The sequence below is a fragment of the Corvus hawaiiensis genome, chromosome 2 (assembly GCF_020740725.1).
Source record: "Corvus hawaiiensis isolate bCorHaw1 chromosome 2, bCorHaw1.pri.cur, whole genome shotgun sequence".
In the NCBI taxonomy this organism is placed as follows: domain Eukaryota; kingdom Metazoa; phylum Chordata; class Aves; order Passeriformes; family Corvidae; genus Corvus; species Corvus hawaiiensis.
Window position 1 is genome coordinate 25,339,650 of NC_063214.1, and position 140,948 is coordinate 25,480,597.

Consider the following 140,948-nt stretch of genomic DNA (forward strand, 5'->3'; position numbering starts at 1 on the left):
TTTCACATTATCTAAGCATTGACACAAAACCCAGACAACTTATTTGACAATAAAACACAGCATATAGTTGACTGGGCTGCTGGAGCAGTGGTTTTCTTATGTTTATACTCAATCAAAGACAAAAATATTTCTTTAGACTACATTGAACAGGTTTCTTTTTTCAAGATGATAAAGTGGTTCCCAGAACAGGCACTACATGGAAAGTATCAAAATACCTTCAGCTCAGTTTCATCACACAAAATTTCCACAGCTTAATTTACCTTCTATCATGCATGTCAGAAGTGTAAGAAGTCTGGAAAACCCCAGACTACCCCAGACTGTTACTTTCAACTGACAGTGATAGGGGCTTACCCAACGTAACAGTGACAATGAATGTAAATACATTTTTGAGGTTCCTTGAACAGTCTGTCCATTGGAGACAAGTGCTTATTTTTTTGGACAACCATTCTTTTAGTGGGCTGAAACTGAAGACACAAGAAGCCAATGGCAAATGCCTGTAGTGCTGCTGTGATGTTTACACATTATGAGCCACTGCTGTATGTACATCAATTCTGATAAAGGGCTGTACAGGGGAAATAATTTGGAAACCCATGACAGCTGGGCGGGCAGTCTCTCCCTATTTCACCCATTAGCCTTCGATATCAAGAGCCGTAAATGTCCAGTGCTACCTGTAGTCCTTGTACTCTCACATGTGGCACCAGGCTGCCATATCATTATATGGTAGCTTGAGGGAGGGTCTTTTCTTATTATCTCTTTCAGAGGGTACTTGTTCTGACAATTTTCTCGCAGTCTCATCTCAGTAGCCTGCCCTTAGCTATTCCTCTTTGACTGGTAGATGAATCTGTTCATTCTGACACATAGGTCTCTAACATAATTCTGCCACTGTCAGCGGGCAGAGGACAAATAGAAAACAAAAGTCACTGAGTTAACAAGCAATTCTTACACACAATTCAATGTCAGAAGAGAAATGGCTGCGATCTCCCCTCTGCATTGTACTCCAAACTGGTGCAATCAGTATCAAAATGTGTTACCCATGCTTTACTGGCTATTCTCTTCCTTCTCCTCCCTTCCAGCCTCTGCCTTTTCATCCCACCAAGAAATGATTCCTTCTTCCAGGGTAATTCTGTTACAAACATTACCATGCAGGGAGCACAGCTAAAATAGCAGTGCTCCTCCTTAATCTATTTAGAAGGCTGCTAGAGTGGAGTGCTGCTTCCAGAGATTTTTAGTCTTCAGAGGCCATACCTTTGTGCAGACCCATCTGAAGTCATCTCTCAAGATGACTAAATTTTAACCTCCCTTGGTATTCCATAGCTTGGGCAAGAGTCTAAAATGTATTTTGTTTGGTCTCCTCCTGGTTTCTACAAGCTAAATCAATATTTTTCAAACTTTCTTTTTAATGTAAAAAAAGCTAAGTAAAAGATACCCTTCAACTGCAGACTTGAGAAACCCTCTTGGAGGTTCTACTGCAGTCTTTCCCTCAGAGTTTGTGTTGCTATCAACAGCTCTATGTAGGCCTTTGGAGAGTGGCCAGCAGATAAAGCTTTAGGAAGAAAAGACAAAGCTATTTAATTTTAAAGGAAAACATGCTTAGTATGTTTCACAAACTAGGAACAAGGCACTGCTTTGGAGAACTGATGTGTGCTTTTGATAGATGTTTCAATTTCAGCTTTTATCTTGCAGCTTGTTTGTGTGAATTTGGGAAAATCATATTTTGTTCAGTTAGTGTAACCTGTACATGTTCCAGATCATCACACCTGGCTGCATGGCCTCACAATGCACATCTGCTGAACCAGGAGGCTGCGTGGGTGCAGGTCACTTGAACAACATTCCCAGACAAATGGCATAGTGGGGAACAGGCTGCTGAGCTGAGATCCATGGATAATTCAGTAGCTGAATTCAGTAGGCTGATTAGGTGAGTGTTACATGGCACTTTCTGCTCCTCCTTGTTCTTGTCAGTGTTCCTTCAATTTTGGATCCCCTTAGTACACGATATAAGCTGCCAGTTCTTTTTGACTCTTGCAACACCCTATTAAAACGCCCAGTGCAGCAGCTGCATCCCAGTGGGCATATTCTTCTTTTCCCTTTGCAAGGTCTCAGCAGTGTCATGTCCACTGCTGGCCTGCCCTTCCCACATTACCTGTGTGGGGTATCCCTTTGCTCTGCAATGTGCCTGCCGGTCTCTACGTGTGCAAGTATCACGCTGGAGTCCTCAGGACTGGTGGCAAACACAAATGTAGCACTGGGAGGTGACAGACTATGGCCTAAAACTCAAGATGTGCCTTGTATGTGGCAGAGATCTAAACAGCAAGAGTGGCTACTGATGCTTTGGTTTGGGACAGACTACAAAGGAAAAGCAGCTCTGTGTCTTCTCCCTCATTGCCCATGCTGTTGTCCACAAAAATCAGATTCGTTACCTGGTGTGCAACAAGACAGTAATTACACACTTAAGAGAGACATTGATTATTTATTTTAGAGGTGTGCAAGCCTGGGTGTTCCGTGGTATTCCACAGATCAAGCACCAACTACCAAAGCTTTTTACTATTTAGACATTTTAGCAAACAAAGGAATTGGTATTCATTGGCTATAAGTTACATAGTTCTCTTATTAATTAGTATTCTATCTTCTATTGGTTAATGATGTTGTCACTTTTCATGCTAAATAGTCAGCATGCTCAGTCTTCTACAAGAGTCAGTGTGTTTCTGGTGTCAGTGGTACATGAGTTGGTGGTCACCATCTCCCCCTACCAGAATTAACTTTTTCTACATTATCCTTTTAAGACAGTTTCCTCTCCTTCTCCACACTCTCCCTCCTCCCTCGGGTGCTTCTCCCCCTACCAGAATTAACTGACCAAAATATGATTTTCCCGAATTCACACAAACCAGCTGGAGGTATTTTAACACAATTGCCAAGTTGGCTTTATTAGTTTCTTCCTTATCTTGGGAGTTCTGCCAGATGTCCTTGAAGGCCATAAATTTTGCACTCTTTGTGTACACTATCAGTGGGCATCCTTCTTTCCAAGATTTGTGACCCTCCCCCCAGGTCTGAGATCACTGAAGCATGTCAAGCCCTAAACCTTAACAAGGCAATTCTTCCAACAGGTAATTTGTCTTTCTAACAGCTGGACAGCACTTGGAGCTTGTTAGCTGCTCTCTGTTTCATAGTCTAAATCTCCTTTCTTGCTGATTAGGCTTGAAAGCCTAGAGCGATCCAGCATCAGAGCACATCCTTTTGCAGCAATGCCAAGGGCCGGCCCTGCTGGCCCCCTGCCATGAAACCGCAACATTCATGTTCGCAGTGACGATGACTGTGCTGTATCCGTGTAGCCACCCCCACAAAGAACTGATCCTCTATTTTCCCCACTGGTTGAGTAGGAAAAAAGAGGTTTAGGTGGCTGGCCACAACTTTCAGCGTGGAGCCCAAGGCCGTCACTTGCAGCTCTTGCTGACCGCGGCGGGTGCCAGCTGCTCTCGCCTGACGAGGCCATTTTTCCTCCCCGCTGCCCGCTCCCTCCTTCCGCTTCTGGCTCGTTCAGTACCGAGCGCCCCTGGAAAATGTCACTTTGGCACCGCCACTATGTAGCAGCCCCCGCCCTCCTTTGGTGACGGCCAACGCCGCTGGGAGGAGCGGGAAGAGGCGGGGGAGCCGGCGGGAGGAGAGCTCCGCACCTGCCGCTCCCAGCAGGCCGCGGGCCGGGAAGGGGCGGGCCGGGCCAGGCCAGGCCAGGTTTCCCGGAACCAGGAGCGCCCACCCGGCTGCCTCTGGCGCTTTCTCCCCGCGGGCTGAGGGTGCCGGAAACTGCCCGCCATGTCCTCGGTGGCCGCCGCCAGCTGCGACGGCGGGGGCGCGGGGGAGGCGCGGGAGGAGAAGAAGCCGCTGAAGCCCTGCTGCGCCTGCCCCGAGACCAAGAAGGCGCGGGACGCCTGGTAGGGACCCGGCCCCAGCTCCCCGCGGCGGCCCCTCCGCGCCCGGGCGTTCCCCCTTCCCGCCCGTGTGTGCGCCCTGCCCCGCCGGCCTTTCTTCCCTTCCAGGAGTGTGTGCCTCTGCCAGCGTGCGCCCGTGATTTTGGGAGCTCTCCCCACCCCGGACGGAGTGTGCTGGAGCACCCGAGGGAGGAGGGAGAGTGTGGAGAAGGAGAGGAAACTGTCTTAAAAGGATAATGTAGAAGCGAAGAGGTTAATACCTCATAGCCCCAGTTTAAAACAGGTTTCAAAGATCGGCTTTTAATGCTGTTTGTAAATCTTCACTATTATTGATTGACTGAAGCAGCACGTACTAGCAGCTGGTAACATCTTTATTGTTCAGCTGATTATAAATTACGTTCTCTTTTAAATAAAGACAAATACTCTGGCTTTTTTGGGTCTCAGAGGATGATATTTCCCACAGAAGTTCAAAATTTGACGGTGACCTATATAGCTGCATTGGTAATTATAGACTTAGTCATGATCATAGGACCTATAAAATAGTATGAAATGCACCCTCAAAATGGAGCTCCTTAGTCTATGACAGTGAATCTTTAAAGTTTAAAAAACTTTAATCTGATGACCAAGTTGTCTTTTTTTTTTTTTTTTTTTTTTTTTTACTTTGCTGTTGGTATAGATGGTGTTTGGTAGGTAACATAATACTGAACACTGTTTTTGCTAAATTTAGGGGAGCAGGTGTAATTACATGGTAGCGTGAAAGTGAATCCAGGGCCCCCTAAGAAAAGGGTGGTAGGATGGATGTTGCTGGTCAGATGGAGTTGCCCTGGGCAGCCAGGGGACGTGTCCATGCTTGTTGTAATAAAACCTAAGAAGAAAACTAGAGAACAGCTCTGCCATTCAGCCAAAAAGCAAGCCTGAAGTGCTTTTGTGGTATACATGATATACCAACAACGATAAGCTCTTACTTGGATGATGAGTAACATCAAAAGTTACCATATATGGTGAAATTTTTTCAACAATAGCTGGATAGGTATTTTGGTTTGTTTTGCTTTTTGCTTCAGGGTCCCTAAAAAGCAACTGAAGTTGGACTAAAGTATCATTTACTGATCAACTTATTCTGTATTGGTCTTACTGGAGAAATTTTGTTGCTTCCCTACTGAATTATTTGAAACTGGCAAGCTCAGCATGTTTGATGACGTGACAGCCTTGTGTTGTATAACAAATCCCCATCTGGACTTGCCCAGAATAGACTCTGGCCTGTTAATAGGAAGTTCTGTTATGCCTGTTGTCAGAGTTTTAGGTGCACAGCTCCAGACTTGGGTAACTTTTTGGGATCGTTTTATACTTCCCAAAACAGCACTACCCTGGACAGGATAGACAAAAAAAAAAAATCTCTGGACCCTAATAGCGATTTTTAATTGTCCCCAACAGTTTGTCAGTTCTGTTTCTTTGACTAAAAGTAAGTGAACATGTTTTTGCTGAATCCTGGAAATCTTTTTGTTTTGCAGCATTATTGAGAAGGGTGAAGAAAATTGTGGGCACCTGATTGAAGCTCACAAAGAGTGTATGAGAGCTCTGGGCTTCAAGATATGAGTGAGATGAGCAGGACTGAATGGGGTGAGTATGGCCTTCAGGACCTCTGCCTCTGAAGTACCCTGGCACTTCAGCTGGTGCCACTGGAAGGCCCAGAGTACTGTTCACGATGGTGTCCTTACGAGAGAGAAGGCAGAGCAGTCCTCATTGACACTGGAGTCAGCACAGCTGTCCCAGTGAGGGTGGTGAAGCCTTAGGCAGTACACAGCCCCTGTGGGTCACCCTTCCGCAGTAGAGAATGGTGCTGTCTCTGTTGTCTTCTAATAGCTCCAAACCTCAATTTAGATTTCAGATGCTAGGGCACATGGGAGTTGGTTTGTGTGGGTTTGTGCTGGGTTTTTTGTTGACTGTTGAACTGTTGCTCAATATCCAGTGGAAATCCAATGTTTTGTGAAGCTGTGTTTTCTTTCTCTTCTAGATGATGTCTTTGGTGTGACTGTGTTCTGGAAAGCTGCAAAATAAGTTATTTCTGCAAGTTACTTCAAAGAACAGATATAAACAAAGAATCTATTTATAGAGTCTTTAATGATAGAGTATGCATCACATCTGTAGCTTTTCCACTGCTAGCTCTTGACCACTGCTATAGAAAATATATTTTTTCCTCTTAATAAAAGTCTGAAAATGACCAATGTTCCTGACTTCTGTCTCTTTTTAAGTAAAGAAATGACAGTGCCCTTCTTACTGAAAACAGTGTGCTGCAGGAATGAGAGAATGAGAAAAGCCTGCTTAATCATTAACACAGGAACACTGATTACTGTGGGGTGGTGTGGTTGAACAGAGAGGACTTCGGTGGGTTTTCCCACTGATGCAAATTGTGAAATCGTGCTAGTAACATTGCCCTCTTACAGCTTTCAGCAGTCATGCTGGAGCTTGTAGTGCTGTTTGTGACAGTAGCTGGAACTATGTTTGTACAAAGGCAACCACAGGCTTACGAAATGAACTTCCTTAGAGTCAAAACTGTATTTCATTTGCCCTGGTCAAATTCTTCCGACGGTTTTTGAATACCATTACTGAGCTTCATTCTTTGTAATAAAAAAATCAGGTACTTCCCGTATCAAACTCACTTGAGCTGGTAGTTCTTCAAGGGAAAGGGAGCAGAGGATTGCTCCCTGTCACTGCAAGTGACTTGTATGTACAGGTTACTTGCCTGAAAGTAAAGCTTTTTTCTATGCTGAGTTTTTGTTGTATTAATTTTGTGCTAGGTGTGCATGGGCTTTTGTTTTCTGGCTTTGTTTTTCAACTGTATGAGATGATAGTGGGAGGGTGGTTGTTGCTTTTGATTCCTTCTTACAGTCTAGAGAAAAAGAAGGTGCATTTGCTGATGTGTTACGCATGTGGGGCTTTTTGGCTTCATACTGTGTAACTGTGCAACCCTAATGTTGTTCTTCCTGTGGTGAGTTGACTTTCCTGAAGACGGTATCACTAATTACTTTTTCTCCTGATGAGTTTTCTCTTCAGAAACTGATGATAAAAAATCTATGCTTTGTCTTGATTTTTCTCTTGGCTTTGATCCTGCTGGAGGGGTGGGTGCTGTCACGATCATTTCTCTGCCTGCTGGGCCCTGCATATCCTGAGCTAGCAGTGGCTTTTGACTGAACATTTAGGATGTGACACTTGGTGCTGCCTCTGCTGAGACTCACAGGTTGCGTGAGGAGAGTTTAGACTCTTCCTCTGGGAATGTTTTGTGAAGCTCCTGTCTTGAGGCAAAAGTTGTGCCCTCACTGGCTTTCAGCCTCAGAGTACGGATGCAGGCGTGGCTCTGGCAGAAAGCATTCAAAGCTGCCTGTGGCACTGTAGCTGTTTGAGGAGCAGGACCTGGTGCTTGCTCTTCTTGGTGTTTATTACTGTCTTGAGGTAGAAACTTGAATGAGGTAGAAACTTGAATAAGGTCATTTCTTGTTGAACCATTGTGTGTCAGAGCTTGAACTGAAGAGAACGCTAAAAGGTGGATGAGCACCAGCTTTGTGGTAGGATGGTTTCTGCAGCAAACTGTGGAAATGTTGCTGCAGAATAGAACAGGGCAGGGAGTGGCCAAGTGAGAATGGAGTTTATATCAGGTCAAGAAACGAAAAAATATTCCTGCACAATTTTACACAAATTCTATTCACTGAAGAATTGGGATGTTTAGACCTCCATGAGGGTAAAAGCATGGCAAGTACTTTAGAAAGTTTTTGGAAATAAGATGAGTGGGATGCTAATGTACCTGTGTGCAACAGGTACAGAAAGGATACTGGTCAACTCTATACTTAAAGCAACAACAGAAAAACCTTGTAGTCAAATCAAATTCCTTGCTGAGCAGCTTCATGTCTTACTATGGTATTCCTGTGGAGGGGATTCAGGGCTTCATTCAGCGAATGGGAGTTCCTGTGTTACTGCTCACTGACAGTCTTGGTGCCAGACACTGCCCTGCACAGGGTGGTGTGTACCTTGGTGTGAAACATGGCAGTAGCAGGAAACTTGACTAAACTACAGAGCAGTACAGCTAGATACAATACATGCCATCTTTGAACCTTTGTGATTCACTGTGGGCTTGTCTGGAGTAGGCTTGACACCTTCCCCAGCAGTTGTAAATCAAATGTGGATATTTTGGAGCTACAGGGTTTATTTGTGTGTAAGTAACAGTTTTGCAGACAAATGCCAGCAATGCACTATATCATAAATAAAAAAAGAGGTGATTTCAAGCCACCAAGGTCTTCAGTGTCCTCAACACAGGTGATTGAACTAGTTTTCAGCTTATGGGATCAGTAGTGAACCTGTAGATTTCCTAAGGGATGGACAAAATAACCAGTCATTCAGCTACTGTGAGATTTGGGACTGATAATCTCTGTGTGGTGTGGCTTTCAAGGACAGAGGATTTATTTGCCAAACATAGTGCAGGCTGTACCTGCATTGCATCATCACATGCAGCTGAATATTAAGTGCTACTGGTTGAGTCCGTTTTAAGTGGGAAAATCAGTGAAGTATCTGTTTCCACACTGCCTGTTTCAGTGCTGGAAAGCTTGATGTCTACTTTTCTTCTTCACAAACACATCTTGTAGTAATGCTTATGTGTTTACTTCCAGGGAAGGGTCTTAATGCTGCTCCAGTGTTTTCTATGAACTTGCCATCTTCATTCCAAGTTGTTTCCAACTTTGGTATGGCCCTTTCCCATTGAATCAGTATTAGCTTTTGAACACTCATCTTGGAGGAACCAGCATCTCTGGAAGAAAGACACTCTAATCCAAGGCAAGGCTTGAAAATAAAATGTCTTTTTGGCAATAAGAGGGTTTTTTTACTTTTGCTGGGTGGAAAACTGAAAGTGCTATGCAGATGATCTGTATGGTCATGGTACTGTCAAGCCAGAAAGGAAGATTTAGTCTTGGTGGTTCAATCACTTTACGAATCTTCCTTTTAGAAATTTGGGTCTGAAAACACTAAATTGATCTCTAGTATGTGCTTCGAGATCTGCCTTGTAAAATGCTGTATCATTCTCTCTACAATGTCACTTTGGGACCCAACAGAAAAGTTGTATAGTTTCTAATGAGAGCTTTGGGCTGTTACTGCTGTGGGTTGAAAGCTTCCTGTCTGCCTTCCACAGAGAAGTCACAACAGGTTGTCTTCACCCACGGTGCTAGCTCCGGCATCACTGCAACACCACTGTTTATGTTCTGGAAGATGTCAGATGAAGGACTTCTTTTGTCCTAATGAGTCAGTAACTGTGGGATATGCCCAGCCCCTGCCCTGGAGGGATCTCTGCTGAGATAAGAGATTTTGCAATTGCCCAGCAGGACTCCCTGGAAAGGCAACCACTTCTTTGGTCAGGGCGAGAAAAGACAGACCCACAATCCTTTAGGAGACCCTATGCAGATCCTTTGTAACCCATTGGTCTTCACCCATCCCCTGTATCCCTATAAAAGCTAAGGCCTCTGCCCCTGTCAGAGAGCGTTCCCATTGGTGTTTGTAGAAGCAGTGTTTGTAGGGCCTAGGTATGGTTTTATATTTTTTCCTGGGAACCACTTCGGGCCAGATGGTAGCTGGACACAGGCATAGCCTCTCCCCCAGGTAATCAGTTGGAAAGGCCCAGAGACCTGGTGTGATTCTGGGTCCTTCACCAGCAAGTAACACTGTGTTCTAGTTTATTTTCCACTCAGGCATTTACCTAACTGAAGAATGAAATTAATGACTTCCTTTTCTTCCACTTTCTTTGATGTTGCTGCAAAAGGGTTTTGGTGGTATGAAAAGGTAGGAGAAATTGCAATGGTGCTTCTCAGGATGCTTCCTCTAATGTAGTTCTACATTTCTATTCATAGCAGTTCAATTTTGTCTCACAGATCTTATGTAAAGTGTCTTTCTCCTAAGTGTTCACAATCTTGACATCCCAACTCCCCATTTTATCAGATGTCAGCCTATCTTGGAGATGAGGCTCCTTACAATATGGATTTTTTGCAGAGGCCTAAAGGTAGACAAGTTGTTGTTGGGATCATATAGCGAGTATATGGCAATGATATGAAAAACAGAACCCAGATCCCAAGATTTTTATTGTAGTGCTTAGGCTATAAGATCATCCTTCCTGCTTTGCAGAGAAGGTCAAGAGAAAGTTCCTAATTTCCCCATAACTCTTGCAAATGAGTGCTGTTTTGCTTCAGTAAGTAGGATTTATTTCTTCACTTCACTTAGTTAAAGGGCCACTGAAGACCAGGTTCCCTGTTACACTTTACCCTTAACAGAAGGCACCTTTCTGAATGGACTGTACTCACCCTGTGCAAAGCTTAATTTGTCTTCTTTCCTTCCCACATGGCAACCTGCCAGGATGGCTCTTAGGATCCATGCAGCTGTGTATTGCACGTGGCCTAATCATTGCAGAAGTAAGATTGTACTGGCCGACACCATGATTAATTCTTTAAGGTTGCCATAAAGTATTGCTGCAGCCTTGCCCAGGAGACAGTGTTATTCCAGAGCACTATTAGTAGGAGAGGCAATAAGTGTGTCTTTAACTGAATGGTGCCAGTGGGAATGGTATGTTAGGCAGGGCAGCTGCAAGCTCGGCCTGAAACATGACCACCCTTGAAACCCTATCTCTACCCCACTGACCTGTGCAGGCTGACTTCATACTGTGTTGGGAGACCACGTGGGTTGCGTCAATGCCTGAAATGTAACTGCATCCTGGCAGTGGGGCAGATCCTGCCTGTGTGACTGATAACGTGTTACTTGAAGCAGAGGAGGAATTGCATTTATGCATGTTTTGTGTAGCTGACTGTGGAGGACTGACCTCAAAGGCTTCCTCTTGTGCCTGTGTCCTGGGTTACCTGAGTGGGAAGTGTTGGCTGTCCTCTTTGGACTAAATGAAGGTCTGGGGCAGGTTCCAAATAGCTATTAAAAAACTGAAAATGTGAGATGATGTTTCTCAAGAGTGCTTCTCAACAGAGCCTTTAACCCCTCAACTAGGATTTCCCCACAAAACATGTTTCCAAGTGTTACACACTCTCAAAGCTTTTGGCAGAATAGTCTTGTCTTCATGATAGATGAAACTGGGTGCTAGAGGCTTGTTTGCTCTCGTTTTATCCCTTGCATTCACAGTTCTCTGGCTGTGCAGATCTTTTCCTTGTGCCCCTTGATCTAAAACACCCCATGAGAGGGAGCTCCCTGGTGTAAGAGGGGGCTGTGATGCACCTGGAAAGTATTAATTGAGAGCCTTCTCTTCTCTTCTCTTGCTAAGTCCCTGCCACAGCTACGAGCCACAGTGGGAATAGGGGGTAACCTTTTTCCTTTTTTATGCTGGGTGAAAGTCACTCTCTCGCAGGAGTGCAGGGCGGTGGAGAGCCCGATGTGTGACTGGAGCTCGCCACAATAAGCTGGTTGTTTTCCCTTCTCCTCTCCCCTCCTCGCGCTGCGCTGGGCTTATCTGGCCGCCTAAGTTATGTTAAGTAGCGGGTGCATGCTTGCTCTCTGTTCTCGCTGCTTTTGCTCCTTGGATTTCAATTCCAAACATGGTTATCCATTTGGGGTCTCTCTCCGTTCCACTGCCAAGAGATACACATTCCACACTCAACACCAGCTCCCTCTGCTGCTCTCTCACGGTCGCTATTCCATTTGCCGGAGCGCAGGCGAGACAGAGTGCACGGAGATTTCTGTCCTGTGAGTTTTCCAGCTAATGGCCTCTACTCTTTTTTTGACTGAGCTCTTTTGGCCTCACGTTTGCCAGCTTCTTTTCTCACCATTGTGGCTAAGAAGGGGGCCAGCTGACAGTTTGTGAGTCACAAAGAGGAGAAGCGAACCCTTTTGGAATTTTTCGGGTGCAAAAACATTTGGCAGCGCTTTTTTAACATGTCGCTCTGAAGCAGTGCTGTGGGACCAGACAGTGCTGAGGAGGAAGAGAGGAAGAACGGCTATCCAGCAGCCCTGGTTTCAAACCTCTGCAGCACCCTTTGTGTATGACAATTCACTTTGAGCGCAGGACGGCTGGGGAGGGTGGGGATTGGGGAAGGATGAGCGCAAACAGCCCCTCTTGGGAGCAGGCTGTTCTCCAGCCTCCGGTGTGTGATGCCTGGAAGGAGATTATGGAGGAAGCAGCCTATCAGCTGGCCAGCTGCATTGTCCTCCTGGGTTACATGGGGGGAAGTGGCATCTTTGGGTCCCTCTATATCTTCGGCCTCCTGGCCCCAGGCTACTTGTGCTATGCTCTGTGGGGCTGGCTGAGCGCTTGTGGGCTGGATATCTTCATCTGGAACATGCTGCTGGTCCTCGCCTGCTTGCTTCAGCTGGCTCACCTGGCTTACCGGCTCCGCAGAAACACCATCCCGGAAGAGTTTGACCTCCTCTACAAGACCATGTACCTGCCCTTGCAGGTGCCCCTGGAAGTCTACAAAGAAATCGTGAAGTGCTGTGAAGAGCAGGTCCAGTCGCTAGTCAGAGACCAGAATTATGCGGTGGAGGGCAAGACGCCCATTGACCGCCTCTCATTGCTGCTGTCTGGCAGGTAAAGGCTCCCCTCTTTCTGAACAAAGTCTGACAGCAAAGTGCTGTGGCTTACTGTTATATTTTCACCCTCTGTAGGGTGAGGATTGTGTCCTTCCCCTGAAGAGGATCTGAGATATGCATCAGTTTGTTGGGGAAGGGGGAAATTTGCTTTTTGGGGGGTTAGTTTTCTTCTGTTTTTCTAACTTAAGACAATTGCAGGGAATGGTTTGCAGACTCAAGCTATGGGCAATGAAGTAGCCAGCTCAGCCTTACCTGTGATACTTTTGATGAATCCTTACCCCTTTCTCTGTCATTTTGAAGTGATCTTATGTATGATGGGAGCAGACTGGCTGTGAGAAAGTGTTTCTCAAGGCAGGAGGGCAGTGTCTGGACCTGTGGTCTCTGTGGGTACCAGGCACACCTCTGTGATGTGAAGAGCTGTGTGCTGAGTGTGCTGAGGCCTCAGTTCACCTGCTCTCCCTGGCCAGCAGTGTTCAGGGAGAGGTTCCTGTTCCCAACATCCCAGCCCTCAGGGCTTTGACATTTTTCACTTTGAGCATTATTTCATCAAAAGAGAAAGTATTCTCCTGTGGTGGATCCTGCCTAATCCGGTGTCTTTCTTTCCCTGTGCTGTCAAGCATTTGTGATACTCCTTCCTCTGGACCACCAAGGAGAGCCTCAGGGACCTCTAGACAGTCTCACTGGAGATTTGATTGAATGAACTGTGCTGATCAAGTACTGGCATTTATTCACCTGAGATCCTGTGGCATGCCTGTAGCAGCATATCTACTTAATGATTTGCAAAATCCAGATGCATACAAATAGCAATAGTGTTGGCTTCCAGGCTGCTGCCAGGAACTTGGCACTAATGTTATGTAAGAATGGGAAAGGAAGAAGATCTCTAAATAGGAGCAGTGCTGAGCTGCAGGAGGTGTGTCTCACAAGGATTTTCCTTTGGGAATACAAAGCATCACTTGGGGCCATGTTTTACTGCAGTGGCCAATCCTCTCTGGTGAGGGAGTGTGCAATGAAGAATGGCTGACCTTCCTTTTTTTTGATGTTGGTCCCTTTTCTAAGATGTGTTAAGAGCAGGATGTTGAATGGCAAAGCACTGGAAGGTAATTTGGTATGTGCATTTCCATTAGTGCTTGCCCTTACCAAACATCTCTGCTGAGCAGTTGGCTCTGAAGTTTACTGTATCTGCAAATAATATTGATGGAGAAGAGTCTGTGCTGTCTTAACCTGCACTGGATAATGTGATGCTGCTCTGTGGACATGGAAGTGCTGCAACAGACAGTAAGGTGGTGATGGTGGGTGGTTGTTGGGCTCTCTTTTGCAGTGGGAACTATGCATCTTGGCTGGTACAAGATGCTCCATGGAGATGGGAGTGGATTTACATTTCCTGGTACCCACTGTATTGCCTTGTGAGGTCTTTGCTGACCCAGCACAGCATTGCTACTATTATGGTGCTCTCTCTTTAACGGAACAAGTGGGTTCTTGGAAATGCAGAATATGCCTGGATCAGGAAATGTGCCTTGCAATCCCTGACCCTTCCAGGCAGCACTGCCAGCTGATTAGAAGCCAAAGGTAAACTGAGTCTTCTAACTCCTGAAGGCAAGAAATGCCTTTGTGGATTGTACAACAGGGGTACAGGGTGATGGGAAAGCAAGAGGCCCCAAGTCTGGTGATGCAGAGCTATGAATAGAACTCCAGAGCACCCTGCCATTGTCTTTGCTCCAGGCCTGTGCAGGTCCTTCCCTAGTCCCACAGCAGAGCTGAGTGCATGTTTGACCTTGACACTGGCAGGCAATTGTAGCAAAAGTAGGCGAAAGGGATACTTAGAAGGCCAAGAGAAAGTGAGCAGTAATGTGCAGCCAACTATGAGCTCACAGGGTGGTCTGTCAGGAACCATGGGCAGCATGATTTTGGGGGATTCTGAGTGTAATGACTTCCCAATACCGAGACAGGGGATGCCTCTGTGCAGTCCTGGGGATGGTAGGAAGACACAAGCACAAAGAGACACAGACTGGCTTAGAAGTACCTAGAAAGCAGCAGCAGTCCTGTGGGCTGAGAAGTCCTGGGTTAGGACCAAACATTGCACCTGTGAGGGCTGTCTTTGTAGCAAGAAACAGAAAACAGATGAAATATGGGGAAGTGGCAGCAAATAGTTTCCCACAGAGAAAGGAGGGATAGCCTCATCACTAAAGCACCTGCAGCTGTCCCAAGAGCGTACGAGACGTGTGTGAGACAAGTATTTCTTTCCTCCCTGGTGGGACACACTGTGTGAGCCATCAGGTTTGTGTGACACCTGTTTTGTGGGCTAAGCCTGTGTGCCTCACCTGTCCCCTGCAGGATCCGAGTGTGCCAGGATGGACAATTCCTTCACTACGTCTTTCCATACCAGTTTCTGGACTCTCCAGAATGGGAGTCACTGCGACCCTCTGAAGAAGGAACTTTCCAGGTAACCCCAGCTCAGCTTCACTCCTTGCTGCTTTGCTGCATGTCTGAGAAGGGGATGGAGGGGCCTCATTACGCCATTCAAAGCTGACCAGGAATACTTTCCTCCCCTTCCTGGTGGTTTAGCCAGCACAGAATTGTGTGGTCAGCTGTTTTAGCTTTTTTCCCACCTTGTTCTGAAGACCTCAGGGCATGCTCTTACTATCTGCTGATAGCAAGGAGGGTGGAGAATGGTGCTCCTTCCACTTTATCAGGGAATGGAGGTGTCAAATTGCTGGCTCTCTTCCATTATGGTGTTCCCTAGTACGTATACTGATGAGTTTGCCCTGCACACTGCTAGCAGGGTGCATTGTGCTAGCATCAGGATGGCAGCCGTGGCAATATGCAGCAGTGATGTAAATCCATAAACATCCTGTTCCTCACAGAAGTTTCTGATGGTCATGTGTTTTGGGTGGAGAAGCAGAAAGGATGATTCACACCCCAATATGGTTCTTTCTGAGCAGAAAAATCCCCTGCTCAGAGGCCAGACCAATTCTCATTTGCAGTAACTGAAAGGATTTTGGCCTTGCTGTCAACACCCCACAGTGTTTCTTTGGCTTTCCTTCTGGAGAAGATTACTTAAGCCTACATTCCTCTGTCTTTAACTCACATCTCAGGATGGCCTGATACCTGTCAGGATGTCAATCTTGATTATGTCAGTTAGGGCATATGAGGAGGGATTTTGCTAATCCCTTGGGAGCACCATGGTCATGAGGGAATGATGCTTTCTCATGAGGGTAGCCCCAGGCAGACTTGGTTAAACTAGGGCAGCTCTCCAAATCTGCTTTCCTAGGCTCTGAATTTGGCTCATGTGTGAAAGGGTCAGGGTGATTGCTCCTGAAAACAGTGCCATTGCCAGTGGTTATGGCTGCAGGAGATAGCTGTGGCACAGGGCTACAGATGGTGAGCAGAAATAAGGATGTCGGACCAAGGTAATGAAGCAGAAAAGCTTGTGTATATACAGATATGCGTGGCTATACTAGAGCTGGTGGTATCTCATGTTTTGCACAGGTCTTCAGTCTGGCAGCAGACTGCTGCTAGCTCCTGGGCTGTATTTGCCCAAGAATCCAGCAGGGAGAGTGATGGCTGCCCAGTGCTCCAGGCAGGGAAATGGCTGACTGCAGTGGCTGACAGCAGGCACGCAACCTGTAAAGACATTCACAGCATTTTCAGAGCTAATTTCCGTGGAACTGAATGTTCCCAGACCTCCTGAGGGTCTTTATCTGTGGTGTTGGAGACAGCTTGGGAGCAGGCTGGTGCCGGGCTGCACTAGCCCTGCCAGCACCATGCTCTTGGCACCTTTCCTGCTCTGCAAGACAGGGCTGGTCAGTGAGGTCAGCTGTGCCTGGCACCAGAATGGGGAGGTAGAGCCCTAGGTAGGGAGGGCCACGTGCTGGAAATGCCTAAATGCCACATCTGCTTACTGAGGAGCATGAAGAAGTAGCAGCTGTGTGAGACCAGCAGTCATCGGGTGTGACTTGAGCAGTCCATGTACCTGGAAGGACCTTACTCTTGATGCCCATGCTTAATTGTCATGATGTGCTGCTTTTGGCAGCTGTTTAACCCACTAGTCCTCACCTGAGCAGTTAATAAAACTCTCTCCCTTATCTCAACCTTATTCCTAGCAATGCAATAATTTGGTTTAAAAAGTGCATGTTGAACTCTGGGTCTTTGCTGGAGGAGGGCATGGAAGGTTTTTCTTGCCCAAGGTTTTGCTTTCCCCATGGCTCTCTGGATTGAACAGTTTCAATTCTGAGCCCGCTGAAAAATGGCAGAAGCATGACTTGGTCTACAAGAATAGCTGGTTTCCTTGAGCTTTCTGCTTTGGGTGTCTGCTTCCCACAGGACTGCTGGATCGCAGTGCCTGAAGGAGTTTGGTTTCAGGGCTGGCACTTTCCCCCAGAAGGCTGAATTACAGGCTCCTGCTGATGCTGGAGCACTTGTGTCAGGAGGGATTAATGAGTGAAATCTGTCTTGCTGTCCTGGTTAGGTGGCAGGTTTGCTTACTGCATCTCAATCCCTCAAAAGAAGGGATCACTTTTGATCACTGTGTCAGAAGTTGGTTCGGAAAATGAGTTTCACTTCAATTTCCTTGTGACCCTTCTTTTTGCTTGCCTGGCCTGGGAAAGTTCTCAGGTTTTATCTCCTATATTTCTTTCATCAGACAGCTGTTTGCAGGGCAATGGCATTAAATATCAAACCCAAGGACACACACATGCGGCCAAGCCATGTTCAGCTTCCCAGTGGCCCTCTGCCATGGCGGCTGACCAAGGAGACCCCTGGGTATAGAGTGAAAGGGAGCCCCTGGGATATTTTGGCTCTGGCACTTGTTCGCATGCCAGTGTCTCCATTACACTCGGATGTTCTTCTTTGGCCCAGGGCAGTTTGACCCTTCCTGCATTTCTTGTCTTTATTGTTATTATTTATTATAATATATACTTACATACTATATAATGTTTTTTTACTGGAACTAGTCTTGTCCTACAGCTAGGGGGAAAAAGTCTCTCTTTACATTGGCAAAACAAGAAACAATACGAAATGTTCTCTAAAATCAATCCAATAAACCGTCATGAGTTTTTTACATATACACGAACACAATAAAACCTCATTATTTCCTCTCTCACTGATCTGTGCTGCCATGTTCTTCAAGGCCATTCAGCCCTACAGAGTCCAGCAGAACTGCTGAGACAGGATGTCCCTCTGGCATAGGATGACCAGGCAAGACTTTCAGGTGGCCCTTCCAACACTCAGGGCCTTCTGGGGCTGTGCAACCCAGCAGCAGAATGGGTCAGCAGCCTCCTCCAGGGCTACTTGCTGGCAACTCAAACTGGCTGGGCATGCAGAAACATCCCCCTCTGTAGCATTTCTGTGGGGGGATAGGGGTGTCTGTGCTGCCCTGTTCATTTCAGCTACATCCCTCAGAGGTCAATAGGGAGCACTGTTTGAATGCAAGAGCGTGAAACGTAGCCATCCATGTGGCTGGGTTAAATGAGGATGTGGTACTAATTGCATAGGAAAATGGAGTCTTTGCATCCTTAGGGAGAAGAAACAGCAGCGGGTAAGGATTTATCCAGTCGTTAACCAGGACAATCTGGCTCTCCAGCCCCACCATCTCCAAGGAGAATAGGCACCAAAGGGGCTGAGGGCCTTCCCTGGAGTGAAGCACATGGCTCCAAGGTGGGTGACCCCTGCCCAGGCAGTGGGACTGACTCCACTCACTCTCTGCCTCACAGGTCACGCTGACAGCCGAGACCGATTGCAGCTACATCACTTGGCCCAGGAAGAAGCTGTATCTCCTCCTGAGGAAGGACCGCTACATCGCCCGGCTCTTCTCCTCCCATCTGGGCTACGACATCTCGGAGAAGCTCTACTCCCTCAACGAGAAGCTCTTCGCCAAGTTTGGCCTTCGCTTCGACATCCGTTTGCCCAGCCTCTACCATGTCCTTGGGCCAGCCTCCTCTGAGGGGGAGTCGGAGGACTGTGAGGAGCTGCTGCCTGCCTCTGGCCAGGCCAGCGTCTCTGAGCCGCAGCCGCCACCGCCGCCACTGCCGGCTTCACGCCCCCGGGCGTCCCGGCCTGACAGTGACCTGCTGGGTGAGGACTCCACCAGTCTTGTCTTGGAAGATTTTGCTGAGTTGCCGGGGTCTTTTATGGACTATGTGAGCGAAGGGGAGTATATGAAGTGAGGGCACTCCTGGCACGGGCACACCTCACCCTGTGTGGGACCTTTGTGTAAGTACCCACTTGCAGAGCAAGTCTTTCCCGTGATGCATCTGCCTGGACAGAGCAGTGGCTGCCATTTGCCATGGGTTTGCACCTCTGCAATGTTTTTTTGGCCTGCTGCCCTAAGGAATCCTAGAAGGTGGGCTCAAGCTATGTGATTTTCTTAAGGAAATGCAGGAGGGCAGAGACTTGGCTCCAGGCACCAGTTGTACTGTGGGATAGAAGGGCCAGTAACCTGAGCATAGAAAGCTCTTCCCTGCCCAGTTCTCTCCCCATCCCTCAGGAGAGGCAGAAAAACTGAAATGGTGTCTAGGCTGGCAGGTGGTGCACGAATGGTCACAGAGACCATGAGGTAGAGCTATGCCAGGAGATACTCCAGTACTGAGCTGAGCAAGAGCTCTGCAGGTGAGAGAGCCCACATCCCAGGAGATGCCAACAGGACTAGAAACAGCTCCAGGGTTTATAGCCGATTGGTAGCCAGGAGTTGCTATCAACCCTGCAAGTGCTCAGTCTGGACAGGGGGAGAAAGCTCAGAGTCCTTCCTCTCCCTGCCCATTGCAGCTCATCCCAGCATTTGATCTGTTCTCCTTGTTTCTGCTGAGATCCCTCTCTGCCAGATCAGTAAGGTAGTGAAAAGTCTGCCCTGGGTGGTATAGGTCTTGCCTCCAGTCACTCTGGGTGGACTGACAGGCTAAACATTGTTTTAAGATGCCCCAAACTCTGCTTTCCAATGAGTGGGAATTAGTTGCTCTCTTCCAAAATGCCAGCTCCTTAGTCCGCAAGGGAAAAGCATTCCTGTGCCTGGTGGCTGTTGGGGCAGAGGAACAATGCAGGCAAGCAGAAATAGATGGGAGAGTGGCTTGTGCTTGAAATTCAAATCCAAGTGGCCAAGAGAGAAATTCCACCCTGAGCTACTTTTAGCTAGCCACTGCATGCCAGCTGCTACACACCAGCTGCAGACCCCAAAATGTGCATTCCTGCTGCCGCCTCACAATAATCCAGCTGCCAAGCACCAAGTTTGGGACTAGGATTTCTGTTCTAGAAGTGACCCCTGCATGTGTTCCAGTTGGGTCCGCATGGCAGGGAGGAGGGTTGGGCTGCAGCTGGGGAGGCTGTCTTCCATCAGGCAGCCTTGAGCACAGTGCAACATTGTGCCCTACTCTTCTCTGTGCCTGCTGGGGTCTACTTCTACCTGTGCTGTGGACTCAGTGGCAGGGAGCATTGGCTCCTGGCATGAGCCCTGACAAGTCTGCAGTTTTCTTCATATTTTCTGGGATATGAAGAACGTGGCCAGGGAAAGAACAAGCGTATTTGGTTTTGGCTGAATCAGATAAAGAGTCAGCAAGAGTTCTGATTAGGGTTTTGTTGTTGGGGTTGGTTGTTTGGTTTTGTATGGTTGGTTGTTGTTTTCTTTTTTAAGGAGGCACAGAGAGAAAAAAAAAAATCCACATTTGTTCTAGGGATATGAAGTCCCTGATTTTGCTGGTAGACTGCTGGAGATACGAATTTGCAGCTTTTTCAGTCCTTACTTGGAGAGGCAGGAACACTGAATCACTTATGAGAGAGCCATCCTCCTGGCTGTCAGGAGTGTCTGTGAACACATGCAATCACAAGTGAATGCAAGTAGTGTTGCAAACATGGTGAAGTCGCTTTGCCTGAGCTTTGATTCCACTTTGCCTTCTCAGAAGGAGGATATCCATTCTCAGATCATTGGTAGAATTCTTCTCGTTGATCAAGCTCAATAAAACCAGAATTTCAAATGCAATTTTAAAAGGTAGGCGGCAAAGAACACTGTAGCTTTTTTTGAAAAATTTCCACCCATTTTTGGCAGTGAGGCAATACTGTGAACATACACAGAAGAGGTGTGTGCATGTTGGGCAAAACTTTGCTACACAGCAGAAAGCTATTCTTTCTTTCACACAGTCCTGTGTGAGCTGGAAGCTTTTGTCTTTCTACATCTTGTGACTGAGACAGTATCAAGGACTGCTGATATTTGCAGCAGAGACCTGCAGTAAAAGCCCAGATGTTTAGAGGCTGTATTTGAGGTGGGAGAGGAGGATGATCTCCTTGTCTGTCAGTCTGGAGACAATAGCCAGTGTGGTATTTTAATTTTTAAGGTAATTAGACAAGGAATCCAAAACTTTAGTGTGTTCATAACGGTGGAATGAGCACTTCCCTGTTACCCTGCTCAGCACTTCTGTGTCCTAATCACATCACATCCCAGCACATCCCACATCACATTGCAGCACAACAGCAATTGTCACATCTGGATGATATTCCACAGCGACTTGGGTGTCTCGCCACAAATACTAATAATACAGAAAGGCTGCAGGTTTTCCCTCTGTCGAAACACTTGTCATAGCTCAGCAAATAATCCGAGTAGGTCTGCCATGGCTCAGGTAAAGCACTTTCATAACTTTTCCTACCTCTGTAATACAGGGAAATTCCCTGCAGTGTCATTGTTCAAAGTAAATCCCTGAGGTCAGAGCTTCCCTGGGGCTTTCCCCTGGTCTGTGCTCTTATCTCCTTCCCCAGTAACTCCCAACATGGGTAATCACCTTGCATCTCTCTAAATTCCCCATGCTGAAGTGCTTCTGTGGGTCACGTTCCTTTTCCTTTTCTGTCACTACAACAGCCACCTTGCAACACTACAGTGCAGGAGGGCAGTTCCTGAATGCCCAAAGTGCTACAAAGGTCTTACACAAGAAAATATTCATGGGAGATGTTCCTTTTCTTCTTTGCCTCTGTTTCATGTTTCTTTTAAATCACATAGCAATAATCTCAGTGCTATCACATAATTTGGGAAGCCTTTCCCAAGGTCTCTGGTCAAATGCAGTGTGCTTTTGAGGATCATTGCCTGTCAGTGCTGAAAGACTGAAATTCTCTGAACTCAGGGTTCCAACAGGGAGATATATTGGCCTACTATTCATATCGTCTAGTTCCTTGAAAGCGTTTCTAGTCTGCTTATGAGTAAGATGGACTGTGATGTCCCACTGATGAGCACATTCTTTCTCTAAGGAGGATGCTGCCTGTTCAAAGGAGGCAGGTTCAAAGGTTCTGTTCAATACTTGCTTTAACAGTGTACTGCTGTATAGCTCAGTGCCCCAGAGGAAACTAAGATTTATTCCTTGCATGGAAATTTAAACAATCAAAAGCAACCTGCTTTCTCTCCTGTTCATATTGCATTTGTTCTAGTTTGTTGCTATCAAGTGCTTGCAGGATGTGTAGCTGTTGCTACCTGGTTTTTTACAGTTACATCTTGGGGCTGCCTTTCTATTTTGTGGGTGAGATGGGTGGATGGATGCTTGATGGTCTGCAACTTGGTATCTAAGTTAGTAGTTAATGTTTTGTGCCTGCTTTGAGAGCAAAAGGAAAGGAGCTGTGGGCTTTGTTTCACCAATATCACAGAAGGCACTTTGGAGAGGTTTGGTTTTGCCATCTCAGAATGGGTGCACAACCCTGTTTCCTGATTTACCAGTTGAAGAATTATGTAGTTTTGCATATTCATTTAGGAGGGGAGGGGAGAAGAACAAGTAATGGTGGGCTCCATGAGGTTTGTGTCTTGGAAAAATTTGAAAGTACTGATAGTAACGGTGTGTCTCTGTCTCTCTCCCCCCCTCTCTCTTCCCCGGCCCCCTTTTCCTCCCTCCTCCACTGCTTTCCTTCTGCAGCCTCCGAAAACCATCTCCAGAGTTCTCACCCTCTCTGCAAAGGACGAGCCCCTCTGGCTCCCACTCAGACCCCCGAACTCTAGGGAACAACAGGCTGTTTTGATCCTGAAGCCCCTCCAAGGGAGCAGATGCTCACACAGGTTTTTGACCACAGAGACACTCTTTAGCATGTCTGCCAGCAGACATCTACACTCAGGAGCACATGAAGCACATGCTTAAGACTGCAGTGTGACACTCCAGCACCTCCCACCCCATGGCTGCTCACCAGAGCTGCCTTCCCCAGTGTGCTTCCACGGTTTGTTTTCTAGTCCTGCCTCTCTGAGGTGTGTCAGCAGCTCTGTCACCAAAGTGCACTGATACCTCTGCAAGCAATACCAGCCTGCTTGCAGAATCTGTGTTCCCTTTGATTCACTGATTCCCATTAAAGTCAGAGATTAAACTAACAGTGTTTGAGGATTTGAAGAGGGAGAGAACAGTGGGAGGGGGGAAGGATTTGAAAAGGGAGATAACTTGAGGTGATCACAAGGCACAGAGTGGACAGGGCAAGGGAAAATGGGCCACCTGACAGCTTTGATAAAGGGCTTGCAATGGAGTGTTTGATGATATGCATCTCACTGGGCATCTGGTCTAGTAAGACCAGAAATTACCTTTCCAGGAGTTAGGATTTCTCATTTATGACAAGCACAACTTCTCCAAGAAGCTGGTGAAAAAAGACTTCTGGTGAAAGGTTGTTTGTTTGCATTGATTCATTTGAAATAAGGAAAAGAAGGAATTGGGACTGGGAACAGGTGTAGTCAAGAACCCTTTTTTCTGTGTGCTCGAGGGGGAGTGACCTCAGGATGCACAAACATCGAATGAAGAAGGAGTGGATACAAAATATCTGTGAAGAGAGCAGCCATTGGTAGGAAGGACAATGCCTTAATGAAAATAGTGTGGAGATAGAAGGCCTCTTCCAAGTTCAGCTGCAACAGGATTTGTCTGATGAGCTTCCACAGCCACTTCCTCAGTCAGGGAATTGGAAGTACCTGTGGAGGAATCCTGTGTCTCGCAGAGCTTGGTGCAATCAAGTTGAGCAATGGGGGTAGGAGCCTCTCCAGGGAAAGAGCAAGGAGTGTCAGTCCCTCTGTCAGTACAGAGAAGTGTGTCCTTCAGTGCCTCTTGGGGGCACAGCCATTCTGCCTGTGGGACTGGCTTTGTGTCAGCCCTGGGTTGGTGGAGGCAGCCCCACCTGCCCTGCCCTGCTCTGCTCACACAGGGGCTGTGGCCCAGAGCCTGGTTTGGCCTGTTTTTCAAGTCTCAGCTGGGCAAATCCTGTGCCCTTGGGATCTGGCACTCTTACCGAGGGCCTCTGGAGTAATGAGTATGTGGGATCTGTGATGTACACAGCTCCTTGGACTACTCATCTTTTCTCCCACACCAGGGCAGGAGAATGGGGCTGCCCCAGGCCTGGGAATCATCGTGCTGATGGTTGTCACCATGCTCTGTCGATGCATTGGTACTTCAGCCTGACCCCACTGCCCTTCACAGCTCAGAAATGTCTCCAGCAGATTGACACGAGAGCTGCTGTGGTCTCTCCTACAAAGGAACTGAAATGTATAATGGAACTGGGTCCATCTGTCAAGGTGCTTTACACACCTGCCTGAAGCAGTGGACCAGGCTGGGCTGAATTACACACTGCTCTTCACAGGTGTCTGCTGAGCATATATTCCAGTCTTCAACAGGAAGCTCACGGGAAACTCTTCAATCATGGTGCCAACTAACATGGATCTCTATCAGGTTGTCAGAGTCCAGCTCTATCCCTCTCCTGAGTGTGTGTTGGAGATGGTGTTTGTTAGCTGTCCTTCCAAACAGTCACAAGACAGGGCCCAAAATCTTGGATGTGAACTGAAAGCAGGAGCTAATCCTGCTGTGACACTGTCTAGTGGAGGAGTGACAGCTCATGGCAAATGACTTGAGACTTCTTCATGGCAAAAACGCCATTAGCATGTCCCTCACTCCTGATCATGGAGTTCCTGTTGCATTTTTCTATAGCTCAGTGAAGTCAGTACAGGGAACCAGAGAAAATAGTCAACAGAAGCTGTGATTTGTATGCAGAAATGATGAAAGACTTGTCACCTCTTTAATTTGCACATGGTGTGGAAAAGGTGTGGGTGTGTTTTTTCTGTGGTCATGCATCTCGCTGTAATCTTTCACCAGTTATTTCCAGACATCAACTACTTTTTTGGGTCTGAAAGGCTGTGCTGAGTTCCTGGAACTAATTTGTGTTAGGTGGCCCTGTTGCTACAATGCTCCGTTCTCCCACTACCTTGTATTCTGGGCAGATGGTCAAAGCAGTGCAAAATTGGATGTGAGAGCACTGTACTGCTCCTGGTGTCAGCTTCACTTCATGTGAGCTTCAGAGAGAATGATGCACAGAAAGCATCTCATAGATGGGACTAGTGAGTTTCCCACTGGAGTCCTGGCTAAGAATGACTCCTTCCTGTGCCAAACTTGGGCCACACTGTTTCCCCTTGCTGAGGAAAAATAATACCTGTCACATTTAATATGAAGATTTCAGGACAGTTTAATATAAAACACTAATGAATTATGCAATACTCCCACTATGAAAAGCGGTATTATCTACTCCTTCTTTCATACAGATTGAACCTTGAGATTAAATGACTTGCCTGTCTCACTTTGAGAGCTGGGTACACAACTTGTGAGACAAAAGTTTCAATCCAGTCTTTTAACTGGAAGGTTTTGCTGTAACCAGTTAACCTTGTATTTGCCAATCTGCCACACACTTCTTTTCCTTGACATCTTGCCCCTAATGCAGGGAGTAAAAAACCCATCCAGTTTTATGGTCAATGTATCATCTGGTAGCAGAGAGCAGCAGTAGGTTTAGAACTCCATTCTGGTTTTGTGTATCCTGAAGGCAGAGCTAGGCACAAGCAGTAGGCAGGTCATAAGAGATGTCTGTTTTGCTGTGGAGGGTGAGGCTCCAGGGCAGACATGACATTGTCCTGCTGTGGGAAGAGCACAGAGAAGTCAGGCTGGGCATTAGCAGATGGAAGTTGCTATCCTAACACAGAAGCAAGTCAGGTGCTGGACCTTGTGCTGATTTGCCAGGGTATAGTGGATGGAGTGCTGTGCCCTGGCTGGGATGGACTGGCTGGAAGGGCGTGTATGGGCTTGTGTCCTTCACCCTTCCCTGACCCCTCCAAGCAGCACCATTGTTGCTCTGGGCGCTCCCAGCATAGTGACAGCAGCACAGTTGTGAGCCTGTGCAACTCTACAGCTTTCTATCTGTATCAAAGCCAAGTTCAGTGCTTCCAGGGGTGCAGGTTAGCACCTCTTTCAGGCAATGTGCCTTGCTGTCCCATTCATAAGTGATAAAAGCACATCAATCCCAACTTTGGAGTGCAAAACATGCTAGTAAGAAATAGTCCTTATACTCAAGGGAATACCTGGTATTTATGTAGGAGTGCCTTTTTTTTTCCCCCTGTCTGGGCCTACTGAATATATTTTTACTGCCTAGAGCTTCAGCCTCCTTACTGTCCACCAAAACAGAATTTGAACCTGCTTTGAAGTATCCAGTAGTTTGCTTCAGCCTTCCGCCAGCATTTCAGAAGCGATGTGGACAGTTTAATGTGTCAGTATAGACCCAGCTGTTTTGTCCTGCCTGCAAGAACTTGGATCTGCAAAACTCCTGGCAAGAATATTGTATTATGGAGAAGACCTTTCTCAGGATGAGAAGGACTTGGCTGCTTTTACTCCAGGAAAGGTAAATATGGCTGAAGGTCTATACCATGTCTGGCCTAGAAAATGCCAAAATGGTTGTCTAGCCTTAGTGCTTTATAAACCTTGCTGTATAAGACACAGAAATATATTACTGGTCTTCTGTTGTCTCATCCTGAAAAATGTTCACCTGTCATGTTTTAGATGGGGGCCCATTGTAGACAGGGGAAGATGGAGAGGGCAAACAAGGATACAGGAATAAATTCTAGTTAGTACAAGCTTTTGCCATGGTTTGTGACTGAAGTATCTTCAAGGTGATGTGAGTTGCAGCTGTATTCCTTCCATGGCACCACACTTTCATCCTGGGGCAAGAATTTCAGAAAACTCCTAGAAAACTACCTTTGCAGCTTTTCTCTTTCACAAATACAAGATGAGTTACATGGGACACAGAGGTGATGGGAAAGACCTCTTTACATGTGTCCCTAAATAGGAAGAAGAATGCATTGCTTCAAGCCACAGGCTGCATCCACATGCTCAGTGTATCCCTGTACAACATTCCTGTGGCTTACCTGCTGTTGAGAGGCAGCGGCGCTACACAGAGCTTGCCAACAATGGATGGCTCATCCTTGCTCCAAAAACGATTCTTGGGGATATACTTCAGGGTCACACTGTTTATCTGGCAGAGGGGAACTTGGTGAGCCAGCAGCTGTTTGCCTGTCTCCTGGTCCTTAGGTCTGCAAGGCGGGATGAGAGATGTGAGGGATGTGTTCCATGAACCTACAGATACAGTCCATGTGCATATCCATGGAAACACTGGAGGAACCTGCACTATTATTGTGAAGCCCTCACATAATAAAATGGAGTGAGAAGACTCATCTGTCAAAACTAGACATTGCATGAGCTGTCTCTCCATGTTTTACCTCTCTGTTCAGGAATATTTCTGTATAAATATCCTTCCTTCCATCACACAATTACAACCACTGTTCTAACTGTTGTGTATCAATTGAAACACTGCTCACCTTGCCACAGATGGTAGATAAGTCAATATCTATGAAATGGTGAATGGCATGGATGGGGACCAGTTGTTCACCATTTCTTCCAGTACCAGGGTTCATCAAAGAAGGCCAAGAGGTGGCAGGCTCAAAAAAATGCACACTGCACCATTCCTTTCAAGCTGTTAAAATCCTTGCTGTGGGATGTTGTGAATGCCAGAAAGTTTACATGGCTCTACAAGTCAGAGGAGGGGGACTGGACAAGTTTGTGGAATACAAAAGCTGGTAAGAATAAAGATCTCATCTTTGGTTCTGAAAGTCCCTGAGATGTAACTAGACACTGGGAAACTCTGTGGGGAAGTATTGCTACATGCTTACCCAGAGATTTTTTATACTCTTCTCTAGTTACTTGCTTTTGATCATGTTGAAGATGGGATGCTTGGATAGAGGGACCTTTGTCTGTCACTATGCTCTTACCCAGGCAATGTGAACTGAGAAATAACAGAGGTTTGGTAATGAGCCAATGACCAGAGCCCAGTCAGCTGTGTGCCACAGATGTGTCCTGCCCAGGCATTTTAAGTCCCTTCTGTGGAGTCCATTCAGTGGGCCTTACACTTGATGTACTTGGCACCTCCTAGAACACGGAGATCATTGATTTCCTTGTGCCCATGAAGAATGACATCTGTGCAGCTGATTTGGCACGATCCCAGAACCACCTGGGTGACTGTCTGATCAGAAACATGCTGGCAGGGAAAGGGGAGAGGTGACAAAAGGGTCAGGAAGAGTCTACAATTCTGCTAACCAAAGTAGCTCTCAGGTACAGGCTGATAGCAGCACTCACAGCAGCCAACACACACCAGCACACCCAGTCCCTCTCTTACACTGCAGCAGTAGTTGCTGGGTTTTGTGTGTCTGTGTCTGGCTTGAAGCTGCTAAAAATAAGAGGCATGACAAAATTGTGGTTATAAAAGTGAATAATGGATAGCAAATGGAAGCCATCTCTCTATGGCATATTGTCCATGGACAGAGGAACACAATACAGTTAACCGTGTTGAAGAGAGCCACTTCTGGGACTGACACTTGGTCCAACCCTGCACAACCTCTGGATGGATGTAGGAGACTTGGCTGGCTTCAGAGGTTTGCTTTCTTGGATATGGAGGATGATGTCATGTGATGTGTAAGCACACAGCAGTGCAGCTGGGAAATATCCTGTGTAACAAACTCCTCACTCATCAGCCCCATGTCAGCTACTGACGCCTGGGGACATGTCTCCTGGAACACTCTGAGCAACATGTGGGGAGGAGTGAGATTGGAATGGGTATTTGGGAGAGGAGATGAGAAGGGCAATGTGGGGCAAGACACAACCATGTGAGTCCCTTGCTGAAGGTTTGAGACTAGCTGAGCACTCCCAAGTAAGTCCTTCAACACTTCTGGGAAACTGCAGGAGGATATACATATCAGATCATCTGAGATAACTCACTGATCGATCAGTATCTGAGCTGTGATGTGAGGATCTATGTTTAGATGCCCATTTGATACTCTGAGCTTGACTGCACTGGAAGCCTGAGCTTTGCCTAGAGCAGGGAAATTTGCCCTTTGTTACCAGTGAGAATTAAAAGGAGTATCTTCAGTTTTATACTCTCAAATCTGTAGGTTTATTGCTGTGAGCAAATTTTTCAGTTTAGCCTTGTGCTTCTAAGAAAGGCATTTAAATGAAACACAGCTGCTGTTCCCCCCGCAGGGCATCTCTGGATAGGTTACCCTGCTCTAACTCCACTGTCTCATTAAAACCGGAGGGTACAGCAAAGCTTCGGGATTGCCTGCCTGGCTCACAACCCCAGGCAGCCTTTCCCTCCAGCGCTCACATGCCTTCTGCTGGACTTGCACCAGACCCTACGTCCGACAACTGCCGCTGGAAGTGGTGCACAGATCCTGGTCTGACCTCGGTATTCCTATTTCTTCCCTTCTGCATCTGTGGAAAAGGCAGGTTTGGCTTCCAAGCCAGGAGGAGTTGAGCAGACTGAGCTCCACCAGGCTGGAGTACAAACCCAAATTGTGGTGCCTGGCTGGAAATCTGTGACAAAGCATCTATGTCACTCTGGAGAGTACCCTAGAGTGTGGCTTCCCCTTCCCCATTTCTCACCCTTACCTCCTGCCCACAATTGAAGCAGCAACACCATCAGCTCTAGGTCACAATATTTTGGCTTAGCAGTAAGGACTGTGTGGGATCCAGCACTGGAAGCCCTCTGATCCCAGGAGAGCTGGCTGGGACTCTTTAGCAGGCAGCTTTCCTGCTTCCTGAGGCAGCCAGCAGCATGTGCTAGCTGCATTGTGGTTCCCAGTCCACAACAATGAGCAAGGAGTAGGAAGAAGTGAGGAAGAGTTCTAGGGAACTTGCTGGGGTGGGGAGATCCCCTTGTGGCAAGAGCTGTGGAAGCTGTGGAGTCTGATCCTTTAATTCAGACACAGTCTGAGTGGTGCTTACAAGAGACATCTTTCTGTCTACACAGGGGATCTTGATCCCTTGCCCTTTGCTTTTCCCTGCAATGGGAGCATGAGAGCATTGATGCATTACTGCAGAAGCAGCAAGCTACTAACACATTTCTGACTATGCTGAGGTGCACTTGTCTCCTCATTGCAACTGCTGTCCTCTTGGGCATCAAGAGAAATGTCTAAGTCACCAAGTCTATCAGTCTGGAGCCTCTGGTGGATGGGGTCTCGTTGTAAGCCACCCCTGTCTGCCAGAGCAGGGCTAATAACTATCTGAGAGTGATTGCAGTTTGGTGGCACCAGGTCCAGGCTATGGTGTGGAAAGGAAAGCAGCACAGCCACACAAAGTATGCAGATCTGGGGGTCCCAGGGTGTTCCTACTGCTTTGTGCACTCAGGGAAGATGTGGACCCAGTTAGGGTTACTGAGTAATGGTAGCACATGCCTGGTTCTTCAGGGCCTTTAAGGAAAATGTGGAGAGACTCAAGAAACAAGGCTGTGGTTCATCACTCAGGGAAATACACTGTTGTTTTGCCTTTCCTGGTTTAGGACGAACAGGCCAGAAGCACGCACTGTCACTCACATGGTGATCTTTGCTGTGTCCTTGGTGCTGTTGCTGCTGAAACTGATCTCAATGCTGGTGACTCTGTTTCTTTTCTTCTGCAAGTGGAACTCAACCAGGCTGTGGTGGACTGAGCAAGAGGCAAAGAATGCGGGAGTGAGGACAGGTACTATCTGTAGGACTTACCCATGCCAAAAGAGGGGCTCTAGCACTCATTCCCTGGCCCCACAAGCAGAAAAGATTAGACAGACATAAGAAAGAATCAAGTCTCTGTGCTATGTGAGGCACAGGGGGCATGTCTGTATCGTCCAGTGTGAACAGACAGGCATTTTCAATCCCCTTTTCTTCAGTCCTGAAACCATGTGGTTGTGTCACTTCAGGGCTGTGCTCACACTAATAAAGCTGTTGGAAAGGGCTTTGTGGAGGAGATGCGCAGGCTTATTGCTCTTCAGCGGTGTGTCTCAGACCCTGTGGCCCACAGCAGCTGATTCTGATAGGATAGCATGCTGTAACTACCTAGGCTCCTTGGAGGATGTGCCTCATTGGCCAAAACCCTTCTGGCTCATTTTTCTTTCATGCTACTTACCACAGAATGGGGCTGAAGGACTTGTCATTAAAAAAACTTTCACTTCCTGGGGCAGCCTGCTCATGTTCACACCTGCCTGCTCCAGCAGGCCTGTGGGAGGAAATAAAGTCAGTGCAGGGAAAGCCATGAATGACAGAATGGAAATATAATCAGTCACCTCCTTTCAGCCTGCCTGACTCCCCTGTCTCAGAGAACAGATCCCGTTTTTATACCAGTGTAAATCAGAGCAAGTACAAGTTTGTGGTGGCTGTTTGACAGGTTAACATTCCCTCAGAAAACCTACTCTGGCTCCCCCAGGTAGTCATCACCAGAGAACCTCTTGGTGGCTTTTTTTCCATTCCTCTGATAACAAACTGTGCTATCAGTTGCATCTGTGTAAAATGAGCAAGACTAAAGACTACCAAGTCAGGAAACTTAGTGTAGATGTAAATGACAGTGCAAACACAAGGGAAATTGAATTCCTTGGTCAAATGAGGAAACCACCGTAATTCGGGGCCTGCATCATTGACTAGCTGGCAAAATGGCTTGGGGAGATGGGCAAGGAGTGGCTGATCTGAGAGAACCTATACCAAAAAAGGCCTCTCTTTATGTTCCTCTGGTACCATACTGCAAATAGCAGCAGAGGACACTTCCTTTCCTCGTGCCACAGCCCAATTTCAGAAGCCTAAAAGAGGCATCTATTACCTTCTCCCAGTCCAGAGAGTTCATCTTTGGGGTGACCATGGCAGAAATTTATGAAAAGGAGGTGACTCAGCAACAGAGTTGTGTAGAAGAATGAGACTTCAGGCTTGAACTAAAATTTCCAGCTGCTTCTCTGAACAAGACATTTTTTTAAGCAATTGCCCACTGATTCTGGCAGGTGATTCTGGAAACTCTCTTTCAACACATATCTGGGTCCTAGGAAATGTTTAAAGATCAGAAATGTTCAAGGTTTTGGTGTTCTACCTAGGGCAATATATGAGCTTTTATATGTGTATATATAGAAGCCTGAAAACGAAACAGCTTCTCACTCTTCCCAAAGAGATCCAAAGCAAATCCTGCACAGAAAAATCTAGACTGCATCCTGTGCTCTGCACTGACACCATCATATTGTCATCTGCTCCGGGAAGGTCTCATGTTGGTACTGTACCTATTCTGGGACAGGAGTACAAGAAGGGTTCTGCACAGTCCAGGCAATGACCATTTAGAAAATCTTGATGACTGGCACAGGGGAACCCCATGATGGGACAGGGATGGTTCAAGGCACTGATGTAGAGATGTACTGCCCGCATGTGATCACAGATCAGGAAGTTATAGCCTGCAAGGAGAAAATCAACCAGAGAAAAGCAGCCATGAGCCTTCCTCTTGGCTGCAGTTTTTTTGCACATTCCCAAGGAACTGGGAGTCAAGGAACACTCTTACTGCAGTGATCACCTTCCCATTAATAACATTTTGCAGGACATTTCTGTGACGGCAAGCTCAGATCCCACTGCAGAAAAAGTTCTGCAGAAAGTTAAAAGTGTACCTATCTCTCAGACTGAGTCCCATAGAAGAGGGGGACCACAGAGCTGTCATGTTTCTGTCAGTGTCCCATCAGTCAGGCCCCAAGCTCTCTGTAAGGGGGTGCAGCAGCTTTGACTCCCACCTGTACTGGAGCCCCAGCTATGGGAAATGAGATACCATAGGTATCCCAGGTAAGCTGAGCCTCAATGCAGCTGACTCATACAGAGCACATTTGAGTGTTAGTGAGTCCACACTGTTTACTGTGGAAAGTCCTCTTCTCTAGAAGAAAAGGACAGTAAGTGTACAAACTGCCTCTCTAAGTAGACACAACTTGCAGCAGGAAAACCAAAAGCAGCTTTCATTAGTGATACCTAAGAGTCTTTTTAGCAAAAGTGTCATCTCTACTGATGCTAGGGTTTTGTGTCATAGGGAAGCATCACCAAAATCACATCTCTTGACAGTGGTGCTGCCAAGACACTTGATCTGTATGTGATTTTAATGTCACCTGCTTCCTGTACTGCTGAGAAGAGAGGTGGGCTGTGAATACATGTTCGTCTTGCTTTGCTGTCTGCCCTGGCTGTAGCAGGAGCTGCTTGCCATTTTCACAGTCTGCTAAATGGCCTTGAAAGCTCTTCACTTGGCCAGAGAGTGTTCTTACCTGCAGAGATGAATCGGGGGCATCCTGGCTGATCTTTGCCTCCATTGACAAAATAATCGATGTGGCCTACAGGAATCCGGATCCCGAAATCTGAAAGGAGGTGAATTGCCACTTCATTTTCAGACTTGGCTCTTCTGTAGGCTTTACCCTACATGTTTATGACAGGTCCCAATAATATGTTGAACATTGGTAGTACTGGAGCCAGCCCCAGTGCTGGAGACATCAAGGCCAGATTTCCTGCTTCTACATGCCTATACTGTGCAGGTTTCATGCATAGAGCAGAAAATGCTCCAGGCCCTGCCATCAAAATTACTGGAAACTCTGTCTTGACCACCACCTCAGCGAGTCTAGTTTTTGATTCTATGTAAAGGAGAACTAAGATCACCACAGTCTTAATGTGGGATTGTGAAGCATAATTGAGAGTTGTGTTGGTAGAGGTTTTTGTGGTCTCCAGGCAAAAGGTGTGACTCAAAGGCACCACATTATTCTTTAGCACATGCTCTTCCTGTGTAGATCCTCAGTGCTTTGGAGAAGTTACTCAATTTTTGCACCAGCTCTTGGTTTGACTCTGTTATTTTCCGACAGCACTCTCGGTGGCACCTTTCTTACATCAGGTGGGAAAAAACAAAGTGAGACTAGACCTATAAATTACTTTCATTCAGTAAAAGTCCTGCTGAGCTGGTTCTGCATAAACTCAATCTGCTGTATCAATCTCCACCTGTCTGTCTGTTGTTTGAAGTGCTCTGGGGCATGAATTCATCATCAAACCCTTCCTTAACAAGAAACTTCCTCAGAGTGAACCTGAACTCACAGTAGTCTGATAAAAAAGGGACAATGACCTACAGACTCCTCAGCAAATAATGATGTCAGAAGGACCAGAAGCCCAGGCTGAGGAAGAGGGAAGGCAGCTTACTGTCAGCATCGGTATGAATGGCTTCTACGAACAGGGCATCCCCAGGATCCAGGCGTTCCTCAGGACTGGCTCTGGTGTACTTAGGGCCTGCAGGATCCAGGGCTGTAACAAAATCAAACACCTCAACAACAAGTACTCTTCAGCCCCTCTCCTTCTTATTTCTGGACCAGTTATTTTATCTAAATCTTTAAAAATCTTGCTAGGCAGAAATAATAAATTATTCCCAGGTCTCAGCGATTACGCTCCGGAATAGTTTCTGCCAGCACCAGCTTCCACTACAGATTCCTTGCACTGTCCTCCACTGTTGCACACCCTTTTAGCAATGTTTTAACTCTAGGCTGTAAAGCCATGGCTGAGCTTTAAATAGCTCTGACAGAGTGGGTGCATAGTGTCTCTTGGAGTTTTGATGAAAGAGAATCAAACTTTTAATGCCTTCCCAAATTGTACTGTCATGTGTATTGGCACTACAGTCTGAGAAATATCACGAGATCAGCAGTTAGGTGGTGAATTCAGCACCCCAGGCATTAACCAACTGAGGAATTACAAAAGTTTCATACTATCTAACAATTTTAAAACAAAGAGGCTTCTGAGCCCTCTCCCCACAAATAAAATTGAGTCTCTAGCAATCATCTACATTTTTGCCTAAAATTTGCTCCTAGAGCAACTTCTGGGGACTGAAAGGAACACAGAAAAGTATCCTTGGCATTACCAAGGAGCAGATTAAAGGTAATTTTTTTCTGAGGTTTATCCTATTTCCATTTTGTAGAAAAGTAACCTCACAAGACTTTTTTTTCACTCTGCAGACAACAATAGTTTAGGAAACAGGTCTGCTCCACATGCCACTTAGCCTCGGAGCTGGCTGGTTTCACTGCTTTGGACTCAGTCCTATTAATTCTCTATGGAGAAGGCAGTATCAACTATGTACAAATGGGCATGTCTGCAATTGTGAGGGGAGAGAGAAGGGGAAAAGGAAAAGAAGGGAAAAAACCTACTTTCCGGTTCTTTCTGTAAATAAAAGCTAAGAATGAGACTTTAATGTTCTTTAATCTTGATATGCACAAAAAGCTCAGAGGTTCCTCACCCACTTCTACAGACCACGTTGTAGTAAAAGGCTTCTAAAGATACTGAAAATCATTCTTTGGTGTGGCATGAAGTTCATGCTGAGGAGACAGAAACCTAATATGAACAGCAGTCAATTCTAGCACAGCTCCAATGCAAGCAGCTTTGTATCCTCTCTCCTCTATCCCTTCCTTCTCCAGGCACAAGCTGCATAAACTCCATTAAGATGTACATCTTTGGCAGCTAAGGAAACAATTTACTGGAGCTCTACATGCAAATTACTTCCTTCAAGGTTTTTAATTTCCTCTGCAAGTACTGAAACAAAGTGTTCTTTTCTGAGTTTGGTAAGTGCTGTTCATTCCAGTTTCTTTCCTGCACAAGGAGATATCCAGTGGAACAGGCATGGATTAAAGAAAGTCACTTTGTTAAAGTCAAGTCTGTGCTCTGATCCTAAGACTCCCTCTGGTTTTGCTCCACACAGCCCTTCTTAGCTGACTGAAAACACCTCTGCAGATTGTGGCTCTGGGATCACATTCCTGTGTGAGTGTACACATGTGTGTGAGGAGGCAGAAGATGAGATCAGACATACCTTGGGTCTAATCCAACCTGTCTAGGCTCCTAAATCTGAACTGGAATCTGCAATACCCAATGTGCCTATCAAATCTTAGGATAAACAGGAATGTGGAAAAGGGGTTGTATTCTAGCAGAGTTACAAATGGAATAAATAAATCTACAGAGCTTCTATTACATGTGGACAACACAAAGGGGAAGAGTCTTTAACTCTGAAGCTAATTACCATGGTTTCATGGAAATGTCTGCTTCTGCTCATCTGAAGACATCACCGATCATAAAATTCTGGTGCAGGACAGTCGCTACTCCAATTTTCTCCTAATGTAAACTTTGATTCACAGCTTTAAAAAGGGCCCAGCAAGAAATTCAGTTTCTGTTAAGAAATGCCTGTATTTCATGCAGCATGGGAAGCTATGACATGTGAAGACTGAACCAACATTTCTCTGCACTGCCCTGCCGAGTGTGCAGTGAGAGCCTTCCTGAGGATACCTCTGTGAAACAGACCAACATGGGCTGAGGCAGACTGGGATGTGAGGCCACACTACTGGAGACTTTATGTCTGTTCCTTCTTAGTGGCATTCCCCTCCTATTAAAATGAATCTCTATCATTGGAGATTCTCAGAATTTAGTAAAACCCTTGACAATCTGATATAACTTGCAATGCAGCCCTGCTTTGAGGAGGGGTGATGGTGGTGGTGGTGGTGTGTGGACTAGGGACCTTGCAAAGTCCCTCCTTACCTAAATGATTCTGTGACTTTATTCATGCTCCACATGTAAGGGCTGATGAGGTCCTGAGTGCACCAAAAGCTCTAAGTGACAGGATCAGCCTATAACCATCTTGCTCTGTATTTCCCTCAGTGGAACCTCTTCCTCACACCCAGGAGTCTGGCTGTGTTTAAGGTCAGCTCTGATTTGGTACAGTTAGACCAGCCTACTGTGAAAACAGCCAGCTTGTGGGGGACAACAGCAAGAAGCCTCATCTGGGTCCTCCCAACGCTGGCTCAGGCTCTTGCTTTTGTTCCTTGCCTGAGCTGTGTGGTAGGGATGCCATGCCCTGCCCTGTGTCTTGTTGGTCCTGCCTTTATCTTGCTGACTTGACTTCCCAGCTTGATCTTGGGCTTGCCTTGTCACTACGAACTTGCCTGGTGATCACTGGACTGTGGTTGAGCCTGGTTCCTGTCACTGGACCTGCTCTGCTCTTCTTGCCCAGACACAGTAGGACCATATTCCTTGTCAGTGAGGCCACTGCCCACCTTGCTGTCCCCTTGGCTCTCAGCTCATGTTTTCCTGCAGAGCAACTCACTCCTGCTGCTCCCCCCACAATTGTATTGTGGACTTTAATTCTAAGAACCACATGTACATGCTATAATTTGGAAGCAAAGCTTGTGGGTGTTGTGGGTTTTCACTAGTCATGAGGGCTCGTACTTTTCTAAGCTGGCACCAATTTGAAGAGTGTAGCAGAGGTGGAAGGACCTTTTTGAAAATACTTGTGCTCTTTTGGAAGCGTGGAGGGGACTGATGGCTGGAAAGGCGCTGTCAGAATCTAAGCTTGGATCTAATGAGCCCTTACGAAATTAAAAGACCACTCTGAATGACTCCCCTTTCTTGCTCTTTCATTCTCTCTTGAAGAACAGGTGAGGACCCCAGACTCAGTTTGGTGATACCTGTTATCCGTCCCAGGTGACCACCATGGAAGTGCCCCACCAGGCCCCCAACATGTGCTCCAAGGCTTACTCCAATGATGTGGATAGATGTCCCTGAGACTCCCAGGGCCTGCAGGGTGACAAAAATACAAATTTATGTCTCTGTAGCAGAAAGGTAAAATACCCTGTCCCAGCCCACACAGCAGCTCTGTAACTCTCCTGATGTAGCATTGCTTTTGAGGTGTACAGTGGAAAACCAGATAGTTAAGGAAATGATGGGTATTGCCCTTTCTGTTTTTTAGAGCCTTTCTTTAGGTCCACAGATGCAAATCCAGCCCTAAACAGGTCAGTCAGCAATGCAAACGTTTTGTGGAGAGTTTACATGTAGCTGGTTAACACAAAGATTCATTACCCTGATTGCAGAAGTCTTGTTCAGCTGTGCTTTGCACGAACAGAGTGGGACACATCTGGGTTTTTCCACATACTGGGAAGTATATCTGAAGCCCAGAGCAAATATAATCCAGCCTCAGATCTCACTCCCTCCAGCTTCCTGGACAAAATTTCTGAGCAGAAGAAGACTGTCCAGTGAATATGGATCTGAGAAAACCCAAGGCAGGTTTTAGGTTTGTCCTGAGCTGGAGAGGCAGCTGACAACTGGGGTTTTTTTTCCAGAAAATGTCAAAACTCAAAAAGAAGAAGAAAAATGGTGGCATGCTCAAGCCTGGACCAAAAGAGGGGAAAAAAGAAAAATCTGGAATAAAAAAATCCAGTTGTCCAACATCTGAATACAGCAGGTTGGGAGCAGTTCCCTGCTCATGCTCCCTGCACTGGAAACGCACAGTAGCTTACCAGGAGCTTGCTGATGAACTGTGAGATGACCAGGGCCAGCTGTGTGACATTTTCCACTGCTGAGGCATAGGCTCCTGTAGACCCATAAACCCAGTCTACTGCAATCACATTCACCTGGCTGGTGTGCAGTATGGCTTGGACAAGCCCTTCAATCCAGGAAGGTTTGGTACCCAAAGCCCTGTGGAGCCACCAGAGACAAGGATGTTAGGTGTTCCCCAAGCAGGGCATGTGCCAGTGTGTAGTTCACTGGTGCTGGAGCTTCACATGTCTCAGAGGAAGCTGCCAGACAGTTGCTGAAAAGTTATTTTTGGTGCCAGACACCCACACCTGGAAATTTTTTTTGTGGTGGTGTAATAACACTTTCCAGAATGCACTGGTTCAGGAGGGAACCAGCTATTTAATGAATGAGATAACATTTGCAGAGCTCAGGCTGAGATCTCAGTCTCACTGTGGTGTGTCATTTAGCCACCACAGAGCCCACCCGGAGTAAGTGAGCTGACTGGGAACACCTGGATCCTTCTCTGCTGCCAACTGGAAGGAAGTCCTTGGCCAGATCACCTGGTCTTTCATGGCTACATTTCCTCATCTCTAGACAACTAAAAAAAGATAATCTATACCCAAGAATTCCAGAAAAACTGAGGAGGCTCTGTTCTACCCAGTTTTCCTAATGCCATCTGGTGAAGAGTGTGCTATCTCACTTGAAGGCAACAGCAGGCTTTCTGAGAAGACCCTGCAACAGCTGCTGTGGTTTCATCCTGGTCTTCTATGCACTTTCTATTCAGGCTTTTGCACTTCAAAACAAATAATGTTATATGGTCACACCTGACTGAAAAATGGCACAGAAGCGTGCAGAATGATAGCAGTTAAAAAAAAACCAACCCAGCTCCAATCCCTACATTTTCAAGAATAGAAGGATAATCTGTCTGCTGGGGATTCCAAATGGCTCATCAATCCAGGCTATTGGGCATGAAATCCCAGAAAACAATTTAAAGGGACAAGAATCTTAAAGAGAATACTTCTTAACTAAAAATGTTGAAAAAAAGGAAAGAAATGGAAAGATGTGAAGGAAGAGGGAGAGAGAGAGAGAGATTAGTAACAGTGAAAGAGAGGGAAGGAAGGAAGAAAAAAAGAAAAAAGATGTAGTCTAATTTCTAACTTTTTTTAGGCTCCAGAAAGTGTGAAGCAGACACACAAAAAGGCAACTGGTCACAAACTAAAGTACTTCAAGTTGTGCTGTAATGAGGGGTGTCAGCAGCATTTTCCACCAACAGTCTCCCGGAAAATTCCCGGATCCAGTTTGAGGCTGAACATCCCAATCTCTGCTCTTAGCAGTTGTTTTTCATGCAGCCACTCTGCCGGGGAGATAAGAAGGTCATACAAGCAGGAGAGTTCCATGACAGCCCACCCAGTGCTTGGGAATGCCCCAGCAGTGTTTAATTTACCAGTGAAAACGTAAGTCACAGTGCTCTTCTTTCTCTCACCTGAAGCCATGGATTATGATTTTGGTTTCCAGGCTGCTGTTGAAGCTGCAGTTCTTGATGCCATCATCAGCTGAAATCAGCTCTCCACAGGTGGGGCTTGAGGAGGTGAACAGAAGAAACTGGACCTTAAGTTTGCTGCCCCGTAGGAAATTGGCCGTCTGGAAATCAGTGCAGTGATGCCCCAAGAGTTTGTCCATATTCCCTGCACAGGAGGGAGGGAGTGGCACATTTAGTCTGTGTCTGTGCAATGGGGAAAAAAACGCCCTCATTCTAATTCATTAGGAAAACAAAGGTAGCAATTTTGCTTCTATTGATAAAGAATAAAAGTATAGAGCATAAATTAAAATGAGACTATTCTGGAAACTTTACCTGACTGATAAAGTTGTTTCTGTCCTTTGATGTAATTCCAGCACTGGCTGGGAAAATAACCATGGATGTCATACTAGCTTTGACTTCTGTGAGTTGTTTTAGCATGAGGTAAATAATACTTTGCTGGTTTCTTTTAGCAAATTGGCCACATACACCACCTACTAAGTACATTTATGAGATTGTTGTTAGATCTTTTAAAAAATGGTTGCTGACAGGTAGTCACCACTGAATGGGGATATTTCTATTCAAATTCTGGTAGGCTTAGTAGAAGGTACAAGTCTAACTGACAATTACATCAAAAGTCCGGAAATAAATATGAGAATGCTGATGAAAAAATATGTCAATGATAATTTCACAATTGATTCATTTACTGCATGAAAATGCTTTATGAGAAGGAAAAGGCAGCTACTGGAAGGAACTTTGACCTAGAAAAAAACCCCATCTGACCTGTAGCTAGTAAAATCAGAGCGAATTTAGGCTAGAAAGCAAGCACAAATTTCAGCAGTATGTGTCACTAGCAGTGTTACTTTAAGAGTGGCATCCTGCTGCAATGACAATACATGCACCTTCCCTTTCTGGACTGGAGGAAGTGAAACAGCCTTGAATCTGCACAAATTAATAAAACAATTATTAATTTATTTATTTTTAAATCGAACAACCAGCTTCCCAATTTCCCTCAGAAGACCCTTTACATCAATTAGACAAAACATGTCCTATGGGACAGCACATTCAATATTCAGATTCCCTTGGAGAATACGAAAATCCCTTACTGTTGTTTATTTTGGTTTTCCTGTGTACTGACAAGGAAGAAAGAGATATTTTTAGAGATCAGGAGCCAGTCTAAGTAGCAAAAGCAGGTCCAGTGCCAGCACAGCGAATGTCAGAAATGGCATAAGATGTGGGGGATCATCAGTAAAGGCAAGGCAGGATGTGCACTGCAGTGAAGCTGCAGGTGATATGAGACTGCAGATGTGATCACTAAGGCAGTCTCGTTGACAATACAGTTAAAGAAAGAAATGGAACTGTGGCATTTCTTTATTTTCTCTCAGCTACCACAGAGTACACCTGCCGAGCTTTAGAAGCAGGAGATGCCACTGCCAGAGGCCGAGTGGTCCCTTTTCTGCATCCTTACACTTCAGGGTGAAGCTGGATCATTCTTGTAAATCAGGTTAATGGAATTAAATCACTGAGAGTGATTGAATCAAAGCATAGGAGAAGACAGGACCATTCTTGCACAACTTTTTCTTCTCGGCACGTAACAAGATTATCCCAAGGACCTCTTGACATACAGCTTGTTTAGGGAGAATTGAATTCAGATCCTTCTGTGTAAAGCCTTCAATTCCTTGCTAGGCACTCATGTTTTTCTTACCTGTTTGTGCTGAGCTGGGCAGCGTGAGGACAGCAAGAATAATGAGCAGTTTTCTCTTCGGATCCTCAAACATCTTCCTTTTCATCCAGTACATGTATAAGGATTGGGAATAGGATACAGGGGGAAAACAGCTGTGGTTAATTATCAGCTTGACTTTGTAATGATCAACCAGCCTGTGCACTTTTGGGAAAATGACCGAATTTGGATTTTGAGCAGTTACCTCTGCTCTTATTTAACCATTAGTCAAAATCTGAAGCAGAGGCTTCACTGACTTTTTGGTTGACTAAAGGAGATGTTGACCTTCCTTTCCTCCCTACCTCACTTTCCTCAAGGGAAACTTCTCAATTCAGAAATCAGCTAGTGAAACCAGTCCCAGCAAGCGATAGAGTTACAGTGCTTTATCCTTGCTACCTAGACCTTTCTGCCAAATTCTGACTAGGGATGCTGGTTTATCACAAGGCTTCACAGTAAGTCCATGCCAGGAAGATTCATATCAGCCTTGCATCAAATTTTCCTACTGCATTGCTGTCTTTCCTGTATTTCTACTTTTGGTCAGATACCTGTAACAGCCTAAAGAAGGCAAAACAGTGGATTATATCTGAAAAGTGAAGGGAAAGGCAGGCTAAAATGTAACTGGTGGTCATTTCACCATAACATGCCCAGATTACATTATTTAGAGTGGGGGCACCCTTCAGTAATGCGCCAGCATCATAAGCATGCAAATACTTTAAAAATACCTTTGAATAAAAAAATTTACCACTTTGATGTATACAGATGGAGAAGCGTAAGTGCACACCCAAATGTCTAACACAACATTCATGATGTGGTGGTTCCATATCCCTGGCTGAGATGGACTTTCAGGTAATGACACACCTGTGTCCTGTGTGTTGGTCCATCGTGCTGAACAAGGCAGCTTTGCTCTTGACTGTGCTGAATGGCAGGAATGGTAACAAGCTAAGTAAAGTTCCCTGTCCAGCCACAAATCTACAGTGGCTTAGTTGAACATTAAAATGAAGAAATTTCATCAGTCTGATCAGGAAGATGACCAAAGACATTTCAAAAAGCATCAGACATTACTTTTCTTTATAACTACTGGTGATAACAGTAATTTCCTTACCCCAGTTTGTTCCACCTGAAGGCTTTGGGACTGTTTTAGGCAGAAGACCATTTTATTTCCAAGTTTACTGACATAAATTTCTCCAGTTTTCACTGAAAGTTAGGGAGCATCAGCTGCCTGGCCTGGAGGACTATTGAAGCCCCATCCCAACAACATCCTCCCAGAGATACATACACAGATACATTCTGACCCTGAAATACTTGCCTCTGGGATCAAGCTGGCTTATTGTCAGAGGAGCAGGTCCTTAGTGTCTCATAAATATGTCATTGAGTTTGTCAGCCCAAACAATTTTCCAGGATTGAAAGCTGCAATACAAATAGCCAGCTCCTGGCTTCCACCCCAGTCTTCATCTTTCCATCCCCAGCGCTAGATTCATGCTTATTCTCAGATTGTAAAATAAAGCCTGTGCACTCCAATGGGCCCATTCCTTCTTTGCCAAGTCCTATGGGAATTTTGAAATGCCATGTAATACAAAGCAGGCACCAGTATTACAGCTCTAGAGTTAAACAAAACTTTGGCCAAGATGTGCAGATCTGTTTTCATTTTGTGTATTTGCAGACCTGTTAAACAAGATCCTGGCGTTTAACAATTCTGCAAATGCACAAAACTGGTGTTTTCTAAAAAAGAAATTTCTTAACAAAATTGAAAATTTTGTTTCCTGTAGTTGTTTTTTTTTCTTGTAATCTCATATTTAGTAATTACAGGATGTTTTTTATTATAGCAGCACACTGTGGCAATTTCTTACACAAGCAGCAAAAGCCGCTCAGTTACTCTGTGCTTAAAATGCTCTTACTAGTAAACCTATTTTGGTGTGAAGAGTTTTCTTTTTATTACTTGTGAACTTAATTACTGAGTAATTATATATTATTAAGTTTTTTAAGTAATTATACATATATTAAGTTTCTGAACTATATATTAGTTCAGAAACTTAATTCCACTTGTTTTACTTCCCAATGGGAGTGATTATAATGGCAGTGGGAGCACTGTTGCAAAGACTTTCAAACCACTTTAGATTTCTTTCAATAGTCCCTTACAGTGCACAATCATGAAGCACAGTGTGATTTGCTTGAGAACGTCAGGGATAAGGAAAGCAAACAAACTTGATTTTATGCACAGATCTTTTTAATTAAAAAAAATTTTTTAAACGTGCTTTCTGCATGTTCTAGCAAATGCTGAAAGTGCCAAACTCAGCCGAAAATGTTGAGTCCCCACCCACAAAGCAATAGCTGGCAGAGGCATATAAGCACTGCAAATACCCAGTGGTCAAGTGGATATCTGATCACAAGAAAATTCACGTAGACTGGAAAACTAATTTTTGATACTGGAAACAATGCAGTTGGGGTACCAGCACCAGACCTTGGGGGAAGCCAAGTGTGAGCTAAGGAAATGATGACTATTTAAAATCTCTCCCTGTGGCCTTTGCACTCGAAAAAGGGCATGAAAATACACCCAGAGCTTAGCTCGCTGTTAAGTCCCGTGTGAGGAATGAGACAACTCTTGGTTCTTAATTAAAATAATTAAGAACAATGTATTAAAAGAACAATCAGCAAAAAAAATTGCAAGTACAAAAGAATTATAAAGCCAAAAAATCCCCGGGTCTGCAGTGATTAGAGATCTCGTTGGCTGAACCGGCTCAAAAGTCCCAAGGCAGAGACCTTACAACGCTGGGGTGACTTCAGCTAGCCCAAAGTCAGAATGGTTAAATTGCCTTTTGAAAGACGTAGAGGCCTGTGCTCCCAGCATCAGGCTTCACCAGCAACTCATGTGAGGTGAAAATGGCCCCTCCAATCTGGTGTCCAGCACTTTTATAGAGTCTAGGTCCCACCCATGACCGCCCACTGTCCAGCCTCCATGGTCCTGGATGATTGGTGGTGTCTTGAGGTGAGGTAATCTCAGTCTGCCAATGGCTCGCTGTTGTCTCGGTGAAAAAGTCCTTATTAAAATTCCAGGTTGCCACGGTGCTGAGTTGCAGGCCAACGGCCAGGTTCCAAAAATATCTCTCTGTCAGTTAGAAGGTCTCCTTTTTGGCAAAGCTCAAAACTCACTTAAAACTTACAAAGGTTAAGAACACTTGGTAAAAGGTCTAAAACTGGGCTATAAGTATTTCAGAGAACTCTTAAGAACAGGGTAATTAACTTGGACACATACAGGAATTAAGACATTGTGGGTTTTTACCCTTTTTAGGGACTAAAGAGGGGAACAAACTTGTGGAACTTTATTAACAAGGGATTTTTAACAAGGAATTATGTAAAACACTCTTTAATCAACTAATCAGGAGAATAACTTTGGAACTTAATAACTCTCAACTGGGTTGATGATTTGAATAAACAATAATTAAACAATTAACAATTAAAAGTTGAAACACTTAATATGCAAAGGCCAACACTCCATTTCATATATGACATCGTGGATCACCTCTACTGCTGGAATACTTGGTCTCACAGCTCCTGTATTTTCTGTCATTTGCCTGTGGAGTAGAAACCATGGCTCTGTGTTAAGCGTGTAGACTCCTGTGTATTGTTCCCAGGACTGACAGAGGAACTGGGATTAGTTCTCATCTCAACAAAATACAATTTGAACTCCCAGCTTTCAGAAGAGTGTCCCAACAATGGCAGAGCGGGAAGTAAACATCGAAGATTGTCTTGGCAACTGAGGAAGACAAAACATGGGCAAGTCTGCCTGGGTACTCTATCAGGGAAGGAGGAAAACCAGTCATCTGAGCCTTTCGTGAGTACTTAACTTATACAGGCACCTGGTATGCCTGTATAAGTATGCATAAGAAGGGAGAATGCATCCTTACCATGTATTAGCAAGTAGAGGAGCCTAGGAGAGGGCACCAGCCTCCATGTTCAAGTTTCTCTCTCACTTTCTCTGCCCTGTGAAGCCCTAATCATCTTCTACAACATGGAGCAGCTCAGTAGGAAGAATATAGGCCTGCCTTAAGTGCATGTGGGCGACCTCCTGTGGTTCCTTCCACCCTAAAATAACCTGTTTCAAAGTGAAACTGTCTGGTTGAGATTCCTCTCTCCTAACCCTGAAGATTTCATGACCTACAGGGAAGTTGTAGTGTGCAAGCATCCTCCCAGCAACAAGATTCAATCCAAAGTCTCTGACATCTTGGGAGGACATTTTACCTAACAAGAGGACTAGTCAGCAGCAGAGAATATGTGCTGCTGCCTGAGAATGCTGCAGGAAGATGGCTATGTTACATTTCTGGCATAAACACTGGGACTTGGAGCCTTTACAGGGTAGGGAGCTCCCTTTGACACTCATTAGACATTGAAAACAGAGGGGAAAAGGTAACTGAGGGACAGAAAGGCTCCATGTGGGTTTCTCTCGCTGAGCAAAAGGAATTTATGGGACAGGCCTGACTTCATTTGTGAGTTACATGTCATGACATTGCAACACAGCTATGGGAAAAGGATCAGTGTTACTCTGTTTCTGTAACAACTGAATGAGACAGAATTGCTCAGCCCAAGATGCAGTGTCACTCCAGCTCATGCTGCAGCCTTCAGCGATGAGTTAAAGGAGCTTACAGTAATTCCTAGAAGGAGAGGGAAAAACAGTTCCTCAGAGTTGGAATATCTTCAGTATTTATTCTGAGAGGACCTCTGGTTAGAGATATCCATGGTTGCCAATTTTTTTTTCTGATTCTATTGTGTGAAGAGTAAAGCTGAGGTTGCTCAAAGGGGTGGTGAATAGCCCAACACAGCTGCTCATGAGTGTGGCGGCCAAGTGCAGTGGGAGAGATCCAACTTGGAGAGAAACCTCTGGTGAGAGCCTCCCTCACAGCACTGCGCTGTGCTGGTGTTCCCCAGGACAGGCAGCCAAGCTGCTGGGGCTGAGCATGCTTTGAGGCTGTAAGGTCTGCAGCTGGACCCTTCTCAGCCAGGGTAATGCATTGAGTGGGATGCAGGTGAAGGAGGCTGAAGCATCCACTCACAGCGACTCACTGCCGTGAGAGGAAAGCTGACTCCCAGCTGCCACTGGAGTATTTGTCAGAGCAGAGATTTTTCAATAGCTGCTGAGTATTTATGTTTTCCAAACTGTTGTGGCATTTTCCCTTTCTTCCTCAAAAACACTCAGTAGTGTCAAGAGGCCAGACATCCATGAAACAGAATCTAAGTGTGTTTTAGTTCTGTGAATGGGCTGCTGAGCAGTTGGTGTCAAAGAAAACTCCCAGAAGCCAGCGTTGGTTTCTGTTCCATTTTTTTTCCTTCACTCAGCCCCCAGAGACCAACCTCACCTTGGGTGGAACAGGAGAGCGTGGCCAGGCTTAGCCTCGAGCCCATCCCTCAAAAGGTGATATTACCAGGTGTCCCTCAAAGAGAACAATGGGCATTTTTGGAAGCACGAATATCAAACACCAGGCTCCAGGGAATACTAGGAGTGGAAGGTGTCCCTGCCCATGGCAGAGGGGTTGGAACTGACCCAAACTATTCTGTGGTCGTTTCCTGAGGTGGCGAGCTGCGTGCCGCCTGCCGAAGTTCGTTCTTCCCCTAATCTGCGGGCTCCCACTCCACACGAAATTGATTTACTTTCAGCTTTTCAATTATCACAGCTGAACCTCCCTGACGTAAGAGCAACGCAACTTCTGCCGCCAGCCTTCGGTGGAGCTGCGCCCTTTGGTGTAGGCGGCACCACCTGGCACTGCAAGCCCCTGTAAGGCATCCGACACCCACAGGGCGCACGGGAGGCGGCCGCCGCGGCTGAAATGCCCTTTCCCCCCAGTCACGGAGTTGTCAGAAAAAGCGCCCATGGGGACCTCCGAGCACATGAGGCCACCAGCAGTGCGGGACGCAGGCCTGGGCCGGGGCGGGACGGGACGGGGCTGGGCGGGACGGGACTGGGCGGGACGGGGCGGGCTGAGCTGGGCGCGGTCGCCCTCGAGCCTTGATTTCTGCCCGGGCAGAGAGCGGGTGGGTAGCAATGCGGCTGCTGGCTTCGCTCCTGTGCCTTGTGCCCTTCTTGGGTAAGCTGTGAGAGGGCGGCGGGGACCTTTCCCGAGCCCTTCGCTTTTGTCCCTCTCTCCCTTCCTCCCTCCGTCACTCCGTGCCGCGCGGGGCGGCGGGAGTGGGGCACCCTCGGCCGCCGCTCCTCGGGCATTCGGAAGGGCGTGCTGGGTCCTGGGGAGCGGCGGGAGCGGGCGCGGCAGGGATTTGGGAGCGGCGGGGGGTTCCGAGGTGCCCGGGGAGCTGCCCCAGCCGCCGCCACGGGCGCTGTTGTGGCGGGGGCTCCCTGCGCGGGGCGAGCGGGGCGTCCCTGGCCGCCGGCTCGCTGCCCTCCCGAGGCGTGGTGAACACAACCGGGCGGCCGCCTCTCTCCCGCGCCTAAAATTAGAATTACATATCGGCCATCAGCACGTTCAGGACCTCCCCACCCTGTTCTCGGCATCCTGTGCCCCGTTTGTTTCAAACTTGTGTAGACGGGGACCTTGGGGTAGGGATGTGTGTGGTTTTTATGGCACACGCGCACGAGGAGTTAACTCCTGCCTCGCTGCGAAGGAAGCAGGGCCACAGCACGAGGGCAGCCTCCTCCTCCTCATACCGGGGCGCACGTTTGCCTCCGGGTCCTGAAGTGTTAAGGAAGTCAGGAAACCAGCTTTTATTGTAAAAGTATTCTTGTCATCCCTAAATGTGAAAATGCTGTTTATTTTGTATTCTGTGTTCCTTCTTGCTCATGGATAAAACATCAACGTTCTCAATTGTTTTGTGCTGCTTTGGGGGTTTTTTTGTTTGGTTTTTGTTGTTATTTGGTTGGTTCGTGGTTTTTGTTTGTTTTTTTTTTTTTGAAGTAAATTATTACTATTAACTGCTATCGAAATATTAATCAAAGGCCTTTTTAATCCAAATGCCTGAGGAGCATAACCCTTACACCCATAGCCCTTGCAGTGGGCTGTGAACATGAGAAGTATAAACAAAATTTGCTGAATTTTGAAATTGAAGATGGATGTACAAACTTTCTTCTTGTCATCAGAGTGAGCTGCTATTGCTAGATTGGCCAAAAAGCATGATTTAATCTGTGAAGATCTTCTTATCGTTCCTCTCTTCTAAGGGATTTCTCCTGACTTTGGGTTTTGGTTTTTTTTTGCTTTGGGAGTTTCCTGAATGTGACTAAAATAGGAGCTATTATATCCCCCTGTTTAAAAAGGAACTTCTCCGCTGCTGAAAGTTCTGAGCAACTCCCTGTGATTTCCTCCTGTTCCAACAGTCTTCAACTTGCTTTATTTAATTGAGATTGTGAGATCCTGTTCTGTAAGAGCGTTAGGGGTCCAGGCGTGCAGGGAGGACCAGTGGAGAAGCCAGGACACTGTCCCCCTGCATGAGTCTGTCTGCTGATGTTAAGCCTTAGCTGCAAGTTCTTATCTCGCCTGCAGCGCTTTTGCAGAGGTTTCTAATGAGTATGACTCAGGCATGATTAACTGAGTTACTCTTGTAACTTTTTCTGCAGTCAAGGCTCTTTGTTACCTTGTGTTATGTAAGTTGGCCTGCTGTTGATCTGAACATCTGATCCCTGTGCTATAGACTTATCCAGAAAACAAGGTTCCAGGTTCCAAAGAACATACAAAGGCAGAGAAGATGGTAATTGGACATCTGGAGAGGATAATTGTGGCTTCAAGTATCATAATGTCCTCCTTTAATGAAAAACATAGCTAGTTCTGTTGTCTTCTCTGTAAAACTTTAGAATCAAAGTGGTTGATTAGGGCAGGAGATCAGGAATGTGAACTCTTTACTGTCGTTCAGTAAACTAAACAGGCATGATTTCACACCATGATTTTGTTTGTATGCTTGCACTATTGCTGTTATGTGTGTGTTGACTGTTGTAAATGTTTCATGTTGATTTTAACAAGGTAAAATAATCTATCATCTCTCTATGTGAAAATCAGACCCTGGAAGTCAGACTGATCTGCCCAAGTGCATAAAGCAAATCAGTAGCAGTTCAACTTGGCATGCAAGTTTCTAGCCTTGCAAACACCTGTTCTAAACACCAGGATGCTGTTGGTAGATCCTCATCCTCTATCAGCCTTCCCCTCCTGAATCCCTTCTCCATCCAAGTTTAAAGCACTGCGCTTGTCCCAGTCATGTTGCTGAACATCTGGAGTAGGGGAGGAGATGTGCTTCTTCATTCCCCTGTGGGACCCAGAAGCTGCAGTGTAGCTTTGGTGTCTTCAGAATTCCTACTCACCACATAGGGCATTCCTGCTTTTCACAATGCCAGGCCAAGTCAGTTTTTTATCTGTTAAGACCTCAGGCTTGTCAGTTACAGTGCAAAACCTCTCCTTGAGGCTATGGAAGGACTTAGATTTTTAGACCTACCAGGAGCATGCTCCTACAGTTGTTGGAAGTTCAAGACAAAACTTTGTTCAGATTTAGGATCCTGGATGTTGTATGTGCATGGGAAGAAAGTCAATGTGGTGTCTGTGGCCTAGTTTGGTGAAGGAACCCACAGAGAGAGATTCACCTCCCTGTAGGAGGTGAATAAATAATACCACACCAACAGGAGGATTGCAGGGCAAGCCACACCTGTGGGGATGGTCTTTTGCACTGCAGATGGCAGCCAGACTTTTCCTTGCTTTAGCTGTGTCAGGATCCTGCCCCAAAAGCAGAGAGGATGTGGGAAATAAGCTGGATATGAACTAGAGCACCTAGAAGCATTCTGTGTCTGTAGTAAGGCTCATCTGAAAGCCAGACAACTCCTTCAGAGTTCTGAGGGTCAGCTCTTTGTCATGCAGTATAACTGCCTTCTAGTTCTTGCATATTTAGATGGATTCTTTAATGCCATTTTCATTGTATCCTTGCATTAATGGTTGCTTCATTTCCCAATTCAACTTCTTTATAAAAATTGAGTTAAACTGAGAAAACCTGGTTCACCTAAAAGCGGAAGTTGCCATCTCCAGTACTGAGCATAGACTGATAACCTGAGAGCTGATAAAAATTATTTTTGTTTCAGACTTCTTCTGAGAGTGACCACATAGAAACCAGACTTACTTCAATATGGCTCTTTGTTTCTGTGTCATTAGGCAGTTCAACAAGTTTGAGCTGGCTTTTTTTTTTAAATTTTAAATTTTCCTGTGTTTTTGTCTCTGTACACAGAAATATGTGCTCCTTCCTTTCCTTTTTTTTGAGAAATCCCCATGTTTTTCTGATTAATGTTTCTTCTGTGTCTCTCCACTTCATGAGAGGTGTCATGGGAACTACATTACAAGACATTGGGATGAATGGGGGAAAACCTGGACTCCTAACAAATTTGGGTTGTTTGTGGAATGTGGTTATTTTGTGTGTTGCTAATAGAAATGTCAAACACAATTTTAAATAGTATAAATGGAAAAATCAGTTATCAGCACTGTCAACCTGACACCTGCTTGTGTTGTCCTGTAACCTTACTCCTGAATTTTCCTCAATAAATAGAGGAAGTTATAAATTCCTCACAGAGGAAAAAAATCAAACCAGACGTCTGCCCTCTGCTTAAAAACTCTTGATAAGAGCTGAAGGTGTTATATCATATTAAAACCAAAATGAAGCAAATAATATTTTTGCTATTGCTATTTAACACTACAGGATGAACACAGAGTGAAAACTTTCTGATAGTTTCTTGCCTTAATGTAATTAATGGTCTTAGACTTTAGATAGCCAGGATCATCTCTGAATTGCATACACAGACTGCTTTGATTCTGAGTGTGTTAAAGGTGTTCATCAAGAAAAGAAAAGAAAAAAAAATGTGTGTCTAGGTTTGTCTATTTTTGGTTTTTTCCTTACTGGTCCTCCTATCTGCTTACAGCCTCAGGAGAGCCTGTTGGCCGTGTTCAGGGTAGTGTGACTGTAGGCTGGCTGGGTGATACAGGCTTTGTAAGAGACAGAAGTTGTAATTTGGAGTATGTTTAAGCTGGTGTTGCCACAGGTCGAGAACAGTTCCTCTCCATGTCATTAGTTTGTGCCATCCTTCATAAGTAGAACAGCAAAGATGATCTGGCTGAAAATTCTCTCAATTGAAGGAAAAAGTTACCAAGAGAGATTATCTTCTCAGTCCTGTTGATTATGGAGCCTACATAAAGACTGTGCTTGTACAGCATAGGAAGTGCTGCTATCTGAATATTGGGAGTAAGTGGAATCATTCTATGATTCCAAACCCCAGAGGGTTTGGAATCATAAAATGGTTTGGGTTGGAAGGGACCTTAGTGATCATCCAGTTCGAGCCCTCTGCCATGGGCAGGGACACCTGCCTCTGGACCAGATTTCTCAGAGCCCCATCCAGACTGGCCTTTAACACTGCCAGGAACGGGGCATCCACAACTTCTCTGGGTAACCTGTTCCATTGTCTCTGGACTGATTTTGAACTGCTGCTTTTTTTCATAGTTCAAGGTAGGCTTAAATGCAGAGCAGTTTTGTCCCTAAGCAAAGCCTAGAGACTGAAAAGAATCAATATTCTGCAGGACACAGTGATCCTCCCTAATAGTTCACCACCGCTAAAAGTGGTGATTGCCAGGCCTCTTCCTCCCTGGTCTGTTCCAGTGCCAAACACCTTCTGGGTTAAGAACCTTTTGTTAACATCCAGCCTAAACCTCCCCTGACACAGCTTCAGGCCATTCTCTTGGCTCCTGTCATTGGAGAGATCTCTTCACCTCAGAGAAGAGATCAGTGTCTGGCCCTACTCAATGTTCTTGCTCTTGCTTTTCCCTGTTTCGCTCACTTCTACTCCATTCCATGCACATCGTGTTCCCATGATGAGTCACATACGGGAATTACAGTCCTTCTGTGGGTTTTTTGTTGTTTCTTTAGTTGGAGTGGGTGTTGTGTCAAGTTAACTGTCAGCAGATTGTACTGTCTGTATGACTATGTCACTGCAGAAACAGGCAGGCCAGTACAAGGGAGGGGGAGGTAAGTCCATCCCCATGCTTTTGGTCACCAGCTTAGTTTAAAAATAACCATGTAGCTTTTGTGTGGGAATGCTGCATGTTTTGCCCTTGCTGAGGGATATGACTGAAAGTATGGATTTTGTAGTGGGGTGTTACGAGCAAGAGTGTTTGAGATTGCTTAAAAAATCACTGGCAAGGGTATGAGTAAAAGATTTGATTTTAAGAGACAAAGGATGACAAGTTCGTTGGCAAGATTCACTCTACTACTTACAGGACAGCTAAGGCACAACAAGGGAAAACAAGCAACAACAAAACCAAACTAAATCCAGGCAATCAAAACAGAAATGAACTGAGAACTATCTGGGGGGGTGTGTGTATTTAGGTGTGTGTGTGTGACAAAAGACTGCAGGCAAGGATAAAAAGGAACACAGTCCAAAAGCTTAACAACACTCAAACTTAACAATACTTTAACTTAACTTATACCTTAAGCCTAACAATTTAACACAGGAAAAACAGTTACTTTATACCTAACTTAACTTATAGCTTAATTTATAGCTTAACTGTAACATTCTAACGGAGGAATAACACTTAACAACATTTAACCTAACTTATAACTTCAAAGTTACAAGTAGCAAGTCAGCAGAAGAACAATGCTTAGCAACACTTAATGTAGCTTACAACTTACATTTAATAACTTAGCAAAAGAACAACACTCAGCAGCGTTTAAGTAAGCTCCTAACTATAACTTAGCCTTACTTACAGGCCTAACTTACTTAGGTATCTGAGGTACTTAACAAGGAAAGCAGCATCTCTCTCAGATTTGCTATAGCATATGCGCAGGTGCAGGCACACAGACAGAAACAGTCAGTACAAGCAAGGTACCTGCAAACAATTCCATTCAGAGGCCAGTGAAATACTCACTTTGGATGCTTTTGCATCTCCTGACAGGTGAAGGATTGGGCCTCGAGCAGTGAGGGTATCAGCCCAGGATATGCTGTGTTTTGGCGATCCTCCAAGTATAGCAGACCTGAAGGTTTGCTGGCTCTGAGAGGCATCCCCCTCAGAGGCAGATGCTGATCACAGCCCGTGGTGGCCCAGGAGAGCTCAAAAGGCTCTTGTTTTGGACCGCTGCAAGAGAATGGGCTTCAGTCGTAACAGTGTTTCATCCTGGACACAGCGTGGGCTGGCACTTTCTTTGAAAGTGTGAGAACAGGAATATTATGCCATTCAGAAAAGAGGAATATTTTCCAAGGCTGGTCATAGGGAAAATAGGAGCTTTGTTAGCAATTCCTGGAAGCAGACAGTATTTCTGATAAGCTCGGAAAAAGCTGAGACCAGAGGCTGTTTTCAAGGCCAAGGCCTAGCAGGCATTTCTCAGATCACACTCCAACCTGGAAAAGAGGAGGGAGGAATGCACCACCACATGGGAGGGACCCAGGCCTGTTGCTGGGTGCCACCCTTGGGTCCTGCCTTTGCTGATGTGTAGAGCTCTGTGGATGCAGGCAGCTCTGCATTGTCTGGGAGGAGCAATACACACCTCTGTGAACATGCTGCAGTATGCAGGAGAAAACCTCTGCTTTGGGTGTTACATGTGTAGGATTTGCATTCATTCCTGCACAAACCTGATTTTATCTTGCAACAGCCTGGGTTGCTGCTACAGCTTATTGTCGTCTGTGTTCTCTCTCTCCTGATTGTAGCTTTTGCCTGTGCTTTTATACCATGGGTCTAAGTGCTTTCTTACTGGAGTTTGGGAAGTGGGTTGTGTTTGTGGCCTGTGGGGGAATTAAGAGGACTATGGTTGGTGTATATTCCCATAGTCCTTCTGGACTGAACATTTATTTCAGGGTTTTCTGCACCTGGTGGTTTTGAGGGCTAGCAGGGAACATATTTGGCCCTGCTAATTACAGTTGCTGGGAGAATTAAAAATTTTTTAAAAGCCTTAAAAGGGGGTAGTTGGGAAGTTACAAAAAAAATCAAACAAAAATCTGCTCTTTAAAAAGCCCTGCTCCTGAAGCAAACAGTTCTTTGCCATAAACTAAGCAGTAAGGACTTTTCCACCAAGTTTCGGCAGGTGGAATGTTTGTGTCTTAATGGTAATAGGAGAGCCTAGCTGCTGCCTGTATAGACCTAATATATCCCTGTATGCATTTCAAATAGGTATTTGAGACCAAAAAAATTAATGATAGCATTAAAAATAAAAAGGGATTAGCTTACAGATGTTCTCCAAAATAACTAGGCCTTACATCAGCTCCAAGAAAAATAGTCAAACCAGGTAGATAAATACAGTAATGAAGCATTTATTGCTGATAAACGGACAAGTAAGTAATGAAGCATTTATTGCTGATAAATGGAGTATAAAGTTCTACTTAGTCTGAGCTGAATATGGATACCTTTAGCCTGCTAAAATGCTGAAAGAGTCAGAATTAGTCTGGGGAGTATTAAAACTCCAGTACAGCACTGGGTTCTGTGGGTCTGGCTGCTGGAGAAATGGGAGCAGAAGATGATGTAGACAAGGTGAGGTGGTGGGTTTGCAGAAGAGGCTTTGCCCACACAATGTTAACTCCTCTTTATCTGTGACACTTTGAGCATGTGATTTGACTGGAAGGAAAGAACACTAACACTTGGCATAAGAAGGAATCTGGAGTGGATTTTAGGCAATACAGGAGCAGTCAGTGTGATGATTTCTGTAGAGACTACTGGAGGCCTTAGCACAGCAGTATTTTTTTTGTGTGAACTTTATCTGGGAATAATAGGCTACAATAAGGAGAGAGGGAGAAAGCAGAGAAACTTAAAAAAAGGCAGTTCTAGCCTTCCAAAAAGAGTGTGTGAGAGAGTGTCTGGTTGTCATTTCTCCTTCTTTGCCCACCGCTGTGGAATGGGAAATAAGTTTTCATTTAAAATAAATAAGAAAAATGGGGAAGGGTTCCTTAGGAATTTATAAAACATAATGACACATGCTTTCTCCAGAAGCTTGAACATGCGTGGTTATGACCTTATGCAACATTTCTGTATGATTTCTTCAAAAAAAGGAAGCTGACAGCGCTAAGTGAGAGACTTCTTCACATTTTCTCTCAACCAGTGAAGCAGGGAACTAAAACCAGAGACTGGGTTTTTTAAGATGGGAGGAGATAACTTATCCTTGAGGAATAACCATTCCTTGTCCTGCTGTTGGGAGCCCTGAATGCCCTTGGGCAGGAGCTCTTCAGCTCCTTGCTGCCAAGCCTTTGTTTCACCAGTCAGCAAGAAAAGAGTGTGCTGAAGACAGCAGTGCCCCTTGTGCTGAGCAGAACCTGTGAAGAGAAAATGTGGGGTTTTTTCAGCTCTGCTCTCCTTCAGTCTCATTCCTGGGCTTGAAGAAGCAACAATTTTGCTCTCATAACTCCAGCCTAGCACTTATGACTAACTGAGAGTAAAGACATGGAGTGTTTACCAGGATCAACACTCAAACTTAGGATGTTATTAGGGGTTGGCTGAGCAGTGGTGGCTGTCCTTGCTCATGTTCTTAGTTCCCAGCAAACAGCTGCTGTCCTTCCTGAAGGCTCTTGTCAACAGCCACTGTGGTTTGGCTTGTGCTGATGTCAAGCCACCACAGCTTGACCACCCCAAATCTACTGAGAGGTAGAAATTCACGGTGGGAAGAGCAGGGAGTATTTCTCCATACTAGGAGTACTATAGGTCCTTAGGCAGTGAGGGGTGACTTCTTGAGGAATATGTGCTCCTGGAAATTGTCTTTTGCGGGCAGAAACAATGGACTCTACACGATTCAATATGAATCAGGCAGAAGCCACTTTATTGATGAACTACTGTCCCTGATACACAAATCTTGCTTTCCCTGCACGCGGTCATGCGTAATTGTTATTGGTTAAGGCCTATTTTCACACGCTACTTTATGCTTTATGATTGGCTCTTGTATGTGTGTCACATTGTCCCTCGTGTATGTCACAACTGTCCTTCAGTTTGCATTTTCTTATCCTTTTCTTCCTTTGCTTGTTCCTCGTTCACATCCTCCCCAATGCTGCTTGTTCTTTTCTCGCAACCTTCCCATGGACTTTCTCCCCTGTTCAAGTCCTTCTGTCTTACATGCCCTGGATTTTCTATCTTATGGCTGGTTCACATTATGTCCATTTTCTAACAAAGGCATGGTTTCCACAGTCTTTAGGAAACAGAAGTCTCTAACAAGGCTCCAAGCTTCGTCAGATCAAAATAGCGTTCCACCCCACCCAACATCTTGCAATCTTGTGGTCTCCAGACACAAATTCTGGAGCTCATGCATTCTTTTTCTTCTGGAAATCATAAATTGAGATGTGTGGAATGAGATGCTCAAGTGAAATGTTTAAATCTTCCTGAACAGGGTAGACTACAAAGAAAGTGGGTACGTTGTGTTGAAAAGATGTGGGAGTTGGTAGCTTACCCTGATTACTTCTACAGTCCCTGTACCTGGAAAAGGCCACCATGTAAGCACAGGCAACAAGGAGTTGGAACTCTAATGGAGCAAGAAGAGTGCTTTAATGGGTAAATTACAAACAGATTGGATATTCCATAAAAAGCAAGGCATGGAGAAGACATGTGTGTGCAGTTCTCTACCCAAGCACACGGAAGTGCATTTCTGTTGCTTGTCTTCAGTGTCCTGTCAGAGAAAGTCTGTGTTTCTCTGGCGTGGCAGAAGACCTGATGAGCGCTGTTCTTTGTCAGTGGGAAAAGAAGGCCTAGCTGACCTTTCTGTCTGCTTTCATATGGAAAGGAGATAAGATGTGGAGAAAGATGGGTTTTCTGGACTCATATTCAGTGTAGGGAAGACTTGTTTTGGTGTGATAAAGCTGTAGTATCTGCACTGGTTTAGGAACAGCAGTAAGTTTGCCTACAATGATGACATGAGAAGCAAGGGAAGCACAGAATGATATAGGAATTGGTGGTTTCGTAAACTGATGCCATTTGGGAAAAAATGAAAAAAGATCAAACCCAAAATAGTAGCTGTCACTTGGAACCAGTTGGCTTGAGGAGTAAATATCTGAAATATTTGTTTCACCACGCACAGTTATTGTTTAATGGGAAGTTTTGCATCATGCAGATCGGGAATCTTGATTTAATATGAGACCTCATTTGTATCTTAACCATGCCCTTCCTTCTATGTAGTAGTAAAAAGTTACCAGCTACTGTGGAGAAAAATTGATTCCTAAACACAAGTGTAGCTTGAACTCAGTACCACAGTGTTTTTGTCTATGTTCCTGTCTGCCATGGCAGTGATCTTGCAATTGTTTTAGAGCCGCTCAGAGCTATTTGGGAGGAGGAGGTGACTGCTGAAGACTGAAGCAGGGACACAGAGATGCTGATGGTTTAAAGGTTGTGGCCCCTTCCTCACAGCAGGATTTTGTCTGTTAGATCAGTAGGGTTTTTTTCCTCACAAATGCAGCTGTTTTCAATGAAAATTAGGAAAAATCTCTTACCTCTCTTCTATTGTGGTTTATTTATGTTGAATGCCTGGGCATTTTTAGCAGAATGTAATTGGCCAAGACTGAAAGCAGTAGAGATATCTGAACAGCTTCATTCTTGCTGACAGCTCTGTTAGATCTCAGAGGCTGGGATGCTGTTTCACATATATTGGCTGTGAAATAAACTTGCTTAAGTGACATTTCAAGGGAAATCTCTAATAACCCCATGATTTCAGCACAGGTGCTTTGAACTCAGTAGCAGTTTTGTGTGAGAAGTGTGCTTTTTCAAAACTGTAAGTATTCATGCTGGAAAAATTGGGTTTATTTCATCAGCAGGAACTTCAGTCTGGGTATTCTGCAACAAGATGTTAAAACAGATTTTGCTAGTGATAATTCTTCTTTAATATTTTTCACCAGATCATGGGCAGGAGGCCTAATTCAGGTGAACAGAGGGAAAGTACTGAGTATAGGGGGGCTTAGGATAGGGAGGATCATCAGGGCAATGATTCTGCCTGGGACCAGATTGTGGAAACTGAATTCCTTTCCTGTGCCTGTCATACAATTGTGCTGGCAGCCTGGGTTTGGGTAATTCCTAACTGATGGGTAATTCCTAACTGATGCAGCAACTTTGTGATGTCCTTCTTGCCTAAATTTGAATGCCTCTGATATTGCATATGGCATTAGTCAAGCAGTGTTTTATAAAATGATTGTTAAAGTAACTTTTTCTTCCCCCCCCCCCCCATAGCACACATCTACTGTGAGGACGTCTTTGGCATCGTGGGAGAAAATTTTACTTTTCCAGTAAAAATAGACCAAAAAGTAGTGGAAACTACCTGGAAGAAAAACAAGGATAAAGTGGCTGAATGGGAAGGGCTGAACAAACCAACGTATTTTGGTCGTCTCTGTAACAGGAGTGTGCTTATGGAGAATGGGTCCTTGACTATAGTTGACTTGGAGAAGGATGATGCTGGTGCATATGAGTTACAGTACCGGGATTCTATGAAAGATCACTACTTAAACTTCGTACTTGTTGTGTTAGGTAAGTAGTGGAAGAACTGCATAAAGAATGTGAACCACCTTATTCACTTTAAAATGTCTAGAAAGGGGATTGTATATTTGTCAGGGAAGCAAACAGAAACAGAGGGGGCGGCTGTTCTTTGTCTCAATTTTAAGTTGCTTAGGCACTTTGAACAAATTTTCAAAGGTGGCATCTCATTTGTGTGCCCATCATTACTCACCTTGGAATGACTTCTAGAATGTGTGCAGATGGCACACTGCACTTTCAGGTAGACAGCCAAACTTTTGGAGCAATCTGACCAGGTAATCCCAAACATTATGTACCTATTAAAGATGTTCCTGCAGGCATATTATACGTGCTTCAATATCTGTGGCATCATCCTGTGTAGATCTACTCAGCCTCACTAGCAGCCTTTGGGAAATAAGTGTGTCTATTAGTCCTATGGACAGTGAGCCGTGAGGATGCTTGGACTAGGCATGGAAGAACCACAAACAGGTGGTTTACAGGTCACTTTCAGAAACACATTCCTCTCTCATGCACATGTACACACTTGCTCACACTTTTGTCTATGCACTTTCCTGCTGGTTTTGTTGCTCCAGCCCTTGTCCCGTGCTGAAATTCTATGTAGTTTATAACTAAAGTAATACAGAATGTTTTCTCTCCTTCTAGATCCCCTTCCAGAACCTGAAATAAGCTGCAACACCAGCGATCGTAAACTTGTGTTAAACTGTGCAGCAAATTTCCAGGGGCCTCTGAATTACATTTGGAAGCTGAGTGACAATCCACAGAGTCATGAGAAGCAGGAGCTTTCCATCCGTTTGGAAGATGTTAATGCTACCACGAAAGCTACATGTATCATTAAATTCTCACAAATGGAAAGGAGCTCTGAAATCTCCTTGATGCAATGCCTTTCAGATGAAAACGGTAATGAATGTGTCATGTTGCAAACACAGGTCTGAGAGGCTTGGTTGGGAAGCAGCATGGCCTTTGTAAGATTTCTTCTGACTTCCCAGGAAGTTAAATTTAAAGAATAAAAAGCATCAGAAGTGATTTGTCTGCTAAAAGTTTGTGTAAAGTTTGGGAAAAGTATCAGGCTGACAGTTTGATCCCCCTAGAAAGATACTTTTTGCAGGGACCTCCACAGAAGAAAGCCTTTAGCTATGACTTGATTGAGTAATAATAAAGATTAGAAGATCTCTTCTGAATCTTCTGGCCTTATGTAATTACTGCTAATGCCTTGCCCTCTTTGTACTGCTCTCCATGAATTGGAGTGAAACTATTCAGCCATTTCAAGCGAGTCATCTAGCAGCCATTAGATAAAATAATTTCTCATCTAGGATGTCAGTGAGCATACTTCTTTCCTCCTTCATAGAGAGGTATAAAAAGTAGAAAAGAGTTTTCCTCCTGTTGCTTATTGCTTTGGGACAGCCTTCAGCTTGAGGCTTGCATTTTTAGGGTTTTTTTAAACACAGAGTGAGGACCTGTTTGGAACCATGTGGTTTGTAGGGTGTGTAAGGCAGTCCCTAACTGACAGTATTGCTCATTTCTGTGCAAAGTCATTGTCATGGTTTACTAGTATAGAATTTTTCCTTTACTGGAGTTATGTGTTAGAAACTTGTTAGAAATGAGGGATGTGATGGGTTGACCTTGGCTGGCTGCCAGGTGCCCTTCAGGCTGATCTGTCACTTCCTCTCCTCTGTGAGGCAGGGTGGAGAAAATATGACAGAAGCCTCATGGGTTGAGGTAAGAACAGAGAGAGACCATTCAGCCATTACTGTCACAGGCGAAACAGACTCAACTTTGGGAAAATGAATTTAATTTATTGCCAAAATCAGAGCAGGATAATGAGAAGCGAGCAAATCTAAAACACCTCACCCAGACCCCTCCTTTCTTCCCAGATTCAGCTTCACTCCCCATATCATTACCTCATCTCCCTGAGTAGTGCAGGGGAACAGGGAATGGGGCTTGCAGTCAGCAGACAGTTCATTACACATTGTCCTTCCTCCTTAGGGGCAGGACTCCTCACTCTCTTCCCTGAACCAGTGTAAGGTCCCTCCCACAGGAGACCTCCATGAACTCCAATAGGAGTCCTTCCCACAGGCCACAGTTCTTCACAAACCGCTCCAGTGTGGGTCCCCCACAGGGTCACAAGTCCTGCCAGCAAACCTACTCCAGTGTGGGATCCTCTCTCCATGGGGCCACAGGTCCTGCCAGGAGTGTGCTCCAGCGTGGGCTTCCCATGGGGTCACAGCCTCCTTCAGGCATTCACCTGCTTCTCTCATCTGTTGTTATTCCCTTCTCACCCTTGCTGTTGTTGTACAGCAGTTTTTCCCCTTTCTTAGAAGTGTTATCCCAGAGACACTACCGCAGTCACTGATGGGCTCTGCCTTGACCAGCAGCAGATCCAGCTCGGAGCCAGCTGGCATTGGCTCTATATGACATGGGGGCAGCTTCTGGCATCTTCTCACAGAAACCATCAAAACCTTGCAGTGCAAATGCGATACACAATATTTGCTGAAATTTCATTTGTTTGAAATCTGGCTCAGCCTTTCATAGGCCAAGAAGTGGAACAACCATTGCCTTTCAAGGGATGTGCCTTCACTGAAATGAGGTACTTCACATGTAACTGTCCTGGACCTGGCTGAAGGTTTTGCTGATAACTGACTGGTGCATTAGTTTATTGAGGTTACTTTTTAAAAAATACCTATAAAACATTTGGGACTGTATTTCTACTGAGCTAGTGTATCATACAGTTGCTTTTTAACTAAACAGTCTCTTTTGGTTTTTTTTGTTGGTGATTTTTTTTTTAAGGAGGCAGTTCTTCCAAACGAACCAGAGGTGCTCTTTTTGGAGCTTGCATCCTTATAGCTGTAGTAGTCCTAGTATTCCTGTTCTACAAAGGTATGTATGACACTTCCTTACAGCTTTATGTGCTTCAAGATTAAGCTCATCTAAGGTTCTGTAGAATGGATGAAAATTTCTGACCATTGGATGTTTTGTTAAAACAGTAGAAGAAACAAGTCCAATTTAGGCAAAGACTAATATATTTGAAGGAAATAATGTACTGAACTTTCTTGCATTCTGACACTGGGCTCTGAGTCCTAGGAAACACGGCAGTTTGCATTTCCATGTTTCTCCTTCAGACTGGGTGTTTGATTTACTGCATGTTTCTACTTACCAAATATTTGTAGCCTCTCCCGTTCCTACCTGGGCGTGTTTTCATAGCATTTTTTGAGAGCATCATAAAGCTGCCCTCAAGATCACATTTACTGTTGGGACGGGCTTATACCAGGGCTGAATATCGTATGCCGAGTCTAATCTGACAACTCAGTGTGGTCAACTGATAAGTGAGACTTTCTGTGCCTCCTGTCAGCCTGTATTGCCATCATCTTGGAGTTCTGTATTTGTTTTTTGATCCATCCCTACACTGAATTCAAGTATCTTTTTTGTAAGTCTGACACTTTAATCAGAAATGGTAATTACAGGCTATCACTGTGTATTTTTTTTGTGCTGCATTTTTGGATTTGTGTCAAATTGTCTTCTGGTTTGAAAGAGGGGCACACCATCTTTTCTCTTTGTGCTGGAGAGAGTCCCAAACAAGAATACATTTCTTCATCCTATTCATGCTCTGCATGGAAAATTCATGTTGACTTCCAGATGGGGCCACCACTTGGAGGTGGCTGCAGGGTGAAGAGTACTGGATGCATCCCATCTGGGAATGACTAATTGATGATATTCTGCAGGGAGGCTTTGATCAGGACATAAATAGATACATATTGCATGTGGACCTTATGCTTTCCTGCTCATAGTCCATTTAGTTTCTGTTGGCATGGAATCATAAAATAAACTAGGTGGGAAGACATCTCTGGAAGTTTCATCCCACTTTCTGCTCAAAGCATGACCAACTTCAAAGCTAGATCAGGTTGCTTAAGGCCTTGTCCAGTCCAACTTTGAATAGTTCCAAGGATGGAAATTCCCCAGCCTCTTTTAGCACGTGTTTAAGTGCTGAATCACTCTTGTAGGGAAGGATATTTTCCTTATTTCTCTTAGGGATTGCCCTTTGGCAACTTCTGTCTATTGCCTCCTGGCTTTAGGCTCTATACTTCTGAGAGGAGTTTCCTTTTTTTCTGTAGTTAGTTGTAGACAGCAGTTAGCCATCATCCTCTTAGTGTTCTTGAGGCTGAGCAAACCCAATTTTCTCAGCACTTCCTTGCACAGCTCCTGCCCCTAGACATCTTGGTGGACATTTGTTAGACTAACTTCAGAAAGTAGGTGTTTTTACATTAACTGGGAGACTAAAACTAGAGAGAATACTCCACATGTGGTGTCACAAATATTGAATAGAGAGGAGGAATTATTTATGTGTTTGGGCTGACTGCACTTCTGCTAACACAGCCCAGTATTTGGAAGCCTTCTACTGCAAGGGCACATTTTTCTGAGTGATGTTCAGCTTGTTCATGCTTTCAAGTCTTTTCCAGCAGAGCTGTTTCCTAGCCAGGCAGAGCCCAGCCTGTAGTGGTCCATGGGGTGACTGCAAGAGATTCAGGACTTTGTTTCCCTTTGAATATCACGTCTTTTCTGCCAGCACATTTCTCCAGGATGTTGAAGTCAATTGGAGTGGCAATCTTGCCTTCCAGCATGTCCCCTACTCTCCCCAGTTTGATGCCATCTGCAAACTTTCTGAAAATGTCTTCTTTGTCCTTGCTCATGTTGGTGGTGTTAAACAACACTGCTCTTGGTGACAACATGCAAAGAATGTCTCTCAAAACTGACCAGCAGTTAGAATCAAAGCAATTCTGTTACTTCCCTTGAAACAATGAGTGTTTGAACATGCAAGAAAATAAACCTGTTATACCTTGGTAGGATAAGCATTGCACAGGTATAATCAAACAGCAGAGATTTGCTGATTTAAGTACAAGACTCAGAATCAGGAATTGTTAAGCACTACCTTAGATTTGATTAGATGTGTTCTGACTTGCTGTCGCAGGAGACCCATTCTGTTGTTCTCTCATTGATTGTCTTTCCCTCAAAACAGTATTTCATTCTTTGTTCTATCTTCAAGTCAAGTATTCAGTTGCATGTTCTCAGTGAAGTGTATTTTCTTTTGTTTTGGGGTGGGAGAGGGGGATGGAATGGATGGAAGCTGTCAACAAGTTTCTGAAGGCACAAAACTTTATTTCTGAGTCATTTCTCCAGGTATTCTATTTGCTTGTGTGCAGGTATAATTAACTTTGGAAGAGGAAGAAACACTGCTCAGAACAGTCCAGTGAATGGCTCAGGTAAGACAGTGTCAAAATGTGTGGAAATCAGACCGGTGCTTGGTCTGGGCTTGTCAGTTTTTATTCTGTGTCAGTGTAGTCTTGCATTGGAGAAGTAAAGGAGTAAGTTTTCTTTGGGTGCAGTGATTTTTTTGCAGGTCATTAATACATACTTTCTAAAACAAATACATTTCTTTATAGGAGAACATGAGCAACTTTTCCATGGGGACAGCCAACAACAGCCTACCTCACAGGGAGGTAAGAAACCTGTATTCTACGGTATTAATGTTTCTAAACATCTGCTGTTGGTTGGAACAGGGAGTCTGATTTGCTTTTTTGGTTTTTTGCAGGGTCTGAGCTTTTGAATTGGTTTTCAGTGTGTGCACAGGCAGACTCAAAATCGCAGTTGGGGTCCAATATTGGATGATTATAGGGACCTGCACTTAATGAATGTGTTAGTGGGGCTGGCAAAGTTACTGACAGTGAGTGGGCTGAGAATTTCCTGGTCAGCAGCTGTCTTTGGAAGTGAATTACCTTTTTAACAGTGGAGAATTGGGGATGGTCTAAGGATGAGGGCTGGAAAAGTGCACACTGTAGGGCAATCTGTCATTCCTCTCTTCCTGTCCAGATCTCCATCTGGGCTTCTGCTGTCCATTCTAATCGGCATTGGGGTTTTTTTGGTTTGGGGGGTTTGTTTGTTTGTTTGCGGATTTTTTGTTTTGTTTTTTCTAAGTGTTTTGTTGGAGTGGTTTTGGGTTTTCTTACTTCCTTAATTTGTAGCAAGATTGCTCTGTTCTCTGGCTTCTTGTGTTTTGGGATGTGGAAATCACTCTATATAGTGAGCAGCTAAGGAAGGGGACAACTCATTTAGTCTGTGCTCCTTTCATAAGGGTGAATTTGGCTATCATGTTCTAGCTTTAACATATATGAGTCTTGTTGCCAGGACTGTGGTCTGTTTTTAGGAACCAAACTAAATCAACCCCCAAGGCAGTCAAGCAGACTGGGGAGAGCAGGGGAAGATTCTTAAAAAGTATTCTGTTACCAGACCAAACAGTGTTTCAGTGGGGAATGGCCAAAGCTCCTGCCATCAGGTGCAGGCTCAGTGCCCTCTTGGAGTGTTCTGGTGTTGAGCTCACAGTGCCTTCATGTGGGATGCTCAGTCTGGTACCTTACATTTGTTAAAGCTGTGGTTCTAGCCCATCGTTCAGAGACCACTGAAGTTGAGACTAGGGATGAATCTGAAGGCAAAAAAAGGAGAAGGATGGGTAGGGGAAAAAACCAATAAACCCTGCAAAACACCTCATTTTGGTACTGCACTTACATTTGCTTTAGAATGTTTATTTTAAAGGTTCTTTAGGGTCTGCAAAGAGGAAGGGTTTAAAGTTACAGTATTAGTGCAACACAAAGATGAAGTAAAAAAGGTAGATGCAGATTCTCTTCTCAGTTATCTCTGGCTTTTTATGGCAGATTTGTGCAGCTTTATCAGTAGATCTACTTCAGCAAGACTTTTGTAAAGTTGTAGGCATAAATATGAACAATGTTGGTCATGGTCTGGGACCTTAAGTGGTTACTGGAGGGAAGTTGAAGTTGAAATTAATTGTGAGTCCTTAAAGTGGCACAACATACTGCCATATCTGTTGAAAGTGTTATGATGAAGTTGTCACTTTAAGGCTAAGTTGCATATTTTGCAGACTGTTGTGCTGCCTCCATACACATTTCTGGAAAAGGATTTCTGTTTTCTTGCAGCTACATTTTCACAAGCTGTTCATAATGAGAATGAAGAGCCTGAAGCAGGTAACAAGTGAGATGGAGCCCTAAAACAGAGGAATATGAAGGGGGAAAGTAATTTTGCACATGGCCTTTTGTAGTCCAAGCCATATTAGCATGTTCTTAGTATAGAGTTTACCATTCTCCTGTTGGCTTAGAAGAATGTGTTGCCTTAGGAACAGGAAACGTTGATGGGTAGATCACTAGAAGAGAAGTCAGAAAGACCTGGGGCCTGTGTTTGGTAAACAGGAAAACAGCACAGAGCAAATACCTTCTTGGGGCTTTACCCTCCCTCTTGATGAGGATGATGGTGCCTACTGTGTTTGCAAACCATTTTGCCAGCTGTGGGAAAAAGAACTAAGCATGGAAGAAAGAACCCCTCTTTACAGTAAATAAGAAAATTACCCTTTTGTCTAATGTTACCTTTTATTTGCATGCAAAAGAGTGCAAGGATATTTTTATAGGATGTCATCATGGGTAGGTGGTCTTTGCTTTCTGCTGGAAAGAAACACACGACCTTAGACAATAAAATGCTGTGGCTTCAAAGCTTTGTATTGATTCCAAATAGATACAAGCCTCGGCACATCAATTTAGAGACGGGATGCTTACCAACTTGCAAAATTCGTATTTGGGAGATACTTCATCCAGAAATGTGCTTCTCTAAGGAAAGAAGCCTGCTGTATCTTCCATTTGCTTTATGCTTTAGGAGACTTTTGACTGCATTCATGAGGCAGCTAAGCAAAGCTCCAGTTTTGTTTTCTTAGTCCAGTCAGTGTAAATTTCAAGGAAGTTCTGGGACCTGTATTTTTTCTAGAAGTTCTTTTAACTCCAAAGGGCTAGTGAAATTGAACATTATTGTTCAACTTGAGAAAAAAAGTCAGTTTTTTTCCCCAGTCTGTTGCACTAGTGATTCATTCAGTCCCTAGCTCTTCCACCATTTTCCACAAGTGGCTGATAATAGGGGGGTTGGAAAAGGCAGAAGTCTAAAGGAAAAAATCACTAGTGATGACAACAAGGAAAAGGAAACTCAGAAAAACTCAGAGCCCCTGGAGTTTGCTGCATATTCTTCCTGCATGAATTATAATGGGTGTAGAACAGCTTTTTTTCATCTGAAGAAATAGGAATTGTGAAGGTGTGGTGTACTGTGGGATTGTCTTATCACTTGTGTAATTATTTCCATATACATAGACATGGATACAGGAAAAGGAGGCTTATTTTATGCCTGTCTTAAAGTAGAAAGGAGTGAAACACACAGTTCAGGCAAAAGAGAAATCAGGTCCATAGACAAAGGTTGTCAGTTTGGACACGAGATGCAGAAAATAAAAAACTTTCTTTTGTTGCAGTATAGAACAGGAACATCAGGAAGGGGAGTTAGTGCGCCTCTGTGCAGTACACCCAGCAGCACTTAGGGAACAGACAGTCACTGCTCTCCAGATGGGAAGTTGTAGGCGAAGCTCTGGTGTTCTCTGAGATGTGTGTACAAAGCAGTTCCAAGCAGGGCTTCTGCTGATAGCACAGCAGTACTGAACTCGGGGAGAAGGTGTGCTCTGAGCCCTAGACTGCACAGAGCAGTGGCCTGTGCTGGGGAGGGGCAGAAGCAATGGACTGTGCTCCTGAGGGACTGCAGTTGTTCTCTGATCTCTTTTCAGACAGAGAATTGAATGAGGAGGACAGTGCCCTGAAAGACAAGCAGATAGTTAAGAATGGTGTAAATCAGGAAGGTAAGTGCCTTTTCTATGGAGCAGTCAGTGCTATTGACCCAGTAAGCAAACTGGCCATGATCTCTTCATAGAATCTGCTAAGTTGGAAGGGACACATCAGGATCACTGACTCCAACCCCTGGCCCTGCAGATGGCACCCCAATAATCACACCATGTACCTGAGAGTGTTGTTCAAACACTTCTTGAGCTCTGTCAGGCTTGGTGCTGTGACTACTTCCCTGGGAGCCTGCTCCAGTGCCCAACCACCCTCTGGGTGAAAAACTCTCTCTTGATATCTGACCTAAACCTCCCCTGACTCAGCTTCAGGCCATTTACTTGAGTCCTGTCACTGGTCATGAGAGTGAAGAGATCGTACCTGTCCTCTTCCCCACACGAGGAAGTTGTAGACTGTGTTGAGGCCTCTCTTCAGTCTCTTCTCCTCCAGGCTGAACAAACCAAGTGACCTCAGCCACTTCTTGTAAGGCTTCCCCTTCAGACCCTTCACCATCATCATGGCCCTCCTTTGGATGCTCTCCAGTAGCTTTTCTATGTTGTGTATACAAGTAGAGCTGCAACTAGCAACTCAGTCTGATGCAATAGAGCCACACCTTGACGCTGAGCAAGGCAGGGGACTGTATTTGTCTTCTTATCTCTCCTCAGACACCTTTAGGAACAGCAGCGTGCTGGCCAACCATGCAGATGAGCATGGCATAAATGAAGGAGGTAAGTGCCTGGACTGTGGAGCAGCCTTTGTTCATTGTGACTTTTGCCTAATGCCACCTAATGAGTGGCACCACAGGCACTGAGTGCCTCCCCTGCTTGGCATTTACAGGGTGTGCAAGGGATCATGGAGACAGTAGAGTCAGGAATGGAGGAGAGAAGGAAGGTGTTGGATGGTGATCCCATGGGAATGGGGCATGTTGGTCAGGGTTACTACTGTTGCCAAACAAATGGCCCAAATCTCAGTCAGATTATTCTTGATCCATCTGGGCCAGAGAGTCAGAGTTGTGAGGTCCAGGACTGTCTTGAGTATTGCCTTTGTCCTTGCAGAGGTGACCCAGGATGCAGAAGGTAGAGATGGGGAGCACCTGAACAACTCTTCCAGCTGCAGTAAAGAAGGTATGTGAGGGTGAAGCTCTCTGTGTCTTGGGAGATTGTGCTGACTGACACTGAGGTTGACCGTGAGTAGTTTTCCTTTCTTGGAAGAAAAATGAAAAACGTTGTTTTGTCTGTCATACAGTCCTTACTTGAGTGGTGTAACTATGAGCATCTCATACTAGTTTCTGCTTTTTGTATTGTAGATGAGTGGTCACCAAACTTTTTGTAATTGTCTACCACATCAGTAAAATACTTTGAACATGCATACCCAATTGATGTATACTTATAAGTTGTATACAATTTTTACCATACTCAAGTATTACATACATTATAAAACATGCACAAAATAAATTAAAAAAAAATTATAATGATAGAGCAAATAGTATTTTTATTTTTAGATTTTATTACTGGTGCAAAAATATTTTTTTTCTGCACCTCAGTGGATTGCCTTGTGCACACCCATTTTGGAGTCTGCTGATAAAGATAATCCATTTAAAGATTCTCAAAATGCATAGCCATGTGAAAGCAGGTGGCACCTTACTGCTGCAGAGTTTTTTGTTCTGCCAAGTTTGATACTTCTGTTGAATTACCAGCCAAGCAATCACATCCAAAAATTCTGGTATTTGCTGAAGACAGTGTTGAAAAGAAGGGGGAAAATAATTTCCAAATGTGAGGAAGCATGGATGAATGGAAGGGTGGGAGGGATTTAGGACTGAGTACAAGAAACCTGACTCTGATGCAGACAAAACTGCTGATGAAGCTGTCATGAAAAAAGGAAGCAGGCTGTGTAGCTGCAGAGGAAGCTGTGGTGTGTCATAATAACTGAGTCAGATCCTGTTAGTTAACAATGAGTAATACTGAAAGCCAAATGAAGTAAGTCAGTGTATTATTCCTGGTCCCCGTGGTGTGCTGCTTTGCTGGGCTAAACTGTGCTCCTGCGTCACCCGTAAGGGTTTAGCATCTGCAACTGCTCTGTTGTTATGTCATGCTGAGGCACCAGATGTGGCTGTGCTTCCTTTGGTGCTGTTTGCAAACCATGTGAGAACAGAACATTTTGTGTGTTTTGAGGATGGGGTATGAAAGCTGATGCCTATTCCTGCAGCTGTAGAATGAGAGAACCCTATTTCATATTCAGACCCTCTCACTGCACAGACCCAAAGAAGCAGCACACAAACACTCACCACACACACACAAGTGGATTTTTGATTGGGTTCTTTAGTATCACCACCAAGGTAAAGCAGTAAACCTGCTTGGATTTTAAACATATAAATCATAAAAATACTTCAGGCCTATCCAGGAACCTGTGAGAACCAGACTAGGGACAACTTTCTTTTTCTCATTTTCTAGAGAGTTGCATACCATATGTCACCATACACTGCTCTCCTAGACCATCTCCTGGCATCCTAGGTTGGAGTGAGGCTGGGCTAGAGATTAGTGGAAGGGACAGGTAGTGCTATCAAAGTGGGAGCAAAGACCGAAGGGCATAGTGCCTTGGCACATCCAGGTGGCTCCCCTTAGAGAGTTGCTATGTGTGCAACAAGATGGAAACACCAATGTAAGTAGGCTTGTGTGTGCTTTACTGGAAATCAGCCTGGTTAGAGGCTGATGCATGTTGCATGTGATGAGTTAGGCTGGGCATGTAGTCTTGAACTTTCTGCACTGTAACTTCCCTTGGCCTTCAGTCTCCTTGCTTGTCAAAGATGAGCTGTATTTTCAATCCTCAAAAGCGAAAACTCCAAAAGCACCTGGCATTACTGTGTGGAAGAAATAGCAGCAGCAGCACATGCATGTGTGAAGCACAGCTGATACTGAGATCATAGACATAAAACATTTGCACAGAAGTAGTGTCTTAATTGCCTGGTTCTGTGATCTGAAGTCATGGAGTCAGAGCAACTTCACAGGTTACCAGATGCTTAGCAGGTGGCTGGCACTAAGTAATAAATGTTCTAACTGTGCTCTAGTTGCAGAGGAATGTGTCTAAGCATGAACAGATAATTTGGGTAAAAGCTTTAGTGGCTATCATATAGCTTGTGTCATGTACCTGCTCTAACTGGATTGTTACGCATCACGTGACAGTGTCTTGGTGCATCTCCACACCACCTCATTAGTATTTAAAGCTTGCAGTATTCTCATATAGCTAGTTCAATTTCTAGAAGAAAAGACATAGTAATTCACCTGTGTGCTTTTTGTATTCTTTTGTTTCAGATCTTAAATCAAAAGCAAGTAATTCCGTTGCTGCCCACACAAATATGGAAGAGAAGCGGTAGAATTCAACGGTGAAGGATGTACTACTTTTTTCCTTGAAGGTCTTCCACGAGCAATGAAGTTATCACACCTTCATCAAGAAGCACTTAGAAGACAAGCTGAAGTGTTTCCAGTGCCTGTTTTTCTTTCCTCAGAAAAGATAGCTTCCTTTTCTAGTGCTACTATGTGAAGAAAAATAGGCCAAACCATAGGCCAAAACATTTTAATTGTTTTGTATTTGGTTTTAACAAACAGTGCTGTACTAACACACCAAGGTCTCTTTGTAGTTGATATTTAGAGATTTACAAAGTTGTATATATATTTGCATGAATGGGGACAAATCAAAAACTGATCAGCTTTCTATGCACTTTTTTATCAGTACCTTTTTACAGTCAGAAAAAAACTTCATCCTTCAGCAGACCCAGAAGGATGGGAGCTGGCATTTTCTAGCCTTGGTTCTCCAACAAGAACTCAATACTCCAGACAAAGCTGTGTCCTAGAGTTGGCAAGCACCTGGCAAACTGATCATCTCTTGACAGTGGTTCACTTTGTGATAAACTACATTTCAGCTTTTCCTAAAGCTTTATATATTTTTTTTTAACTTTTAGGACCTTTTTTTTGATGCCTTATCTCTTACTGCACATTTTTTCTAGGAATGTCAGCTTACCTCTACTCATTTCTAAGGAACAACACTGTATCTTCAAGGTGCTTGAGACTAGAACAAAAACTTGAAAACTGAGATCATATATATAATGAAGCTCAGAAAGAATCAAAAAGAAAAACACCATGCATTAATGTTTTCAGAACATCAAGCTATGGAATGTTTTTCATTATGTTTACATGCTGATTGTTCATAAAAGTTGAAAGCTATTTTAGTTCATTTTAACTTGGTGCATGTAAAGAATCATGAAGGTTTGACACTGGTAACCAAAGATCAGAAGCTCCCCATTCAGCTTTCCCCTTGTTTCAGTTTACACCCTTTCCACTCACACAATTTCTTCTGATATTTACAGCTGTACTGGATGAGTGTTCACAAGTCATTTTTGATAGGACTAGACCTTTTACCTCTACTGTTGTATGTAAATATTTATAATTTATTAAAGTACTCAAGATGTAAAAAGCTTTGCCTTTTTTTTTTTTTTTTTGGTAATATATTAATGTCCTGTGGGTTTAACTTTCTCTTTTTTACCTTTTCTGTTTCTTGAGTTCTTTTACTCAGAGTTTGAATTAAAATGCAGGAGACCAAAAATTCATCTTTGGACTTAGTTGTTTATTATAGCTTATCTATAATACAGCTGCACAGAGTGTGCTTTCAAATTAACAAGATGGAAAATAGCCCTAACTTCCAAGGCTTTTTAAGGTCTAAATTAACCAATTATGAAATACCAAGTAATATGTTTTTACTTATAATCCAATTACTAACTTTCTGTGACCTGCAGTGCAGGTTTTTTGACCCAATAGCAGAACCCCTAGATTTGTGAAGAAGAAGAAAAGAAGAACAACAAAATCCACACCCAAAATCATCCATATTGTTACCTATATCCCCTAAGCCTAATTTTTTACACCTCTACATATTCCACCCAGTGATATAACTCTTAATTATACAGCAACAACCTCAGTGTTATCACACAATTTAAGAAGCCTTTCCCAAGGTTTCAGGTTGAATACAGTGTGCTTCTGAGGATCACTGCTTGTCAGCACTGAAAGGCTGAAATTCTCAGAATCCAGGGTTCCAACAGTAATATATACATGCAATTTTTATTTAACCTTAAAAGTTACTGACTGATCCCCAAATAACCCAAAGCGATGTATTTTATATGGTTGGTGGTTTTGGGTTGGTTAGTTGGTTGGTTTTTGGGTCAGTGTTCCTGACCCAAGTGTCCTTCTCCATTCCACCTTGTACTAGTTCAAAAACAAACCAGTGAGAGACCACAAGTCAGAGTTATAATTTAATAGGAAAATTAAAATAAATGCAATAGTACAAGAACACTGACAGAGTCAGGATACAACCTCACACCCTGTTTGTAAGGGTGGTGGTAGCAGTCCAAATGAAGTGATCCTGTTGAAACAGTGATCCTGTAGAAGGGTCTGGTCTTCACCTGAAGGTCCAATGGTAGTTTTTGCCCTCTGGAAATACAGTAGGTAAGGACTGCTTGTGGTGTTCCAAACCCCGGATTATATCCAGGTAGGAATGCTTGCCTCCTCCCCCTGGGTGGAGCATCTCAGCACGGGATGATGTAATTCTATGAGTCACGCAGGGGTCCTTGATGGCCCATTAACAGAGATGGCCCCCAGAGGGAGTAATCAGGGATGAGTTATGGTAGGAGATAAGGAACACAGCCCCACCTGCTTTAACAGCTTGTGAAGATGATCGTAGAATACATCTTGCATTGTAACCTAGGACAGACCTTCAGTGAATTTATCATGATAAGGCTGTCTGCTTCTCAGTAACTTTTTAAGAAGTCTCCACACAAAGATCTCCTTTGTCATGTGTATTGTGGTAGGAGTAAGCCTGTAGCTTGTTTGCCTGCTTGGACAAGGTCTTATTTTGTGTTATTAATGTGAGAAATAATAGTAAAAAATTGATTGTCTGGTGGAACTGGCTGGAATCGCTCCCAGAAATTATGCCGGTTTGTCTAATAGTCTCTGTTCATCCCATGCAATTTAATACTAAACAGCACAGAAAGATCTCATATAGTGTGGTTTTGAAAATTCTTTGACATCTGGTACAATTGACATTGTTTTCCAAAACAAGAAGCAGCAACCTTCAAAAATAGTAAGCGGTTGTGTTTAATTAACCACAGTTGCTGGAAGTCTTCAGAATAGTTTGTGGAATTTTGGAGCTTTATCAGAAGTAGAAAAACGCATTTACATGGCAGGCTGACATAAGACCAAGAACTATAGGCTCTACAGTCTCTCACTGCCTGCTTTCACCCTTTTACCTTGCATAGTGTCTTCTGTGCATGAGAAGTTTCTGGTAGAAGCGCAAACTGCAGTTTTCAAAGCAACCATGAAGCTTTTTTTTTACTGGTATTGTTGTTTCTTTGGGCTTTGAGGGGTAGATTTTGGGGTTTTTTTTTCTCTAAGGCTGTGAAGTCAGACATTTGGGAGAATAAATTCACCTGACTTCTCGCAGGTTTTGATGGCAATATTTTCAGTGCCATTGCCCATGTCCTTCTCTTCAAATGTCTTCTCAATAACTAAAGAAGAATAAACTTTTTTTTTCTGTGAAAAGCTTGTGTCCAATCTTACTTTGCAGTGAATGGAAAAATAGGCAGTTGTCAATAGCTGAGAGTAGAAGCTCACTTGAAATGCAGTTATTTTTGGCCTGTGAACAACTTGAATCCAGGAAATGCTGACTGTGTACCAGGAAGTGAGCCTGTCCTCTGACATCCCTGAGTCTCAGCACATGCGGGTGTTTTTGCTAATAAGCAAACTCACAGTGAATAGAAGCTTCTGCTAAGTACTCTTGCTCACAAGAGAAAGCCTGATTGATTCCTTGGTCCTGACTCTCGTTTCTTTATACTAGCTTTAACCTATGAAAGCAGTGGCTACAGGAGATGTTGCTCCAAATTAATCCCAGAATAAATGAGATCAGAGCTCGATATCTGCTGTAGAGCTGAAAGTGTGGATTTTGCTCATCAAACTCAACCCACAGTTGTGCAGGCAGTTTTGTGTTGTGCTGACATGCCCAGCTTTTAGTTGTTTGCAAACACACTGTGCTGGATCTTGCTGAAAAGTTGCACCTTCCACACATTGTCATTGTCTGTGCAACTGTTGGAATCAATCTCTAACAGATTCCAGTGTAAAAGCAGTCCTGTGAGTTGAGAGAGCCTTCATTGGTGCCTAAGAGCTACCTTCATATGGAGCTACACAAGCAGAGTTGAGAGGACTGGCTTCCAGGAGCAGGACTGCAGCAAAAGCTAGGGATAGCAGGAACACCAGCAGGCAGCACGGTTTTCTTGTGAGCAGATTTGTATTTGTGCCTTAAAACCAGGGACTGATTATGCCTGGCAGATTGCAAGGAGGTGACACACATCCTGTGTGACATCCTGCTGCTGGAACACAGGTTTGCAATGCTCTTCAAGCAGCAGCAGATTAATTTAGGGACATCCAATGCAAAAGGTTGAGGTGAGCTTGTGTGCTCGACCATCTCTGGATGCAGTTTGGACTGTGGGGTAGGTACAAGGACATGAAACACTTCTATGGACCCTAATCACCATGTAGCAAGATTCTGAGGAACTTTGCCTTAGGTATGACCTCAAGGGAATTTTCCTCCTTAAAAGGTGGGGAGTAGAGTTGATCGTGGGGCATCGTGTTGGCCAGTATGGCTTAACAAGTGCAGTCATGGGAGAAATCAGTGTATCCTGTGCTCAAGGACACACCCACATTTCTAATCTGCCAAATTTGATGTGACCCAAACATAAAACTTGGGTAAAATGCAGCTGCTTCTTCATTCCTGTTGGATATCTGAGGATAGGCCTGTGGGTCACAAAGCTTATCAATTTTTTCTAGCAGCATTGTCTCTCTACCTAGAAAAAAAATCATTCCTAGCCTTATAAATTGCAAGTTTCTTTCCAAGTTAGAACATGTTTTCCTCTTCTATCATATCCAGTTATATTTGTTTACCATCCCTCTTCATTGGGGAGTATTAGTGCACTTCAAGTATGCAGTTTGGATCCTTTTTTTGCTTCCTGGGGAAGAGGGGGGAGAAGAGAGTTTAGAGTTGGACCCAGAAGATGGAATGTGAGTGAACGGAGCAATCAGTGATAGGTGGGGTTAACTGCAAAGAAGGTCCAGAAATTCTGTGCAGAGTACTGCAAAACAGACTATTTTAGGGCTACAAAGATGAATTAATCCCAGAATAACCTTTTGAAATGCTTGCCTTATACTGCAGTAAGCTGTGTCTTGCAGTCCTTACAACAGAGGAGCCATGCCTTTCCACTGATATCAACATTTTCCTGCTAGGTCTGGTTGAAAATTACATTTTCCGATGTTTCACTTCCAGTTGCAAATTCTCAGTTTTAAGTGAATGTTACGCTAACCTAAATAACTAATTTAACTATATTAATCAAGGAAGGTCCTTGGTGGTGATGGTGATGGTCCTTGGTGTCTCTGGCTGAGACTCAAGCCAGAGGAATGCCTCAGAGAGACAACACTTGAAAAAGAAGCAAGAAGCTTTAAGTGCCAGAATGGCAGCCTGAAGCTCTGTGCGTCCGGGTGGCATTGCTTTGCTGGGGCAGGACTTGGACCCAGCAGTGTAGAAACTATTCCCAGCTTCCCTCTGCTGTGTGGAGTGTGAAGCTTTCCAAGGAAGGCCATTGATTCAGAGGGAGAGAAAAAAGCTCCTCAAGATTAATCACCTATGGATTAGCTGTTTTGTATTAAGAGCTGCAGGAGGCAGGCTGCTGCCCATTTACTCAAAGGGCATTTGGTGAGTGTGAGGGTGATTTGCCCTCTGGGATGGTTTGTTGTAGATGTTTTCAAGGGCCAATATAATTTTTTTTTTTCCTAGAGAAATTAGAAATTGGCTCCATCATGGCTCTGAATCATGGGTTTTGCTCAACAGCACTGATTGAAATACGAAAAGTCCTCTGGCCAACTCTGGAGTATATTAACTAGAACTCATAATACACTTTTTCTAATCACTACAGTGTCACAGTGGTAACATGCATATGGTGAATTGGAACATTGTAATCACTAGTAATGTGCTCCACAATAATGATTATTTATCATCTAGTGGTTTTTCAGTTCTCTCTTTCTGAAGCCAAATAAATTAGGACAGAAGTTCATTGCAGTGGCAAAGTCAAACACTGAAAGACTAGAAATTGCTGAATTCAGTATTTTCTTCTGTCTTCCCGTATTCCCCCAGTTCTGAAAATAGACTTTTATTTTCAGCAGATTCCTGTTGTTGGTAGAAAAATTCTCTGCTTCAACATTTCATTTGATTTTTCAACATTTTTCATTTGATTTGATACACATTAACTTTGTGTAGCCTACTGGCTTTTGAGCATAACCTGAGATGTACTTTTAAATAATTCACTTTCTTTCAGATGTTTTTGAGTTATAATGTTGACACCATAGCATCTGACCACTTCCCAAGCAAATCTTCTGTACTCTAAGACAGGTGGTGGTGCTGCCCCCTTTTTATAGATGGGCAAACTGGCATACAGTGAGGCTACAGCCAAGTCTGTCAGATGTGTTCACTAACTAGAAAACATTCATGACTGTGCCTTGGCTCTCCTGCATGCTTCTGTAGGCTTGAGGCCTTCCTATGGTTAAGGTAGAACTCAGTTCAGCTCCAGTTGCAGCTACAAGCTACTAGCAAGGTCTTTCATTGCACGCATGAGGAAATAAGGAATGCACAAACAGGTTCAGTATGGCAGTCATGTATGAATTCTGTTTGGGGAAAACTCCACATGTTTAGGCAGCAGAGAGGTTGGGGTTCCCCATACTCTTGTCCTCCCCTTATGCTAGACGGAGAAACAGTGCATTCAGGAGAAAAGCTGTTTATAAATGAGCAGTACAAACTGGTGCTTTGACTTGTTAGGTGAAGGCCACAGACGTCTGGAAGTCTTGGGCTTTGCGTGTGTGCAAATGTTTATGTTCTGTGTATCTGCATAAATGTGTGTGTGCATCTGTGTATTGAGCACTGCTCATACGGGGGAAAGTATACTGAAGAAAATTATCAGCCTCTTAGTGTGCACGGGCTTTTAGAGTAGAAATGGTTTAAGTTACTACAATATTTGCCAGTAGAACAGTGCTTGTCTGGGCTGTGAACTGCTTGGGGTCTGTTTTCCCTAGGGGTAGCAGTTTCCACTGAGTTATGCTGGAGTGGATGTGGGGAGAGAGTCCTTTCATCTTCAGAGACAGTAGGACAGCTAAAATCTGTGCAGCTACTGGTTCAACACAGACATTTGGCCGGTGTTTACCTTAAATACATATTTCACTGGGTGTTTTGGTTTATGTACAGCATGGGGGAGCTCAAACAGATGTACAGATAATATCCAGTTCTTCAGAAAGGCATTTAGCAGCCTTACCACTGTTTTTGTCTGCCTGCCCACTTCCCACCTACATATGCCCTGTTCATGCTGAGAATGTAAAATGTCAACCTGACAGTTCAAGTGTGTCAAAACAGCAAGCATATGCAAGTAATAGGAAATCTCTATCTGAGGCTGCCTAACATGGCCCCACCTGCCATCAGAAAACATGGGTCCAAGAGAGAGTTTTCTGTACTATTGCAGCCCCTGGAAGACGATGAAGATGGATGCAACCCTCTGCCATTACTGCTCTTAGCCATTTTAAACTTCTTTCTTAGGAGTAGAGCTCTGTGCCTGTGTGTGTTTGTGTATGGAGAGGTGTGTGTCATTACCTAGAAGAGCTGTGGGCTCGGGGGGACATAATTCCAATCTTCTGACAGAATTCTATTTTCCGTCATAAGCTCTGGAATTACAAGATACGCTACCTATTTTCTTTTGTTCATACCTGAATTGTCTCCAGATCGTCAGGCTGAGGATTAATTTCAGTATAATACCTTGTTATACGTGTGTGATGGTGGCATAAGAGTGGTACATTATATCTCTGGAGATAATTACTTTGTAATTTAATCTTTTTTGTATTTTTGTTTTTGTAAGCACGCAAGATGCAAGACACTGCCTCTGTGATGAGAGCTGTTTCACCCATAGCATCATTTCTTTCCCCAGCACGCCATAAGGACAGTAAAAGAACAGTGGCTTTGGCAGCCGTTTTGTCCAGCCTACAAAAGTGGCGTTGTTGCCGTTTTGAGCATGTTTCTGTATGGCAAAGGTATGTGAAACATCAGACTTTTCAAAAGCTCTAAGGGATTTGAGGTGCCTTATGTTCTCAGCATCCATTGTCAAACAGGTTAAGAAGCCTGTTGGGATGACACAGTTGAGAAGCTGAATGTTCACAAGGAATTGCATTATCGAGACAGCATCAGTTATACCAAAATAATAAAGTCATCAGTTACCTTGGGATTGGCTTGAAAATCATAAAACCTTGATGAGTAAAGACAAGAAACAGTGTGGGGCTGGAGATCCGATAGAAGTAAATACCAGACTGATTCACAAAATTAGGACAGTTTGTTTGCAGCAGGTGGGAACTTGGATGGCAGAATTCTGGCAGAAGCGTGGCAGAGCTGGACACGCAGCTCTTGCCTAGAAATGTTCCCCTGAACTTGACTGCAACTTTGTCCCCTGTGGAAATATTTCCAAGTGCTTCTGATGACTGGCCAGCAGGCACCGCTCTAAGATCAGCAATTGCTTGACCGCTGTGGCATCTGACAAAGAGCTCGTCACAACCTCTTCCAGTTCCCATCTATGGGGGAATGGTGTCCTTACAGCTCAAGGCGCCAGTTTGCAGTGTATTTACCTGCTTCCTGACGCAGGGAAGGGGTCGACGCAAGATTTACACTTGGTTACTGCAGGCAGTTCTTGGACTTCTCCTGGATTTGAGGACACGTACATACAGCAATGAAGTATTGCTGGCAGGTAGTTGTTCAGGAGGGAGGTAATTTTAACAGATGATTATTTAATGCTCTGTGCTTGGAGGTTTCTGGAGGAGCTACCTGCAAAGAACTGAGGAAACAGATTTCCTGAGGAAAGGCTTCTGCTTACTGAATTGGATTTTAGCCCTTGAAGTAGCCAGTGACTTGCAAACAAATGCCTTTGTGTAAACGTGGTCTGTGTACTTCTGAGCCACATCTAGACATGACCTGTTCAACTTTCAATAAAGCTGCAACACCCCCTGCACCCCTGTCTCCTCCTCCCACCCCTCACTGCCCTTCCCTCCATCCTCTGGTCATACAGGTTTTGATCCCAGGCTATTCAGGCAGTGCAAAGCCTGAATATTGCAGACTAGCTCTAATTAAACCTCCGAGCCACAGAGGTAGTTTAAACAGGTACAGCTGGAACTGACTGGATTATTTCTTTACTGCCTTCTGGGCTTAGACCAGAGCAGGGGTCCTGCTGCCTCCCTGCAACAGGTAGGGGAGGGAGCTGTAGGAAGAGGGCAGAGAAGGGTCAGCTTTGTCACCAACGGAGTGACCTTTCTGTTTTTTGGACTGAAGTGGGACCATTTCCTCTGTGTGCTGACATTTGCTCTAGCCCTGTCTTTCTGTCGCTTTCTTCACCTCCGCTTCACTTTGTAATTGCCTTTTGTTTTGTTGGTTTACTCCACCCATCCCCATGCTCCTTCCCTTCAACCTCTCCTCTCCAGGGATTCCTCTGCATGAATCTGGCCAACACAGGAGGCACAGAAAGGACAGCCATGGCTCTGCTTTTGTTACCTGGTTCTCCTCATTCCTGTATGTTGGGTCTGTCTTATTTGAGATCTCAGGCTGCTTATGGCTTCTGTTTGAGAAGAAAAAAATGCTATGAGGATCTCTTTCTTTTTTCCTCTTCTTGCTCTGCAGATCTCCTGGGGTATTCAGAGTTTGACCTCTGTGGATTCTCACACCCTGGCTGGAGCTGCGGGAAAATCAGCTCTTGAATAGCACGTAATTTCTTACTGATATTTTGTGCGTCATTTTGTCACTGTGTTTATGCAGTTGTTGCTTGCAAACAGCACGATGTACAAACAGCTCGATCTTCTCTCCCTTCTCCTCCACCCCATTCTTGCCCTCTTGCCTTTCTTTGGTCCTAGTTTTGTCACGATCTAGACAGACTGGAGACTTCTAGGCTCCAGAAGACCCGCATTTCTAATGTAAGAAAACAAGTGGAAAAACGCTTAATCTTTTTCCATTGGACTGAAATCCTACAGGCTCCTTAATCTATTACAAAGTCACACAAAGGGCATAGGCGACATTTCTTTTACTTTGGCGGTCATCTTTAAGGGGGCGAGGGGTGGAGTGAAGACAATTCAGTTGATAAATCAAGAAACCAAGAGGTAGGATTCCTGATTTCTGATCCTGGAAATCTTTTGCCACTTGTGAGCTGTCTCACTCAGAGCTTGTCACTTATATTTTTTTTGGTCAAAGTTTACCTAGCTGTTAAAAAATAGCTGTTGCACTTGCCTGCAGGAGGTGATTATGGAAAAGGTAACATTTCCCTTAACGGCTGAGCTGCAGTCGATTTAATTTGCAGTTTGTTATGAAATGGTAGGTATTGTTTTACCTCTCTTCATCCCCAGGCTGAGGGAATGGGCACAGAGAGTTCCAGAGATAAATGGTGAGCTAAATAATTACAGGCCTGGCTCCCAGGGATGGTTTGAGGATTAATGGTTGTTTGTACAGCTCTTCAAGATCCTTAGCTGAAATCTGCTTTGAACTCTGGGGCATTTCAGGCTGCAGGTGATGGGCACCCCGAGGCTCTGGCAGAGGCGAGCACTCAGACTATATCAGATCTTTTGAAGCAGACATTGAACTCCAGGGATGTGGCTGGCTGGGCTTATAGGGGAGATTTATTTTAGATCTGGGAAGTGCTCCTATGTAGAATGGGAAGGTGACAGAGAGAACCTATCTCTTCAGGCTCATTTCTTTTAAGCAGATGAGGCTGCTTAAAAGAGGGACCTGAGGATTAATACATCCAGTGAATGCTTCTCTGGCCATCTTTTGGGTCTTTCTGTTTATTAGCAGTGTCCCAGCTGGTAAGAAGTCAGTGCTCAGCTGTTGTGGATGGAAGAAGCAAACAGCTTGAGCTGCCTTCTGATGCCAGCCAGAGCTTCCTTGGTCTTTTCTGCTCCAGACCCCATGGGTGACCTTCAGAGGTTTGCATCAAGCCAGAACACTGCTTTTCAAGTCTTTGGGGATAATATTCCATGAATGACCATAACTTCTCTAGGCTGGGACATTTTCTCTCATTATCACAAATGAGGAAACTTTTCTGTTGGGTGCCTGCACAGTGTTGGAGTGCCAGCCTGGCTTTTACAGCCTTAGAAGGAAGTGCTGAGAGCATTGCTTTCTAATCTTGCAGTGGAGGTTTTCAAAGGGGAGGCTGTGCTGTGGAAGCAGTGTAAGATAAAAATGGATCCAGCCAGCTTGTGCTTGTTTGACTACAGAAGCAGCCATCAAGGCCAGGCACTTGGGGAAAGTTCTCCCTATCCTGTGGGAGGAGCACACGCATTTGGGAAGGTCCTCGAGTGTAGCAGCCACCAAAGGTGCAGGAGGGAAGAATCTCTCCCTGGGTCTCAGGAGTCCCTCAAGGTGGTACAGGGAGCAGTTCAGGGCTCCCAGCATGGTCCTGAGCAGCAGCTGGTGGTGCTGTGTGACAAGGCTCTTGTGGTATGAGGTACAGGGACTGTCAGGGGACTTACTGTGTCCCTGCAGTGGCCATGGGGAAATGGGACAGGACATGTTAGGGCTGGGGAGTCTGCACTGAACAGATGCAGAGTCCATCCCAAATCCTTTGCTACTCATCTCATAGTGCGGAGGAAGGGAGAACAGCTTGTCTTATGTAGTCAGGGACCTCACCAGTGTCATTACTGTCCATCTAGGTGTGGAGAATATGCTGGGGAGCACATATGTCATCTGATCTTTGTCAACCCTTTTTTTTTTTTTTTTTTTTTCCTCTTATGAAACTTTGAGTCCTGGTTACAGGCAATGCAGATAAAATTGTCCATTTCCACCACCTCTGGCTCTGCAGAGCAGCACACTGGAGAGGAATGAAGGGCCATGGGAATACTAAGCATCATTTTATTATGGAGACAGTGGGAGGGTGGAGGAGGAACACAAGGAAGACACTGTGATAAGGCCACACAGACAGTGCTTATGCTGGGGAGAACAAACACAAAGAGACTTCAAGAGACAGATAGGAGAAGAGGAAGAAAGATGAAAACAGGAGACTGAGCAAGGCAGGCAAGGAATGGCAGAGGCACCTTCTTCCAGTTTATCCAGGGAGTGGAAGGAGCAGCCCTGAGGCTCTTCATCCATGAAAAAAACAGCCTTCTGCACACCATTCTCTGATTTTCCTGAAATCTCTGCTTTTGCTCCTCCAGGCAACCATTAATCTAATATTAAGCCCCTTAACCTCTCTAATTGTTCCCTTCCAGTGTCAGCTGGTTTCCTATTAACCTTTCAATCTCTCAATAATGCAGTTACTTCTGACTCCAGCCAGACCCAGCTCTAAAGCTTTACCTCCGGCAGTGAATTTTCCAAGCTTTCACTTTTTTTTCTCTTTCTCTTCGGTAATGATTATTACTGCTGTTAAGAAGCCAGTTTGAACCAGCCTCTAAGTGCACGAGGCTGAACCAGTTGGAGTCTATAAATAGCCCTTCACTAACCTTGTACCTTATTTCATTAGGTTGATTGGCTTCCCTCTCTCCACTTCATTGCACGTCCATCTCTCTCTCCCCTCTCCATTATTGATGCTGGTTCTTTTGTTACTATCTGAGACACCTGCTTGTTGACGGCAGGGTGGATCAGCCCTAGGTTTTTCCCTTCTGAACAAAATAGTGTTGGTACAGGAGAAGCGCCTCTAGAGTTTCATGACAGAGGGAAGGCAGAGGCTGAGGCAGGTCTGAGGCAGCAAGTCAGAAAATGTCCATGCTGTGCAATAGGAAATTATGTGGCTGAGCACCAGTCCCAGGGACAGAGTTTGCCACCCACAGGCTGGTGGGTTTCTCCTGTGACATTCAACGTGATTATATTTGAGTGCAGTCTCCTGTGTGTGACCCGCTGTGCTATATCAAAGCCAAGGCATGTGCCCAAGGACAAGTGGCTCTGCAGTTCAAATCAAGCAGACGTACAGATCCCAGAACTGTCTGCTGCACCTGAGACCAGTCCTTTGGCCATTTTGATGTCATCAGTCAACATACTAGTGCTGCTTGACCCTGCAACCTGGTAGAGAATAGTTTGCTTCACTGACCATCACCATGTCTCAGCTCAAAAGCATTTTCATGCTGTGTTTCCTCTAATTCACCTGCTTCTTCTAGTGCTGATGCAGTTCCTGAGCTCTGCTCAACCCTGGTGCTTCTCCCTACAAACTGGTCTTCCTTTTTTTTTTTTTCTGGTAAAATACAATGAATGTTTGCACCAAAGACTGAATTCAGCAGTTGCATAAGTTCACCTGAAATCTCTGGGGCCAGTGTAAATCACAGCTTAATATCACCAGTCTGTGTCTGAGTGGCACTTGCAAACTGCTCGTGTGCAGTGAGGAAGTGGGGCAGAGTATCTGCCAATGCTTCACAAGTACTGGGGGTGCTGTGGCAGTAGCATAACAGGTTTTGTTTGGTGGATTCAGCAACAGCAGTGGTTTCTACAGGTGGGGGAGCACCATGTCATTGCAAAAGACCTGGGGTCGAGGACCCAGTCACACGTCCCTTTTGCTTCCTGAAGAAAGGCTGGTTCTTACCCTGTAGCCCTCCTTTTTCTGCAGAGAGACTTAGAGGAAAGTTTTCCAATCTGTGCTTAGGCTGATGTTTACAGCCTTTTGCTTCAGCTCAGAAGAAGGAGTTGTGTGTCTAAAAGCTCTTCTGTTTTTTCTAGCTGTATCATTTGTCTAACACCAGCTGTTACCTTTCCCTGAGAGTCCTGCCTCAAAGTCAACAGCAACTTACCAAAATAATAGGAGCTATTCTCTTCTGCTCTCTGTACAGCTCTGTGTGTTCCTACTTGCTCACTTTCTGCTATTCCTTGTTGTTGGAAGGGCAGATTCTGGCAGCAAAAAGCCTTTGTCTTATTTTCTGGCAAACAACCTTGGTCTGCAACAAGGCAGGAAAGGCAGACAGTGAAGAAATGAGAGCTGGTAAAACTGGGGTTAGAGGAGATTAACTTCTGGTGGCTTCTTTTTTCAAGTTTGATGGGGGAAAGTTTTTGTAAAAGCACTACATGTGTGGAAAACAAACCCTCTCAATCTCCTCCTGGGCAGCTGGCATTCACACCTGTTTAATAATACAGGTCCTCCAGGATGGCTGTGTGCTCACTTTCCATCACTCACAGCCTCCTTGTCTTCTTGCTTATCCTTCTAAATTCCCAGGCCTCGCCTTTGCTTCTGTGCCTTTCAGGCACCTGGGTCTCAGCAGGACGAAGGAGCTTCTGTGGGAGCTGCAGCAGGACCTCAAGGTGGTCACTGGGGCAGTGCCTCCCTCCCTCCTGCCTTTCAGCCCTCCCAGTGACCATTTTGGTTGCTGTGAGTTATGGAGGGAGCTCCGGAAACTCTCCATGTCAGAGCTCTGAGTGCATCATGGTGAGCAGGTTGATAGCTGAGTCAGGCCCTGGCTGTGCTTATGAAGGCCTGGGCTCAGCCCAGGATGTTGTCCATCATTTATGGGGGGCCCAGAGGCCTCTCTGGTCCCTGCTGAACAGAGGCAGAATCCCTGAGGCCAGGCAGCACCCTCCTAACAGAGGCCCAGCAGAACAAGGGGTACAACCTGGCCCTGAGGAGGACCCGGGGCTTGAGTTGAGCTGAGCACCACTCCCCCCACACACTGCTCACATACTGTCACCATTTGGGGGCTGCAAGGAGCCCCTTTTAAACTTCCTGGCCCGCCTGCCCTTCATGGAGGGTCCCTTGCTGCCTACAGGAAAGTCAAAGCCCATGGAAAGGCCATTTGACCTGCTGATGAGCATGCCCTTCCATAGTGGGCACTGTGCTGTCCCTGGCTGCGGGGAAAGGGGAGCAGGACTGACCTGAGCCAGCAAAGCCTCAGGATGGGGAGCATGTGGTTGCGGAGTGACATCTCTCTGTCCTGCCTGCTGAAAAAGCTGCCTCCCAGTGAAGGTGATCCAGAGTCCTGTGGAGCAGAACATGTGTTCAAAGGGGAAGCTCATGGGAGAGGTAATGCCCATCGCAAAGCTACCCCTGCTTTTTTGATCTGTATTATGACAGGTGAATGGTATCAGACCCACTGTTAGGTACAATCCAGCTGCCCATTTTGCCTGGTTTCTATGGTCAGTCCCATCTACTCCCCTTCCCTTGGGAAGCTTCCTAAATATTTATCCTAGTGATCAATCATGTGACCCACTGTAGCAATGTGATACAGCTTTAGCTGTGCTAATCAGCTTAGCTTGGGCCCCTGATCCCTGTCATCTTATTTTAGGAAAAAACTTTACACAGTGCCTGGTAAGGGCTGTTCAGTCCAGAGGGTTTAAATCCAAAGTGAGAAATAGCAGCACGGACTTTTGCTTTTTTATTTTGTAGCCACAATTCAGTTTAGCATTATTCTGATTTGTCATTTCTCTAGGAGGAGTTGAGCTTTGAATAATACATGAAGAGTTTAATTTCATGATAAAATACTTAGCTCTTATCTGTTAACAAAAAAGCACCCCAAATAGTAAATGTTGAGTGCTTTGGCTGAAGCACTTGAGATGTTCAGTCATACAAATGGACTAGGACACAGAATCACTTCCCTCCTTTCTCCTCCCAACTTTAAATGAGTCCCTTTAAAGCAAAATGGGCTCTAGAGAATAGCGTCTGGTGCAGGGAGCCGGAAATAAGTTCCTTGAACCTCAAGGGGTTTTGTGGGGAAGACATCAGAGGAGAGATGGGCCTGAAGATATTCTTGGAGTGGTTTTTTTCTCTACAGAGGGATGTCTTTACTCCAAAGCAGCAGCAGAAGTCAGAGGTGAATGAACAGCCAAGAGCAGCCAAAATCCCAGCTCATCAACTGCTCAGCCAGTCATACTGGTGGGAGAAACTGTGCTGAAAGCCAAGCCTCTTTCCAATGCTCCAGGAGCGCAGCACAAGCCCTACAGACAGTAAATGAAAATATGAACTACATCATGTCTGTAGGAACTTGTTTTATTAGAGACATGAGTACTAACAACCTTCTCTGCATAATCTCTGAAGGGAACAGACTGGCTTTGTAAGGGAGAGAGAGACGAGGACAAACTACACTTGGATAAAAGAACAACTGGAAATATGTTGTGTAAGAGGAGGGTCTGGCAGAAACTGAGAACTCCTACCAGTGGCAGCTTCTGTCATCAGCCCTGATGGTGACCATCCTGTGGGCTGCCAGGGCAGGGAATGTATCCAGACCTGCCTGAGGGCTTTCCCAGTCCAGCTGCTGCGGCAGCCTCATCTCCCAAGTTTCTGAAGCGCCATCTGGATGCAACAAGAGGATTGTCAAACTCCTGTTTGCACATCTCCAGCCCTTCCCCCTCCTTATGAAGCATGTCTTTGAGAGAGTTCATCATCCTGCTTTCTCAGCAGGTGAAAATATCCTCCTTTTTAGCATCCCAGGGAAGGCACGGCAACTGTCAAGGTATAATAGCAGACTTTGAACATCCTCAAGGTTTTTGAACTTGTATTGTCCTCTTGACACCCATGACTTGAATATAGTTTGGAACTGATTAACTTGGCTGCTTCAATCTCTGGAAGGGAATGTTCTTTCTGCAGTTAAATATTTACTCATCATTGCACATGGACCGGGCATTACAGAAGCCTGGGCAACATTTGCATTCTCTCCCCATAAACTGAAAAAGGAGCATCCTCCATTATTTCCGTGCTGCCACTTCATCCATCATGGTAGTCCAGTCATGTTCTGTTCAACCTAGCTATCTTCTTAGCTTCAGCAACATTCCAAATGAGATTTGTAGCCTACACCATGGGGAGCCCACATTGCACATCCAAAATATTCCTTGGTTCCAAAGCACATACTCAAACTTTCATCCTATTTCTGAAAATCGTGTCTCTATAGCACTTGCAAGCACCTTTGAATGACATTGCTTGGGGAGAGGTCGAGCTCTCCCCTCCTCAGTCTTTAACTGGTAGAAGGACTTTTATGATAGAAATAATTTCTATCTTAGGCAGCACCACAGTGAAGTGGTAAAAATGGGAAAATCTGAGGCATTGGTAGGGGGTTTTAGAAATACCGGGGTATTCCCATCTTCCCTCCAGTTCCTACCTGCTATAAATGCTGGGGTGTGTACCTCTGACATGCCAATAAACCTCACAGGTACATATCACCCCTTTCTGCTACTGCCCAGCGTCAGACTGCTCCATCCTGACCATGGCAGGCCAGAGAGAACTGTTTGCCAGCCCCAGGACTGGGTCTGTCCCCCTGAACACCAGCAGGTTGGCGCTGCTGAATCTGTGGAGGGAGTGAGGAGAAGCTGGGAGGTGTTTTGGCTCTGCTCAGGGCTGAGTAAACACAGCAGCTTTTGCCTGGGAATAGGTGCAGTCCCTGACCACATTGGTGATGCAGTGACGTCCCTGTTGCTCCTCCTGGCAGGGGGAGTCTCCTGTTTCCTCTGGCTCAGGCAGAGACTCCTTTTTTTTCCCCACCCCCATGGCACTTGACTGTTAGCTTACAATTTCAGTCACCAATGACAGCAACCAAAAAATAATACAACTGTACTCAGTTAATCCATAGGAAAATCCCACAGCGGCACACAAAAGGTGGAGACAGTGCTCACGCATTTTCCCCTAAGGGCCTTAGGCAATGGAAATTTTCTCAAGCTCCATTCATTAATGGAATAGATGAACAGTTATGTAAGGTCACATGAGGGAAGTGGTTGGTCTTTGGTCAATGAAAGCGTTAGTCACACATCATTGAGCTGGATGGCCCTGGGAGGAATTGTGGAGCCATCCTTTCTATGTTCAAGGACTGAAGAGGGAGAACTTTAGCTAGAATTCCTCACTGCCCTGAGCTCGGGCACCACCTTTACAGACCTGGCATTGCAGGAGGCACATTGTGGTGCTAAGCAAAAAAGCAGAGAGTTGAGGTGTGTTGAGATCCTCCACACTTTCCTCTTCCCAGATCACTCAACCCTTCTCTGAAGGAATTAAGCAACCACCCGATGATTTTGGGGTGCCAATGTGCAGTTGTGCATCCCCCCAGCCAGTCTGTTCTGGAAGCACTCAGAGGGTAAGTAAAAGAACACGATACAATTCATCAGTCAGGGCTCTCAGGAACCACTAGAACATCACTAGGACATTCAGCTGGGGGAGGATTTTCAAGGCTCTCTTCTGAAAATTGTCCATTACCAAAGTGGACTTTTTCTTTCCCCCTTTGAACAAAGGATGATGCCCTCATACAGAATTTCCCTGGGACTGATTGTAGCAGAGAAGATAGGGCACTGATTGGCATCCACACTTTAGTACCCAGTTAGACATGGTCTGGAATAATACCCTCTCACTTCTCACCAGCTCTCATCCTTGTCCCAGGCAGCCTAGTCAAGAGTCCTCCAGTCCCCTAAATTTGGGTTACCTTGGCCCTTGGCTCTTCTTAGCTTCTGCTTTGGGGCTTGCAGATAGGACTTTAAGACAAGTCTTAAATCTTGAAAAATCAAACCAGCTTTGTTTGCTCATTTGCTCTAATCCCTGGATGTTGAGTGACCAGTTTCAACCTGCTAGTGTACTTTCACCTTGCAGCCAATCTCTTGAAGGTCATTTCAGACCATTGGAGAGGCAGGGTGACAAAGCTTAGCTGGCAGCCTCCACAGGACATGGAGCAGCAGTCACCTGGCACCAGCTATCAGCAGGACTCATGGCCTGATGAGTGCAGAGGGCACAGGAGGCCTGCAAAGGAAACTCGTGTCGGGCAGGTGAGGAGGACGTGGGTGTCAGGTTGTACCTGAACCATAATCTGATGCCTGAGGGATGGTAATAAGCTGTAATTGTGTAAATCAAAGTCCCTCCCACATTTGCTGCTCTGCCCCGAGTGCTGAGGTTTGTGAAACCCTGCAAGGAGGACACCTTAACCCACCCGGGAGGGGCTGCAGCGCAGATTCGGCCCTCAGTAAAAGCCCAGCTGTCTCCCTGAGCAGGTGGTTTCCAGGAAGAGCCACATTCCTGACTGTGAGGAGCTGAAAGGACCATGTATGGGATATGCCTTAAAATAGACAGAGATATAGGAACAGAATTCAGGTCCCAGGCAATGTGGACTTGATGGCATCTCAGGCGTTTGTTCAGGAAGGGAAGTGCTGCTAAAACTACAGCTGCCTCAGCCTTGACTGCAAGTGTCTCTGATAACCTTAGGGTTGTTTTCACTTAAGGAAAGGATTCTGGTTGAGATTTTTGGTTTCTTTTCCAGCCAAATTCCATTGTGCTTTATCGTTTTCTGCTTTTCTGAAAGTCAAGCTGAGTAGGAAATAGATCTCCCCCTTCCCCAAGATTTGAGATGTTGTGGAAAGAGGTCTACCTTATATTTGAAGAAAAAGTTAAAATCTCTAACCTTTCAAAGAATTGATATTTTGCTAGGGGAAAGAAAGCCCTTTTTGAAATATTTTATTTCAGTAACCTTAAAATGGTCCTTTTAGAACCATTTCACTATATCTAGCCTTCTGGTTTTTAACAACTAAGTATTGTATCTCTGTGGTGATCTTTTTTTGCTTTAAAAAAATGTCTAAATGTTATGATGCCTAGAAAAGGGATTCCCTCAACAGTATTTCAAGCTGACAAGTTCTTTGAAAACATCTTTTCTCTAGAAATTATCTGGTTGTGAGGAACCAGCAATAAATTTGAGAAAATTTTGGTGAAAAGTTTCCAGCAAATTCTCCTGAAACATGTATCTTTTCACTGTAAAACATTTCCTGGCCATTTGCAAACCAAGGAGTGATGGGTTGAAAGAGAGAGCTTTTTGATGGCAGCTGGAAAACATAGTGAGATGAATTTTGGCTTCCATTCACTCTTGCTATGAAGTTTGGCTTTGCTCTTTGAAATAGTTGCTGTATGTTCCTCATTGAAAAAATCACTGCAGTATCAGTTGTTTCGGTAAAATACTCTGAGCCTGCAGAGTTCTAAGAGCTGTTGGGACAGCACAGTTCAGGTAAGAAGACCCCAGAACTGGCCAGGGCACAACATCAGTGAGCAGGAGGAGAAATGGATTTTTCCTTATTGCCCACCTGCTGCTTTGCTCTCTCACTGGCGTAGCCTGACTGCCTTGCAGTGTCTGCCGGAACGTGAGGCACCCGGAGACCATGTGAGTTAATTATTAAACAAAATGGAGTCATTATGCTCTGTGCCACTGCTGTTCCTCACATAAATCTGCTGTACAGTAGAAAAATGATCCTGTGCAATGAGAACAAAGAAACCTTTTCAGGATGAGCACTTTTTCCTCTGCTGGAGGGCTGCTCTCACTTCACCTCCCTGGAAGAGTGATGCATTTGGTCTCCATAAAGGTGGGGGGTTTTGGAAAGATAGATGAAAGTGATATAGAGCCTCAGGGCACTGATTTCCATGAATAATCTCCCCAGCTGTTAGCCTAGATCTGGAGCCATTTCCTTTCAGAGAATACATTTCTACGAGCAACATTTCAGAAGGAAGGAAATATTTAAAAGTTACCTCTGGCATTTCAAGGCTAGCACAATTTCCACCAAGCTTCCCTTGAACTTCTAGATAAAATATTAACTCCTGGGCGAGGTGCACAGGCCCTGGCAGGCTGTCAACCAGCAACACAATTAAGGAGAGAGTCTCCAGTGAGATAGCATCCAGTACTTTAAAAACCATCTGTGATTAGTTTCACTTGACTGACTTGCAGGAAAAATGAAGACTTACGGGTGAGATCCACAGATGCCAGCCACCCAGGGAAGGGGTTCCCTTAGCTGAAATAGCTGGTCATCTCAGCTCTGTGAGGGGATAGAAGAGAGCTGGTCTGGTTTCTCTGCTGTGAAGCCTTTCTGAAGCCTTTTCTCTTACATAGAGGGGAAAGGGTCTCTCTCTGTGGCTGCTCAGCTTGGCAAACATGGAAGGCCCATGAAGGGCATGTGCTGTGGCAAAAAGGGTGCATGGGCTGAGACCCCAGCAGATGGGGGTGCACGGGCTGCAGGAGGGCCCTGGCTGAGGGGTTGGAGCTGAGATACTGGCAGGGGGTGGGTCAGGCCATGGGACTCAGGTGTATCTTGGATGTTTGGCTTATGTCCATAATGTCCAGGTACCATGTGGAGGCAGAGCACTGTGGCTGGAAGTAAATAGATGGGCAACACTGGCCGTTTCCCTGGGGATTTAATTCCTGAGGATCGGTGCTCCAAGCACTTCAGCAGGCAGCCTCTGTACTTGACACAGGCATTTTGCTGTCCCTGTGTTTGCTGGCCAGTTCCAAGCTGAGTTGGTCCTTTGCTGCCCTCTCAAAGAGGCCAAAGGTTTTGGAAGGAGTCCCTCCACTTTGCCACATGCTGTAACAGCAGGGAAACAGAAACATAGATGTCCTGTGGCCTAGGCAAAGGCAAAAAGCAAAGGCACTCTCAGGGCTGGCCATGGCAGCCAGGACTCCTGCCTCCTGGGAGGCAGCCACTGGTTTATAATACTACTTCTCTGAATGTTGTTTAAAGGGACAACACAGAGCACACGCTTGCTCCTGCTGGGCTCAGTCGGTTGTGTTTGTGGTGGCTCTTGCTTTTCTTCAAGAGTTTACCTTGGCTCTTTCCCTACTGGTTCACTGGCACCCTGTGAAAGGACTGCAGTGACCCTTGTCCCCTGGATGCAGAAGAAGTGCCTGGAATAGACTGAAGAGTCAAGAAAAGTGCATACTCCAAGGCTGGCTGGCTGTGTTTGCAGGCCTGCTGATGCCCAGCCACGGCTGGATGTGAGGCATGTGATGAGGGCCTGTGCCACTCCTTGTCATGTATCACACACCAAAGCAGTGCTGTGCTGTGGTCACCTCCCTCACCTGTGACCCCATGGGCTGCACACACCTGCCCAGCCTGCCCTGTAGCTTCTTGGCTGTGATGCTGGGCTTCGTCCCCTGTGTGGTGCTGGGTGTCTCTGCATTCCTGACGTATCCCTTTGATGAAGCACCTGCTCACACCTCCAGAGTCACCTGGCCAAACCCAGCCTTTGCTTCAGGGGTGCAGGTGCTGTGGCAGAGGTCTGTAGTAACCTGCAAGGAACGTTCAGCAGGCTGCTAAGAGAAAGGAAAGCTCATGAGGAAAGGAGACCTGGCACTCCAGGGCTGTGTGGTCCATGTTACCACTTGCTCTCCTTCACTCTGCTTCCCTGTCCCCTCCTCCAGACAGCATCACAGGGAGATGGTATGAAGAGGCCCATATCTGCAGAGACTGGGGAAAGCCTGGATGTAGATAAAAGGCACAGCTGAAAGTCTGGCCTCCTTCAGGCTCACTGCACTCTTTCATTCCTTCCTGAAGCAAACAAGGGCACGTCCTTCCATGGGCAGTGGCGGCAAAGCCCACCTCCTTGCCTGTGCTCTGAGTTGGCTGGATGTGAAATAGCTCCAGTTCAGGGGAGACATAGGTGCAAAAGACCTGAGACTGATTTGAAACCTGCCTCTTGGTATCTGTAGTCCACCTGCTTTCCACTTCTGTATGTTTACTGCTGACATGAGCCTTACAGGAACTTTTCTCTCTTTTTTCTCTCTCTGAGCAGCTCAGAGTCCATGTGTCATCAACTGGTTCTGGACAAGAGCTAACTGCAAAATTCGTTACATGAATTTTGGCCCTCTATTTCCAAAACTGGCTGACCCAGAGAACTGCAAGTACAAACAGCAAAATCCCCTCTTAGGCGCCTTCTCCACTGGGATTTCTTGAGAGCTCACATAGTTAAAGATACGAGGGGAGGGCAGGCTGATCGCCCTCAGGACATTCGGAACTAGGTCCCAGTGACCCCCTGAGCTGTGCCTCTCCTCTGCTTCCCTGCTTGTTAGAGTCTTGGTCTAACTTTTGCAGAGGAACAGACACCCATCTGTAACCAGACATCCTATTTTGCCTGCCTAGAACCAGGACCTTGCAGCTCAGTGCTTTGTGGACTCTCAGCATCTCCACTGCATCATGGCCAATGCAAGCAGCTTCCCAGAACAGCTCTATGTAAAATATTCAGCATCCTAGCAGGAGCAGGGTGTCTCCAGTACATGTCACATCACTTAGGTTCCACTTAGCTGTAAGGCAGTGTTTACAGGTGGATTGTTTTTAGTTAGAAATGCAAGTGAATCTAGTTCACGGATAGGTTCAAGTTATAAAGAAAATACACAAAGGTCCTGTAGAATTAGGATTACTCTCTGCAGACAGAAGTTCCTTCAGTTCTCAGGATCTTGGCTAAATCATGAGGCTGACTTGTCTTGCCCTAAATCTGGACTAAAGTGCTGAGAAAAGTCCTAGAACTTCATATTTCCTGCCTTTGGTGATAAAGGCCACTGAGGAGATAGCAGGGCTCTGGATAGGGAGTCTGGGCAGCCAGCACCTTCTTCCTCCTAAAAGGGACTGGACAAGCTGCCTTCTCTTGCCCTCTGTAAACCTTAGCTTCCTTAGCCACTGTGGTGGGAAAACACATGGAATTAAATAATTTTATCTTCCCTCCTTCCCAAAGAACCTTTATTTATTGTTTCTACTTTACACCTTGATTTCAGGATGTTATCCTGGATTCGGATGTTTAAGTGTTTTCCCATGCCTGCAGCCTCCCTGTAACCATACAAGCCAGAGATCAGGAGATATGTATCACAGCAGGGGATCTGGCACAGTGTGTGTCTTTTTTCCTCTACTTGGAAAGAACAGGAGCAAATATTAGTTTGAGATGAAAGACAATGTCTTCACTTTGTTAGGAACAGGGCACTGATAATGGCTCTGCCTCACATGCTTGGCTAGCCTTGTGCCATACCATGGGAGGCTGCCAAACTCGAGTTCAGCTGATCCCTTGCTATCTGCACGGGAAGGCAGAGCCAATACCCACTCAACGGGACTTTGTCCTCCCGATGGCAGGCAGCTTATGAAACGTCAGCCTTTGCGTGTGCTGGCATTGCAGGAAGGCTCTGGCCCTCACAATAGCAGCGTTCTCCTTGGGCTCAGCTGGAAGAGGCTCACACAGAGTTCAACCTGTGCTTGGAGCACTTTTCAGCAAGATCCCATCAGTTTTTGGCAGAGCCCGAGGCAACGGCTGCGGGCTGGATGCACTTTCCACAGCACGAGTCTGTGAACGATTCTGTATGCGTGCACATATATGAGTCTATACTTGCATGCATGTTCTGTACATGTGGGCTAAAACCCACGGACCTTAAGAGCTGTTAATAATCACCCACCACATTTCATACATTCTGTGGATGGGGCACAGGGGAAGGCTGGTCTTGTCTGACCATCCCATCCGAACGCCGTGCCTTGGGCTGCTGCTGTCGCGGCGCTCTCTGGGTTGCTGCCACAGACCTGTTTGCATGGAGCACCTCTTTGCCAGTGCCGTTAATTCTTTCCTCTTCAGAGATGCTTTCAAACTGTGAGAAAATACTGATCTGGCTTCTGTAGTCCTTTCAAAGGGTGAGTTAACTGTTCCCTTGATGCCTTCATGTTTGGATCTGCTGCTGGCAGGATTGGGTGCATCTTCTGAGCACAGGTTGGCCCTATGGCTATTTATAAGTAAGGGTTAATAAGGAGGTGGGGCTCTGAAGAGTTTAGTCTTGTTCCTTACAAGGTCTGAGCCGGGAGACCCACCTCTGAGCTTCATTTGCACTAGCTGCTTCGAGATGGAGCTCTGCCTTCAACCTGATTTGAGAGAGCAGGACAGGGTGCTTGAGAGAGCTCTCTCTGGCTAGCAGGAAAGTAATTCATTGGCGTGACTGTGGTTTCCCAAGCAATCTGCTCTTTTGTTGGAAATTAAACTAGCTGACACAGGCAAGGGAAAATGTTTGTTCAGTTTGAGATCAGAGGCTCTTGTTTTGAAAGCTCGGTTTTATCCTCAGTCCCAACTTCTCTCCATACACCATTAATCACTTGCCTGGGAACAGAGAGTTTGAACTGTCTCCAGAGCTATACAAGCAGATTTGGTGGCTGTCAGTAGTGCTCTGTAAATAAGTACCAGCAGGCAACTGCGTAGGTAAACAGCTTCTTTGGGAGCACATCCCCACAGTTTACGTAGTGCAGCGGAAGGGCTCTGTTAGCTTTTGCAGGGACAGCCTAAGCACCACACACCAGGCAGGGACAATCTGCAACTTCCAATTGACAGTTTCACCACCCGCTTCGCTGCAGCTCAGAAAGAGCAGGATTTGTATCGGGAAGCCGGAAAAGAAGCTGTGTCGCAGAAACAGCTGTGCCATGACATCATCTTTGTCCCTTGGTGTGTATGTGTTTCAACATAGGCTTTAATTACACAAGTGTGAACTCACCTTACCTATGGGGCCAGCATTCTTACAAAATGGGTTGTGCCTGCCAGAGGAAAGGCGTGGTTTTAGGATGAATGAGTGAGGGACAAATTCTATTTTAATAGAATAGGTAGGCTTCTAGAGAAAGGCATTCTGGTGCAACTGAGAGTAATATATGTCCTGAGATCTTGACAACTTTTTAAAGTATTCCTCCTAGAAAATATTTGTATGACCATTTACATAGAGTATTTCAGAATTTCTTTTGTACGTATGTGTGGGGTTGAAATGTAGAGAAAAGGAATGTATTTTCCCTTATAAGTGTTCATTTCCATTAAAAGGCTATTTTTCTGCTAAGTTATACCTGTTGTGTTGAGATTTTTTTCTAGTTGGACAATATTACCCAGCCCTCAGGGGCCTGATGCTATTGGGCAAGACTCAAATTATTGAACCACCAAGGATATAAATAAATGCTGCTAAATGGCTTAGCTCAATGGCCTTTGCCCTTCCTGGGGGATGGAGCTCATCTTCCATCAATATGATTAGCGGAGGAGATTGTGTATTGATTAATTGTCCAGACTCATTTCTCATTAGCTGGCAGTAGCCTGTGATGCGTGACCTTTTCCACCGAAGTTAAAGCAGCACATTTTACTCCCTAGTGGTTGGGTTCCCAAATCCTTCAAGCTCTCCAAGGTCCACGCTAACAGATTTGATAGCTCTCATTGAGGGTAAACAACCTCAGGAAAACAACCCACATCCTCCTCCAGGATGCCTCTGGGGCAGAGCTGAAGCTGCTCGGCAGGTGGTGGGGGGGGAACACCCTGCTACTCCCTTGCCTCTCTGGGAAAAAGCATCCCTAGCGCACAGAACGTAGTGAAAAAGAAGCACAAAAAGCATCCCGGAGTGCAGGCGTGCTCCGAGGTGTGCACACTGCTCACCCGTGGGACCATGCATTGCTGAACGAGCTTTATCACCCCATCTGGGCATTGTCCGTAACATCGGCGTTTTCCTGCCAGGGCTGGAGTGCAGTCAGCTGGGCGTTGCTGCTTTCCCAGGGAGGAACTCGCAGTCCCACGGGCGAGGGAGTGCTGGTGCAGCTGGATGGGGCCCCAGCGCTTCCAGCACAGCGTGTCCCCAGGTCTGCAGCTTCCAGAGCTGGCACCTCTCACTGCCTATTGTGTGCACGGCGGGGGTTTCAGCACGAGTGTTGTTAACCTGTTCCCGAGCTGCACAACAACACCCGGGCACTGCCGCTGCGCTTGGACGGATATTGCTTTTTCCCAGCTGAGCCTGGCTCTGGGTCAAGTGGGATAAGGAGCTGGAATTCACAAGCTCTATTCCTGTTGCTGCCATGCAGCCTGACCTTGAGCAAGGCCAATGGGAAGTGAGGGGAGATGGTCCCGTGACAACAATGTCCTTTGCTGTGCTCACTCATGTCACTCACCTTAGACAACGCAACCCCATCTGTCTGAGATGGAAACTTTATGGAGGAAACACACATTTTCCACCTAAGGAATGCTACCCAATGGTGTTGTGCTGAACAGTGCTGTACCCAAGCTGTGGGCAGGACGGTGGCTCGGATGGGAGGCTCAGAGGTTCAGAGGGGAGCAGGAGGCACGACACTTGGATGACAGCGCTGAAGATACATCCATAATTTCTGCCTCCAACTGTGTTGTCTAAGGCAGCACAGTCAGGTTGAGACATCTACAATGGAGGCACATTGGCTGAGTTCCCCACCTTCCTGGCAGCTCTCACCTGGTGCCAAGGGGCAGGCAGAGGTGTCTGGAGCTGGCTTCAGCCAATAACAACAAGCAGGTTATTTAACCTCTGTCACCATGATGGACGATGAGAGTAATAGTAGCTGCCTGCCTCTTGGAGAAATGAGATTCTCAATTCAAACTTGAAATTGCTGCCTTGAAGTAAAGACTGTTGTGTGTTCTGGCCTTGTGCTGCTGCAGCCTGCTTTGCTGTTTTAAATCAGCAGGCCACTTCAGAGCTGGGATCTGGGTAAATCTAGATTCAGCTTCTGTGCTGCTGAAAGATCTCTTTTTGGGATTTCAGGTTTTAGTGCAGAGAGGAGTGCACTCAGGTCATTCCTATGGTACCTTCTGAGCAAAGAGAGCAGAGCTTATCTGGCACATGCAAGTTCTTCTTTGCAACTGCTTCATTTAGAGTTTAAGAAGAAACTTGTGGAATAGCAACAAGAAGGAGAGAAAAACTGAACCTAGAAGAAAATGAAAAGAGGAGATAGGGATGGCTTGAGGTCAGACACCAGGGAAGCATGAGTCCATAAACCTGGAAAGAAGAAGAGGCTGCAGGAAGCACTGCAAAGGGCAAGGGGAAGAGACAAAATGAAGCTATAGAGACCAGCAGGAACATCAGGAAAAATAGGTCCATGTGAGTGGGAACACTTTAAGACAAATCCTGTTACAAAGGGGATCTGGAATTGAAAAGGTATTTTCAGGAAAAGAGAATAATCCAGTGATTCTTTTGGTGTTGTGACAAATGAGGTAGCTAGGTTGCCCCTGGAATGGAAGAAGGATGACTGCAAATACTGTTCAAGGCACTTTACATACCTCAGTGAAACATGTCCTAAGAGAAGAAGGGCAAATCCATGGCCCAGATATTACAGATTCTTTGGGAACTCCTGCCAGCAGTGTTTTCTCTTTGAAGGCATCCAGAGAAAGAGGACCCTCCTTGGCAGCTTGAGTGTGCCTGTGGAAGAACACAGCCTGCCAGGAGCGAGACACCTGAGACAGGCTTTAGACTAAGACGTAAGGAGGAGGGCTTGGGATTTTGTCTGGGCTTTTTAGTTGGGACTTGTGCAGTTTCTATGATGTTTAGTTGAAAGAAGAGCATTGATATTAAGATACAATGATGACTAAAGGAACATATGAGAGCAGGAGTGTAATACAAATTTGAGCAGGAAACTGATACTCTATCCAAGATTGTACAGCCAGTGCATGTGGGGAACTAGGAAAAACAATGGAAGTGCCTGAATGCTAAGACAAGGTCCTCATGAGCAATATGCAGACGGTGTATGCCAGCAATTTCGGGGGCAGGATGGACAGCTGGCATGGCTGGACCTCTAAAACGGAAAGATCTGTGCTGCTCAGAGGAGCAAGACCAGTGGAGCGTGTGGTAGTATTGTCCGTGCACGATATTGTTGAGTGTGAAGGCAAAAGCAGGAGCAGAGGTGATAAAACAGATCTTGTTTGGGTTCAAATCACCTTGAGGAAAGACAGCTGTAGTTCTGCTGCTGTTATCTAAGGTTGTGCCTGGGTATTGATAATGGTCTCTTATGTTTTTAGAATGATATGCAGATGCAGGGATTGCCATTACTACAAGTTTTAAGTTATTCCATGGAAAATAAATTGCTACTAACATAGGCTGGGCCTAGGATTTCTAAGATGCACTGCCTGACATTCCTTCACTAAAGAGGCAGCAAACTAACCACAGCTGCTGTTGTGTTTGACCTGGTCTTGACAGCCAGTGAGACATTGCAGAACAATGTGGCAGAAGATAACTTTTAACCTTGACTGTGCACAGGCTGATTCTGTTTCAATTAAATGGAAGAGTAAATATCATGGGGCCACAGCTAAGATTTTTCAGCCTCCAAACATTAATGGTCAGAGAAGTTATAAGACTGAAGTGATGAAGCAATTTGAGTTAAAAGTCTTAAGTATTTGTATGTGGAAGGCATGCAGGCTCACTATGGCAATAGCTACCTTACTTTCCCAAACAAAGAGCAGGGGAAGACTGTATAGAAAATGTGGCCTACTGGTGAAAAAAATTCCTCGGTGAAAAATGGGAGTGGTCAGCAAAGAAATCTACAATACAGAGGTCACAAAGTTTAGAGAAAAAGACACGTCAGTCAGCAGAAATCCAGGTGAGATATACCTGGCAGAGTTGCTGAATGAAGTTCTTTGTAAAGGTAAAAAGAACAGGCAAGGCATCAGACCTCTGCACAGTGCAGCTAAGATCAAGGCACGCTTCAGAAACCAGAAGTTTTGCCTCATTTGCTGGAAGGATGGTGCAGGAGAAGGGGATTACAAGTTGACTGTTAAAAGTGTCTGGAAACACAAACAATCTCATCAGAGGTCAAGACAAAATTCACAAGGTTTGTTCAGATCAGAAGGTTCCTGGAGACAGATCAAGTGGTAAATCCAGTAGCACTGATATACAATCAACTGTGGAGATGGAGGTTGGATAGGGACCAGACAGTTACCTAGAATCAACAATTTTACCTAAACTTAATTAAGGAACAAAAAAAGGGAGGTAGTTACTTACAGACACAAGACCTTAGAACAGCTTTTCTTTTTATCTTAGAACAAAATAGGAATAATTAAAGATATGGAAGTGCACAGACAATGAGACAAAATTCAGTGTGACTGTATGAAAGGCAGAGTATTTTTTTATTATTTTTATGTTTGGGTAGGAGAATAAATAATTTTTAAAACACTGGTTATATGGTATATGAAAGATACCTGGGTTTCACAGAGGGTGGTTGGGAAGTTGTGAAAAAAGGGGAGTGCAGGGATTCACACTTGAACTGAAAAGAGAGTAACAAATTGCTTAATGAACAGGTCCTGAAACATAAAATTGTAGGCAATTGCTAATGAAATTCCTTAGGGACTGGTTTTGGCACCAACTAATTTCATATCTTCACTGATGACCTTGGAGAAAAAATGTAAATGTTAGATAAAGAGACAAAACAAAGAAGCATCGCTGATATGGAGAAAGGGAAAAATACCTTCCAAAAGAGTTGGAAAAGAATAGAGAAAATTCTAACAAGTGGAAAGAATGGCACTAGAGAGATCTGGACAAAAAGAGAGGTGATGGTAGAAGTCTAGACAGTCTTCGTTTTTTTTAGCCTAGCAAAAGGAATGTTAAGAGGGCGTATGATTGCTGCCTATTAATACATCAGATGGGTAAATCCCAATGAAAGGGAACTGCTATTTCAGCTGAAAGACTGAAGAGTACTGGCATGAGAACATGTATGCATCACCTGCTTAAAATAGAGGCTAGATACTAAGAGGTCATTTGAACCACAATAACAGAGGCTTCCTTCTAGCCACATGTAAACTGTTTTCAGATGTACGCCATAAAAACAGCTCTGGAGACAAGCTCTCTCTCTCCTTCAAACAATCTCCAACAAGCTTAAGCCCTTCTGCCTGCTCTGTTGTGGGAAATGTTAGCTAAACTGAGCTGTAGGCAACTCGTAATTCCTGCTGCAGGTCAATTCCCCCCCCCCTCTCCAAACGTCCCAGATTCAAGGTCATGGTTTTTTGCCCAGCTTCACATGAGCTATGAAGTACAGTCCCTCGTCTCATTGATCCCAGGATTTGAATGCATAGGTGGCTCCTGTTAGCATACAGAGGAAACTTCTGTGCTGACTTTCCCAGAAATGTGCATATTTGGCACACCTTTCACCACTGTGCACTCCCTGATACAGGTGGGGATGTTACCACAGCTCCTCAAAGGGCTCTGGACAGCATTACACGGGGTAAGGGAAATCAACACATATGGGTTAAGCAGGATGTCTTGCACCCCTAAAGATCTTTTATCTTCCCTTTTCATTTTTCTCCTGAGCTTACACTACCTATATATGGAGACACCTTGCTCACCCCTACTATCAAAAAACAACACCCCAGGATCTAAACCCCAGAGGAGAGTCTGAGCTGTGTTTCTGGGCTGCCTGTGGAGGCCTCATGACAGAGTGGTGTTGTCTGGCATCAGACACAGGCTTAAAGGAAAAAAGAGCTCCAAGGAAGCATAAGGATAGAGGAGAACATTGGTCACAAACTCCTTGTTGTGACTGATGTGGTCAACTCCAGGTGTTCAGCTTCCGCTCAGAAATGTTCTTTTGTTCGAGGAAGGTTGCTCCTTGTAGTTGTGCTAGCTTGTACAAACGTGACCTGGAGACAAAACTTCCAAACAAAGAATTGGGATCACTTGACAGCAGGCATCTCCCAGTGGTGTGACCTGGGTGCAGACATGCTGACCAGCACATGGTGTTCCTGCTGAGGTTTCTTGCACCAAAACTACAGCTGAAGCAGTGGCTCCTATGTTGACTTCTCCTTACACTGATGTTTGATGCTCTCAGAGGTTGACAATTATTTCCCTGTTTTCTGAAAGGGAGACACTGAAACATCAACTTCTAAACTAATGTACTATATTACTATATTACTTTTTCCAGGTTCCCTTAGGGGACAATGACACTTAGGATTTCTTGTTGATCACTGCAAGAAGTCTGCCTGTGTCATTATCTCTGTGTACTGTTCTGCTTGTCCATGCAAGATCACAGAATCACTTTGCAAGTGGTTGTCTGTGTATCTGCCTCCAAATGTGTCTTTTTGTATGTCAGGACCTGCATGCAGCAGGGCATGGGTCCTGTTTTGTATCTCTGTATTTCTCTGTGCAGCTTCAGCCCTCTGTACCAAGAACATGAGAAAGGTAAAGAGGGTGAAATCCTTATGCTGACAAGTTAAAGAGCACTAGAAATGTGACTGGAGTAATCTTGCCACTCTAATAGCTCAGACTAGAACTGTGCAGAGTGTGCAGACTGGGAGTACTGGGGTCACATCAAATGGTCTTGCAAGTGCAAGATCACATCTCAGGTCTTCAGACGTTGCATGACTGTACATGGTGTCCATTTGCAGCAAGCAGATGCTGGGTGGGGACACCTTCACAGCCTGGCAGTGGGGTGGCAGAGATCCTACCAGTCAGAGGGTAGCTGAATATGGGGAGTGTGTTTTCCAGCTGAGTTCCCTGTCTGGGAGAGCTCTGCCACCCAGCACAATGCCTTGCATCCCTCCTTCTGCCAGATGTTGGGCACAGACACTTGCCAAAAATCACAGGCTGAGAGGCTACCTCTTCTAGAAAAACCATGTACCACAGGCTGCGATTACATCAGCAGCCAGAACTTGCCCCTTTTCAGGCACTGGCCAAACCTTTTAAAGTCTCTTCTTCCATGTGGAGGGAGAAGGAGGTCACCCTGATGAATGCCAGCTAAGACTCACCAACAGCAGCTCCCTTTCCCCAGCACTCATCTGCCAAGAAAGATGGTGGAGCAGAGTGCCCAGGGGACAAGTTTAGGAGCACTGAGGGTAACCAGAGAGGTGAGCAAGAAAGCAGTAGGAACACTGTGCATGTTCCTGGTATCCTGTGGACCTGCTGGCTCAGGGGCTGTGGTCATGTTTAGTACCAACAGACTCTTGGGAGCATGCAGCTCCAATAAGTGATAAGGAAATCAACCTTTGCCTGCACTTGCCATGGAGGGCTCCAGTGCATGAGAGGGACACCTCCCAGGGGTCAGGGGTGGCCAAGGTCCTGATGGGCGCTGGCCAAGGCATGTCAGCCGTAGCTGATATAGTCTTAAACCATGCACTGTCCAACAGGCCTGTGAACAACTTGCAGGAGGTGAAGGAAAGAAGGGAGCCCTTTGTCACCGCGCTGGAACAAAGGCTGGTCTGTGAGCCCCGCAGTAATACTGACCCACTCAGCATCAGCTGCCGCTGTTTCTTCCGTCACACTGACAATGCACAGTTGCAGGGTTTCTTTCCCTCTGAGGAGAATGGGATTTAGTGATACCATAAGTTAGTCAAACAGCAGCTAAGATACCAATTCAAGTCCCGTTCAATGGATGCAACGTTTGCTTTGTGCTGTTTCTCTCTCACTTCCTGTGTTTTGCACTAAGCCTCATTTCCTCTCCCTTTTCTTCTGTAGCACAAGCACCACAAACGCGCACACACACTTTCACTCCTCTCCTTTCTATTTGCCTCCTATTTTGGAGGAAGCAGCTGTGTATTTATGTCACTAGGGAGATCAAATGTTTTTGCCAACACAGCCCTCAGAGAAGCAAACCATGTTAACCACTGAAATCACCACTGGGGTGCTCCAGCGACGTCATGTCCACCCAAATGAGTGGGACAGCACACCTTGCTCTTTCAGGCTGCCTTTACCAGGATCTTGGGCAGACACTGGATCAGGCTCTTCCAGTAAGTTTCCTCTGGGGTTGGGAGAGAGGCCACAGCCAGTCCCTGCTGGGGGCTGGTCTTGGCAGGGAACACAAGCAAGGAAGCAAGACTGTGGAGCGATGCTTGGTTGCTGGCTAATGACCTTGTGTTGCCATTAGATAAACCCTGGAACAAGAGCCAGCCAGGAGCTCCGTGTGCAGCAGCTAGCTGAGGTGAGCTGTCCCTGCCCTTGTCACCCATGCACCCTGGGCAAAAGGGTGCCTTCCCCCATCTGCTGAAAAACGCAGTCCTGACCCTGTGGCTCCCACTCACGGGGCCTCAGGCAGCTGCTGAAGTGAGGGAGAGGGGACAGGTCACAGGGTCATCTGACTGACGGTGTCCTTGTGGCACCTGTAGCAGTGCACGCTTGGTGTACAGAAGCAGGTGCTGAGCTACAGCTCCCCTTTTCTCTTGAGCTCTGATCCAGGTGCAAAGAGCACTCTCTGAAGTTTCCTCTCCATCACAGATGTGTTCACTGTCTGCATGGTCTGGAGGAAGGTGTGCTGTCTGCCTAGATTTTGTCTGTCTGCAAACCACTTGCTTAACTGCTTCCCACTGGTGCATATTCCTGTAAAATCAGGGCTGGTCTGGCTGACTCTCTGAAACGCTAGAGATTGACCACAGATAGAGAGACCAGCTGGGATGTGGACAGTATGAGCTGGGAAACTGCTCAAGGATCTCTCTTATTCATGAATTCAAAGGTAAACCGGTGTCCAGACTGAAGCCAGGAAAAAATCTTTGTTCTGGTCAGGTAGGGAAAAATCGTGGGAATTTGGTTGCCCAGGATTTCATTTGGCAGATACAGTCCTGCTATTCCAAGGAGCGGGGAACTGGCACTCCTGTGCTTACAGGCTTTTGTTTGGAAAAGTTCCCATCAGTTACAGGTGCAGGGAAGGATTTCTTGGGACAGAGAAGGGGCAGAGTTTCCATGTAATAAACAGAAAGGCACCTCCTTATTGACCACAGGCAGGCCTCTGTCCTGCAAATTAAGAACTGAATTAGTGAGTAATCTCTGATGGTCACACAGTGCCAGACATACCAAGAAAACATCGGAGCAGAAGGTTGGAGGTCTTAAAGCTCCACAGGAGATCTGGGACTATGGAAAGCAGCAGGGGAAGGTCAAAAACTGTTTCACTCAGTGCCTGCACAAAGTGTGAGCAAATATAAAGAGCTCAAGAAACAGTCCTATTTCTTACACTGGCTGGCTCTGATGTGCTTGATAGGTTTGGTAGTTTTAGGGGAGGAGAAAGGAAAAGAGGAGCGTAGCCAGCTCCCTTAGAGGAGACCAGCCCATGGTTGGAACTGAAAACAAGGATTGCTGGAAAGCCAGAACTAACCCTGGCTGTGCCAAGCAACACAGTGCATCCCCCCAAAAAACATGGCTATGGCTGGGTGAATAGTGTCCTGAAAGTGTTTGCAGAGCTGGGAATCCACAGCAATGGAGGAAAGGGAGCTAGGACCTGCAGAGCAGGGTGTGTGGGCAAAGGATGATTGCACACAGACCTGTGGGCCCTGCACAAGCCACACAAGCCATGAAAATCTGAACATGGCTGGATACAGCTGATGCCATATTATGATAGTGCATGAGACTGGCTCCAGTTCAGTGGGCCTGTAGTAGAGCAAACAGCACAGAAGAGATTCAGTCTGATGGCTGCTGATGCCTATCATTGCCAGTAAAATGGAGGAATGCACAAAGTGGGAAATTACCCTGCTTATTCTGAAAAAGACCCCAAAAAGGGCCTAAACTGGCTCTGAAACTTGCCATGTAGCTCATCTCCCAGATACCCTGCAATCACAGCGCCAAGAAGCTTTCCAGTGCACAGCAACTATGATGTGACAGTGTAATGTCACATGTGTAAATCCAGACACAGATCACAGAGATACATGCACACATGTCTGTATCAATGTGTATGTTTGCATATGTATGGATGGCACACAGAAATCTCTTGCAAAGAGCCTGAGGCTCTGAACTGCCCTAGAATCACTGACAGCCCCAGAGGGATGTGCTCTGTGCCCTGGGAGTGAGGGCACTACAAAAGGGGAGCCCCTGGGGCGCATAGCCAAGGGCAGAGCAGACCAGGGTAAATTGAAGCCAAAATTAACATGCTCCTTGTTGCCTAATCTGTAAGGACTCATCCTATGGAGCTCTGAGAAAGTCTGGAGCTGTGGTATGCACGTGTGGAGGGCAGAGCAGTACCTTGCCTGAGTTAACAGTACCTTCACGTGTTAACCTAGGCAAGGGTGTGCTTTTGTCACCGTTATCACCAGGGTGTGAGTGCTTACTGGAAAGCTTCCTTATCCTCCTGGAGTGCAGAATCTAAAGGGAGTAAACTGGATTGCATCCTCAGCTCCCCTGGCTTTGGCACATATAACTGAGCTCCTCAAATATTGCTTTAGCAGAGAGCTGGACACAGAGCAGAACAAGGAGGGTGTCTCTCTTGCACAGTGTGGTGACACCAAGCCCAGTTTCACGAAGTTCAACATAAAGGAAGAATAGCAGCAAAGGCATCCTTGAGACTCAGCCAAAATCCGCCCAAGAGGGAACTTCAGGTGCCACTTCTGCTGAGAGGTCAGGCCAGTGTACTCAAGGTCAGATTCTTGTCAGAGGCGGTTCTGTTGCCTGCAAAATTATCTCCACGTTCAGCCTGAAATGGTGGTGGGCAGCTGATGCACCACCACCTCATCCAGCACTGCCAAGACTGTGCAATTTTTTCTCATGGAAGCTATTGAGCTTGGAGCATCCTTGAGCATGGAGATAGCTTTCCTCAGTAGAGAGGGTGGACGGAGGCATTCTCTTGCTGTGGAGAGTTGGGGAGTCAGGAGCAAAACATGGCCTCTCCTGTTGCCATACTGGTCCCTGATGGCAGCCTTGCTCTGACTGTGCCCTCCTACCCCAGCTCTGAGTTTGTGTGCTGGCCGTATTGTCCCTGCAATTTAAGGTTTGTTTGACCAGCAGGGAACCACCAAAGAGTGTGTTCGAGATAAAGACAAGTCTATGTTGTTTGCTGAAGAGGAAGTCAGACTGGATCCAAGGAGTGGAGGAAAGATCTGGTCTAAGTTCATCACCTTCATGTAACTCAGGGTGGGTCAGAGCCTTGAATGTGCAAGGCAGGAAAGAGATTAAGTGAGGAAGAGTGGAAAAGGTAAAGCCACAAATATTTGAAGGCCAGGAGGGGAACATTCTGCTCAGCTGCCTGGACAGAGGTTTATGATTATTTCCTATGCAGCTCAGTTGTGTTACCCACTGTGAAAAATCACTGGCCGTGGAGATATCTGATAAGAACTGAGCTGGCATCAGTTGGGAGAACAAAATGTCAAGAATGCGTTGCACTGCACCCCCACTTTTACCAGCAGGCAGGACATGTCTGGGAACAGTGTGTTGTTCACCCTTATCTCTAATTGCCCTGCTTGCCTAGCTTCTTTACTGCCTTGTAATGAGTGAAAACATGATGTTTTGAGATTTGATCTTCTTCTAAGAACCCCATCTCCTCCTGCCTCTCACCCCTGACCTGTGTTCCCTGATGCATGGCCTTGGCTGGTGATGGGAGGTCTGGGGAGCTGGGAATGTTGTGAGTACAGATGAATACCTCTAATTTGGCTAGCTCTGTACTCCTGTGCCAAGGGTGATGTAGTTTTCCCCACAGAGCAGAAAAAAATTGCCATTTATGGCAAAATCTATCTGCTCACAAATGCTTTACAGTGAAGCAAAGCAAAAATCCCCTTCCTCACTTATTTTGGGATAAAGTGGATACAAGCTATGGGTTGCTGAACAGGCTCAGCCTACACCATGAGTGTCCAGGGTACGCTGGAGATGTCAGGGACAGGCACCAGGAAGAGGAACAACTTCGAAGGGCACCAACGGACTGAGGTGGGACACACCATACAGGAGCTCAAGGGCTTTTCTCCTCCTGCCCATGCCACAGCCCCTTCCATCAAACCTACCCCTCACCTCTGTGGGACGTGAGAGCTGTGGCACAACCACACTCAGTGCGTGCAGAAGCTCATCCCAGAGATGTGTGAAGAGAGCTGTTTGTCTAACAGTAACACACACATGGCATCTGAAGACAGTTCTGTTCCTCAGTGAGGTGGGACAAGCCTTGTTAGGGTGGAATCACAGATGTTAGCCTGAAATTCAAAGAGGGATTGACCTCCCTTTTCCTGCTCAAGGCTTGATAGGCATGAAGCTGTGAAAGAAAAGGATTTTCTTTACTCCTTCTTCCCTCAAGCTTGACTGTAGCAGGGTTTCTTTCTCAAGACTGGCTTGGGAGGTTTTGCTTCCCCCACCCCTTGTGAACCATCACATACTTATGGCCCAACAAGGCATGTCCTAAACTGCTGCTCAGATCTGCTGGCAATTCAGTTAATTTCTGTGAAACCCTGGGTAGAATACATGTCTCTCCCTAAGTTGTTGGACATACAATGCAAGCCCTGTCGCTGGGGATTGCTGCATCCTTCCCAGACTGCTGCTGGAGGGCATCCAGAGCCAGCTCCCTGATCTCCCTTGGGGCACAGCTGGGATGCTGAGCTGCTGGAGCTCAAGCCCCACTGACACCCTGGGACCAATAGCATGGCTGAGCTCTCCCTAGACACCGGGACAAGCCTATTCAAGCCTGAAATGTGTTCAGGCAAAAGAGTATTTATGTAGCTGTATTTATACAGCTGTAGCTGTAAGACATCTGTGGGCATGTATTTAAACAGCTAGATCTTACCTGAGTGTTCAGGTGTTAATATTCCACTGACAGGACTGAAGACAGGACAATCCTGAAGGACAATATGAACAGAAAAGTCCTGACATGGTTGTTACATACCCCATGTGTGTGTTCTGGGGAGGGGGTTCATGGATGTTGGCTGAGAATCCAGCAACCACATGCATGAAGCACTGAGTAGAGAGCTTCATATGGGGGTAACTCAAGGATAAGGCACGGAGAGGAGGAAGAGGTTCTGGGTGCTTCTTCCAAATTTGGTAGTAATTTGGGGATTTCACACGTGGCCTGAAAAGGGACCCTGCTGACACCAGTGTCAGGTCCTTGATTCCAGTAATGACATGTGGTGGTTTAAAGAGGTGGATGAGCTCAGGCAGCTGATTACAAAAACACACTGAAATCCAGAATGAAAAAGAGGAAGGCTGGGGCAAACTATAGCCATCTGACTACTTCCAGAGGAGGTAGTGAGGACTCCGCCCTGACTGCTCTGTTTGTGACCAAAATAGACCTTCCCCAGCAGATCCTGAGGGTGGTCATCCCAGTATTACGTTTTCTTTCCTATCGTACCTTCATTATTTCCAGGTGATCACACTGTTCCCAGTAGCTTGTGCTGACTGCCAGCAGTGCAGCTGAGCTGTTCCTGACCCCTGGCCCACGGTAATTAGAAGGCTTTGCCGGAAGCCTTCAAGTGGTATCTGTTGCTTTGGGAGTGATTCGTCCAAGATGGTCCATTTTCACTGTGGAGGAGAAAGAAGGTCACTCGGAAATGCTTGCTCCAAGGAAAAACTCCCTTCCTTTCTATTTTAATCTCCCTGGGGATTAATTGCCTCCTAAAAAAAACCCTGGAAGAGAAGAGAAGTAAGAGCATGCAGGCAAACACGTGTGATGAGGATAGGCTGGGGACAGCCACGTTTCAGACTGGCTGTTGCACAGGTTTGCTGTTAGAAAGTATTTTGTAAAAGGAAAAAAATACTAAAAAGGAACAGAAAAAAGTCCCTGGATGATTAGCTGTAGACACATCTGGAAACAACAGCAGAAAATACCCTAACTGGAAAGCAAAACCCCAGCTGTCTGCTGAGCACTCCCTTTCCCTTCTCCTCTGCCCATGGGCCCAGCTTTGTCTGCTGGGGCAGCACAGAGCTGTGGGAAGACTATTCTCAGCCATTTCAGGTAGTAGCTTGACGATGTGGTAAACCTCACAGCAGGGCTCCTGCCATCAGATCAAACACACCCCAGCCATGCCATACACAGGGCAGATAAGTATAAACTTGTTGGTTCAAAATACTTTGTGAGACAATAGTTCTTGCATAGCCAAGCTTCATTCCTGTGCTGCTCTGTTTTTTCTCCAGATCAGGTGCTGCTCATTCTCCCACACATGGGGCAAAGCTGTCAAGAGCACCCCACAATGCTCATTCAACAGAAAGGAGCCCTGTCACCATGCCTCAGCCAGACCAGATATATAGGGTAATGCAGGAGGGCATTGGTTGAATGAAGACAATCAGGTTGTCACTGCAGAACAGCATCACCAAAGACACATGTGGATGGACTGGCAGGTGCTGTATGAATGAAGGGTTTCAGGAGGTTATGTGAAAGCCAAGTCACCAAGGGGCGTCACAACCAAGCAAGGTTGTTTCTCCAGGCAAGGATGACCACCAGAACTCCTTTGCCCAGTGCTGTTGCTGAGTTGTGTGGAGCTGCATCCTCCACAACAGTGCTCCTGTTGACTTCTTGGCTGTCCCCCCATCAGGCCCAGCTCTGTTTCACTGTGAAACCGACACTCGTATCCTATGTCCGGCAGGTATGAAGATCAAAGTAAATAAGCCGCAATAGAAACCACACTTCTTAGGGACAGAATGCGTGTTAGATTTCATAATTCACCTTGAGACTCGTTTGCTGAAGGCTGCTCTGAGCCCATTAGCACTGATGCCTATTTTTAGCCCTGATTCCTGTCAGCTGTGGGTTCCAGTCCATGAACGTGACATGCTGTCAAGAATCCTTTTTTCTTTACCTTCTAACATTTAAAAAAAGGCTGTGGGGTTTTCTTCTGTTGGCTGTTCAATGTCCTCTGCCACAGTAAAGGGAAAAGCTGAGCTGCTCTGCCTGTGGAGAAGTTTCCCATTCCTCATGGCTGATGGTTTTCTAACCATCCCTGACCTTCTGGCTTATTTCAGCTCATCATGTTAAGCATAAGACATGGGGGTGCTGGCTAGGCAAACCTCTGGGAGGTGACACCAACCTTCCCAGGCATGCTTAGGAAGCACAGCTGTTTTCCAGCGATAGTTGCAAAGTTCTGGTGGCATTTCACTGGAGAGTTTTTCAGTATCTCCTTCCTGATCAGATCTCCCCTCTGGGCTGTTTGAACTGGCTGCTTGCCGGACAGCAGCAGAAGCCTCCCAGAGGCAGAGGGAAAGTTTTGTGTACTGCACAGGAAAATGTGGGGCCTCCTAAAGTGAAAGGAAGCACATAAATGCAAGATCCTACAGCTGCTATTATCAGAGCTGGGGAGAGCTTTCCAGCCTTCTGAACAGTCAGAGGGCTTAAAGGTTCACGCAAGTGGTTACTGTGCTTGGAAAGCCAGATGAAAGAAGCAGGGAGGTAGATGATCTCATGGGAGCAAAGATGAGTGTGTTGGGAGGGATTTCTATCCTTCCATATAGGAAGTAAAACTTTCCATAGATACAGACCTTCTGTCATACTTTTCATCAGCAAAGCCCAGGAGCCCAGAGGCCCTTGGGATGGCACATGGAGTGATGGGGAAAGAGAAGGAGGGCTGCAGAGGCTGGAGGAGGAGAGATAGAGGAACACAGCAACATCCGAAGCAAGTGCAGGCAGGATCTGAGCAAGCCTGCAGCAGTGAGCTGTGGGAGAGCACAGAAGGGGCTCCGAGGATTGGTACAATTTAGGAGCTGATGGAGTGAGAAGCTGTGAGTGTAAGCTATGGAAGGTCCCTGGGATGTATGTTCAAAGCCAGACTCCTGGGAAGCCTATCCACAGAGCTTTACTGAATATAATTGTTTATACATTTTCACCTAATTGGGGTTAATCTGCTTTCTACTTTGGCTAATCAGCTGGTCCAGAGGCCTAATAGGTTGGAGGGGGATGTTTTGCCCTCCTCCTGTTTTCAAGGCCATAGAGTCAGGGGCAAGCGAGCACTGTGGGGGGGCTCAGAGCTGCCTGCTGTCAAGTCTGGCAGAAAAGTGCTTTATCCCTTGAGGAATGGTGCTGGGGAGCAGGTCCCCAGGAGGCACTAGTGCCTTTCTTCTTGCTAATTGGCAGATCTTGTGAAAACGAAGGATTACTGGGGAAATAAACACCTCAGCAAGAGCCTAGCACTGAGCAAGGTAATTGCTCTGTAGAGGTCTGCTGAGGCTCCCACATCCTGGTCCTATGCCCTGCCCTCATGCTTCTGCCTCAGGCCCCCACCTCCAGCAAAGGATATGCAGGAGTCTGGCACAATGTCTGGTGTCCATCCACTCATGCACTGATGCTATTTCAGGTTCCTTTGCTGGCTCATGGGCATCTTATGCAAGATCTTCCATGACACTTTAGGCTAAAGGAGATGGTGTTGCCATCATAAGCACATCCTGCCCTTTGAGGGTGGGAAAAAAGTCAGGGTGAGCTCAGCCCTGTGACAAAACTCACTGTGCTAAAGGGAAGCTGCTGTAAATGCTGTCCCTAATTACCACTAGTACTTAGCTTGGGAATATTGACCAGCATCTGGAGACAATATAGGACATCCTCCATTTCCTTCTGTCCCAACCTGGCCCTGGCTACTTGCTCCCTTCCCCAAGCACTGGAGCCCCATTTGCCCCAGTCACAGCTCCCTCAGTCCCTTACCCAGGCAAGGATGTCACAGTCACAGTGGGGTGAAGCTTTCCTTTACTATTAGTCAGTGCTTATCCAGACTTGGCTTCAGTGTAGTTTTCTTTTGGAAGATGGTATCTAAACTGGTGAGTCACAGCATGAAGCGCAAGAAATGCTCCTGGACTGGTGTGAGATGTCCAGGTGAGGTCTAACTCCTGAGCAGCAACTGTAGCCAAAAAGCGTTCCTGCAAGATGCAGTTGGATCTGGCTGGAAAGGAGCCTCAGCTACAGTGCAGCACAAGGACAGCCCAGCAAGGAGCCCTGCGAGCCCACAGGGCAGGGGATGAGCTCTGGCCTCGATGTTGTGAGCAGGCAGCTGAACCTTCAGGGGTCCCTCCTCACCACACCTTTTAGTCTTAGTGAGAAGCCCACTGCTAAGGCTGTTCAAAGCTGAAATGCCAGAGAGAAGGTAGAGTAACAGGACCTTTTTTTTTTTTTTTTGCCTGCATCAGACAAGCAACACTGATTTAGCAACTTCATTGCAGTGGGTCTCAGGCACTGACCAAAACGTTTAAGGAAGTGTAACACCCAAGTCAAGGAAGTGTCATGCCTGGGTGGACTGAGTGTCATTTCTGCATTTCTCAGTCATCATCAGATCCCGCAACATTCATCCCACTTTTTTTCTTCCTCCCTTAGTGCAACTCATGATCTCCCCTTGCCCCCTGGGATCACCTCACACCCAGTTGCATCAATTCAACTGTTAGCACGGGCAGACTCCAACAACTGGAAGACTTTATTATTTTTAATCATCTCCAACTGGGGGTTGCACAGTAGAGTGTCCAAGAAAAATTGAAACAGTTGCCACCCTCAACCTGTCATTTGTTCCCTCCCTAGTGCTCTCTGAGTTTATATGGTTCAGTCAGTACACGAGGTAAGCAACCCAGCTTTAAAACACCACCTTAAAAAACCAAAAAGTTGTGAGGAAGGAGGGATGACAACATGGAGTTTTAATTGCAGGGCCTTTCAGTGCTGTACCATTTGCAGAGGTAGACACATATCTAAGAGGGGCACAGAGCAGTAGTTAAGGAACAGGGCTTGAAGCATCTCCAGCTAGCTTTAGCATAACAGCACTAGGAGCAATGAATAGTTACGACTTCATGGTGACTGCCCACATGCAAAAGGCCAGCTCTCTCACAGAGTTCTCACAGAAGTGAGCCATACAGGCATTAACAGTAAATCAAAGCATACAGAAAAAGGTTAGATGCTCAGAGGGAAGCAGCATGACTCACTTCAGCTCACAGAGACAGCCTGGACCCCAGACAACAGCAATGCCTTCTCAAAAGTGGAAGATGCAGCACCCACGATCAGCCCCTGCATTCATTCCACAGGAGGCATGGGCCAGTATCAGGATGGGGCAAGTGCCATGCACAGAGGACACTAGGAAACACTATCCCTTGCTTGGCTAAGCAAGCAGGAAAATCAGTGTCAATTTTGAGAACAAGGCTGCTTGGATCCAAGTGCTGTTCAGCAGAAGCCTGTTCTCATTCTGAACCCAGCAAACAGCCCCTTAAGGCAGGCCAGCTCTTCTCTCCACTCAATGCTACATTTGCACAAAGAAGCCAAGATGCAGAGTCAGAGCCCAGGAAGCTTCCTGAGCTTTAGGCTGTGAGATGCAAGTGCTGGCCAACAGTTTGTCACAGCAAGCACTCAGCTACAGTAAGGTGCCCCGGGGCTTTTACACATGCTGTTGTCTGTGGGTCAAGCAGCTCTGCCTCCCTGTTACAAAAACAGGAAGCCAGGGACTAACCCTTGCACTCACCAGCACACCCTAAGCCGGGTGGGGAGGCTGCCCTGAACCAGTTTTTGCCTTGAGAAAAACATCCACCTAAGACCATGTGGGGGCATCCTCTTATAATCCATCTTTATTTGTAAAAATCCACATATAAAATCTTCGGTTTCCTTTTACAAAAACATAAAGGCACATAAAACTACTCAAACTCTCATCCCCCTGGACTGATGGTCGGACATTCCCCCCACCCCAACCTCCCCCTTGCTTTTTCCTCCAGTCCATTTTTCTTCATGTTTCCTTTAGTTTCAGCTCACTCCTGCCCAGGCACAGTTCTGCTCTTGCAAAGATAAAGTATGCACACAGGGGAGATGGCGGAGAGGTGGCATGGGCTGTGCGTGGAATGTTTTACAGGTACTTTTTAGTAGTAGGTCTCTCTTTCCACCCAGCCTAAACGAAAAAGAGGGAGAAAGCAGAGTTAGTCTCAAGGTAGACCAAGTATGAGGTCATGGGAGTTCCTTCTAGGTTCTTGAAAACTTGCACTGTAGCACCTGAGGTAATAAGTGACCTGTCACAATGGGAAAATCTTGCCAAATTGATGTTCTGCAGCTTTAGGACCTCTTCCAGCTTTCTAGAACTATCCAAGCATTAATCAGTCTTTTCCATCTACTTCAGCGCATCAGTACTTTTATATAATGGGGGGATAGAAGAATGCAGGGAACTCAGGAAGCCCTTAGCTTGAACTAACTGCACAATTAATGTTGAGGAAGGGGAAAACACAGCAAAATAGGCCCCTGAATAGTGCTTGGGGTCCCCAAGCTTTGCTGGGGCTTCTGGAGAGCTCAGCAGCATGAAGAGGTGGGGAAGGAAACACACAGAAGAGCAGCAGATTCTTACCACCAGGGTTGCGTCTGATAATGAGCTTTCTGACTTCATCATACACGAATATCAGGAGGGAATATGGGAAAGCACAGAACCACCAGGTCGGCCTGTTTGGGAGAAGAGACAGTGAGAACACAGGCTGTGGAGATGCTCTTTGCCTGGAACAGCTCTGACTTGATGGCACACTCAAGTGCAAGAAGGCTGGCATCACCCAGTTTGCCAGCGGCTGGGGTTCAGTCAAGAATTCTCCAAGCCAAGAATTACTACCAGGTTTTCTGCTGCAATAGATTAGTCCACTTTCAGATAGGAATTCCAACAAAAGGTGTGTCATAGCACCTTTGCTCATCTCTGTACCACCACCTCCCCACATACCAATCAAGCAGTATTTCCTCTAAGTACACATAACCTTTGTGCCCAGAGCCCTGCTCAATGGAACTGTATTGTTTCCCTCATGATTTACATGTGCTAACATCCAGCTGTTGCAGGCACTGGGCAGAGGCCAGCTTCCTTGTTAGGAAATGCTCACACTTCAGCAGCACCCAACTCCAGGCAACCCTTGGAATAGAATGCAAGATGTACCAGAATATTTCTTTCCCATGAAGATTTCATGACACAAACTTTGAACAGTCCTCTGGCTTAAGGCTAAACCCTGCCATGAAATGTTGCAATGCTATTGAGCAACACAAGATGTTGGCACCTTCCCAACCCTTAGGAAAGTTACTGTGCATCAACTGGTCATCTGCATCTACGTAGCAGCTTTTAAAAGCCTTTACTAGTTGTTCTGTTCCCATGGAATGCAGGAAAAAGGCACAAGACGTCATCAGCAGCTCTTTCGTACCCAAGAGTCATCCAGCCTACGATTTAGAGCAATACAACTGGCTTTCTTTGGAGGTGCAGTACCCTACCCATAAAACTTCTCCATGCAAATAAGTGCAAGAGGCTGCTGCACTAGAGCACGCTGGTACTGAAGTTGTATCACTGATTTTTAGTGAGGCACTGAACGGCAGGCATCCCATAAACATTCCACACACAGTGAAGGAAACCCTGGTATGCCACAGGACAGCAAAGGATCACTAACACCCTCTAGCCTGAACTCTTAAGACTAGGTTTGATGCTCCACTAGATCACTACTACTTTTATCCATCTCCCCACCCAAGCATTATCGTTCTGAGGTACAATCTGTTACACAAAAAGCATGATCATGCTTACTTCAGAGGATACATCCTCAGAGCAACATCCATCCCAGGGCAGTAGGACAGGAAGGCAGCCAGTGCAGTCTCCTCAAAGAGACCAAATATTAAGATCTTGTTCCTAGAAGAGACAGGAAAGAAATCAGGGACAAAGTACATTCAGAGATGACATCCTAAAAAACACCTAGGTGCCACATGGGAGTGAATGGAAACAGACATTCCAGTCTAGCCCAGAAGTTCATCAGGTGGGGACTACCAGGCCATCCAAGACAACAGCAGAGTTGCCATGATGGTCTTTTATGTCTCTTCAAAGAGACATGATCAGGTCAACCTGCAACTGCTTTCATCACAAATTCAGGAGGTGGCTGGGGTTCATGCCATGAGATCTCTGACAGTCCAGCACACAGCCTTGATGTCTTGATCTTATCTGTCAAGTGTCCTTTGAGGTGGGCTAGCTCCCACAGACAATGCCAACAGAAGCCCCCACTTCTTAGTCTCAGCCTGACAACTGCAAGTCTACAAGCAAGTACTACAGGGAAGAGAGCACCCAGTCTTCTTTCATCCACTACCATGGCAGTCCAGTCAAGACTTATGCCAAAACACCCAGACACTGCTGGGATGAAGGACTAAAATGGTGTGTGCTGGAGAACACACAGAGTCCAGTTCTAAGTCCTCCATGGACAGCCTGACTTACTTCATCCCTTGCTGGAAGACTGAGTTTCTTCGGGTCTTACAAATGATCAAGTCTGCCCACTGCACGACCACGATGCTGACAAAGAAGGCTGTATGGCAAGTGAACTCCACTATTTTCCTCTGTTCGTAGGTCTAGGAAGCAGACAAAGCAGAGAGCATTTGTTCAGACATGCTGCCTTTGCTCTCTGGTGCTCACAGCAAGTTCAGCAGGTGTTAATATTTTGGCTGGCAGCCTCTGAGCTTACCCATTGCTGCCCATAGCTGTCTTCCACATCGTTAATCCATCTGTCATCCCACTGAACTCTGATCCCTAGCAAGCCAGAAGGCCAGAAGCCATTCTCCGCCATGATTACAAAATAGGTGAAGAAGCCTCCAAGGGCCTGGATCATACCTAAACAGGTAAGAAAGGGTGACAAAACTGATGAGGATGCTGTGCAGAGCAATTACAACAGAGAACAACAGCTTGCAGGAAACCCCAACCACTTTAAAAATTACTCCTTGTGAGGTTCAGTGTTCCAAGAAGCACCCAAGTAGAAATAGTTCACACTGACATCAAACTCAGCTGCAACCCTTTTGCTGAGCAGCTTCTGCCCCTGACCTTGTACAGAGTTACTTCTGTTCTGCCCTGTACTCTGATGGCACCACACTCAAGGACACAAGATAAAACTCCCTTTGCATTCTCATTAAGCCTTGCCCACCCCCAACCCTTGCAAAATACAGTCAAGAAGGTTCCCAAGGTCTGCTGCAATTAAGCATGAGCTTCCATCCTGTGAACTGGGCACGTCTCTGTAGCTGCCTTTAATCAAGGCTCCTAATGCTGTGTGTTTAGGGATATGCTGGAGAGAATCCTTTACTTCTAATTAAACTAACAATGGGATCTATGTTCTTGCTGAACAAGTCTGAACCAGAGGAGAGCTGGTTGTCAGCCAGTTCCTTTACAGCACTGTGCAATTAAACAAAATTACTGTGAAAGCGATTCAATGGATCAAGCTGCACAAGCCACTGCAATAAGCCATGGGGGAAGAATCAAGGCAAGTTCTTTACAGCCTGAGGTTCTGGTTTACACACCCCAAACCTCAGCCCTACCAAAATACGCAGAGCAGCCACTGACTCAAGATTGTGTACAACCCTGGCTACCACCAAGTTCAAACAGATGCCAGAGAAAACGGAGCAGCTTACCAATCTGCCCATAGGCCATGCTGATCAGCCGTTCATTCACCAGCTTGTCTGTTTTGGGATTTCTGGGCTGCCTCTTCATGATGTCACTCTCTGCTTGCTCATATGCCAGGGAGATAGCAGGGACCTTTGAGGATGGCACGACTGCTGTTAGAACAGTTTCAATTCTCCACTGTATAGATCCTTCCCTGTCCCATGTATTCAGTGCAAGAAACAGCACTCTCCAAAAGCTCTAGCTGTAATATTCCAAAACGGCCTTACCCCCTTCCCATCCCCAGTTTGTCCCTGCACAGAGCTGAAAAATCCTCAGACTCAAGAGCCATGAGATGGATGTGAATAAAAGGAGTATCAGATGATCGCTTATTTTAAATCAGAACTATAGAAAACTGTATTTAAGCATTTTCCATCCATCTGTCCTTTCTTTAGGGTACCTAAGAACACCCACATCTTTTCTTTAGACAAAAAAACCCCATATTCACCATGTCAGTGCCCAGGTCAATGCAGAGGATGGTGACTGTTCCCAGGGGAAGGGGTATGTTTGCAATGATGAAGATCAGGAACGGCGTGATTTCAGGAATGTTACTGGTCAAGGTGTAGGCAATAGACTTCTTCAGGTTATCAAAGATCAGACGCCCTGGGGCAGGGAAGAGAGAACAGGGTAACTCTCACTTAGCAGCAGAAGGCAGCCAAGCAGCTCACAGGCAGCCTCAGTGCTAACACCAAACAGCAAAATGCTAGTGCAGCAAAAGGAAGGGTGAGTGAGACTGTGCTCCATGCACAGCAACACCTACAGAGAGTAACACTTTCGGTCACAGCAATCAGGGCTCACTGCATACAGCAGTAGGACACTAAGCCTTGGTTTCTGGACATCAAGAGCCCCTGGAGGGACCCTCTGTCATGCTCCTGTTTGAGAGCTACTTCTCCATCGGGGGGGAAAATGTCTCATACTCAGCTGGCAAAGATGACTGTAAGGTCACGTGTTCGGCAAAAGCACAAAGTAGCTTTTGTTACTCAGCTGCTTCTTACTGTCACCCACCCCAAAGGATCATGCTGAACCCATGGAAAGGAATAAAACTCCGAAGAGAGAAGGAAAGTGCTGCTCTCCTCGAAAACTCTTATCTCAGAGGCAAGCTCAAAGAAGAGCCTTTCAGATGCCTCTCTGTCAGAGGGGATGCTGAAGCATGTTACTGTTGCTGCCTGTTTTGAGCTTCCCATCCCCCCTCCCAAAGACATGTGCTCCGAGTTCCTTTGTTCCAAGCGCGGGCAAAGCCAAATGTAACTCAGACTCTTCAGCAGTGTCTGATTGGCCGCTCACCCCGGGTCCGCCCCCAGTCATCCCCTTGCCCCTTCTCCGAATAAAAAGATGGTCGAGGGGAGGCAAAGGCTCTCTCTCAGCTCAGCTACCTTCCTGTAAACATCTCTGGTCGTCTGTCTCATTTGAAGGCTTCTAACTGCAGGGAATTGAGCGAGCAGGGAGCTATATTTCTCCCTCTTTGCTTCTGCTGATGGTATTTGCTCTGCAGCTGATTCAGGTACCGATTTTAGAGCTACTAAAGTGCTAGATCGCCCGTGCTACCTCTCAAGGCTGCTCGAGGCTTTCTAAGGCATTGAAATACAAGCGCTAGCCGGTATAAAGCTGAAAAGATTACCTTTTACATTTGGCGCCCAACGTGGTGTTACTTTACCGCCACTGCATCCAAGTCATAAACTCACCTTCTTCAACCCCAGTGACAATGGAGGCAAAGTTGTCATCCAGCAGAATCATGTCAGCTGCCTGCTTGGAGACATCTGAACCAGCAATACCCATAGCAACACCAATGTCAGCCTTCTTCAGGGCTGGGGAATCATTCACGCCATCACCTGTGACTGCTACAATGGCACCCTAGTACAAAGAGGAACAGCAAGACTGAAATCATCATGTAAAATGTTTTGCGCAGAAAAGCTTTCTCCTATCTTTCAGATGAAGCACAAGAAACTATTTCACTTTGCTGTAAAGAGAACTCAGTTCCTCCTTGCCCTCCTCTCACCCTTTCCCTGTTCTGATGAGGCTCATCAAGAGAACCATGCTGCTCTCTCCAAAAGCAACACAGGAAAATGTTGAATCCTCCTCTCCCAGGCACATCCAGAGCATTTAGGAATTAAGTATACTAATGAACATTCTAGGATCAGAAGAAAGCCTCTGTACAAACTGAAGATGTTTTCCTGCCAGACCCTTATATTTATGTATTGTAGAGCAGCCTGACAGCTGAAGGCTGCTGACAGACAGATTTAATCTGGCCCTTTTACAGGGGGGCACTGAGGAGGCTTAGCCCTATCACTGCAACAGCAGAACTGGTTGGTAGTTTACATATATATATTAGATTTCTCTAATATGACATCCTGATTCTCCCTCTCTTTACCTGTCGCTGACAGCCTTCCACAATGATAAGCTTCTGCTGAGGAGATGTCCTGGCAAACACAATTTCTGTATGGTGAAGCAGGATGTCATCCAATTGCTCGCTAGTCATGTCCTTCAAATCTGAGCCATGAACCACACAAGCTTTGGCATCCCTGCAAACAAGAGACAGTGTTTTACTTCACAAGAAGTTTTTCATTAGCTGTGCTTGCCCCATAAAACTATGGCTCTTCAGTGCTCTTGGGAAAAGACCAACTTCTGCTATGACTAAATACTAATCCAAGCAGCCTCAGCAGAAAGGTTTCATGCTCAAAATTTAAGCGGTAGATGGGGAACACCAAGAAAAGGACAACAAGACAGAACCAAGCAACAGACAAAAAACCTCATGAGCAGATTAATTCTTTCCACAGCTTTCTAAAGTGCATCAAGGCAAAGCCTAGTTGTTTCCACAAATCTTGGCCTCTCTGCAAAAAACGAACCCCATGCTCAGGTAGTTAACATCCAGCGTTTCAAGAAATGCTGCTGTCTTCTGCGGGCAGTGCTTTTTGCAATAGACTGATGACACATGGTTCTTCACAGAGAGTATTCACACCATGCCAGTTCCAACTAATTTACACCCTTTGGCCACAAAAGCATGCAGTGTTATATTTAGACTGGTTTGGTACCCTACATGCTGCAGCAAAATACCATCTCTCCAGCCCAGCATACCATCCCTTATAGGTCTAGGAGACAATCCATGCAGCTCTTGACATCACCCAGAAATTCCTTCCCCATCCTTAGAGCCAGCTGCTGACCTGCTCAGTCATACAGCCAGCCAACCCCAGCCTGCATTGCTGGGTTTTGAAGTTACCATCAAAATTAAAAAAAAAAAAATCCCAACCAAAAAAAAACCCCAAGCAATTCCATTTCACAGGGTGTCTCTATTCACAGTTCATAAGCTGCATGGCTGTCCTCCAGCCCAAACACAGGCTGGGTCAAGCTAAGCAATGCAGACAGCCCAGCCATTCTGCAAACAGGCTGCTTATGCCAAGGCACATTTTCTGAGGATGCCTCAGTCCCAGCTAGGCTATGAAGGCCAGCATTAACCCTTAAGAGGGAAGAGCTCCATTTTTACATTTATCCTGCGTGTAGCTATGCACTAGTGTGTCAACTCCTCTACCCAGCAGAAGTCCTGCTCCCTTTGCTCTCCCTACAATCTTACCCTTAACTGCTTCCCACACACGAGACATGCACATTTAACACAATCTTGTGCATTCTTCACATAACTCATGATACACATTGAAGAGCCACAATACACTGAGCTAAGCAAATGCCAAGCTTTTCATGTCCGGGGGGAGATGCTGAGGGATTATCCAAGGCAAGGAGAGAGGCAAATGCTTAATTCTTTGAACAGCTCCGGCTTTCCCCCGCAGTCATTACCTAGGGTTGACCTGGCTGACAGGAATGTTGAGCCGAGCAGCAATATCTTCTACTGTTTCATTGCCCTCGGAGATGATGCCCACACCCTTGGCAATGGCCTTGGCTGTGATCGGATGGTCTCCAGTAACCATGATAACCTGAAATGCAAACAGACTGCCGTGAAAGCCTTGCCTGTACTGCAGAGCAGCACTGCCCAGAAGGCAGGGTCCCTTACACTCAGAAGGCCACGTGTCTTTTGTTCTACTCGTGAGCCCTGGCACAGAGCAAGTCTGAGGTACAGGCAGTAACCCAATACCAGTATGCAAGGGATTGAGGTGGATGGAAGACAAAAAATTGTTCATCTTGAGCCAATGGAGCCAGTTCCATTTCCAGCCTGTGCTTCCCTCTGATCTTAGTACTGTGGCACATGCAGAACACGCCCTGAGCCAAATCGCATGCTATGGGACACCATGGTCTCAACACCTGCCAGTGCCCTAGCAGTTTGGAGTTTCACTCATTTTTCAGTTCATTAACATACAACCATTTGTATTTAACTTAGAAATTAAGCCTGAAGCAGTAGTAGTTAAATCTTGAACAATTACTTCAGCCACTCACATTACAGCAATACAGGAACTCAGGGAAGCCCTTTATTTCCACAGGTATGAAGTGAGGCAATTTTCAACCCAGGAATAAACTACCTTGATCCCAGCACTTCTGCATTTCCCAACAGCATCTGGCACAGCAGCACGAGGTGGATCAATCATAGACATCAGTCCTACAAAGCAGAGTTTGTCTACAGGGAAGTTCAGGTCATCTGTATCAAACTGGAAGCCGTCTGGGAACTGATCATCAGGCAGAGCCAAGTGGCAGAATCCTGTAACACAATCAAACCCACATTTACTCTCTTCCTACATATCAGGAGGCAGAGAGAGTGAACACTTATTGCTTCTGCAAACAGCTACACAAGAATAACAGGGCAGCTTAGTCAGAGGCTTAAGCAGGGCTGTTGAGACAGGAGTCACGCTCCTATTCTGATAGCCACCAGCTGTTGCTAGGTGCCCAGACACAGCCTGGCTCTTGTGCAGTGGGACAAACCTAATACCATGTGGTCCCATGGAAGGTCCCAAATGCCTCGCTGCATTTTAATCCACGTGACTCTGCTGCTGGGCAAGACAAGAGCCTGCAGGCTGCCTTTGAGATTAAAGGCAGGACTGTTCCTACATGAATTGCTGAAGTGACCTTAACACTATGGTTACACTGCAGGAACAGAGTGACCATTCACTTAATCTGCGAGGACTGCACACGAACATGAAGGACAAATCTTTTCCAATGTAATAAGGCTGTTTTTCCTTACCTAACACTCTCTCCCCGAGGCCTCCCAATTCAAGGTAGGCATTCTGAAAAGCATCTTTCATTTCCTCATCCAGTGGTTGCTCTTTGCCATGAATAAGAATGGTGCTGCAGCGATCCAAGATCCTCTCTGGAGCTCCCTTCATCACCAGCAAGTAACGGGATTCTGATGGATTTGCGTTTTTGTGGATAGACAGCTAAGGGTGGAAGAAATGAATTTGTTCTATGAACATGTACTGTGAAGGACACAAATAATCAACACCAATGTTTTGCAACTACGGCAGCTCAGGGCCATTTGTGATATTCTGCTCCAGTTTTCATTTACCCACACTTTAAAGAGGTTTACAGACTAAGAAATCTGTGCATTCTTTAACATTACCATATAACTGCAGGTGTTGTAATGACGTTTTTTGTATCCAAGTGCCACCTCTTAAGGCCACTTCCCAGTAGTTCATTCCTATTCCCAGATTTGAGTTACTCCACGCTCTGTGCACTACTGCTACACAGCTTGAGAGCATGTCTGATCCTTTGTTAGCAGCTGACACTTTGCTGTTAGTGCAGCTCCAGAGGCTCTTACACAGTGTAACTATGGTCTGTTAACTTAGATTTATAGGGCAGTCTTCAAACAAGTAAGGCTAGACAAGATTTGGGTGCCAGAACAAGCTTTGAGGCACACTGTGTGTAAATTTACACCAGTGCTTCACACAGCAGCTCCCCTTCAAGAGGACACATGCTTACCTGGTACTTGTTGGTGGAGTTAAATGGTATTTCCACCACTTTGGGATACCTTTCTCTCATCTCCTTGACAGAACCACAGCACAATTCAATGCATTTCAGAAGTGCAGACTCAGAGGCATCTCCTGCCACTGCTCGCTGAGGAAAAGACACAACTATCAAAACATACACCCACAGAAGACTGGATATTTAAAATAAATTATAGAAGTGAATTCATCACAGCCCAGTCCCATCTTCCACATAACTTCATATGAAAGCAAAGAATAAATAATTCTATTATCTAGTACTGACAAATACTCCATTTCAGAATGACAGGCCTCCCATCTTGAGAGAGCAGCAGTCCTTTCGTGACAAAGTCAAGAAGCCCTTTTGAAGGGTTAGGGAAAGTCACATAACCAGGTACAGTCAGACCTAGTGAGGCTGGAGGGTCAGCTTTGAGAAGAACTGCTGTAAGCTGCTTGCCATGAAGAACAGCTAATGTGAAACGAAGACTGACGACACGCACACAGAAACACTTCCATGTGCTCTCCCACTCCAATGTAAGATCAATTTATCAAGCCTCTGGGAGAGATTTGATCTGCCCTTCCTTCCCCATAAAGTTAGCACTGGTAGAGATGGGAGATGGGGATTCTCAGCCCAGGAGATCTGTGTGTGCTCAATGTCCTGGTGGAGTTTCCTTTGCTGCAATTGAAACCAAGTATTTCCTGCCCTCTGGTCTCTTTGTCCATGAGAATTTTTTTTTTTTTTTTCATTTCTATTCTATTTTTTGGTATCTAAAGACTTCTCAAAATTCCCCTCTCCCATGTCTTCCTTGACCGGGAAGAACTCCAGCTCTTTAACTTCAGGTCAGGTTTTGTAGACCTAAGATACAGTCAGAGGAGTGCTGGGGAAAAATAGTTTGTTCCATCATCTCTACTACCACTGCATCAGAACACCCTTGGGAATAAGTTTACTAAGCAACATGACTAATACTTGACAGATTATAAGCACTGTACAGTTAATTTCAGCCCTGGCTGGGTCACAGTTCAGAAGCAGGAATGTGAACTGGTGCTATGCCAGCATTTGCACCAGCACTGAACCAGTGAAAGCTTCAGGAGACTCACCAGTGAGAGCAGACTGTCTCTAGCCAGTCTCCCACAGCCCCTGCCCCCCCAGCTCTTGTGTCTACCTCTCCCAGCACCAGGTGTTTGTAGCTTTGAAGTGTACAAATGCCTGAGATAGCAATTCCTGGAACAGCCAGATACTGGGAAATGCCTAGGAAAGCTTTCTGGTCTTTCCTAGCCCTGTCTGAACTATCTGGCCTCCCAAATTGAGTGTAGATGGCAGGGATTCTGCTGTGGGAAAAACATCTTCCCAACCCCCTCTCCCCTGCCCACAGCACACCTCCTCTAAGAGTGCTAGACTGCAGAAAAGATTAAGAGTGGCAGATAACTCTACTTTGCAGGTTCCTGTGACCCACAGGATGCAATCTCACTACCATTATGGGAGGATGGTGGTAAGGAACAAGACCAACAATTTTTTGGGAACTCACCTTAAGAATTGGTACATTTTCCTGGCCAGCCTGAAACACAGCACGGTTACAGAGACCTGCAATTCTGGACAAAGCAGTCCAAGTGGCTGAGCTCTTGTCAAAGGAAGCACCTGAAAGCAGAGGAAGGATGTCAGAAAATCACCCATCAAGAAAGTCACATAAGCTCAAAATCCCACAGGCTTAAGAGCAAGAAGCCTTTATCTCAGAAACAGGAAACACTCAGAGCATCACTACATCTCTTTTATCCCTCCTCCCTTCCCAGATACTCGATGAGCAGCTGATTATTTAAGACCAGAAGGTGGAACAGAAGCAGTGCAAGAGAACACCTCTGCTTTCAAGATTCCAGTAACAGCTGTATCCAGCAGCAGCAGAGGACACACTGACAAAACCAAGGAATTCTGGACAGATAGCATTCATTCAGAGGGCTTGAGTAAGAGATGCTGGGCTCCACCTCCAGGTTGTCTCACTTCATCCATCAACCCAGGAACTGGATGAAATAGCCCCCAAAGAAACAATGCTTAAATAAAGATACTCTCTTGTGCCGGCTCTTAAATTGGCTTTAAGGGAGATCAATTGAAGAGAGAGTTAACTGATAACCTAACATACTTTCCATGAAGTGAAATCTTATAGGTTTATTTCCCCTGCAGCCAAGCCAACCATTGCCAGGCCAAGGGCTTCCAAAAAAAAAATCTATTTATAGCTCATTACTTTGCACTAGTGTTAAGTAAAGTGGCTTTTTTAAACAGTGCATACAAGCACAATGTTTTGGAGTGGCTCAGGGCAGGGTGCACCAGCACCAGTGTAAAAATGTTTATGCTAATAATGTGTTGTAAGCACAGCATTTCACGAGGTAGATGACAGCTACGAAACCCCTGAGTTTGCTTGTATTGAACAGTTTTGGAGAGATAATAATCTCTCCCAACTGCACGGCACACTGGGATTTCAGGTTCTCACCAACTAGGAGAAACTTCCTGCTAAAGTCTTACATTCATAGCTGGCACTATGCAAACACAACCTGGATGTCCCAGGAAAACCCCTGTCCAAAGTCAACCATCTAGTTCCACATGGGAACTTTCCATCTATGTCCAGCCTCAAGTAATTATTATCAGGGCCAAGACTTCTGCTGTCCCTACTTTCAACAGATTTAAGATCGAGCAATTTCATCAAGATACATTGTAGCAAAGATAATCAGGCACCTTGCAAATATTTCTATATACAGGACAAACATATAGGGCTGAACATTCAAGAGGCTCAAATTCCAATGGAGTAATTCTGTGCAAAAGGCAGGCTATACAGAGTTAAAGGATTAAACAGAACCAGGGTACAGTGCAAAGCTTTCTATGTGTCACTTCTGTTTTTTGTGCTCATTCTAGGTTGTATGTTAGAAGTCCCAGCACTGTGAACTTCACTTGGACTGGAGAGCTACTAACACAGATTCTTGGAAGTACCAGTGTCCAAGAAGCCTCAGAAAAAGCCATTTTTTAATGAAATGCCTCAAGCACAGAGAAGTGATCTTACCACTCTGGTTCTCTGTAGTATCGGCCTCGTGAATCTGATTGTCAAACCACATGTGGGCCACTGTCATGCGATTCTGTGTCAGAGTGCCTGTTTTGTCAGAACAGATGGTGGACGTGGAACCCAGGGTCTCCACGGCCTCCAGGTTCTTCACCAAGCAGTTCTTACGAGCCATACGCTTGGCTGTTAGTGTCAGACATACCTGGGGACAAGAAAGGTGACAGGTTAGATGCACTTGTGCAGTAATAACACTGCTGCCCAACTCCATGTGCACATGGAATGATAACCAGCTTTCCATGCCCTGCAGTGACTCCCTAACTCCTTGCTCACCCTCCCAGTGCAAAACAAACACCACCACTTTGGCCCAGGTGCTAGGTTTAAATGACATTTTCATTACAAAACCTCCAGAAAAGGACTGTCAAGGCTTCAGCCTCCTGCTTCTCAGAGCATTAGGAAGTAAATTACATGCCCCAGACTAACATTTCAGTCAAAGCTGCCACCTCCTAATCATAGGAGTTCTCAAAATAGGTGAAGGCAGGCCACATAAGAGATGGCCCAAATTAGCTCTGGTGATAGGGCTTGCAACTTGCTGCTGTAGAAAGTGAGCAGCTCCAGCTCACTTTCTTGATAGAGGCTCTTATCTGGTTCCAGTTCCCAACCGTTCACTCCCTGGCTTGGTTGCCACTCTGCTTCCTAAGGGCTACATGGAAGCATTTTGTCCTGTCCACCACCACTCTCCATACACCTAAGCACACCTACATACTCTCACCACATCTTCAGGAAACCAAACTTATAAAAACCCCTGACAGATCCCAGATCAAAAGCTGGGGCTAGAGTGAAGCTTGCTGGATGCTCTGCCAGCCCTTAAGGGTTGGAAGGGCTGGTGCACATGTGGATGTAGAAACCCTGATGGTTGTAGCAGGAAAGCCTCTTCTTGCCACAGAAAAAGCCAAGACTGGAACTCCTAGTCTTGCTCACTCCAGCTGTATGATGCCAAGCCTCTGTGCAGGTCTAACTTAGGGACTCATCTTTATTAGATAAATAGCTGCAGAAATTGACATTGATTCAGGCAAGTAGTTAAAATACACTGAATTTATAAAGCCCAGCCCTACACACTCATCTTCCACTACTTTAGTGTTCACCTGTGTGAATGCACACTGAGCACAAAGCACTCCACTTCCTTAAGGACCACATATGTACAAATTCAATCTTTTTTCCAGCTTCACTCACCGTAACCGTTGCAAGCAGCCCTTCAGGGACATTGGCAACAATGATCCCGATGAGGAAGATAACAGCCTCCAGCCATGTGTACTCAAGGATGAGGGAAAGGATGAAGAAGGAAACACCCAGGAACACAGCCACTCCAGTGATGAGGTGGATAAAGTGCTCAATCTCCACGGCAATTGGAGTTTTCCCCCCTTCCAGTCCAGAAGCCAAGCTGGCAATACGGCCCATCACAGTGCGATCCCCAGTGCTAATTACAATGCCACGGGCAGTGCCTGGAAGAGAGATGGGTTTTAGAAAACAAAAGGAGCCACAGCTTAATATCCTGTTAATATCCTTAATATCCTGAAGAGATGTTCTGGGTGGACTTCAGCACAAAGGCTGTCTATCCCCATACTCGGAGCTGCAACAGAAGTCCTGCCAGAGATATCTGATGTTCCTGCTTTCTGCAGCAGCTGTAGTATTCCATACAGCTCTTCTTCATGGTTCACGTTATGTTATCTGCACTTTAACACTTTTTACTTGTAACAAAGCAGGCAGGCTAGAAGACACACCACATAGCTGCTCCTCTAGAAGAAGCAAGAACAAAAAACCCAGTAGTGCTGTGGAGTCTTTGCCCATTCTACAGTACTGCTGTTGGAATGGGCAAAGACTTTGATGGGAACTTCCACCCTGTTCCTGCATGGTAGAAGTAGGCCATGGTGTATTCACACTGCTTATCCATACAGCTCAACATCATTGTTCAGACGGCAAGGAAGTAGGAGACACACACACCTTCCACACAGTTGGTGGAAAAGAAGGCAATGTTCCTGGTCTCCAGTGGGTTCTCATGGGAGAAGTCTGGAGACCTGGTCTGAGGCTCTGATTCACCAGTAAGTGAGGAGTTATCCACCTACATGAAAGAGAGTACTTTGTCATACACAAGCAGACAGATGCTTAGTAGGTACTTCCCCCACCCTTCTCCTCCACTCCAGCCCCCATTCAGAGCATAGAAGACAAATTCATCCTCCTTCAGAATAAAGTTTCCAGACAGCCTGTCATTACTGTACCTTGCAACCATGTGCTGATATGATCCGAAGGTCAGCTGGAATTCTGTCTCCTCCTTTCACCTCCACTAGATCTCCAACTACAACACCTTCAGCATTTATGCTCATCTTCTCACCATTTCTGACTACAAGTGCTTGCTGAAAGACAGTGAAGAAACAATCTATGTCAAAAGCAACTCTTAAGAAAGGACTCAAAAGATTTGAGAATCTTAAAATAGTTATACTATGATTCTACAAGGTTTCTACTTGTACTAAGATGTTTATAGCTGATAAACATGTTATATAAGAAAAGTAAGTATTTTTCGTTTTCTTGACATTAAAGCTCCTTGTTCCCAAGGTGACTGTATGATAGTTAGGTATGATCCAGACCATCCACAAAGGAATGCAAACTTTAGTGCTTATCACACCAGTTTCTGAACTCTCCAGACTATTGAGAGAGTGTCCTATGATTGTTAATAAGCTGGTGGAACCCACAGGTTTCCAGGAACTACCTTGGCCTATTAGCATAGTTACTTGGAGCAGTCTCACAGATCCCTCAAAATTAAGAGCCAGTAACCCACATTAACAGCCAGGCCCTTGCAACTGGAGATGATGTTTGAAACCATTAATACCTTTGAACAAGCTATGGCTTGCCAGACCTCAAGGAAGTTATTTATTCCATACCTGAGGCACCAAGTTCTTGAAGGACTCCATGATCTTGGAGCTTTTTGCTTCTTGGTAATAAGAGAAACAGCCAGTAATGATAACCACAGCTGCCAACACAATACCCAGGTACAGCTACAAAGAGCAGAGAAAGTGAGTCAGAGGACAATCTGCCTGAAAGGCTTCCAATTTTTGCCTAGCAAAAAATTGCCTGGCATTTAAGTGCCCCATTACAAGCATGAAGGCACTTGCAGTCTCTGTACATTTTGTACACAAAGGCTGTCCACAAGCTAGTGCTGTTAACACAACACTAAGGAAGTTGGCTGTTCATTTCATTATGTGGAAGCACTCCAAAACATGTTAAGCTCACACACTGAATTTCCCGTGCTTATGGGAAAAGCTTCTGGACTGAATGCTTAAAGGAAGTTAATCTGCTTTGAGCCCAACAGGCTGCTTGGCCTGCCTTTGAGGTAAAGCAGACATTTTTACTCACGTTATCATTGTTGGGCTCCTCTCCCATCAAACTCTGTATGCCGTAAGCCAGAAAACACAGAATAGCACCAATCCACAGCAGGAGCGAGAATCCTCCAAAGAGCTGCCGACAGAACTTTACCCATTCAGGAGTGGTGGGTGGGGGCGTGAGGGCATTTGGGCCATCGCGAGCCAGGATCTCAGCTGCACGTGCAGGAGTCAAACCCTACAAGAGAGGTTCCTTTTTAAGGCATTGAGGCAAGACCAGCTGCAGGGTAGGTCTGAATTTGATCAAGTTCTACCACAGCAACAAGGAGCTGCCAACAGGTAATGGAGATGTCCACAGCTGCCAAGGTTCCACAACACAAGTGCAGGATGTGAGAGCTGAATGCCAGAACAGGAGCTACAGGATGCTGAATGCTACTTGAGGAGCCTGCAGGCCATGGGCTTATGAACACTGAAGAAGGGCAGGACAAGACAGCTACTGCCACACACTTTGAGCTCTGAGGAACAGCACAGTGCCATCCACCCTTATCAAATTATGGAACAAGTGAAAGCTGGAGGCCATAAAGGTGATGACATGTTGGAACAACCTTACATCCAGGAAGTTCAGCTTTCAGAAGCCGAGGTCTTGGGACACAAAAAGGCAAATCTCTGTACTGTTATAGAGTAAAGGGCAGACTTGATTCTACATGCAATCATGCAAGAAATGCATTAAGCAAAGCAAACAGAAGCAAAAGTGTAAAAGCACTGCAGTACTTCTGCACTGGACTCAGAGGTAGCCTAGGACATCGGCACACCTCTTACTGCAGAAAGGCAAAACTGTAACTGCTACTAGCCATCATTAAGTCTCTGGGCATGTGCTAGCTCACTAGACTACATTTGCAACATAACAAACATTTGTCTTCATTACGTGTTCCTCGGGAGAAAAAATAAAACCAAGAATCAACCTTGAACAATTCAGAGGCAGATAACAGTGACTTTGTTAGAAGCAAAGTCACTAAAGTATTGCAGTCAAGTTGTACAGTGGGAGGATAAGGAGAAGTGTTTGTGAATTCAGTGGTTCTCCCAAAGCCTGGGAAACTTAACTGGAGGAGGGGAGATAAAACACAAAAAGAAAAAAACAACAACAACAAAATAAAAAAACCCCAACCAAAAAAAAAACCCAAAAAAACAAAACACCCCCCAACCAGACCACCCAGATCTCCCTTTGTGAAATGCTCTGAGCAGAGACTGTTTCTTTTCAGATCAGGGCAAGCAGGGAGGGAATACAATGCCTACCTACCCGACTCAAGTCTGTTCCATATTTACGATGAAGTTCATCAAGACTCAGCTTGTGGTCATCCTGAAAGACAAGAAATAGTTGGAAGATAAAAGAATCTGAGAAAAGAGCTCAGCAATTCCACTCCCCACCCCAGGTTTCCTATCTGCAACAGTTGGTGAGGTAGCAGGATTCCAGTTCATCCTCTATGTGGAGAGGTCTCAAACTCATTCTGGAATTCAGCAGTCTCATCTTTTGCATTCTTGTGACTATTTGAGTACAAGACAGCTTTTTTGAAAAACTCTGACTTTATCTCAGTGCAGTCTTTACACCCCCAGAAGATTATGTGAAACCACCATGGGTGATTTTTTTTGGGAGGTTGAGAGAGGATGGAAAGAAAAGGAATTGGGAAGGAAGGTAGGAATGTACAGAAGATTAAACCTGTAATTTCACACATTTTAAAGCAGTGCTGCTAGATTAAGCACTACTTTGGGGGAAGTGTTTCTTCCCCCAGAGGCTTCTTTTCATAGCCAGGCTATTTTTCAGCTGGTTCAAGTTGGTTCAGAGCAGTGCCTCACTTGAGAGGTTGTACTGGAGGAGCAGGTGCTTTAAGTACACATCACTACTGAACGCATAATCTAATCTTTAAGAAATCTTTAGAATCCACTCTTCCTAACAGAGGAGTCAAAAACGTGAAAGCCCAGTCTCAAACCCACAGAACAGAAACAAAATCTGCATCACCTTCAAGGACAGCAGATCTAAGCCAGATGATGTTCACAGACAGATATATAGCATCATCCCGCTTTCACAGATGGGGATGGGAGACACTCCCCACAGCCTCAAACATGATTAGAAGGAGTAATACTGAGGTCAGTCTGAGCAGAGGCCAGCAGTAAATGGAGCTGTACAGCCTCAACTCCTCAGCTGGAATGAAAACAGCAGTTCCACTCACATGGCAGCACAATAAAGGCTGTAATGCTGCTATGCAGAGAGTGCTTGCCTGGCTGAGGAAATCCATCTATACTGTGCTAGGGGTAATGCAGGCAAGCACAGACTTAGGCTCTGTGTCAAGTGCCTTGTGAGAAGTGATGTTGCCAGGCTCCACTGCATGCTCATCTTAATGCTGAAACACTTACAGCATGTCTGGCTTGGGGACAGAGGGGAGGAGAAGGGAGATCATTGCCTTCGGTCACATCATGCTGTCAGCACACCAGCTCGTTTCTCTTTTAGTCAAATTAGGCACAGGGCCTTGGGCATAGCAAACATTCTTAAAGCTGCTCTTTCTGTGCCCTACACTCTTACCATCGTAACTTCCTTTTTAAGCTCATCCATGTCCCTCTCCTTCTTCCCCTTCTTCTTTCCGCCATGCTCTGATGTAGCAGTGGGCTCATACTTGTCTCTTCCAGCCTGCAAGGGACGACACAGCAGAATTAGAAAAATCTTACAGTCAAATTCCACAGCAGTAGACATGAACTATACACACAAGACTGCCAGGCAGACAAAATTATTACAGTTTTTGAAGTTGTCTACCTAAACTTTAGTAAAGCCTTTGACAGTGTTTCCTACAGCATCCTCTTGGAGAAACAGGCTGCTTGTGGCTTGGACAGATGCACTGTGTGCTGGGTAAAAAACACAGCTGGAGGGCTGGACCAAGAAAGTGGTGGTAAATAGTTACATGCAGCTGGCATCTGGCCACCAGTGGGGTTCTCTAGGCCTAAGTATTGGGGCCAGTCCTGTTTAATATCTTTATCAATGATCTGGACAAGAAGATTGAGTGCACCCTCAGTCAGTTTGCAGATAATACTAAGGCAGGCAGGAATGTTGATCTGCTGGAGGGCAAGAAGGCTTGGCAGAGGGATCTGGACAGGCTGGATTGATGGGCTGAGACCAACAATACAAGGTTCAATAAGGCAAAGTGCTGGGTCGTGCCTTTGGGTCACAACAACCCCAGGCAGGGGGCAGAGGGGCTGGAAAGCTGCCCAGCAGAAAAGGACCTGGGGGTGCTGGTCAACAGTGGCTGCACATGAGCCAGAGTGTATCCAGGTGGCCAAGAAGGCCAATGGCACCTGACCTGTGTCAGAAATAACGTGCTCAGCAGGACCACAGCAGTGACTGTCCCCCTGTATTCAGCACTGGTGAGGCCACATCTCAAGTCCCATGACAAGTTCTGGGCCTCTCACTACAAAAAGGACATTGAGGTGCTGAGGCAGCTGAGGGTGTTTAGCCTGGAGAAAAGGATGCTCAGGGGAGACCTTTTGGTTCTCTGCAACTCCCTGGAAGGAGGCTGTAGCCAGGTGGAGGTTGGTTTATTCTCCCAAGAAGCAACAGGCCAAGAGGAAATTGCCTCCGCTTGTGCCAGTGGAGGTTTAGATTGGCTATTAGGAAAATTTTCTTCATGGAAAGGGCTGCCAAGCCCTGGAACAGGATGCCCAGGAAACTGATTGAGTCATCATCCTCAGCAATATTTAAAAGATGTGCAGATGTGGCACTTGGAGAGATGGTTTAGTGGTGGACTTGGCAGTGCTGGGTTAACAGTTGGACTTAATTATTCTAATGGTCTTTTCTAACCTACATGATTCTATGAAAGTTATGCCACCTCAATACATAATAAAAATGAGCTAGTGAAGGGAGAAGTCTGCTCAGTATCATCCCCAATACACAGATTAGAGCCAGACATTGTGCAAGTCTGGCTAGGAGGAAAGCAAGCCACACACTATTCAGGCAGTCTTGACGTGTGAGTCCCAGCTCAAGCTGAAAAAGTGATGAAGAGCAGAAGAAACCAATTCTTGAGAGCAAACGTATGTTCCCTTCAAGGCATTAACTCCTCCTCCCCCCTCCTAGTCTTCCACATCCTCTGGTGAGGAGGAGCAGCCTATCAACTAAAGATAAATAAGAGGTGGTACCTCTGGCTGGTCAATTCTGGGGGCTAAGTTCCAACACTTTCATTCTCAGTTTGGCACACTAGCTGGCTGGTTTACACAACAGAAATCTGCTTTCAATTTATGGCAGTTTGAGCAGCAAGAATGGTATACAAAGCAGCAGTACACTTTTGCAGATTCAATCTGTGCTTAGTCCTGCTTACACTTCACAGAGCAGATGATTTGCTTAAAGCCTCTTTATTCAATAGGATTTTTATTCACTTTTATTATGGTTAATTCTACATGAAATCGTGCAAAGACTTAGATCTTGTCATAATGGGGCAAACAAGCATCTAAGGACAAACAAATCATGACTTAGTGCACATGAACATCACTTAAAAGACAACCTTCTGTTCCCTGCTGTGTAGGGCCTATTACATCCCTGCAGCCTGCCAAGTTTTATGTGCTGAGATTTCCACCTAGTAAGATCCCTGAGAAGAACTTTAAGATAAAACAGCACTTCATGGCACCAGTCAAATCTTTAACAAGATTAAGAAAAGGTTTCAAAGGCATTGCCTTGCTTGATCTTTGCACGAACACCTCAAACCACGAACTGGATTCCTGAGTGATCTGGACACAGCAACTATTGCTTGGATCCAAGACCTGTCCTGATGAGCAGCTACCACAGGAAATTTTTATTATCTATTTCGAGAGAAGTAGAAACCAAAACCAGAAGTGAAACTGCATGAAAAAGAAGAAAGATCATGACTTTTCTGAAACAACCTGTCAGTCACATCTAGACAAGGGTTTTTACTGTTCTGAGAAAGCTGTGTGCAACACTCTGCAGCCATAGTCACACACTTCACATGCACAGAAGTCTCCCCTTGCCCTGTTCAGCAAATGCAAGCTTCACATGCTGCTACGAAGCTGTGCAATGGAAACAGTTTTTAACAAGTGGAGCAGAGCCCAGCTATTTGCCTCCACTGATCCAGGAAAAGGCTAGAGAACTACAGACTGTCAGCATTCCTGACATTCTCTTCCCTGCACCTAAACTCCCATTTCCCTTCTTAAAAAAGTGAAAGCCACAGTACTTAAACAAGCACAGTCCATGCATTCCAGCATCACAGGAATCTGCCACAGGGCAATTCATAAAGAGCCACCATGAAGCATCTCTCTCCTTCAGTCTCCGAAGAAAACAACTTTGACTTCTGCTAGAGCTATGGCAGACAAGTCCAAACACAGCCCTGCACAAAACACATGCTTCTTCATTACTGCTTGAGATGAAAAATGATTTCCAACGAAGGTCAAGGTGCCTTGCTTGACTAGCACTCCATCTCATTCAGCTGCACCCCTTCTCCCCAAGAAAAGCTTGGCAAGCTCTTGCAGGTGATCTTAAAAACCTCCTGGATCTTTGAAACTTGTGAGAAGTAGAGTTACTCAGCTTATTGGGGGTAGTGAATAATCCAGCAATATAGGAGTGCTTAAGCTTTTACAGCTGCAGTTGAAACAATCTACAAGTGGGCAAACATGAAAAGGCTCACTGCCCTTGTTCAAGCATGATTTGCTTTAAAAAAAAAAAAGCAAACAAAACCCAAAAAACCCAGCAATCAGCTGCAGTCAGAACAAAGAGTTGATAGAGTTACTTGCTTCTTTAAGCATCCACATATTTGGGTCTTAATGGAGTCCATCTTAAAGAGGAGCTCAGCAATTCCTCAGCTCAAAAAAAAAAAAAAAAAAAAAAAAAAAGCACAATACTTTCCCTTCTGTTGCTTTATTACTACATCCCACCCCTACTGAAAAGGTAAGTCAGGAGAATCAGTTTCAGCTCTTGTTACAGGATCATTTCACGCAGAGTCTGAACTTCCTGCTCCATCATTCAAATCTGAACTTGACACACACATCAGAGTCTAAGTCCTGCCCCTGTTCTGTGCCTCCAGGGCCATTGCCTCCCTTCCTGCAAGATGAGCCCAATCTATTCAACAAAGGCTCATGCTGACTGGGCTGCCAGGGGAAGAGGTTTTCATCCCACCTCGGCGCTGTAGGATTTCCCTGCACTCCCCTCCTTTTCCTGCTGTACAAAGAGAAGAAGGCCTATGGTACTCCAGATCCACATCTTATCAGGATTTAATCACATGGCCTGAACACAAAGGAAGGTCTGTCTCATCAGAAATGTCACCCCTGTTCCTCGACTTAGCCCAAGAACTGACTCATCAAAACTGCCTCAAAAAAAACAACGCAGCTTCTTTTTTTTTTTTCCATGCAAGATTTATTTTTTTTCCACTGGCTTAAGCACAACATTTCTACACACGAGTGTAAGAAGTTTTAGACATCCCCCAGAAAATCCTATTGTCTTTCAGATACAGCTGATGATTTTCCGCTCTGGACTAATTGAGCCATTCATGGCTGATGTTCTCAACACAAGCCATGATTGACCAGGAAACAGGAGGGGTACAAATCAGCAGACAAGCTCAGAAGTACCCTGTTCTATGATCACCTAATCCAACAAGAAATGTCAAGTAAGAGCCAAAATAAATTATGCAGTCTCTGGAGGCCTGGTCTGTTTTACTGCTTATGTCATTACAATCAATTGTGCAGAGAAAACAGAAAAGTTACTGTCCTGCTGCCTTATGAGACAGTAAATATATTAACCACATGAGTCATAAAACTACACTCCACCTATTGGACTGGAAACTCTGTTCCATGACCCTATGTAATCCTAGCAAAAGATGGAATTGCTTCTTTGGATCCTTCTTACTCCATCCCAAGAGCTGTGTTCAATCCCCTATCTTGAACCAAAAATTTAAGCTGCATCAACTGATCAGACTCTCAGCATCTAGGATAGTACAAGGCAGTTTTTACTCAACAGCTAGTAATTGCTAATTGTGCACAGACTGCTGCTCCCCAAATTATGGAAGGACAAGCTCTTCTCCCATGGGAAGAGATGTAAACCTAATCAGGTTTTTAATCATCAGGATAAAACCAGGACCACCCACACACCTTAAGCCCTCTCTGGGTATTAGGACAAACATCTCTACTGCTCGTGGAGTTGTGTGAAGACCTAAGAGCAGAGCGGGCTTTCCAAATGTCATCACTGCACAGCTGAGCAGCCCATGCTGGGTTTTTCTGGTGCTGTGCCAACTACAAAGAGTCACTTTCCTCACTTCTTTGCCTGCAAGAGTCACCATAACTCCAGACATCTCTAGTAGTTGACAAACGCATCAAGATGAGTGGACTGGACCCAGTTCTCCCCTGGACGAGCTGGTGAAGGGCTACCCCTTGGAAAGGCCTGGTTGAAGCATGAGCTGCAGTTTTCAGCAGGTCAGGATCGGTGTGGGTTGTACAGCCCACCTCACTTGCCAGAGAACCCTGTTCCTGTTACCCCGCTTTTGCAGAAATGTGCATTGACTAGGCCCAGGGTTTTCTTTGGCAAAAGGACTATTCCCTAGCCATAGCAATAAAAAAGTGAATGTCATAAAATAGTTGTAGTAATAAAGGAATAAAAAGGATGGGGAAGGGGGAAAGTAATATATTAAGATTTTTTTAATTGCACCAGATAAGGATTGCTTTGATTTGCATGATTTCCCCTCAGCTGGTTCCATTATGCAGTAAACCTTCCTAATTTCTGACAGGGAAAAAAACCCTTAACTGGGGTTCAGGGAAATCCAAGCAAACCAAGAGGTGTTTCTGCTCCACACACAGGTGCTTGATCACAGCATCCAGCTTCAAAAAGTCTTCACTACTGTTTCCAACAGCCTTCATATACACTTTCCTTTAGTTAGAAGATAGGATCTGAATTAAGGACTTCTCCTCCTCATGGGCTCTAAGGCGGAGCTGACCTCCAGATGTGACCCAAAGCACACATCACCGACTCTGTGCTTTGCCTGTGGAGCAAGGGAGATAGAGTGAAACTTGCTGTCTACAAACAGCTTCCACTCAGCTCTGAACAGGAATGAAATCCAGAGTGCTTTCCTCCACTACACAACCCCCCTTGGATAATCTGCTTTTTGGGCTGCATAGCCAGGCAGCTGACGGCCCTCCCTTTGCCGTTACCATTTAAAGTAAAACAGACACTCTGCTCAGCTTCTCCTCACAGCCACAGAGAGAAGAAACTTGTTTTCTCACACTTAGGCTCTTTCTTTCTCTTCCATCCCATGCTCCCATGGGAAAGAAGTTTCCTTTTTGGGCACCCTAACTCAGGGCAGGCACATGCAGTTGCATCCAGACTCTCTCCCTCACATTCCCGTTTTTCAGGGGGTCCCTAATTATAGGCATGCATTCCCACTGCTAAACTAGCAAATCTTGTGACTTGCTACCAGAAAGCCTGAGGCAGCCGTATTATCCCTGCTGAATTATCCCTTGTGGCGGCGCTTCAGTTTCAGGCTAATTGCTTTCTTATCCATGCAACCTACGAAATCTGAAATGGAGCAAGACAGCCTTCTACGTTAGAAAGAGTTTGTACCGCCTATTAGTCCCACCAAGGCAGGCTAAGCCACCGAAGTGTTTTGCACTGCAGTCCTACACACACACACCACTCAGTCTGCTCGGATGTCTTCAACAAGATTCAGAATACTGCCCACACCTGCCAAGTATCCCCTCAGTGTTTTGTCTCCTGGATGAGCTTTTACTGTCCACACGCTTGTTGCCTACTGAACTTAAATCCAACAGGCTGGGCTGCCAAGCATCAGAAGAACTGCATTAGGGAAAGAAAGAAACCCCACCCCACACACTCCTCAACCCCCTTTTCCAAGTAACTGTCCATTCAGCCATGTTCTTGCAGCTCTCCTACTACTCATGCAGTTATGTCAACATTGCTGCTGTTGTACTGAACTGATGAGGACAATACAAAGTCAAGTCAATGTTTGAACAGTGCTTGGGAAGCACAGAACACCTGTTGGCAGGAAACATGCTACCACTGCTGTAGTCTCATGGCCCTGCACGGTCACCCTCTCCTCAGGAAGCAGTGAAATCTGGGAATTTTAAAGGAATGTGTCTAACCCAAAAGTAAACACAAATCTACACACCTCCGACTACACAAGATACACAGGGAAGTATTCGAACGGAAAAAAACAAACACCCAAGCAACAAAACCCAGAAACCAGTCTCTAGTTTTTTGACATAAAATGAAATCAGAGCAAGCCAAGAGTAGTTTCTGCTCCACACACGGGTGCTTGAGCACAACATCCAACAGCCTTCACACAAACTTTTCTTTAGTTAAAATATACGATCTGAATTGAGGACTTCTCCTCCCTCTAGCTCTATAACGGGTTATAAGGTAGAAACAACGCTGACACAGGGCAGAAACCACTACATAGCCACGGAGAATTTATCCCCCCAATGAATAGGAAACCCTCAGGGGCATCCGCCTCCCTCCTGCCACCATCTCGTATCACAGGCAAATTAGCCCTAATAACGCTGACGGCTCCCCTTCTCCCGGCCCCCCCATGCCGGGCCCTCGTGTCTCAAGGAAAGTCTAAAGTACTCTCAGGAGCCCGGGGAGCAGCCGCGCTCCCTCCCCAGCTCCGCAAGGCCACCAGATAACAGCAGCCCCGGGGGCTGCAGGCAGGCGGGAGGCCCCCAGCCGGGGGGACACGGCCTCAAGGAGGAGCCGGGGGCTTTGGGACGCCGGCTCCTTGCCCCAGGCTCCGCCACGCCCTCGGCCCGGCTCTTCCTTCCCGCGGGCGGCAGCGGCCGCCCTCGCACGTTGCTGGGGCCGGCGGCACCGGCACCGCTCAACAACGGCCGCGGCCGCCCTCGCACCGGACCCGACGTGGCCGCCCCAGCCCGGCACAGACAAAGCGCAGCCTCGGCGAAGGCAAAGGGGCACCGGCCACGGTCCGGCTCCTTGAATTTCCCACTTCCCGTCCCGTCCCGGCCCCGCCGCTCACCCCCTTGCCCATGGTGCCCGGCGACTGCGTGCGGGTCAAGTGGCGGGGGGCGAGAAGCGGGGCTCAGCGGCGCCACGTGTCCCGGCCGGCGCAGGTGCGGAACAATAGCAGCACCCCGGCCGGCGCTCGCCTTCCTCTTCTTTCTCCTCCTCCTCCGGGGCTTCTCGCCTTCGCCTCGCCCCCCTCGCCCCCGCCCGGGTCGTTCCTCTCCGATGCCGCAACCGCGCGCAGCTCCGGCAGCCGCCGCGTTCCCGCCGCATAAAGAGCCTCGCTCCGCTGCCACGCCCAGCCCGCCTGCCACCCCGCCCCCGTGGCACAGCGACGGCGCGAACGGGGGGCGGTCCTGGGGGAAGGGGTAGCGGCCAGGGCTGTGGGAGGGAGTAGCGCCCGCGGGCCCTTCCGCCGTTCCGGGTGCATCTTGGGATGGGGGGGTTCACCTTGGGGCTCGCCCCGGCTGCCCCGGCCGCGTCTCGCCGGAGCGACGGCCCCTTCCGCGGCGCCCGCCTTGGCTGCGGCGCCGCCGCCAGGCCGGGGCCCCCCGGGCGCCTTGCCCGCTCGGCGCTGTGGCCGCCCGGAGCCCCCAGGTGCCGGTTCCCCGCGGGTTTTGTCGCCGCTCGCTCAGCGGCGCAAGACCCCCGGTGCTCCCTTTCCACCCCAGCGCTTTCTGCTGGGCATGGTCCCTGCCGTGCTGCCGACCTGCCGGAGCCTCAGCGCGCCCCGTTCCATGGGAGATGTGCGTGTGCTCACCGGAAACAACTTCTGCTGCTTCAGGACTCGGTGAAGAGTTAGGGGGCAGCTTTCTGTGCCCTCTGCTGCTCGGGGAGCCTGGCTAGGGGACCAAGTTTGGCTATGGTCGTCGTTACCTTGTGCTTCAAATTCTGGGAAAGACAAATGCAGAAATTAAGAGTGTGTGT

The 140,948-nt window shown here is 45.8% G+C and overlaps 5 protein-coding genes across 9 annotated transcripts; 3 read left to right on the forward strand and 2 right to left on the reverse strand.

Moving 5' to 3' along the window:
• The first annotated feature begins 3,653 nt into the window (after window positions 1-3,653).
• LOC125321283 (cytochrome c oxidase copper chaperone) lies at window positions 3,654-6,141 on the forward strand. The gene is made up of 3 exons (XM_048293914.1): window positions 3,654-3,926; window positions 5,432-5,540; window positions 5,935-6,141. Exons 1-2 carry the CDS (start codon window positions 3,808-3,810, stop codon window positions 5,514-5,516), a joined length of 204 nt encoding a protein of 67 aa, XP_048149871.1. The 5' UTR covers window positions 3,654-3,807; the 3' UTR covers window positions 5,517-5,540; window positions 5,935-6,141.
• A 5,396-nt stretch (window positions 6,142-11,537) lies between these two features.
• On the forward strand, window positions 11,538-22,520 carry POPDC2 (popeye domain containing 2). 2 transcript variants are annotated; one of them, XM_048293913.1, is made up of 4 exons: window positions 11,538-12,471; window positions 14,805-14,913; window positions 18,182-18,542; window positions 22,343-22,520. In XM_048293913.1, exons 1-4 carry the CDS (start codon window positions 11,927-11,929, stop codon window positions 22,423-22,425), a joined length of 1,098 nt encoding a protein of 365 aa, XP_048149870.1. In that variant the 5' UTR covers window positions 11,538-11,926; the 3' UTR covers window positions 22,426-22,520. The 2 variants fall into 2 exon arrangements, with proteins under 2 accessions (XP_048149870.1, XP_048149868.1); XM_048293911.1 differs by having other exon boundaries at window positions 18,182-18,680; window positions 22,343-22,431.
• A 2,365-nt stretch (window positions 22,521-24,885) lies between these two features.
• PLA1A (phospholipase A1 member A) lies at window positions 24,886-53,278 on the reverse strand. 2 transcript variants are annotated; one of them, XM_048293906.1, is made up of 12 exons: window positions 52,973-53,277; window positions 41,082-41,158; window positions 39,344-39,545; window positions 37,863-38,040; window positions 37,035-37,143; window positions 33,742-33,843; window positions 32,829-32,918; window positions 31,818-31,985; window positions 30,689-30,778; window positions 30,124-30,232; window positions 26,629-26,793; window positions 24,886-25,347 (listed from the first exon to the last, which is right to left on the reverse strand). In XM_048293906.1, the coding sequence occupies exons 1-12, from the start codon at window positions 53,104-53,106 to the stop codon at window positions 25,263-25,265; spliced, it is 1,509 nt and encodes a 502-aa protein (XP_048149863.1). In that variant the 5' UTR covers window positions 53,107-53,277; the 3' UTR covers window positions 24,886-25,262. The 2 variants fall into 2 exon arrangements, with proteins under 2 accessions (XP_048149863.1, XP_048149864.1); XM_048293907.1 differs by lacking the exon at window positions 31,818-31,985 and having other exon boundaries at window positions 52,973-53,278.
• CD58 (CD58 molecule) lies at window positions 47,070-71,687 on the forward strand. 3 transcript variants are annotated; one of them, XM_048293908.1, is made up of 11 exons: window positions 47,070-47,170; window positions 58,226-58,519; window positions 59,168-59,422; window positions 61,310-61,399; window positions 63,718-63,777; window positions 63,958-64,014; window positions 65,503-65,550; window positions 67,173-67,244; window positions 67,884-67,946; window positions 68,274-68,342; window positions 70,527-71,687. In XM_048293908.1, the coding sequence occupies exons 1-11, from the start codon at window positions 47,128-47,130 to the stop codon at window positions 70,586-70,588; spliced, it is 1,113 nt and encodes a 370-aa protein (XP_048149865.1). In that variant the 5' UTR covers window positions 47,070-47,127; the 3' UTR covers window positions 70,589-71,687. The 3 variants fall into 3 exon arrangements, with proteins under 3 accessions (XP_048149865.1, XP_048149866.1, XP_048149867.1); XM_048293909.1 differs by lacking the exon at window positions 65,503-65,550; XM_048293910.1 differs by lacking the exon at window positions 61,310-61,399.
• Window positions 71,688-112,771: 41,084 nt separating this feature from the next.
• On the reverse strand, window positions 112,772-140,285 carry ATP1A1 (ATPase Na+/K+ transporting subunit alpha 1). The gene is made up of 23 exons (XM_048293915.1): window positions 140,035-140,285; window positions 132,594-132,698; window positions 131,316-131,375; window positions 130,053-130,256; window positions 129,581-129,694; window positions 128,921-129,055; window positions 128,646-128,763; window positions 127,878-128,146; window positions 126,651-126,849; window positions 125,133-125,242; window positions 123,605-123,739; window positions 122,871-123,063; window positions 122,215-122,390; window positions 121,538-121,674; window positions 120,123-120,273; window positions 119,437-119,605; window positions 118,203-118,357; window positions 117,727-117,850; window positions 116,793-116,938; window positions 116,549-116,679; window positions 115,874-115,975; window positions 114,680-114,771; window positions 112,772-114,232 (listed from the first exon to the last, which is right to left on the reverse strand). Exons 1-23 carry the CDS (start codon window positions 140,044-140,046, stop codon window positions 114,204-114,206), a joined length of 3,066 nt encoding a protein of 1,021 aa, XP_048149872.1. The 5' UTR covers window positions 140,047-140,285; the 3' UTR covers window positions 112,772-114,203.
• Between the last annotated feature and the right edge of the window lie 663 nt (window positions 140,286-140,948).

What these genes read in the sequence shown, in the direction of transcription:
- CD58 (XM_048293908.1), top strand. Translation starts at nt 47,128, where the DNA reads ATGCGGCTGCTGGCTTCGCTCCTGTGCCTTGTGCCCTTCTTGG. An exon ending in CTTCGTACTTGTTGTGTTAG is followed by an intron (nt 58,520 to 59,167) that starts GTAAGTAGTGGA and finishes CTCTCCTTCTAG; the next exon opens with ATCCCCTTCCAGAACCTGAA. An exon ending in ATGCCTTTCAGATGAAAACG is followed by an intron (nt 59,423 to 61,309) that starts GTAATGAATGTG and finishes TTTTTTTTTAAG; the next exon opens with GAGGCAGTTCTTCCAAACGA.
- PLA1A (XM_048293906.1), bottom strand. Translation starts at nt 53,106, where the DNA reads ATGCCTCTCAGAGCCAGCAAACCTTCAGGTCTGCTATACTTGGAGGAT. An exon ending in TCACCTGGGACGGATAACAG is followed by an intron (nt 33,844 to 37,034) that starts GTATCACCAAAC and finishes ATTTTGTTACAG; the next exon opens with CCCTGGATCCTGCAGGCCCT. An exon ending in TCCTTCAGCCCCATTCTGTG is followed by an intron (nt 30,233 to 30,688) that starts GTAAGTAGCATG and finishes CCTCTTGCTCAG; the next exon opens with TCCACCACAGCCTGGTTGAG.
- ATP1A1 (XM_048293915.1), bottom strand. An exon ending in TTCCACCAACTGTGTGGAAG is followed by an intron (nt 128,147 to 128,645) that starts GTGTGTGTGTCT and finishes TCTCTCTTCCAG; the next exon opens with GCACTGCCCGTGGCATTGTA. An exon ending in ACAGCTATGGGCAGCAATGG is followed by an intron (nt 116,680 to 116,792) that starts GTAAGCTCAGAG and finishes TCTGCTTCCTAG; the next exon opens with ACCTACGAACAGAGGAAAAT.
- LOC125321283 (XM_048293914.1), top strand. Translation starts at nt 3,808, where the DNA reads ATGTCCTCGGTGGCCGCCGCCAGCTGCGACGGCGGGGGCGCGGGGGAG. An exon ending in AAGAAGGCGCGGGACGCCTG is followed by an intron (nt 3,927 to 5,431) that starts GTAGGGACCCGG and finishes TTTGTTTTGCAG; the next exon opens with CATTATTGAGAAGGGTGAAG.
- POPDC2 (XM_048293911.1), top strand. Translation starts at nt 11,927, where the DNA reads ATGACAATTCACTTTGAGCGCAGGACGGCTGGGGAGGGTGGGGATTGG. An exon ending in TCATTGCTGCTGTCTGGCAG is followed by an intron (nt 12,472 to 14,804) that starts GTAAAGGCTCCC and finishes TGTCCCCTGCAG; the next exon opens with GATCCGAGTGTGCCAGGATG. An exon ending in CTGAAGAAGGAACTTTCCAG is followed by an intron (nt 14,914 to 18,181) that starts GTAACCCCAGCT and finishes TCTGCCTCACAG; the next exon opens with GTCACGCTGACAGCCGAGAC.